This window comes from Podarcis muralis, chromosome 6 (assembly GCF_964188315.1).
Source record: "Podarcis muralis chromosome 6, rPodMur119.hap1.1, whole genome shotgun sequence".
Taxonomy (NCBI): domain Eukaryota; kingdom Metazoa; phylum Chordata; class Lepidosauria; order Squamata; family Lacertidae; genus Podarcis; species Podarcis muralis.
In genome coordinates, this window is record NC_135660.1 from 5,318,827 (window position 1) to 5,458,397 (window position 139,571).

The following is a 139,571-nucleotide window of genomic DNA, read 5'->3' on the forward strand; positions in this document are numbered from 1 at the left end:
AGAAGTGGAGGCAGGATGGAGCGAGGAGGTTTGTCCCTGGCTGCGAGTTGGATATGAGAGAGAGAGAGGTGGTCACGGAAGGTCAATGTAATATATCAAGAGCTGCTGTTGCTATTTCACTTTACTTCGTGTTTCCTCTTGGTAGGAAAAATTTTATGCCTGCTTTCCAAGGTGGTAGGTGAAAAGCCACGTATCAGCAGTACAAGGCTTAGTAAGGGCAGCAGACCAGGCAGGATGTAGCTTTTGCAGTGTCTTACTGAGCCTGCGCTGCAGCCTAACACAGCGAAGCACATTCAGAGACGGAATACTGTAGGCAGGGAAGAGGAAAACTGGACATGTGTCATTATACAGTGGTAAACTTCTTATACAACAGCTTCTGTTTTATTTCTCTTTTTTTATAGATTGCATTCCATAAGGAGGTTTTCCTCAGCGACTTACAAAATTAGTGTACCAGAGCAGGGAGAATGTGGGAAAAGGAAGTGCTTCTTCATGCAGTCAGACTATGGAACTCTTTCCCACAGTAACAGCCAGCAACTTGGATGGTTTTAAAAGAGTAGGCAAATTCATGGAGGAGAGGGCTATCGATGGCTACTAGGCAATGATGGCTATGTTCTGCCTCCACAGTTGGAGGCAGTGATGCAGCGTAATGTGTGGATCCTTAGAATCATGGAACTGTAGAGTTGGAAGGGACCGCAAGGGTCATCTAGTCCAACCCCCCGCAAGGCAGGAATCTTTTGCCCAATGTGGGGCTCAAACCCTCGACCTTGAGATTAAGTGCCTCATGTTCTACCAACTGAGTACAGTGGTACCTCCGATTGCGAACAGGATCCGTTCCGGAGGCCCGTTCGCAACATGAAAAGAGTGCAACCCACAGCAGCGCATCTGTGCATGTGTGGGCTGCAATTCGTCACTTCTGCGCATGACATCATTTTGTGCTTCTGTGCATGCGCGAGCAGCGAAACCCAGAAGTAACCCTTTCCGGTACTTCTGGGTCGCCGCAGGACATAACCTGAAAGAACGTAACATGAAGCAGACGTAACATGAGGTATGACTGTACCACTCTGTTCTGCCTTGGGTAGACCCCACCTGCTGTCCCGTGTCCAGTTCTGGGAACCAAAGGTTAAGAAGGGTATTGACAAGCTGGAAGGTGCGCAGAGGAGGGCAACCAAGAGCCAACAGTGTGATGTAGCAGCAAAAAAGGCGGATGCTATTCTAGGTTGCATCAAGAGAAGTATAGTGTCCAGATCAAGGGAAGTAAAAGTACCACTCTATTCTGCCTTGATCAGACCACACCTGGAAAACTGTGTCCAATTCTGGGGGCCACAATTTAAGAAGGATATTGATAAATTAGAACCTGTGTAGAGTAGTGCAACCAAGGCTATGGAGTCTGGAAACCAAGCCTTTTGAGGAGCGCTTGAAGGAGCTGGGTATGTTTAGCCTGGGAAAGAGGAGGCTGACAGGTGATATGACAGCTGCCTTCAAATACCTGAAGGGCTGTCACAGGGAAGATGGAGCAAGCTCGCTTTCTCCTGCTCCGGAAGGTAGGACCCAAACCAATGGAGTCAAATGATAAGAAACCAGATTCCGACTAAACATTAGGAACAGCTTTCTGACAGCAGTGGGCTCTCATTTCTTGGAGGTTTATAAGCAGAGGTTGGGTAGCCACCTGTCAGGGATGCTTTAGTGAGATTCCTGCACTGTAGGGGGTTAGTCTAGAGGACCCTTGGGGATCCCTTACAACAATTGTTGTTGTTGTTTAGTCGTGTCCGCCTCTTCGTGACCCCCTGGACCAGAGCACGCCAGGCACTCCTGTCTTCCACTGCCTCCCACAGTTTGGTCAGACTCATGTTCGTAGCTTCGAGAACACTGTCCAACCATCTCATCCTCTGTCATCCCCTTCTCCTTGTGCCCTCCATCTTTCCCAACATCAGGGTCTTTCCCAGGGAGTCTTCTCTTCTCATGAGATGGCCAAAGTATTGGAGCCTCAGCTTCAGGATCTGTCCTTCCAGTGAGCACTCAGGGCTGATTTCCTTCAGAATGGAGAGGTTTGATCTTCTTGCAGTCCATGGGACTCTCAAGAGTCTCCTCCAGCGCCAACAATACAATTCTCCAATTCTTACAACAATACAATTCTCCAGTTCTGTAATTCCACCTCTTCTGGGCTCGGATGCTCCTGTTTGGCTCCACAGGGACCATGGATTGGGTTCCGATTAGCACATCAGGTCTCCAAAAACTCCAGCCTCCTGCCCTCACGTCCTCCACCCCTTTGGGTCAGCCCCTCCGTTCCCTGTACTCATTACAGAGTCCACAGCCCCACGGGGCTTTCCCACTGCGTGTCTCCTTGAGAACTGAGCAGCGGAGGGGGAAGCGCAGGGGCGACGGCGAAAGCGGCAGCCTGTCAGGAGAAGTGACAAGCCTGATGAAGGGAGGAGAAGCCCAGGGGGAGCCGGTGTTAGCAGGCAGCAATGACACCAGTAATTGATTCCTGGCAGATTTCCCCTCTCGCCCCTGCCTGGCCAGCGAAGGAGAAAAAGACAAGGCTACGTGGGCAGCGCTGCTTGAGGCGCCGGGCGCCACAGATATGGCAGTGATTTGCATGTGTCAGCGTGTCGAGAGATGCCATCTGCAGGGCGGAAGTTTGGGAAAAGGCTGCTCTGTGCCCACGCGAGCTGCCTGGCACCGGACGTAAGGCGGCGGTTCACAGGGGTAGGTTGGCAAGCAGCCGTTCAACCGGTGCAGTTAGGGGTGCGGAAAGGCAACAGGGAGGGCACAGAAAGGGACGTGCGATGGCCGCATTGTGCTGAGACGCAGGGTCCTGGGTGCCAGTCACTAGGGGCAGTGTGGTGCAGTGGTCAGAGCGTCAGACTTGGAAGACCAGGATTCGAATCCCCACTCAGCCATGGGTTAACCCATCAGTCACTCTCTGCCTAACCTCCCTTGCAGGGTTGTTGTGAGGATGCAACTGGGAGAAAGAGGCGACATGTATGGCACATCTTGAGCTCTTAGAAGGAAAGGGTAGGATATAAATGTAGTAAATGATAAAACACTCCCTGTCCCTCAAGCGAAAGGGTGAGTGGGGGAAAAGCTACTGCCAATGTCAAGGTCGGATTTTCATGTTTCTTCCAGAGAACCAGATTTTGCCGGCCGTTGTGGATATCTGGAAAGATATCTGAACAAAGGACCAATGAAGGCAGAAGCAAAAGGTGGGGACAGAAGTAACATTTCATGCATGGGCTGAGGTGGGCTGGATGCTCCTTCACTGCTCTGAAGACACAAGACATTTTCTTCTGTCCTGTTGGGAGTGGTGGGAACAAATGGTTTCTGCAGTTTGTGTGTGTGTGTGTGTGTGTGTGTGGTGGGGCAAAGGATGGATATGGAGGGTAAGCTACTGGCTAGCACCTGTGAGGTAACCAACATCCTGTTGCTTCTCCCAAACCCAAGAGGAGTTTTGCAACTGTTTTTCCAGTAGTGGTGTTTTTTGAAGGTTTTAAAGTGACTGATGGCAGAAGACAAAACCAGGCTCACACCACAGGTGAAGAGCGCAGAGAAAGGGTTGTAGTTCATGGGTGGAGCATAGGAAGGCTCCAGGTTCAAACCTTGGCAGGACTGGGAGGAAATCGCCTCTGGCACCCTGAAGAGCCACTGCCAATCTGTGAAGAGACAATATTGGCCAAGAGGGACCAAGAGTCCTGTGTTGCTAGCCCACTGTGACCACTTTTAAGACTATTACTTCTGTCTTCAGTCTGAGGACAGAAGTAATTTTGGTTCCACAGTAGACCCACTAGAAAACCTTTAGGGCCCAAGGAGGGAGGAGAGGACAATTGGATTGGAAATTCAGAAATGATTATCTTTTCCATTCACATTGTTGTTGAAACAGATCAGCTGCCGCTTTTTGCATCCGAAATTTCACATGAAAGTGGAGCTATAACCTGATCAGCATAATAGTGTTCCCCCTTGCAATGCTCTCCATCCTTCCGGGGTGCGGGGAGCCTGACACTGCTGCAATGAATCAGCCATTCAGACCACCGCCACTCTCATAGACTGGTTGGGGGGCAGAGGAATGGTGGGAGGAACCATTTGGGAAACCCCAAAGGGAAGAAGGCTCAGAGCCCGGGCAGTGGTGGTGGGATGATGAGTGGTCAGAGGGAGAAGACTGGGAAGAGAAGGTGTCAGCAGCAGAAGAGGTAACAGGGCTGAGTGAGTTAGGAGAGGCTGTGGCAGAGATGAGTCTGGCTGCTGGAGGGTCCCGGGTGTCTCCTCCTGCTGCTGTGACAAGCTCCCCTCCCACCTCCCAGGACCAGAAATGGGCTGAAACAGGCGGAGCAGAGGTTGTCTGCAAGCAGGTGCAGTCTCTGATTGCTTGGGAGAGGAGGGGGCTTTGATGGCTGTGTGGAGGTGGGGGCTTTCAGTCTCAGCAGCTGGTATTCATGGAGTAAGATCACCAGGAACGAGCTGCTCTGCTCATTAGGCCTGACACTCAACCAAGTCTGTGGAGCTTGTGTTTTTGTAAGAGAGATTTACTTCCAACGATTACTGACCAGCACACTCCTGTGACAACTGCCCTTAGCTCCTTGCCATCAACACCCCAAACGCCACCACAGCAGCCTGCTCAGATCCTTCAGGACCATCTTTATTTTTGCTCCTGTTTCTACACGTATCAAAAGGCACCGGGGCTGCTACAGAGTTTTTCCAAGGCCACTTGGCAAAGTGCTAGCTTGGTACTGCTCTGGTCTCGCTCGGGTCCCCCTCTGCGTGAGCTCACAGAGCCTTCCAAAGGACCAGTGTTGACGGGACGTCCCTGCAGGACGCAACAGTCTCCTCTTGGCCCGGACGGCTTTGCTGGGCCCCAGAAGCGGGGCTCGCGGTTGCCGCGCCCAGGAGTCCTCCAAGTGGGCCCAGTCTTTGGTGAAAGAGGAACCTGAGGCTGCCCGCGTCCAGTCCGGCAGGGCCCAGAGAGCAGCCCCAGCCTAACCTGCTGCCCGCCCTCACTTCTTGACACACCACACCGCTCTGGTGCCCTGCCACTCCCCAACCCTCGACCGTCACTGGGCATCGGCAAGCCAGCCAGCCACGGCTCGGGCCGACCTCACGCAGCACCCAACCTAGAGCTCAGTGCTGGTGACAGCGCTGACCCCGTGCACCAGCAGCGTGGGGCCCAGCCCTCGAGTGAGCACCTCCAGCTGCTGCAAGTACCTGCCGTAGAGGCTGGTGTCCGCTGGGGGGCGGGGCAAGTAGAGGAAGCGGACGGTGGGGGCGGAGCTCTGCTGGAGGATGAGCTGGTTGACGGCGCTCAGGTACTCGTCCGTCACTTGTGCCACGTTTCCGGGGAAGCTGAAGGCGTCGGTGTCGCTGGACATCTCCTGCTGGCGGTGCCAGTGGAGGGCCACTGCGCTGTCCCACAGCACCGTGTGAATGTCTGCCTGGATGCGCAGGTCCTTCAGGAGCTGGCGCAGCTTGTCCTCCTGGCCCCGGGGGCGGGCGCCGCTCTCCATGCAGAGGAAGAGGCGCAGGCGGGCGCGGCGCCAAGCACGGGCCATGGCCAGGACGCAGGCCATCTGCAGCAGGAAGAGGCTGCAGGTGTTCACGTAGTGGGCGCTGTCGGGCCGCAGCAGGTTGATGGGCCAGACGTCGATGAGGGGTTGGGCCCGCCACCCCAGCTCCTGTGGTGGCTTTAGCTCCTCGAAGGAGCGGGCCAGCAGCACGTTGCGCTGCATCTTCAGGGCGTCCGCGATGATGGCCACGTACTCCCGGGGAGAGAGGCACTTCTGCGTCCCCGACGTCCACGGCGGAGGGAAGTTCTGCCAGGCCACCTCTTCCCTGCTGCTGAAGGCCGGGTGCTGGGAGAGGCGGTCCTCCGAGGCCGTGTCGTCGTAGAAGCCCATAGCGATGGTGTTGGGCCTCATGCCTCCTGGGAGAGGGAGAGAGAGGCAAGGGAGTATTAGTTGGGTTTCCCAAACTCAGGTCGCCAGCTGTTCTTGGACTACAACTCCCATCGCCCCTAGCTAGCAGGACCAGTGGTCAGGGATGATGGGAACTGTAGTCCAAAACCAGCCAGAGACCCAAGTTTGGGAATCTCTGCTTTGCAGCATCTACATTGTTCTGCTTTCCTTCTTAATGCTATTGTGTCTATCATGAGCTGCTTTGAACGAAACTTCTGTTGCTGGAAAGCGGAATGAAAGTAGAATCAGTGTCTTAGCATTGTAGAGTTGGAAGGGACCCTGAGGGTCATCTAGTCCAACCCCCTGCTGCAGTGGAGGAATATTTCACCCAAGCTGGGACTCAAAATCCACAGTCAAGAGTCCCATGCTCTACCGACTGAGCCCAATCAAATCAAGGAGGAGGGGCTGAGCTGCAGCAACAAACAAGGTCAAGATTGGGGGTAGGTGGTTGGCAGTACAAGTTGCCCTCCCGACCCCTAACTCTTCAAAACAAAGGAATGAAAATGGATTGGTGGCCACTTCCGTCCTACAATTATATTTGACGCAGCCACAAAAATGAAGAAATATTGCTGTACTTCATTGTTCAGCCTTGTGGGGTTTAGGAACAGAGGCAACTTAGGCGTTTGGTTCAACTAGATCCATATTGCGGGGCAGGGAACCTTTTGAACTCTGTGGGCCAGATGTGGGTTGGTTTCGTGGACCAAGTTTGCAAGAGGGGTGGCTCGCCTGTCCATCAGCTGAGGTCACCATGGCAGCCAGGTGATTTCTCCAGGCGCTTTGAAGTCCTGAAGTTGGGACGTCAAAGCACCTTGCAGACAGCAAAGTACGCCCTTCCCACCACCAGAAAGCATGCCTGAATCTCATGTGTACTATTTATTAAATTTGTATACTACCCTTCATTCTTAGATCTGAGGGTGGTTTGCAGCATAAAAATACAAGATAAAAACATGAAATTCATAACAAAAAAACAAAACAGTAACCCCCTTCCCAAAATGTATTTATTTGAAGCATTTATTCACACACAGCCTGCCACTACAGCTCACAAAAATCAGTTCTGAGATGGCCTGCCCCCAATTCCTCCTCAGCTGCCCAGTTCTCTGGCCCAAACAGAAAGGGATACTCACCCAAGCCAGAGATGAAGAGCAGCTGCTGGGTGCCATGTCTGACGGAGTCCGAAAGCGTCAGGTTGACGAAGGCCTTGATGTTCAGCCTGTCCACAAGCTGCAGCCACGAGTCAGACTGGTGCGGCAAGGGGTCAGAAGGCAGGGAGTCTAAGAGAGAAAGGAGAGGGTCAGCCGGCCGGCGTTCCGTTGGACCTCCAGAGCAAAGCCCATGGTGGGAGGAGACCTAGGCTAGCCCTTGCATAAGCAGGGACACTTTCACACATATGGAGGGGACATGCATGTGGAGGGACCTCCCTATAAGTCTATCAACCGGGGGAAACAACTTTAAGAGACAGCTGCAGAAGGCATCAGAATTCAATCTGTTGCTGGACTCTCTCAACCAAATCAGCCCCAGCCAGAATGGCAGTGGTCAGGGATAATGATACCGGAGATTCCAGCATCTTTTGGGTCACCAGTTACCCTAGCCTAACACACACACACACATATCCATGGCTATAGTTTCTCCAACACCTTACTGGAACCCATTCCCCATCACTCACAGAGTTCCCAATTTCATAGAATCATCTTGTGAACTGCCTTGAGATATTTTGATGAAGGGCGGTATATTATTATTATTATTATTATTATTATTATTATTATTATTATTATTATCATCATCATCATCATCATCATCTCAACTAGGGCCAGGGCCTTTTCAGTACTGGCCCTGACTTGGTGGAACGCTCTGTCACAAGAGACTAGGGCCCTGTGGGACTTGACATCTTTCTGCAGGGCCTGCAAGACAGAGCTGTTCCGCCTGGCCTTTGGTTGGGACTCAGTCTGACCCTTATGTTTCCCTCCCCTTAAGGTCTTGATCTATGGGATCCTTTTAAAATGAGGCTGCATTTTAAATAGCATCTTAACCTGTATTTTAAATTGGTCCCCCCCCATTATGTTTTTACTGTAATTTTCCTGGTGTTGGCCGCCCTGAGCCTGGCTCTGGCTGGGGAGGGCGGGGTATAAATTATTATTATAATTATTATTATGCAAAAGACCACAAGGATCATATAGCCCAACCCCCTGCAATGCACGAATCATTCGCCCTACATTGGGGCTTGAACCCAGAACCCTGAGATGAAGAGTCTCAAGCGCTACAGACTGAGCCAACCCAGGAACACCAGGGGTGCCAACTTGAATAAAATATTGCAGGGGCCCAGGTAAGCCCCGCCCCACATAATCAATCCCATGATGCAATGCATACACACCATTTGAATGGGAATGCCCATCAACTTTGTGGGGGCCCGGCCCCCTCAAATATTTTATTGTGGGGGTTGAAGCCCCCATGGCCCCTAGAAGTTGGCTCCTATGATTCATGTGCAGTACTGTTGCGGGCACACACTACCACTCGTGTTTGCCAGACACACCTCACTTCTCTCGGGCAACATTCACACAACCTGACTGCTGACCGATAACACGTTGGTATCGTGCTGCCTTCTTCCTTTCCTGCTATGGCCCTTCTCGCCAACCAAGCACAGCCCTATCTGCCCCCCCCCCCCTTGGACCATAAAGAAGGCTGGTCACTGAAGAATTGATGCTTTTGAATTATGGTGCTGGAGGAGACTCTTGAGAGTCCCATGGACTGCAAGAAGATCAAACACATCCATTCTTAAGGAAATCAGCCCTGAGTGCTCACTGGAAGGACAGATCCTGAAGCTGAGGCTCCAAGACTTTGGCCACCTCATGAGAAGAGAAGACTCCCTGGAAAAGACCCTGATGTTGGGAAAGATGGAGGGCACAAGGAGAAGGGGACGACAGAGGACGAGATGGTGGGACAGTGTTCTCGAAGCTATGAACATGAGTTTGACCAAATTGCAGGAGGCAGTGGAAGACAGGAGTGCCTGGCGTTCTCTGGTCCATGGGGTCACGAAGAGTCAGACATGACTAAACGACTAAACAACAACAATCTGCCCCTAGGCCTCATGTGCTGACGCTTCCCAAAGCGCATGAGCAGTTGGGATGTCCAGGAACACTCCGTAACACCTCAGTCGAGAGCTGCAAAGGTCCCAAAAGCTGCAATTCGCATTCTTGGCTTCTTTTACGCCATGCCTCTGATTCAGGGGAATGAAGTGACAATGCCACTGTAATTCAAGTATAAACCTACATATTCCACACTTTTAAGATGAGATATCGTTCGCGACTCTGCAATCCACCATTTATATGCCCTAAAAGATAATGGAAAGCTCTCCCCGCACAGCTCTCTTTAAAATTCACCGTTTCAGAGAATTCTGTGTCACGTGTGTGTTGTGACGATGGACTTGCGCCTCACCAAACCAAAGAACGGTTCGTTTCTCCCTCTGCCACAAAGTTCCCCAATGCGGGTGGAAGAAGCAGCTTCTGACAGTGCTTGGAGCTCACAAGCGCATTCGCAGAGTGTCTTCACACCTGGCACCAAGTTCACCTCCTATCCATCCAAAGACCCAGGAATCCTTTCTCATTGATTCACTGCAACTAAGCTGCCGTACTTTATCTCTCAGATTTGCCCTATAATTCTGGTCTGATCTCTCTCTCTCTCTCTCTAGGTGTGGTTGAAAAATGAAATTAACCATCTTCCTCTTTCTACTTTCCCCTCTTTTCAGCGGGAGGGGGAAAAAATCCATTAGTCACCATGGAAACCAGAACAGCTCTGGGAGGGGCCCGTTTGCGGCCTTCACAAAAGCAGCTGAGAAATCAATTTGCAGTACAAAGGACAGCAGGCAGGTAGAAGTGGGAGCCTGGGCAGGCGGCACACAGACCCAGGTGCGCTTGCGAATGCTTTTGGCTGGAGCATCCGTGCAGCATGAGGAGCGCTGCGCTGGTGAACACGTGTTCACCGGAAGGGGCACGTGCTCACAACTGAGAGTAAGCAGAAAGGCCGAATCTGAGACATCAACTCTTGCAGCAAACTTGCACTCTGGGAGACTCAAACTTCTCAACCAGAGGCTGCTCACCTGGTGGGGCAGAACTTCCGCTCCAGCCTCCAGCCAGGTGAGTTTCTATAGTTTAACTGGAAGGGGACAGGTGAGCAAACCAATGGAGCCAAAACCAGTATTCCTGCTTATGTTTTTGTAGGGCACTGGGCTCCCTGCCGCCTCACCCCACCCAGGAAATGACAGCCATGCATTTGGCAGGAAAATCTGCTGAGCCATCCATTGAACGGCCTCGGTCCAGTATACCTGAAGGAGCGTCTCCACCCCCATCGTTCTGCCCGGACATTGAGGTCCAGCGCCGAGGGCCTTCTGGCGGTTCCCTCCCTGCAAGAAGCCAAGTTACAGGGAACCAGACAGAGGGCCTTCTCAGTGGTGGCACCCGCCCTGTGCAAGGCCCTCCCACCAGATGTCAAAGAGAAAAACAACTACCAGACTTTTAGAAGACATCTGAAGGCAGCCCTGTTTAGGGAAGCTCTTAATGTTTAATAGACTATTGTATTTTAATATTCTGTCGAAAGCCGCCCAGAGTGGCTGGGGAAACTCAGCCAGATGGGCGGGGTATAAATAAATTATTGTTATTATTGTTATTATTATTGGCTTAAGAACATAGGAAGAGCCGGCTGGATCAGGCCAACGGCCCTTCTAGTCCAGCATCCTGTTCTGACAGTGGCCAACCTGAAGCCCCAATAGGAAATCTCCAAGCAGGATCCGAACACAAGACCCCTCTCTTCTCCTGTGGTATTCAGATGCATTGGCACCTCTGCCCGTGGAGGCAAAGCATGGTCATTCTGGCTAGGAGCCATCCATAGCCCTCTCCTCCTCCTTTAATTTGACCAATCCTCTTTCAAAGCCATCTAGGCCAGAGGCCATCATTGCTGCCTGCGGGAAGGAGTTCCATAGTTCAACTAAGTGCTGTGTGAATAAATATTTCCTCTGCCCTGATTCTTCCAACGTTCAGCTTCAATGGGCGTCCGCAAGTTTTATCCATCCACTTTCTCCAGGCCACACATGATTTCACAAACCTCTACCCTCTTGATTCTCCCTCGCCTTTTTCTCTAAACTGAAAAGTCCCAAATGCTTCAACCTTTCTTCATGAGAGCCACTCCACCCCCTCAATCCTTTCGGCTGCCCTTTTCCAAACTTTTCCCAACTCTACAATGTTGTTTTTGAGGCCAGGCAACCGGGCATGTTCGTTTAGTCCTTGATAAAGTATTTGATCAAGTCATCTATCTGATTAAGCTACTGAATATTGCAGCCCTAAAATGAAACCTACTAAAACCTCCAGCCTGGTTCCAGTTTATCAGAAAAACTATTTTCTCTATTTTCATTAACAAACAGAGAATAGCTCTGGGCCATGGGTAGGCAAACTAAGGCCCGGGGGCTGGATCCGGCCCAATCGCCTTCTCAATCTGGCCTGGAAATTGGTCTGGAAATTGGCGTGTTTTTACATGAGTAGAATGTGTCCTTTTATTTAAAATGCTTATCTGGGTTATTTGTGGGGCCTGCCTGCTGTTTTTACAGAAGTAAAATGTGTGCTTTTATTTAAAGGGCATTTCTGGGTTATTTGTGGGGCATAGGAATTCGTTCATCCCCCCCCCTCCAAAAAAATATAGTCTGGCCCACCACATGGTCTGAGGGACAGTGAACCGGCCCTCAGCAAGACTGCATCTTTCAGTGTGCTGGCTGGCTGGGGTTGCTGGGAGTCAGAGCCCGGCAACATATAGAGGTCCATGGTTTCCTCCTCCCTCCCATCGCACAATACAAGGAGAAGACTTGTAGCTTAGAGCATCTGCTTTCTATGCACAAGGTCAATCCCCGGCCTATCAATCCCTGAGCTGAAGCGGATTTGGGGCAGCGTGACTGCTCCCCCCCCCCCCCCAGGTGCAGGGACTCCTTCCCAGAGGCTAGCAAGCTTTGGGCTTTGGGAAGGAGGCATGAGGGCCCTGGCAGGGTCCCAAAGACCTCCTTCCTCCTTCCCAGAGCCCACTTAGCGCTTGCCCAGCTTTGGGAAGTAGGAAGGGCTCTGGGACCCAGCCAGAGCCTCACGCCTCCTTCCCCAGGCCATAGCTGTCAACACAGATTTGAAAATAAGGGACCAGCAGCCTCGAAAAGAAGGGATCAGCAGCCAAAATAAGGGATTTTGGCTTAGCTTATACATAAACCTGCCACTGATGGAGCCATGCTGCTTTGGCTGCGACTGACTGTGTTTTGCAGGGGGTTGGACTAGATGATCCTAAGGGTCTACAACTCCCACCAAAGAAGAGGGGCAGACAAAACTGATGAACGACGTCGAGATGGCAAAGCTTACAGGCAGAATTAGGAACCAGGAAGAGGACCTCTTTAATAAAGAATGGGGAAAGTTTATAATTTAGTTGAAAAGCTATTGTCAAGAGTTACATACATTGGTAGGATTGACAGAAAACTTATAGTAAAAATTTGAACTATGGATGGAGAGATGATTTATAAAAATAGAGTTAGGAAAGGGATGCAGAGGGGGAAATCACTACATTAAGATGCTGCACTGGTTGGAGGGGATGCTAAGCAGCACGTCAGGGCTGCCGTCGTCCTGGGGCGAGGAGTTCCATCGGCCCTTCCCCGCCCGAGAGAGAGGGAGGGAGAAAGAGAGACTCTCGCCCACACCACCCGCGAGCCCGGCATGAGGCAGTTGCGGTGCCGCGGCGGCCACTGAAGCACTGCCCTTCTGCATCCCTCCCCATCCCCTCCTCTTCCTCCTCCCTCAGGCCGCCTCCTCAGCCACCGCCTCCGGCTTCCCCTGGCAGCGTGGCAGAAGTCTCGCAAGAGAGGGGCTGCCTGCCCGCCCGCTGCCACCCGTCTCCTCACAATGCGCCCCTGAGGGGGAAAAGGGAGAGACGGAGACGTGGCAGCCCATGTGCGCGCACTCTCTCACGGAGGAGGACCCCAAGCCGCTGCTTCCCTCCTGAGCCGGGTGAGCATGAAACCCAGGAAATTTAAGGGACATCATCAATCCGGGACAGCAGCGGGACACGGCACTGGGATAAGGGAGTTTCCCGCCAAATAAGGGACGGTTGACAGCTATGTCCCAGGCCTGGCGCCTTGCTTGGCTGGAGCAAGGGCTGGGGAAGGGGGTGTCAAATCTTGGCCACACACAGGGTGCCATATTACCGAGGTCCTCCCTGCCCAGGAGAGCCGCTGAAGGTCTCCAAGCTAGGTGGGTGGGTGGTACAACTCAGTCCGAGGCAGCTTCCTATGAGCCTTCTCCCTGGGGCACAGGGTTGCATCTCTCCAGAGGACTTGGGGGGTCACCCGGCTGGCCTCCCGCTGCCCCCTTACCCAAGTCATCCAGCTCCACGTGGCCAAGCACATACAAGCCGCTCTTTTTGAGGTCGTTGATGAAGCTGATGAGCTGCAGGGACGTCCGCGGGTTCCGGACCATCAGCAGCACCTGCGGCCGCCAGAACTTGACGTGCTCCTTGCGGATGTCCAACATCAGCAGATACTTGCGGACCTGGGAGGGGGGAGAGAGAGAGAATTTAACACTTGTAAAAAAGCCTGAAGCATTTTTGTTTGGGATTGTAGGAAAAGACCTGCCAACAGATGCTTCAGGTTACAGATGCTTCAGGTTATAGACTCCGCTAACTCAGAAATATTACCTCAGGTTCAGAACTTTGCTTCAGGGTGAGAACAGAAATCGTGTGGCAGCAGGAGGCCCCATTAGCCAAAGTGGTACCTCAGGTTAAGAACAGTTTCAGGTTAAGAACAGACCTCCGGAACGAATTAAGTTTTTAACCCAAGGTACCACTGTAGTAGGCTTCTCACTGACCGCAGTATGATTAGCTCAGCAATGGAAGAACCAGACTGATATAACCCTAAATGTATGGGAAAATAATATCTGGGATACAGCAGTGTCTGGCCATCTCACCAGACACAGAAGGGCAATTAGAGGCATAACGAATAGAAACACAGACCCCCTTCTTTAAATATGTTAATGACCAATATCAAGATCTTATATCAAACACTCAATATTCTCAGCGGAGAGGTTACGTTAAGCAACGTGTTTGAATGTTGAATGTGTAAGTGTATGTCTAGAGACAACGGATGAAACAAACATCATTAGCTGTACTGCTGGATAAGTTTTTAATGATTTTTGTATTTGTATAAAAACTAATGAAAATTTGTGGGGGGTTTTTTTTGTGTGTGTGTGTGTGTGTGTTTTAAAAGGCAGACCGATGCCAAAGCATCTGAGGTGGCGGTGGAGGGAGCCCCCTCCTCAAAGCCCCATGTTTCTACAGCTAAGCAAGGAGGCAGTTTAGCCGCAGCTTCCTTGGGCCCATGTGGATTTGGTGCTCCTCACTGGCTGATGTAGAGAGGAAGAATAATAGCAGAGTGCCATCGATGTGCACAGCGCTTTGTGCATAATACAGAAAAGGACAGGTCTCTGAGCTGAGGAGAATACGTTCTACAATCCGACACAAGGCGATGGGGTGGTAGGAGGCCAAACAACTCAGTGATTATCCTCATGGGTAACATCCTGTCAATATTACGGAGGATTTCGCCACAGGTCGGGTGCGGTTGTGTGGCAAAATGTGTGCCTGAAAGTGTGACAAAACGGTCGCCCGTATCTGTCATATCAAAGTGATGTGCGAAATCCGGTTAGTCTTATTTGAGTCACCCTTGTCAGCGAATATCCAGCAAACACCACACAGGATTTTACCGAACATGAGGCGCATACGTCTGGAAATGCAAGGAACTCCTTTGAGAGGTTCCCCTCAAAACTCTCCCACTTTTCCTTGAAAAGAAGCGCTTTGCCTGAGGCGCCACAGGATTTGCTTTTTAAGAAATTCATTTTGAGACCAAAGCTTGTCCTCCGAGCGGAGCAACGTCCGTCTCCGGCTTACGCCACCTCTTCCCGCCCCTGGGGAAGGAGGTGCGCACTCCCGCCACAGCCGGCCAGGCTTGAAGCAGGAGAGCCAGATGGGGAACGCGAGAGGAACGCAGCACCTGCCTGTCAGCGCCCCAGATTGGCAGCAGGAGGGTTCCGCCTCAGCGCCCCACTGCCCACGCTGCGCTGAGGGGATAATGGGAGGGTGGCAGACGCTGACAGCGCCATATGCCGGCGGTTCCGCCTTGAGAAGCGGGCGGCGCTCGGAGCTCCCTCTGCTCCCAGTCAACGGAGGCGTCTTGGCTCCGAGGCTGGTGGGATGAGTGGGCAGGTCCTGCGAGAAGCCTTAGCGAGCTCTGGCGCCATCTGGGATGTTAGTTTCGTGGAAAAGGGTGAAGGGTTGGGGGCTGAGGCCTGTAGCAATCAATGGATGCTTCCTGCTAATCTTCTCTGTATCGTTCCAATTTTAGTATATGTGCTGCCGAAGCGAGCACTATCAGTGGATGCTTCCTGATCACCTACTTAAAGGTAAAGGACAGTTAAGTCCAGTCGCGAACGACTCTGGGGTTTGCGGCGCTCATCTCGTTTTACTGGCCGAGGGAGCCGGCGTTTGTCCGCAGACAGTTTTTCCGGGTCATGTGGCCAGCATGACTAAGCCGCTTCTGGTGAAACCAGAGCAGGGCATGGAAACGCCATTTACCTTCCCGCCGGAGTGGTACCTATTTATCTACTTGCACTTGGACGTGCTTTTGAACTGCTAGGTTGGCAGGAGCAGGGACTGAACATGGGAGGTCACCCCGTCGCGGGGATTCGAACCGCCGACCTTCTGATCGGCAAGTCCTAGGCTCTGTGGTTTACACCACAGTGCCACCCACGTCCCGATCACCTACTTCCCAAGCATTAATTCTGATCAAATGAGCATCACTAATAATAATAATGCTTTTCATTCAAATGTATCCCAAAGGGGCTTACAAACAATGAATAACCTGCTGGAACATAGAACTGTGGAATCAGAGAGCTGGAAGGGAGCCCTCCCCCCCCCCGGGTCATCTAGTCCCACCCTCTGCAATGCAGACATCTCAGCGAAAACATCCATGGCAAATGGTCTTCCAACCTCGGCTTAGAAACCTGCAAGGAAGGAGGACATTAATAGACAGGACATTAAAGTGTTTTTAAATGCAACAACAGCGGCAAGAGTATTGTTGGCCCAGAATTTGAAGCAGAAAGAAATACCGATGGGAGAAGAATGGCAGACGAAATGAATGGACTACGCAGAATCGGACAAAATGACAGGAAGGATTCGAAACCTGCGGGACCAGAGATTCGCAGAAGAATGGAAGAAAAATACGAACTATTTGAAGAGCAACTGTAATCAACAAATTAGGCTAGTAAGACTATAAGAGGTTTTGTAAGGAGGAATATATGGGATATTGCAAAGAAGATAAAGAAGAGAGACATTAGTTACGATACTTAAATGTAATAGTGAAATTAAAAAAATGTACATTGAGTGGAAAAGATTGGAAAATTTTCAGATGTGATTGATGGAAGTCAAAAAAATTGTGTAAGATATAAAAGTATGTTTTATAATTGTTGAAAATGGTATGTTAAAACTAATACACACACACACACACACACACACACACACACACACACCTGCAAGGAAGGAGAGTCCACCACCTCCCAAGGGAGACCGTAATAGAACATCACAAATGCAGCATAAATCATGTAGATTTGCAAATTATCAGTAAAGCAATTGCAAACTGTAAGACACTGTTAACAAAGCGACAGCTAACTCATCCAATGAAGCCGGACGTGGGAAGATTCAGGAAGGACAAACGAAAGTATGTCATTGCACAGGGCGCAGTTAGATCTATGGAACTTACTCCCAGAGGAGGCAGTGATGGCTACTGACCTGGCTGGCTTTAAAAGAAGATTAGAGAAGTGCATAGAGGATGTTCAGGCTATCAGGGTCCACCAGGCCTGATGGCTATGTCCTGCCTCCACAGTTGGAGGCAATGGGTTTCTGAATGGCGGTTGCTGAGAATCCCAAGCAGGGAGCGCAGGGCTGCAATCAGGCCCTGCCCGGGGGGCTTCCCACAGTTGGATCTTGGGGGTCACTGATAGAAAAGGGTGCTGGACTAGATGGGCCACTGGCCTGATCCAGAACCATCTTCTTATTTTATTAAGAGCCAGTCTGACCGTACACCCATATACAGCCCATGTCTTCAGCACCTGAATGGGCTGGGTGTCAGGAGCACCTTCTCCGACTTTCTGATCCCAGGAACAGCAGCACAGCATTCCCGAGGAATAGGTCCCGGTGCAATTTGCTATTGTGAGCCCCTCAAAGGCAGCAGAGTAACGGAAGCAAAGCTGCGGAGGTTTCGTTGCATACCTAATTTATTTCTACTGATTAAACAAAATAAATGAACATAACAAACATGTACGAGAGAGTCAGCTCTCTCATACTGCCACCTTGTCTCTAGACAGATCGAAGAAAATCCGCACAGTACAAGGGACGGAAGTCTGGAAGGGTAGTTTCCGCCCCCTCCTTTTTCACAGGCAGAAAGTAAAACAAACATGATCTGGTGATCTTTGCAATGGGAGGGATGAAAATACTGACACAGTCTTGCTCTCTGGGTGCTCAGAGAACAAGTTCCCCCTTTTTAAATGCACGTATCTGAAGAGTGCAAATGACCTGCATTTCAGCAGAAAACTTCTACAGTGTATAGTTAAATTGTGGAACTCCCTCCCACAGGAGCCAGTGAGGGCCATCAACTTGGATGGATTAGACATAAGTGTGGTATTTTATGCGTTGGGACTTCCTGTTATTATTATTGATCATTGTTTAGTAATTCTTCACTGCAATTCTTAAGTGTCAACTGTTTAACTATTATTTGCCGATATTTAATTTTACCGTTTACTGTTACAGTGGTGCCTCGCAAGACGAAATTAATTCGTTCCGCGAGTTTTGTCGTCTTGCGATTTTTTTTGTCTTGCGAAGCACGGTGTCGGGAAAGTTTTGGAAAAGCTTCAAAAATCACCAAAGTCTTTAAAAACCTCAAAAAAGGCTACTCTATGAGTTGCTCCTCGAAGTCAAGTCGCAACTGTATTAACGGTGTTAAGAAAAAGGAAACAAACTTGCAAGACGTTTCCGCCTTGCGAAGCAAGCCCATAGGGAAAATCGTCTTGCGAAGCAGCTCAAAAAACAAAAAACCCTTCCGTCTACCGAGTTTTTTGTCTTGCGAGGCATTCGTCTTGCGAGGTACCACTGTATATTCTAATGGATTGTTGAATATTGCTTCATTTGATGTAAGTTGCTTATTTTAAGGTTATTGTGACTTTTTTTTGGTACTGGATCAGATTCATTATTACGTGTGCGGTTGTTGCTGCCTATTTTGCGGTTTCTTCAGCTTGCAAACGGCATTGTGCAGAGTAATATAGAAAGGCGGTACAGTGGTACCTCGGGTTAAGAACTTAATTCGTTATGGAGGTCCATTCTTAACCTGAAACTGTTCTTAACCTGAGGTACCACTTTAGCTAATGGGGCCTCCCGCTGCTGCCGGAGCACGATTTCTGTTCTCATCCTGAAGCAAAGTTCTTAACCCGAGGTACTATTTCTGGGTTAGCAGAGTCTGTAACCTGAAGCGTCTGTCACCTGTATACCACTGTATACAAATTAAACGTGAAATGAAAAATGGAGGGGGAAGCTATTGATGGCTCCTGGCCACAGTGGCTCTGCAGTTGGATGCCAAGATGCTTCTGAATCTCAGTTGTTGGAGACCACAAGAGGGGAGATTGAAGCTGAGCCTAGGTCCTGCTTCCACCCTCCCCATAAGTATCCGAGGAACCACTGTGAGGACAGGATTCTGGACTAGACGGGCCATGGGCATGATCCAGCAGCCTCTTCTTATGTCTGATGGGATGTCTGCCCCAGCCCTGGTCTTCGAACTGTCCCTGATAAAAGGGTCTTCTTGGCCGAGAAAAAACAGCCCTCGCTTTCTCTTCCTTCATCATCTGCTCCAGCCGCTAGCTTCCCTCCTCGCTGTGTGTGTGTGTGTGTGTGTGTGTGTGTGTGTGCACGCAACCGAGCAAACATGTCAGTCAGACAAGTCAGAGCTCAGGGCAAGCTAATGCATTTACCTCCTCCGCTCCCGGCATTTGTCTTCACTACCGGGGACAAGTGCATTTGATCAGCGTCCGACGGGGTAACATCACCCTGGTGAGTAAATGTTATTACCCCAGACGCACCGCAGAGGAGGAGATCATTCCTTCCCTCCCGCGCCTCCCACCCCCCCCCTTCCGCACACAATCTGTAGTGTTGGCTCCCTGCCAAAGTCTCTGTGTGCCAGGGCCAGGAATGAAAGGTTGGGGAGCTGGGAGAAGAGGGAGTAAGGAGAAGAGGAAGGTGGCGTTTTCGACGCCTGCTTTTATCCACCTGCACGGGGCCCTCCTTTCTCCCATCGATCTGCCAAGACATCTCAAAGCCAGACGAATGTCTGAGGAGGCGTTGGCAGCCCCAGCTAAAACACCGACATTTCCCTGCCTGCAAATGTCGCAGGGCTGCGGTCAGATTCCTCTGCCCTCCACACTGGTGTCCCCAAACCAGAGTTAGAAACTCAGGTATATAAGCTAGGCGCCAAACAGCACCTTAAAGGTCTATTCATCAGGGGGGCTAGACTAGATGACCCCTGGGTCCCCTTCCAACGCTGCAATTCTACAATTCTATGATCTCAGCAACATTGCTCTTACAACAATTCACTTGTCCCAGTATCCAAGAAGCAGAAACTCAAAGTGGAAATGAACATGGTGTTAATTGTGGACTACAGACGAGTTTTTAAATTGGGGAAAGGCTGAGGCACAGTCAAATGTATCTGTACTCAGCCCTGCACTTATTTTCCTAGATGTGATGATGGAGGGCTGTGTGTGACTCAGCTAGCTCGAGGAGACGTCAGTCGCCAACCTGGTGCCCGCAAATCTCCACATAGTCGCGAATGGGCCCGTGCCAGTAGCAAAAAGAGCCTGGCACCCGGGGGATTTTTAACACTGCCCCAAACCGCTTGCCAGAGATCGCCCTTGTTTCCTGGTAAGGCCTCTGTGTGCTCAGCATGGATTAGTGGTGTTGGGGGCGCTGCACCCCAGAAGTGGATGCATTTCAGCCAAATGTGGGTGTCGGGAGGCAGTAGGTCCAGTCGTGACCGACTCTGGGGTTGCAGCACTCATCTCGCTTTATTAGCCGAGGGAGCCGGCATACAGCTTCCGGGTCACGTGGCCAGCATGACTAAGCCGCTTCTGGCAAACCAGAGCAGTGCACGGAAACGCCGTTTACCTTCCCGCCGGAGCGGTACCTATTTATCTACTTGCACTTTGACGTGCTTTCGAACTGCTAGGTTGGCAGGAGCAGGGACCGAGCAACGGGAGCTCACCCCGTCCTGGGGATTTGAACCTGCATCAATAGGAGTATAGCATCTAGATCAAGGGAAGTAATAGTGCCACTGTATTCTGCTCTGGTCAGACCTCACCTGGAGTACTGTGTCCAGTTCTGGGCACCACAGTTCAAGAAGGACACTGACAAACTGGAACGTGTCCAGAGGAGGGCAACCAAAATGGTCAAAGGCCTGGAAACGATGCCTTATGAGGAACGGCTAAGGGAGCTGGGCATGTTTAGCCTGGAGAAGAGGAGGTTAAGGGGTGATATGATAGCCATGTTCAAATATATAAAAGGATGTCACATAGAGGAGGGAGAAAGGTTGTTTTATGCTGCTCCAGAGAAGCGGACACGGAGCAATGGATCCAAACTACAAGAAAGAAGATTCCACCTAAACATTAGGAAGAACTTCCTGACAGTAAGAGCTGTTCGACAGTGGAATTTGCTGCCAAGGAGTGTGGTGGAGTCTCCTTCTTTGGAGGTCTTTAAGCAGAGGCTTGACAACCATATGTCAGGAGTGCTCTGATGGTGTTTCCTGCTTGGCAGGGGGTTGGACTCGATGGCCCTTGTGGTCTATTCCAACTCTATGATTCTATTCTATGATTCTATGAACCACCGACCTTCTGATTGGCAAGTCCTAGGCTCTGTGCTTTAACCCACAGCGCCACCCGCGTCTTAAAGCGGGATATCAAATCCAAACTCTTCTTCTTCTTTTGTTTAGCAGAAAGGGGCCAAGCAGAAAACAGGAAGCACAGAGGGGCTGTGTCCCGCTGGAACGCAGTGTCAGGGCCTGTTTTGCTCCTTGCAAGGGAGGAAGTAACCAAAACACACTCCAGGAAGCACACTCCAGGTCAAGCCAGCGATTCGTGAGAGCGAAGCTACAAGGAAGTTAGCTCAAGTCTCCAGATCTGGCGCTGGCCATGAATTCACCGACACTCAACCACAGCTCCACCATCTGCAACACGGGGGAAACCACCACTGGCCTACCGTACAGGGCTGTTGTACCGAAATAATGTATCTGGAGCTCTTCCAACATGCTACAGCCCCACATAAATGCTTTGTTAGGATCCGAGCAAACACTTCAGATGCAAGCATTTGAGGCGGGTTGGTGGAAAGCTAGAAACAGTGTTTTTATTAGTACTGTAGTTTTCGCTCTATAGGACGCACCGGACCATAGGAGGGGGAGAACAGGAAAAAAAAAATTCTCCCCCTCTCTGCTCAGCGAAGAAACAGAGCCCCTTCCGTTCCTCCTCCCACTTTGCTGAAGGGCACTGCGCAGAGAGGGAAAACTGTGCAGCGCCTCTCCAGCGAAGCGAAGCCTGGAGAGCAAGAGTGATCGGTGTGCACTGACCCCTTTCGCTCTCCAGGCTTCAGGCGGCTATCCACAAGCCTTCGGAGTGCAGTGGGAGTTCCCTGCACTCCGGGGGCTTCAGGTGGCTTCAACGAAAGCAACGCAAAGCCTCCGGAGCACGGGGGGAGCGCTCCCTCTGTGCTTCGGAGGCTTCGCGTTGCTATTGCTGAAGCCAAGGAGCCTGCATTTGCTCCATAGGACGCACACACATTTCCCCTTCATTTTGGGAGGGGGGAAAGTGTGTCCTATAGAGCAGAAAATACGGTGATTAGAGTGTTGGACTAGGACCTGGGAGACCAGGGTTCAAATCCTGACTCAGCCATGAAGCTCCCTAGGCGACCGTGGGCCAGTCACTCACTTTCGGCCTAACCTACCTCACAGGTTGTTGGGAGGGTAAAATGAGGAGGAGAACTACGTATGCCACCTTGAGCTCCTGAGAGGGAAGATGGGACGCAAATGCAGTAAACAGGGTTTCCGAAACTTGGGGCTCTAGCTGTTGTTGGACTACAACTCCCATCATCCCTAGCTAGCAGAACCAGTGATCAGGGATGATGGGAACTGCAGTCCAAAAACAGCTGGAGTCCCAAGTTTGGGAAAGCCCACAATAAATAAACGAATCGACTTTGCAAATTGGAAGGTCTGGACCTTCTGTACTACCATTGTGGGTTTTAGGTGCTCGGAACCGGCTAAAACACAACCAAACCCACTCACCAGGCCTGGCCGAGGGCCCGAGTTTCGTTAAGGCAGGCCAGCAAGACAGCAGCTGGGTAATAAGAATATTCCATTACGTGCTAACAGGGTTTTTTCCCTGCTAAGTGTTGGTTTTATGACACAAAAATTAAAAGGCAAGGGCTGGGCAGCGGGCCCAACTTGCTGGGTCTGGGAATGAATCCCAGGGAAGGGCAGAGCACGGGGGGGAACGGCGCCAGCTGGAAGGACGAACCGCCTGTCTGAAAGGATGCGAGATAAGAGCGTGCAGCTCCCTTGCGGAAGGGGTGGAGGCGAGTTCGAAACATTATTAGGACAACCAGGTAAATTAATCTGTATGGGGCGGAGAAGACCACCTGGTCCTGCGTTTCGCAAACGAGCTACCAGTTGCTGGAAGCTGCAGTGGGTTGGGGAGAGGGTTCTTTGGACCTGCTTGCTGAGTTCTTTTTGTATTATTATTATTATTATTATTATTATTATTATTATTATTATTATTATTATTTTGGTGAACCACCCTGTGGTCGTCAGATGAAGGGTGGTCTACAAATTTAATAAATAAATAAAACAAATGCCCATAAACCCATAATAAACAAAAAAATATCGCTGCCTTCCACATCGCTTCTAATATTGAATAGCTTTAGCATATTCAGGAATCAAAAGGTTTTTTTGCCTCTTTCGCAGAAAATGCACACTTTTCGAGCGTTCTGCAATTTCCTTGGGTGGCCGAAGAATGAGGTTCGCAGCCCCTGCCTTGAAATCCCTGGAAAAGGGTCTTCTTCTTCCTCCTCCTCCCACCCTGCCTGATTTATGAGAGGGCTGAACGCTGCCAAAGGGAGATCTCTTGTCTCTAAACTAGTCAACGCAGCTCCAGGTGTTTATGTGTGCAAGGAAAAGAGATTGCTCGCCGTGTTTCTGCCTCGCCCGTTCTCCCACAGGAGGAGCAACCGACAAACGAAAGCGCCAGAAAACACTGATTAAAACATTTCGCATCGAAAAGGAGAAAGTCTTGCTTGCTGCCAACCGCGGTAGAGAGCTGGTTTTGGGGGTCCACCCCGTGCTTACCTGGTGGAAAATGAGAGCCTGGCTGATGTAGCCCCAGCTGCTGCTGGGGGAGAGGTAATGGAGGGCCACAAGGAGAACCACCATGAAGGCCACGCTGGCTGAGGCGTAGATGGGGCTGATGAGGAAGACCATGACGAAGCAGCCGGCGATGCCCAGCACACAGGTGTGCCAGGTGAAGTACCGGAAGGTGGGCCTGCGGGAAGGAGCAGAGCAGTCAGCTTGGGAGGGGCAGATCCACTTAGCTTCCAGTGGTGTTGCGGACCAGTTGAACACAGAGGAATTGTGGGAGGAACCAGCTGGGGAAGCAACGAGGGAAGAAGGCTCAGAGTCCAGGGATTGGTGGGTGGACAGAGGGAGAAGACTGGGAAGAGGAGGTGTCGGAAGCTGAAGAGGCAACAGGGCTTAGTGAGCTGGGAGAGTCTGTGGCAGAAAGAAGTCCAGTATCAGAGGCAGCAGCTGAAGCAGGAAAGGCCAAGAGGCAAGATGAAGAGTCCCAGGTATCTCCTCCTCCTGCTGGAACAAGCTTCCCTTCCCCCTGGTATCCCAGAACCAGGAGAGACATGAGAAAAGCACAGAGGCAGGCACAGTCTCAGATTGCTTGGGAGAAACCCTGGAGGGGAGGGGGGCTTAGGCAGCTATGGGGATGTGGGGACCTTCAGTCTCGGCAACTGCTTCGTGGGGACAAGACCTACCAGTGATGAGCCGCTGTGCTCATTAGGCCTGACACTCTGCCAAGATCATGTTCTTGCTAATAAAGAGTCAATTGCATTCACATGGTGTGATTTACTGCTGGCTGACTCCTGACAACTTGGCAACCTGCAGCCCTCTGGATGTTCAAGCTGGGAGTTAGAATCACAGAATTGTAGAGTCCAACCCCCTACAATGCAGGAATATTCAGCTGCCCCATACGAGGATTGAACCTGCAACCTTGGTAGTATCAGCAAGTTGCTCTGATCAACTGAGCTATCCAGGAGCTGGAGTTACAGCAATGCCTCAGGGGTCCACAGGTTTCTCTCCCCTCCGTTAGGGGGTGTGCCATTCTACAAAGTATGCGGACCCAGGTACCGCACACTATCAGTTACCACACACTAGCCCCTGAGGCCACCCTCGGATGCAACCGGAGCCAGAGTTGCAGGAAATCCATCTTATTTGGGTTGTAACCTGCCCTGTCCCAGAAGGCTCACGGCTGGTTAGCAACATTTAAAGACAATGAATACGTAACACAATTGCTTACACCCCGAGGGATCCATTAGAGAGAGTCCAACGCACTCATCTCCAGCCGCAAAATGCTTGAGTAGGTAAAAGGGCTTTCAGATCACTTTCCCTAGGCTGCTTCGTGGATTCCAAGGTTTAAGCATGGCAAATTGTACACGCACGGAATTTCCTGCACAGAACTGCTTCTGCACGCAATTTGCAGCAGTATCACATGCATGCAGGCAAACACACAAATGCACACAGACATGGGATGCATGGTATTTTCAACATGAAAATACGGGCAGAAATTCAGATGGCGTGGCTAACTCCAGGATGAGGATGCAGTGACAGGAAACACTACACCTGGTGAATTTCTGCCTGTCACACAACTGTAGCAGGCACCGATAAGGATTGTTTTTGGGGGGGGGAGGGGAAGAAATGTGAGAATGCTTTTGAGCAGACGGTTGGGGAAAAAACAGCATCTAAGTTTAAACATGAGTTGTAAGCAGACTGCCCCAGTTATCTGCCAGAAGTATTTGGCTGACCTTATTGGAAGCAGAAAGCTGGGCTAGAGGTCTGATTCAGCCGAGAGGCCATTACAGAGTAAAACACGCGCTTTTTTATTATCTAATGACACCTGCAAGGAGAAAACTACTGAAATCAGTTAGTTTCAGGAAAGGAGCCAAGCAGAAATTCCTCAGCCTCTGTCAGCTGAAACGCAGACCCCCTCAGCCCCTGCAAGACAGCAGAAATGCAACAGGCGAAACCTTCCCCCATCACTGCAAGATTCTCCTATTGAATTTCTGCCTATCAAGGGCTTTTTTAAAAGGTCCAGTGCCTGTATCAGAAAGGGGGGAGGAAAGTGGCATCTCTTGACATACATGGAAGGAAGCCAGCATGCCCTGTGGTTGGATGATGGGGTGCGGACAACTTTTTATCTGGAAAAAAGGATTACCTCAGAGTTGGTCTTTCTTAAACGACCTTGACAGATTAGAGAACTGGGCCAAAACAAACAAGATGAACTTTAACGGGGAGAAATGTAAAGTATTGCACTTGGGCAAAAAAAATATGAGAGGCACAAATACAAGATGGGGGACACCTGGCTTGAGGGCAGTACATGTGAAAAGGATCTAGGAGTCTTGGTTGACCACAAACTTGACATGAGCCAACAGTGTGACGTGGCAGCTAAAAAAGCCAATGCAATTCTGGGCTGCATCAATAGGAGTATAGCATCTAGATCAAGGGAAGTAATAGTGCCACTGTATTCTGCTCTGGTCAGACCTCACCTGGAGTACTGTGTCCAGTTCTGGGCACCACAGTTCAAGAAGGACACTGACAAACTGGAACGTGTCCAGAGGAGGGCAACCAAAATGGTCAAAGGCCTGGAAACGATGCCTTATGAGGAACGGCTAAGGGAGCTGGGCATGTTTAGCCTGGAGAAGAGGAGGTTAAGGGGTGATATGATAGCCATGTTCAAATATATAAAAGGATGTCACATACAGGAGGGAGAAAGGTTGTTTTCTGCTGCTCCAGAGAAGCGGACACGGAGCAATGGATCCAAACTACAAGAAAGAAGATTCCACCTAAACATTAGGAAGAACTTCCTGACAGTAAGAGCTGTTCGACAGTGGAATTTGCTGCCAAGGAGTGTGGTGGAGTCTCCTTCTTTGGAGGTCTTTAAGCAGAGGCTTGACAACCATATGTCAGGAGTGCTCTGATGGTGTTTGCTGCTTTGCAGGGGGTTGGACTCGATGGCCCTTGTGGTCTATTCCAACTCTATGATTCTATGATTCTAAATGCAGGATTCTTGGGTTGACAAGATTTGCTAAGCAAAAACTTTTGAAAGCTAACCGTTTCTGCACCTACATACTGAACTTGCCCTGTTCGAAGGGGCTGCAATAAATTTTAAAACCAAATGCCAAGCCACACCCAATTGGCTTGAAGTACTGAAACAACAAAAAAATACCGCACACATCATTGCAATTTATATTTTAATCATGCAGCTGCTCCGATAGGATTCCCCACCTTCCCACGGGATCTTAGCACGTATCATTCATTATAAAGGCACTAAAAACGCTAGCGATTCTTATTGATCCGCATGCATTAAAGAGTTACATCTTCTTGAGTAGTTAAAAATTCCGGGCCAGAGAGACCTGGGTTCAAATCCCTGCTCAGCCATGAAGCTGAGTGGGATATTTCATTGCCCATCACGGCCTAATGTTCCTTGCAGACCTGTTGGAATAATAATAATGCAGTCGAACCGAGGCCATTGCTCTGTGGCAGAAGCACAGGATGTAAACACGATTTTTAAACAACAAAAAATGTGATTTTTTTTTAAAAAAGCAGCACCTAGTCCCTAAAATCTGCTTGTTTATCTCCCCTCTGGGACAAGTAGCCTCAAATCTCACTGAGTAATGAGGACAGCTGATGGCTGCCACACCTCAAGAGAGTTGTAGGTTTTCCTGGCACTGGGCAGATACAGGATGAAAAAGTGTTTGGTTGTTTTTAATCCCAGTTTTGGTTTTTAATTTCAGCTTTTGGGGGGGGGCAGGGAGAGGGAAGAAGAAGCCAAAGCGGGCTATCAATCCTGCACAGAGGGGAGGGGGCAGCAGGCAGGGTGTGATCTGCATGGCACCAAGCCAGTCCCGCACTGGAAGCTTGGCGCAGTTGGCAGAGCGCACGAACCGAGGGCGCCGGCAAAGGTCCTCCTTTCTACGGCTTAATTAAATTGTTCTCATCTAACCCGCTGTCTTATCTATATTGCTTAGGGAGATTTAAAAAGAGCCCCGGAATGCTAATTGCCCTCTGCCACTCTTGCGTAGTTGGACCCGCAAAAATAAAAAAATGCACAAAGGCTGTGTGTATTTACTTGTGTGTGTAAGAGAGAGAGATGGGGGGGGGGATGCAGAGAAGGGAGACGCTCCTCTTCTGCTGCTGCTCGGAGGGGAAGAAAAGGTGAGGGATAAAAACGCAAATGGTGGTTAAGTGTGTAATCGATGTGTATAAAACGCAGGTCTCTCCTGGGCCCTGGCAGCCAGCCGCAGTATGCATTAGAGCCTCTGCGAAGCGCACAGAGTTTAACCCCCTCGCGGGATGCTGCAGCCCCAGCAAGGACCAGAGAGGTTAAATGGAGGGGAAGGGAGCAATGCTCAGCTCCCAAAGCCACACATGCACAACGTCTGCGACTTTGGCCAAGGGTCCTCAGCCCACGTTCGGCAAGCTTTTCGCCAACCCGGTGCTCTCGAAGGTGTTTTTGACTACACCTCCCACCAACCTAGCTACTTAAGAGCATAGGAAGAGGCTGCAGGATGAGGCCAGTGGCCCTTCTAGACCAAGCATGCTGCTCTCAGTGGCCAACCAGATGCACAAGGGAGTAAAGAAAGCAGGATCCAACCGCAAGAGCCCTCTCTCCTGCGGCTTTTATAGCAACTTGGATTCAAAACCCTCTTCTCCATGAATTCAAAACCCTCTTCTCCATGAATTTGTTTGAATCCTCTTTCAAATACAGTGGTACCTCTGGTTACGTACTTAATTCATTCGGGAGGTCTGTTCTTAACCTGAAGCACCACTTTAGCTAATGGGTCCTCCTGCTGCCACTGCGCCGCGGCAGCCCGATTTCTGTTCTCATCCTGAAGCAAAGTTCTTAACCCGAGGTACTGTTTCTGGGTTAGCGGAGTCTGTAACCTGAAGCGTATGTAACCCGAGGTACCACTGTATATGCATTTCTGCATATACTGTAGATTCCGGCGTATAAGACGACTTTTTAACCCCAGAAAATCCTCTAAAAAGTCAGGGGTCGCCTTATACGCCAGGTATGGGTTCGCTGGGCAGCAAAGCTGCCGCGTGTAAGACTGGGCGTATAAGTCGACCCCCCAAATTAGCAGCTGCCAATCTGGGAGGTTGTCTTATACACCCAGTCACCTAATACGCCGGAATCTATGATATTCTGCCTGGTGTACACATTTTTGGACCCAAACCAATGGCTTCAAGTTACAAGAAAGGAGATTCCAACCAAACATCAGGGGGAAACTCTCTGGCACCCTGCCTGACAGTGGAACAATCTCCCTCGGGAGACTGTGGACTCTTCCTTCCTCAGAGGTTTCTAAACAGAGGTTGGATGTCCAATCTGTAATGGATGCTTTATTTAGGATTCCTACATTCAGGGGGTTAATAATAATAATAATAATAATAATAATAATAATAATAATAATAATAATTTTATTTATACCCCACCCTTCTCAGTTCAAAAACTGGGCTCAGGGCGGCTAACAACAAATTTAAAACACTTAATAATAAAAACAGCATAAACTACAGTATAAAAACCATGAATAACAATAAAATTCAAAAATCCATTTAGGGGAAATAAGCATTAGATAATCCCCAGGGCTAGCTGGCTGAATTGGTCCTACTTGGGCTAGCGAGGAAACAAGGGGAGAATTAGCTGTGGGATCCCAGAGCGGGTGATCTTCATAAAAGGGGAGGGGGAGGGAAGAGAAGGGAAATAAAAGATCAGGCTGAATTCAAATTAAAGGCCAGGCAGAATAGCTCTGTCTTACAGGCCCTAAAGAAGGAGGTTAAATCCTGCAGGGCCCTGGTCTCATGGGACAGAGCATTCCACCAGGTTGGAGCCATCACTGAGAAGGCCCTGGCCCTGGTGGAGGATAGTCTGACCTCCAACTCTGCAATTCTATTATTCTATGTGATGGGCCACGCTTCAGCAGCTCCCTGCCTCCAGTCTGCAGGGACCTCATCCTTTCTCCAAGAATTATTGGACCTCAACAGTTTCTGAAGTCATGCTTGTGGACTTTCCTCACGGGATTTCAAAATAAATTTTGGACTGTGTCAAGGGAGGTGTTAGAATGCATGCAGATGGAGAGAGAGGTTGCGCCTTATCTGTCTGTTTGTGGTAACCAGATATATAGCCGGTCAGTGCTGGAGGAAAACTCTGTACATGCTCAGGAGCATTGAAAAAAGTAACGCAAGCTCTTGTTTACTTTAAAGAAGGGAATATGCCCAGAGCTGGAGGAACAAGACGCTAAATGAGCATGTTTAAAAGGCGGACGGAGGAGGCTGCGAGAATGAAAGAATCTCCCCCACCCTCTTCGACTTGTACCTCAGAGAACGCAAAGGCGCATCAACTCTCAGCAGCAGGGAGCTGCCATTCACCAGTGCTGATAATTGTGGGGAGACGTGTTCCTCTCCGTATTCTTTGGCTTCTCAGAGCTAACCAATGCTGTAAAGGGCTACACCAAGCGTGGTGCTGAGTCCACATCACTCTTACTGAGAGGAGCGGGCTGGGGGAGGGAGAGGAAGAAAGGTCTCGATTCAATTACTCCTTTTTGGAAGGGCTCAGCCCCTGGGCAGGATGAGGCCCCACTTAGCGAGAGCTAAAGAGCTGTCTGCAAGGATGAATGTCACACAGGCGTGATGAGGGGGGAAAGCGGATGGCTGGTTAACGTGGTGCCAGAGAATTAGGGAGGCCAAAGCTTTTGGCCAGAGTAGTAGGAGATGTGGGATAAAATGTGCCACAGCTGGGTGCGAGAACCTGGATGCCCCATAACTCAAATACCCCCTTTAACGGCTCATAACCTGCCATTTTTGGGGGTCCATGCAGGAACTGCATTCCAGTTTAATCAGGGATATTGATTAAATATGGCCCTCCAGATATTGCTGGACTACAACTCCCATCATCCGTGACATGGAAGGGGCCGATGGGAGATGGAGTCCAATTGGGAGGGCAGAAGGTTCCACATCCCTACACTGGATGGATTGCCAGGGTGGTGGTTTCACCTGTTAAATGTGAACCTAGGAAGCTGTCTTATATGGAACCAGAACACTACAGTCGGCAGAGCACAAGATTTTAAATCTCAGGGTAGCGGGTTCGAGTCCCACATTGGGCAAAAAGATTCCTGCATTGCAGGGGGTGGACTAGATGGCCCTTGCGGTCCCTTCCAACTCTATTTCTACACTCCATTCAGTATTGCCTACTCTGGCACCGGCATTTGCAAACTGGAGGCTACACCCACAGCTTCCATTTGAACTCAACACGTCCAGGAGAATGGCTCTTTGCTCCAGGGTCCTGGAGACCTCTGGCCTATGGGGAGCGGGGTCCATTTTTCTGGGCATCCCCTGTCGGCATCCTTCGGGGGTTGAGATGCCAGCTGGCTAGCCCCCAGCTGGATCATGCCCTTCCAGCTGTGACGATCCCCCGATCTCTGGTGCGATGTAAATCAGCGACTCAGACTTCAAAAGCCTGAGCACAGAGTATACTGCGCAAACAGAACAGGCGTGAGGCTTGTGGAAACATACTAACAGCTAAAGATTTATTAAGCATAAATCAAGACAAAGAAAACATGTCGTCTCCCTTTCTTCTCTTCAGAGAGACAGTGAAAAACAAAAGCTACACACAAACGGTAGTTCCCAGCAAGCTGTGCTGGTATGTAAACAGACATGTGACATGCAACAGTTCCATGTCTGTAACTAAAGGTGGAATGGAAATTCCCAACATCCCCATCATCTTCCTCTCTGGGTTAAACAAAGGCACCTCAATACCCCTGTAAGGAAGTCGTATTCAGGCCTTCAGTTATAACTGAATCTGCAGCACTGGGAGATATGCCAAGGGGTACAGGTTTCAGCTGCCACAAGAATCTCAACTTTCATTCTTTCTCTCTCTCTCTCTCTCTCTCTCTCGTCCTTATTGTTGAAAAGCTGGAATCTGCACACAAATTGCTTTTGAAGGACAGGATCACACTTCAAAACGACCTTGACAGATTAGAGAACTGGGCCAAAACAAACAAGATGAACTTTAACAGGGAGAAATGTAAAGTATTGCACTTGGGCAAAAAAAATGAGAGGCACAAATACAAGATGGGGGACACCTGGCTTGAGAGCAGTACATGTGAAAAGGATCTAGGAGTCTTGGTTGACCACAAACTTGACATGAGCCAACAGTGTGAGGCGGCAGCTAAAAAAGCCAATGCAATTCTGGGCTGCATCAATAGGAGTATAGCATCTAGATCGAGGGAAGTAATAGTGCCACTGTATTCTGCTCTGGTCAGACCTCACCTGGAGTACTGTGTCCAGTTCTGGGCACCACAGTTCAAGAAGGACACTGACAAACTGGAACGTGTCCAGAGGAGGGCAACCAAAATGGTCAAAGGCCTGGAAACGATGCCTTATGAGGAACGGCTAAGGGAGCTGGGCATGTTTAGCCTGGAGAAGAGGAGGTTAAGGGGTGATATGATAGCCATGTTCAAATATATAAAAGGATGTCACATAGAGGAGGGAGAAAGGCTGTTTTCTGCTGCTCCAGAGAAGCGGACACGGAGCAATGGATCCAAACTACAAGAAAGAAGATTCCACCTAAACATTAGGAAGAACTTCCTGACAGTAAGAGCTGTTCGACAGTGGAATTTGCTGCCAAGGAGTGTGGTGGAGTCTCCTTCTTTGGAGGTCTTTAAGCAGAGGCTTGACAACCATATGTCAGGAGTGCTCTGATGGTGTTTCCTGCTTGGCCCTTGTGGTCTATTCCAACTCTATGATTCTATGCTTGCTGAACCACAGAGAGGGACTGAGAAAGATTTGCCGGTGAAGGGGGAGCAGGGCTTCCTGCATACCCAAATGCTCACCCATGAGAAAGAAAGCCACAATAAACTTAATGAAATATAATAACACAGAGAGAGACACACAAACAGGAAAAAAAAACTTTGCACACAAATGCAAACGTATCTGTTACACAACCTGAACCAAACCACAGCTTTTCTTGACACAGAATCCAGATTGCCCGGGTGCAGAATTTAATCCCCACCGCCAATGAACCCTAAGAAGCCTGGCCAGATATCCCATTCACTTGGATTTGTAGACAGGATTCCTTTTGTCCGGAAGCGAACCTCCCCCTCTTCCTCCTCTTTGCCCTCTTCAAACACTGTGAAAACACCAGTTCCGAGCCCTTCAGCTCCTGCTAGTCACAAGGGCTTGCAAACTGGGTAATTATCAATTAGCATCCTCTTAGAAATCAGCGCTTGGAGAGCCCTGTCTTGGTGGCTGAGAGGGGAATGCACAGACAAGGGCACTCAAGGCTCCCACTCCTCCGCTTGGGAGGCTGTTTTCACACAAGATGCTTAAAAGGACTCCCTGTGTCTTGCCCCTTCCCCCTTAATGCAAATGCAAAAAAAGTATACTGGGCAGATGCTACTAAGGATTCTTGTTTAAAAGCCTCTCTTTCACTTACTCAGAAGTTAAGCAGAGCCTGTAGCTGGATCAGGTCCAAGGGGTCCCGTCTAATCAACTGTCCTGTTTCCCCAGGAAGCGAGACACGAGTTCAAAACCAGCTCTCCCAGTTGCAATTCCCAGTTAACTGGTCTTCAGAGGCATGGTTCCTCTGATCCTGAACCTAACATGCAGCCATCATGGCTAGCAGTTGTTGATAGCCTTTATTCCCCCATGAATTTGTCTAATCCAGGGGTCGGCAAACTAAGGCCCGGGGACCGGATCAGGCCCAACTGCCTTCAGGATCTGGCCCGCAGGAAGAAATTCCAACGAAAGAAGAATGGCAGACAAAATTAATGGACTACGCAGAATTAGATAAAATGACAGGAAGGATTGGAAACCCGTGGGACCAGAGATTCGCAGAAGATTGGAAGAAATATACGAACTATTTGAAGAGAAACTGCAATCAACAAATTACGCTAGTGGGGCTACAAGAAGTTTTGTAAGGAGAAATACATGAAACATTGCAAAGTAGAGAAAGAATAGAGATATTAGTTATGAGATTTAAATGTAACAGTGAAAGTAAGAAATGTATATTAAGTGAATAGATAGGGAAATTTTCAGATGTGATTGATGGAAGTCAAAAAAATGGTAAAAGATATGAAAATATGTTTAATTATTGTTGAAAATGATATGTTGAAAAACTAATAAAAATTTTTATATATATATAAAAAAGGATCCGGCTTGCGGACTATCCGTAGATTGGCGTGGGGATTCTGCTTGTTCGGCTACGCCATTTCCCCCCCTGCACCATTCCATTCCCCACACGCACACACCGTGGTGGCGCCCCCTACCTTCCTCCTCCTGGCTTCTCCCTGCCCTGCCTAGAGGAGGAAGGGGGCTGGGCTGAGCTGGCTGAGCGCCATTTTACGCAGCCCCTCTCCGGAGCCAGCCCTTTCGCGCCGCTCATCTTCCCTCAGCTGCCGCTGCCCTGGTGCTCCTGTGGGCCAGAGAATGGAGCGGACGAGCTCACTCTGTCTACCCACGAGAAGCAGCAGTGGTGGTGGGAGTGGCGGCAGCCCCTGGGAAGGTTAAGTGCAGCAGCTGGGGCTGGGGGCGGGGAGGAGGACTACTTGCCCCCCTTGCCTCTTCTTCCAGCTCCTGCCCTCCCCCCGGTACTGCTTCTCTGGCCCGCCACAAGGTCTGAGGGACAGTGGACTGGCCCACGGCTAAAAAAATTTGCTGACCCCTGGTCTAATCCCTCTTTGAAGCTGCCTAAACTGGGCAGTTCCACAGCTTAGCTATGCACTGAGCAACACGTCCGAATCGAGAACCGTTGGCGCAGGTGCAACGGCACCACAGAAATTCAGAAGCTCAACAGAAGATCTACCCACCGTGGAAGAATGGCAGATGAAGGTTATAGACTATATGGGACTGGCAGAAATGACCGGCAGAATCCGAGACCAGGGAAAAGAGACGGCGGAAGATGATTGGAAGAAATTTAAGGACTATCTTAAGAAACACTGTAAAATTTTTGAATGTTAGAACGATGTTGATTCAGAAATTAAGTGGTTTTCAGCTGTAATGAGTAGGTAAATAAGAAAAGAAAGGTTAAAAATTAAATAGAAATTAGGGGAGGGATTTGCTGAATTGAATTAATTAGAGATTGGAATACAGAAAGGGGAGGTACGAGGAGGTCGGGAAAGTAGGTTTTATGAATATAAGGGATTGAAATTATACTTGTTGTAGTATGTATTTTGTATGTATTTTTGTTTTTTTTGTTTTTTGTTTTTTCTATTTTATACAAACTTTTAAAAAACCTTAATAAATATCTTAAAAAAAAAAAAAGAAATTCAGAAGCTCAAACGAGGAGCCTCAGGGGTCTGTGGTGCCATGGATGGCGTGGCCTCAGGCTCACTTCTGAGGTAGAAAGGGTGTGTCAGCAGTGGACCCTGCAGTGTAGGACAGACAGCAACAAGGCTCCGCGTTGGCTAAGCCTGCAATCAACCCCAGGAGACGGTGGCCTTACAGCAGCGGTTCTCAACCTGTGGTCCCCAGATGTTGTTGGACTACAACTCCCATCATCCCCGAGCTCTGGCCTTGCTAGCTAGGGGTGATGGGAGTTGTAGTTCAACAACGTATGGGGACCCACAGGTTGAGGAAAGGCTGCCTTAGAGCCTTATCTGAAGGGCTTTCCCATGGAAGATGGAGCAAGCTTGTTTTCTGCTGCTCCGGAGCGTAGGACCCAAACCGATGAATTCAAAGTACAAGAAAGGAGATTCTGACTAAACATTAGCAAGAACATTCTGGTGGTTAAGAGCTGTTCAAGAGCAGAAGGGACTTCCTTGGGAGTTTCTAAGCAGAGGTTGGGTGGCCTTCTGTCAGGAAACCTGCAGCTGTGATTCCTGAACTGTAGGGTGCTAGACTAGATGGATCTTGGGGACCCTTCCAACTCTGCAATTCTTTGATTCTATGATTCACCTGCTCCACGGAGCAACCGATGCTGTTTCCAGCTTCCTCCAGCAAAAAGCAGCTGCTCCAAGCAGAAGCACACACTTTCCAGGTCTAGGTTTGATAACCATCTCCCCATATACCACACATATACCCCAAAAATGCCCACTAGATGACTTGGGCATTCAAACATGACATCAACATGATTTGGGGATTCAAAAGATATTTTGGTTAAATTAATGTCATTTAGTTTTACTTGGCAAGGAAAATGTGTGTAAAACGATTGCCAAGTACTTGCAGGTATGTATGTATGTATGTATGTATGTATGTATGTATGTATTATTATTAATTAGTAGTGGTAGTAGTAGTAGTAGTTAGCATCACCTAACATTTTCTGAAGGTAAAATTATAATTATTTGGTTTTCCAAGAGCATTTTAGGTGCTTCTTCATTAAATGTAGACTTACCAAGCTAAATGTCTAATCACAAAAGTAACAGCAGATCTGAATTCCTCACACCCAAAAACATATTTTTTTTAAGATCCCATCACCGTAGAAATGTGCAAAAATTAAGTGTCCCCTCCTAAAATTACACACCTTGCTGCAAAAGAGTCCCCAGTGCTACCTTAGCAGCACAAACATGAAGAGCGAGAGAAGCGCCGAGAGAAAGGAGTCTGTTAACAGCTTCTCGGATCATTTACAGACCAAACCCCTCTATTCTCCTGGAAGCGAACTCTATTTAAATGCCTTATCAAAAGCTCAATTCCCAATTTTAGCTGTCTTGCCCTGTCTTCACAGAGGTATTTGATTCCATTAATGTGTCTTCCCCTTGAGGCAAAGCCCAATCAGCCAACTCCAAACTTGCTTTGCTTTATCCAGAGAGGATTTCTGAGAAGCGCTGCTTGCATGGAAACACAAGGAGGGACCGGCTCCTGCGTCGGGCCAGGGGGGACCCACCTAGTCCAACATGCAATTCTCACCGTGGCGAACCAGAGGTCCAGGGCAAGCCTGCAAGCAGGATCTGAGCACAAGAGCCTTCACCCCTTCTCAAGTTTCCAGCAACTGGTATTCAGAAACATCACTGCCTGCCACTGCAGAGGCAGAGGCACCACGGCTGGTAGCCATTGATAGCCGAGAATTCGTCAAATCCTCTTTTAAAGCTACTCAGCTTAGTGGCCATCACAGTCTCTTGTGGGAGTGAGTTCCACAGTTTAACTGCAAGCTGCATGAAAAAGTCCTTTTTCAAATCTTCTCTGAATCTTTCAACATTCCTATTTCTAAGAGTCCAGCTCCCATCGCCCTGGCCTTAATAGTGCACCTAGTGATTGAGCCAGGACCATAACTGTCAACTTTTCCCTTTTCTTGCGAGGAATCCTATTCGGAATAAGGGAATTTCCCTTTAAAAAAGGGAAACGTTGACAGCTATGGCCAGGACAGCTATCCAGACTTAGATCAGTAGCTTAAGGGCTGGAGAGGACTCCTCCAACTCTCCTAAGCCAAGCTATAAATCCGCTGTCCAAGGTGCTGAACAACCTCCACACACAGTTCCCTTGTTAACTTCAGAGGAGGCCGGGCTCTGGTGCTTTCTCTGGCCAGCAGCCCCGACCCTGAACAGGCGGCAGGAGCAGGACTCTGCAAACATCCAACGGCATCTTAAAGATGAACCAACACACAGCTTAGCATCGGCTGCTATAGATTCTAGACTGGCCACCCAGTTCAGCATCCTCTTCTCACAGTGGCCAGCTAGATGCCTCGGGGCAGCAGGACCTGATTACAACATTCTCTTGCTTGTGATTCGCAGCAACTGGCATTCAAAGGTATCCTGGTATTCAGAAGTATGCTGCCTCTGCTACTGTAGGTCACAGAGGAGGGTCAAGGGTCTAGAAACCAAGCCTGATGAGGAACGGTTGAAGGAGCTGGGTATGTTTGGCCTGGAAAAGAAGAGACTGAGAGGAGATATGATAGTCATCTACAAATATCTCAACGACCGTCTCATGGAAGAGGGAGCAAGCTTGTTTTCTCCTGCTCTGGAGGGTAGGGCTTGAACCAATGGCCAAGTTACAAGAAAGGAGATCCCAACTAAACAGCAGGAAGAACTTTCTGACAGTAAGATCTGTTTGACAGTGGAACTGTCTCCCTTGGGAGGTTGTGGACTCTCCTTCCTTGGAGGTTTTTAAGCAGAGGCTGGATGTGCATCTGCCATGGAAGCTTTAGCTGAGATTCCTGCATTGCAGGGGTTGGACTAGATGACCCTTGTGGTCCCTTCCAGCTCTACAATTCTATGAAGCCATGATGACTGGGACCTTATCCTTCAAGAATTCACCCGGCTCTTTTTTAAAACCATCCAAAATTGGTGCCAATCACTAAATCTGATGTGAGCAAATCCCACAGCTGTGGGGGAAAGTGGCTCCTTTTATTTTATTTTATTTTATTCTTAGTTTCACTGGATCTCCCTGGGATCTATTATTGTGGGAGAGGAAGAAAAACTTTTCTTTACCCGCTTTCTCCACACTGGGCATTCTTTTATGTGCCTCTGCCACGCCCCCTTACTTGTTTTCCAAACTAAGAAGTTCTAGATGCCAATCATTATAGCTGCTCTTTCCTGAAACTTTTCTAGCTCTGTGCAAGTCCCTAAATTGATAAAACGTGTGAATTATGAATTCTGTATTCCTTTCCCCAGCCTGGGCACAATGAGGCAGTGCATCACTATTAAGCGCTAGTTTAGGTGATCTGGGAAGCCTTCTTGAAGTTTGTTGACTCAGGGTTGTCATCCCGAAACAACTGCCTACAGAAATCCCTTGGTTTTTCACTCTTCTTTGCACTCAATTGTGCGTTGCTCACAGATAATCTCAACTCTTTTTCTGCAGAGAATTTTGCATTCCCTTTTCTGCCATCAGGAACAACCACCCTGCTGCTGGCTCAGTGAGGCCGATATGGTGCCCTCCAGATATAACAGACTACAACTACCATCAGCCTCAGCCAGCAAGGCCAATGGTCAGGGGTGATGGGAGTTGTGGTCCAGCAAACATGCAGACGGTGCTTTGTTGGTTCTCTATATTGGCCCGATGCAATTGCATACCATCAGGGATGAGTGCCTAACTGGTTCCACACTCCATTCTGAATCATGGCGACCATTGTGCAAATATTAAACTTTCATTTTTTTCAAAAAGACAACAGGCAAGTTTCTAGACCTTATGACTATAAATAAGTGTTGGCAATTGCAAAAGCCAGTGGAGGTTGCAATTCGTTCTTCAGCATTCCACACCTTAAATCTTCCCTGTAGCTGGTAGAAGCAGAATAAGGGATGCTAAAATTACATCTGAATTTTCTCGTCACAGACTCAAGCTTGCCTTAGAATAACAGAATTTCAGAGTTTGAAGGGACGCTGAGGGTCATCTGTTTCAACCCCCTGCAATACACGAATCACAACTGAAGAATCACTGACAGGTGGCTGTGCAACCTTTGCTTAAAAACCTCCAATGAAGGAGAGAGTCCACCACCTTCAAAGGGAGTCTGTTCCACTGCCAAACGCTGTTGAATCTCCTTCCTTGTCATTTGAATCCATTGGTTTGGGTCCTACCCTCTGGAGCAGAGGAAAACAAGCTCGCTCCATCCTCCATGTGACAGCCCTCCCGATACTTGAAGATGGCTATCATGTCTGGGACGTGGGTGGCGCTGCGGGTTAAACCACAGAGCCTAGGACTTGCCGATCAGAAGGTCGGCGGTTCGAATCCCCGTGACGGGGTGAGCTCCCGTTGCTTGGTCCCTGCTCCTGCCAACCTAGCAGTTTGAAAGCACATCAAAGTGCAAGTAGATAAATAGGTACCTCTCCGTCGGAAAGGTAAACGGCGTTTCCGTGCACTGCTCTGGTTCGCCAGAAGTGGCTTAGTCATGCTGGCCACATGACCCGGAAGCTGTACGCTGGCTCCCTTGGCCAATAAAGTGAGATGAGCGCCACAACCCCAGAGTCGTCCGCGACTGGACCTAATGGTCAGGGGTCCCTTTACCTTTACCATGCCATTTCTCGGTCTCCTCTTCCCCAGGCTCAACATACCCAACTCTCTCAACCATCCTCCTCAAGGCTTGGCTTCCAGATTATAATCTTGGTGCAGATATCAGAGGTTTCAGAGCCAGGTCTAAACACCACCATTCAATATGCTACCCATTACCATTCCTGCCGCCATGTTTTTGCCAGCATGAGTTGGATTGGCTGTATATTGGCCTGCAGTCATGGCACAACCAACCCCATGGGTTGGTGGCAATGCAAGACCAGTATAAGATGGGAGCTGCTGGCTGCTTGGCTTACTTCAATGCATCCAAGGCCCAGCCTGCTGGTGCGGCTGCAGAGACACACAGCGCTGCCTCCTTCTGCAGCCGGGCTTGGTTGCCGTATATCAAGGCCCTTCTTTGTGATTTACAGAGCGCGGCTACAATATAATCACAACTCGGCAACAATGTACCAAACAGATTTACTTCTCCTGAGCAAATATGTCTCCGAGTAATTCATTACCCAACGGGACACCGGCTCACAGCTCATCATCAATCTGCTAACCAATGGGGACGGACCTCGCAACTCATCCCCAATTCCCCCGTCCAACGGGACTGAGCCTCGCAGCTTTTATCATCCCAGCGCCGTCCAATGGGGAAGAGCGTCCCACTTCCCATCGACTCGCTACCCAATGAGGCAGCTGGGCTCCAGGCTGGCTGCGGAAGGGGACCAGAGCTTGCAATTCACCATTAAGTGATGCGCTTTGGGTTTATGGTGGCCGAGATTTACGGCTTATAAACAACTTATTATCCGACACATTTCAGCTCATTGAAAAACAGAACTACTGGTCGTAAACAATTCATTATCCACCATGTTGCCAATATACAGGCAGGCAGAGGCCATCGTGAATCAGAAAGTGCCAAGAGATATCAGCAAGGAGGGCGAGGCACGGGTGCGGGGCTGTTGCAAATGCGCCCGGGGGAGGCCTGGCCCAAAGCAAAGGAAGACACGTTTCCTCTTTGCTTCTCCTCGTCCCTTTTGTTCCAGGTCTCTGCATTCCTTGCAGCTTCCACCAATTCCCTCTCTGTGCTTCTGAGGTTTGAACAACAGAAACACACAAAGGAGGGTATTGACATCCGACTGCTCAGGTAGTTATCTTGGTGAAGGCGACCCGCCTTTTAGATGCTGCTGCTGGCAATTCTGTAAGACCCTGTTCTTCCTCTTACATAATATGCAGGCACACAGACCAGAATGTCCCTTAATGGAACATTCATGATGAGTGGGAACACAATGCAAACTCACAGCAAAGGTTGTGCCAGCTCTTTTTTCAGCAGGAATGACTGAGCACACAAGCGAAGAGGCTGAGCCCCAGAATCTGTTCCAGAAGCAAGATATTGCACTTTACCTGGAACTCGATTTCACTTCACCTGCGAGTGAGCAGGTGAAAAAGTGTGTGCCTGGAGCATGTGCAGAGTGCCCTCTCTCCAGCACAAAGTAGTTCCTTCTCAGGACCCCAGGGCAGGCCAAGTGAACTGGCTAAACTATGAAACTTGCTCCAATGGGAGGCAGTGATGGCTGTCAACTTAGTATCATAGAACTGTAGAGTTAGAAGGGACACTGAGGCCATCTGGTCCAAGGAATCTCAGCTCAAGGATCCCTGACAGATGGCCATCAAACCTCTGCTTAAAAAACCCCAGTGACAGAGGAGTGATAGAGGAGGGAGAAAAGTTGTTTTCTGCTGCTCCAGAGAAGCGGACACGGAGCAATGGATCCAAACTACAAGAAAGAAGATTCCACCTAAACATTAGGAAGAACTTCCTGACAGTAAGAGCTGTTCGACAGTGGAATTTGCTGCCAAGGAGTGTGGTGGAGTCTCCTTCTTTGGAGGTCTTTAAGCAGAGGCTTGACAGCCATATGTCAGGAGTGCTCTGATGGTGTTTCCTGCTTGGCAGGGGGTTGGACTCGATGGCCCTTGTGGTCTCTTCCAACTCTATGATTCTATGATTCTATGATTCTATGACAGAGAGTCCAGCACCTTCCGAGGGAGTCCACCTCACTGTCTAACAAATCCTACTGTCAGAAAGTTCTTCCTGATGTTTAGTCAGAATCTCCTTCCTTGTAACTAGAGTCCATTGGTTCGGGTCCTAGCCTCTGGAGTAGGAAAAAAAGAAACTTTCCCGTTTATTTCATAAAATTTATACGCTGCTTGATTGTAAAAAAAACAACAATCACAAAGTGATTTACAAAAGCTAAAACAGTAAAATAAAAATAAAAACGATGTTAAGTTGGAATCTCCTTCCTTGTCATTTGAATCCATCAGCTTGGGTCCTACCCTCCAGAGCAGGAGCAAACAAGCTTGTTCCACTTTCCATGTGATGGCCATTCAGATATCCAAAGGTAGCCATTCTATTATCTCTATGTCTTCTGTTCTTCAGGCTAAACCAGGGGTCAGCAAACTTTTTCAGCAGGGGGCCGGTCCACTGTCCCTCGGACCTTGTCGGGGGCCAGACTATATATTTTTTTTGGGGGGGATGAACGAATTCCTGTGCCCCACAAATAACCCAGAGATGCATTTTAAATAAAAGGACACATTTTACTCATGTAAAAACATGCTGATTCCCGGACTGTCCGCGGGTCGGATTGAGAAGGCGATTGGGCCAGATCCGGCCCCCAGGCCTTAGTTTGCCTACCTATGGGCTAAACACACCTAACTCCTTCAACCGTTCCTCATCAGGCTTGGTTTCCAAACCCTTGATCATCTTGGTTGCCCTCCTCTGCACACCTTCCAGCTTGTCAGGGGTCAGGCAGGACGCGCGATCAGCTGTAGCCAACTGATATGAAGAGGTCTTGGCAGCTGGTTTGGTTGACCTCCCTCCTTTGGCCAGAGCGGACGGGTAGCACCCAAGCCAAGCCCTTGCCTCGCATTCATCAGGTCAGCTGTGTGCCAGTTCAAGGACCACTAAAGGCTCGAGAGCCGAGTGTTCCCCAGGGACAGAGCAACATGCTCAGAGACAGGTTGTGGTGGGGAAAGGGTCTCCCCCATTTATGCGTGGGTGCTTCATTTACTGTTACATGAGGCTGTTTGTGCCGCTGCATGACCTGGAGGTGTCTTTGCATGCAGGGGGGTGCGTGGCAATCTGACATGGGGGAACCACGTTTGCAGCAGCCGAGAGCTTATTCCACCAAAGATGTGCACACCTTTCAGGTGCCACAGGTTGCTTGGCTGCTGCTAGCCTCATTACTCTGCAACAATGGGTGCATGGGGTCACATCAACAATTGCATCAACAGAGGCTTGGAAGCCAGCGAGGCGAAGGTCGGCTCCCCAGATAGCAGCAAAAGGCGGGGGCTGGAGGAAGGGGGGGCACGCAGCTGGGGCCTGCCTGCAGAACGAACCCAGGAATAGATGAGAAAGTGTCCTTTGCGGAGGGGAAGGGGGGAGGGCGAAGCCTCTCATCCAACTCCCGCCCGCCTGCTCTTGCAAAGCAATGTGCACTCTCAGTTACCACTCCTGGGTTATTACGTGGGCTGCTATTAAGATCCTTTTGGGGTGGGGTGGGGGGGGCGGGGCAGTGCGGCCAAGGAGCAGCACGCTCCGTCTCTCCATCTGAAAAGCTGTCAATCCCCTCCTCTCCCCGCTGCGCTCCCCGACAAAAAAAAACCACCCCACCACCACCCACCCGCTCCTGAGCGCGGGCTCCATAATAGAACTTAATCATAACAGCCATTAGCTGGGCCGAACGGCGACAATTACTATCTCAGGCAGCAAATCTCTATCTCTCTCTCTCTCAACCCCCCCAATCCGCCAAACCGTGGTTCTAAGCACTAATGCATCCAGCTGGGATAATGGTTCCAGGCTTCCTTGGCAACATGAATTGGGCTCCCTCCGGCCCCACAGCCATTCTGGGGGCGGCGGATGGGGGGGGGAGTTTGCAGAAACTTGCATTCAGGGAGATTCCCCTAAGTGCCGCACCCCCTAAATGCATTTATTTAATTCCTTGCTCCTCTCCGCCCACCTGCAAGAGTCCGACAAACAGCAAGCTGCAAGGAAAGAGCAAATGCAGGGGGGAACCCCCCCCCCATGGAAGCAGAAGCGAATCTCAGGATTGCCCCCCACAAATCCGGAGAGTCGAAAACCCAGTGTGTTTGAGTTTCTTGCTGCTTTCTGAGGAGCTGGCTAGATGCAGAATGAAAGACCAGTTTAGTTTCCACTGCAAACTTTGAGCCCGTTGCTGTCTCTCAGCATCATCTACCTCACAAGGTTGTTGTCGTGGGGATTGAATGGGGAGGGGAAGAACCATGAACGCTACCTTGAGCTCCTTGGAGGAAAAGCTGGGATATGAACGCAAACAAAGAAAACCAAATCAATACATGTGGAAGTTAAGAAAAATCAATGCTTCCCATTCACTCCAGTGACAAAGAAAGGAATGTGTGCTCATTCCGCAGTGCTGCCTCAACTGGTCCAAAGTCTTCCTTCCTCCTTCCCCAACCTGGGTAGGGTGAGAGAGTCCAGTGGGGAAGGGCAGTAGCTCAGCGGCAGAACAGGTTAAGGGACCCCTGACCATTAGGTCCAGTCGTGGCTGACTCTGGGGTTGTGGTGCTCATCTCGCTTTACTGGCCGAGGGAGCCGGCGTACAGCTTCCGGGTCATGTGGCCAGCATGACTAAGCCACTTCTGGCGAAACAGAGCAGTGCATGGAAATGCCATTTACCTTCCCGCTGGAGCGGTACCTATTTATCTACTTGCACTTGACGTACATTCAAACTGCTAGGTTGGCAGGAGCAGGGACCGAGCAACGGGAGCTCACCCCGTCGCGGGGATTCGAACCGCCGACCTTCTGATGTAGAAGGTTCTAAGTTCACACTGCGGCACCTCCAGGCAGGGCTGCGAATGCCCCTTGCCGAAGAAGCCAAGCCTGATGAGGAACGGTTGAAGGAGCTGGGTATGTTTAGCCTGGAAAAGGAGGACTGAGAGGAGATCTGATGGCCATCTTTAAATATCTCCACAGCTGTCAGATGGAAGGCAGAACAAGCTTGTTTTCTTCTGCTCCGAAGGGCAGGACCTGAACCGACGACTTGAAGTTACGGGAAAGAAGAAGCCAATTCAACAACAGGAAGAACTTTCTGACAGTAAGAGCAGCTCAGCCCTGGGAGCTGTTGGGCTCTCCTTCCATGGGGGTTTTTAAGCAGAGGTTGGGTGGACACCTGTCATGGATGCTTTAGTTGAGAATTCTTGCACTGCAGCTGGGTTGGACTAGATGACCCCAGGGGTCCCTTCCAACTCTTCTATGATTCTCTGAAGACCCTGGAGAGCTGCTGCCAGTCCGTGCAGACAGAGTCAGAGGGAGCCTGATGGTGTGACTCAGTATAAGTCAGCTTCCTGCATTCACACCAAGGAAGGGAACTCCTCGGGTGGGACTCTGAAGGGAGGGGCAGCACAGAGATCACTGTGTGGTAAGATGCACCCAGCCTCTCCAGGAAACCCTGCAAGATGCCGTCATGCTGGGCTTTGTGCCAGTTCCTCCCTCTGGATAGACGACGGCGAGTCCCCAGCAACCTGTCACACGCCAAGGAAGAAACCCCTGCAGGATAGAGCCATGCAGAGGGAAGGGGAGGGGGCTGCAAACCAGGCAAGCCCACTGAGGAGCAGGATTAGTCCCACAACAAGGGTGCCTGCCCCAAAGCACATCCACTGACTTCCTTGCACAGAAGTGGGTGCCCCCCTCACTTTGATGGAGTGAACGGAGCCAGAGTTTGGTCTATCTATCAAGCTGGGTGTTGTCAACACTGACCACCAGCGGCACTGCAAGGTCTCAGATGCCGGAAATTGAACCCAGGACCCACCCTGTCCGTGCAAAGCAGCTGCTCTGCAACCGAGCTACAGTAGGCTGGGGAGACAGTGGGAGTCGAGAGCAAAACCTGCCTTGGCTGCGGTTGTTGCTTATTAAATTTATTAGTTGCTTTTTTGCAACTCAAAGTGGCTTACAGTGTTTTAAGCAAAGAACAAGCACGTTAGGAAAATCTCACCCACAGAAAAAAAGGGGCACTGATAGCTAAGGGCTGGTTAGAAAGGAATGTTTTTGCCTGGCACCTGAAGATACGGTATCTTTGGATAAAGGTTGGCATGTAAACCAAAGAAATGACATGCTCACAGATAAAGAACTTTGCCTCCCAGCTGAAAAACTCAACAGGTTATCTAGCTAGCAACCATCGGTCATGGCATCCTGCTATCTCCATGAACCATTGTACATTTGGGGGTTTGGGGGGCAAAAACCAGGTGGTCTCTGGGCACGCTTGGCTTTGCTGCTTCGCAAAGCAAATAATACTCCCTGCCACACACAAGGCATTTTGTTGTTCCATCATCATCATCATCATCATCATGTGATAGGATTGTTGCAGGGAACTCACCCTGATTTTGCTCCAGGCCTGGGCTGCGAAGCTGACAACCCGGAAAAACACGTGTGGGTGTGGGTGTGCGCAAGCGTGCGCAATCGATTAGGCAGGTAAAAGGGCCTGTCTGTGGGTAACAGACCAGCTTATGAAATGTGTGTGTGTGTGTGTGTGTGTGTGTGTGTTTGAGCATGGAGGGGTGGCCTCCTGCTCCCCCCCCCCCGTCTACTCAGCGCTCAGCGCTGGAGCGCGATTAGCCAGCCGGGGGCGGGGAGCCCACAAGCTGTGATTTTCTCTAATTGTTGTTTTTGCTGAAAGGTAATTAAAATCCCTTTTTATTTCGTGTGTGCTGGAGACCTCGGCGGCTGTGCGGAGAGGGAGGGGAGGGGAGGATGGGGGAAGTGGCATTTTAAGGTGCGGGGGGGGGGAGGAAGGAAGCCATGGCAGGAGAAAGGGGGGGCAAAGGAAAAAGGGTGCGGGTTGTGTGTTTTTTAAGATGCTGCCCCAGAGACCTCATTCTCTTACAGCCTTGAAATTGTATATTGGGGGGGGGGGACTAGGACCTGGGAGAGCAGAGTTCGAATCCTCACTTGGCCATGAAGAAGCTCACTAGGTGACCTTGCGCCGGCCGCGGCCTCCCTTAGCCTGGCCTACCTCACAGGGTTATTGTGCTGCTCGGAGAAAAAGTGTGGATAGAAATGTACAACAGGGAGGCAACAGCGCTCTGCACATGCTCAGGAGAAGCCCGTGCCAGACTTTCAGTAGCAGTTCCAAACCACTGGGGTCTTCTTGCATGCCCCCATCTCTGCAACCCCACCTCTGTCACACAGAAAAAGTTCCCTTCCTTTTCCATGCCCTATCTCTCTACCCCCCTCTGCCCCATATTTCTCCGCCCACAGTTCCCTGTGCCCCATTTCTCAGATGACAACCCCCCCTCCATTTCTCCCCCCCCCCCGGCCTTCACTCTTGTCTTTCTAGTATCCTCAGCTGTTAGCGCCCCTGGTCTGTGACCCCAGTTTGGAACTTTGGAACTCCCTGCCCTGGGAGATTCCACCGACTCTTCCTTAGATAGTACCTCGCGGCCACACAAAATACATTTTCAGCAAGCTCTTTCCGCGTGTCTTTTGGTTGATTTAACCTGCTTTGCTTCCTGTTTAGATTTTTCCTTTTCCTTTTTTTTTTTTTTTTTTTTGTTCATCTATCTGTTGCTTCATTTTAAATTTGTTTTAGATTGTGCGTGGGTGGTTTTTTTTGTTTTACTCTATGCTTTTAGCTGCCTCGGGTGGTTCCATTTTTAGAACTGGAAAGGCAAGGTATCAGTGATCTTCTAAATAAAACAGACAATCTCACCCACCCAGATTTCAAACCCTCCCCCACCTCGAAAGAAAGAAAGAAAGAAAGAAAGAAAGAAAGAAAGAAAGAAAGAAAGAAAGAAAGAACATCATGTGAGTTTTACTGAAATTGTCCAGGAGGCTTACTAGCATCAGATCCAGATATTACAATCAATTCAGACGCTTTACAGAGATAATAAAAACTTATCCATTAAACTTAAAAGCCCACGTCTTTCTGAAATGGAGAGGTGTTAACGCCGACTAGGATGCATGCACGCAATGCAATAATTATGGGCGCACGCAGAAATTAATTATTAATATTGGCTGGGTGCCTTCGCCGTTTCCATCACCTGGGAAAAGACTTCCCTGCTAAGTCATGTCTTACGGCCCTACCGTTGGGGAGAGGGAGGCATCTGCCTTGGGCGGCAGATGCTGGGAGGTGGAGAGCAGGAGTGTGGGGTTAGACAGCAGAACTGTGTGTGTCACCTGCCCTGGCCTTGGGTGCACGGTGGGTGCTGCCCCATTGTTGACGATGCGATCAGATTCAATTGCCAGTCTAGCAGCCTTATGGAGATGGACTTGCAGGGGTTACCATGCTGCTCTTTGCCCCTGGGAGCAAAATGACCTGGGTTGGCCGAGGCCGGTGTCCAGGCCAGGCCTCAGCCAAATGAGGCACCCATTGAGCACCCACTTTCTGTTACCCCACAAACTTCTGTCTCCCAGATCCCGGAGAAGGAGAGAGAAAACTCAGGAGCAGGAGAGAAAAAGGTCTTGCCTAATTTATGCTCTTGACAGCAGTTAATTTCAGTGTGTGACCCTCACTGCACTCTGACGGTTATTGGCTACCATAAAAAAGCAAGGGGGCAGGCGGGAGAGACAGAGAGTCTGCGCATGGGCGCAAGGGCCCTCTGAACAATGAATGCTTCACCCTCAATGAGAATAACCCAGGGACTGTAGCTTGAGGAAAGGGCCACAGTTCACACAAAATGACTCGTTTTCAACCCTTGGCATCCCTGGGCAGGGCCAGGAGAGACCCAGGTCGAAACCCTGGAATCACAGAATCATGGAAGTTGAAGGGGCGCGAAGGGTCATCTAGTCCAACCCGCATGCACTGCCGGTCAGTGTTGACAATACTGAGTTAATGGACCACTGGCCCGACAGCTTGTTAGGTTCCTATATTCTTCAAATATCTCAAGGGTTGTCACATGGAAGACAAAGCAAGCTTTTTTTCTCCTGCTCCGGAGGCTGGGAGCCAAACCAGCGGATTCACATGAGAAGAAAGGTGATTCAGACTAGTAAAGGTAAAGGGACCCCTGACCATTAGGTCCAGTCATGGCCGACTCTGGGGTTGCGGCACTCATCTCGCTTTATTGGCCGAGGGAGCCGGCGTACAGCTTCCGGGTCATGTGGCCAACATGACTAAGCCGCTTCTGGCGAACCAGAGCAGCGCACGGAAACGCCGTTTACCTTCCCACCAGAGTGGTACCTATTTATCTACTTGCACTTTGGCGTGCTTTCGAACTGCTAGGTTGGCAGGAGCAGGGACCGAGCAACGGGAACTCACCCTGTCGTGGGGATTTGAACTGCCGACCTTCTGATCAGCAAGTCCTAGGCTCTGTGGTTTAACCCACAGCGCCACCCACGTCCCCTCCACAGCACCACCCGCAGGACTAACTTTCTGATGGCAAAAGCTGCTCAACAGTGGAACAGACTCCCTCGGAAGGTGGTGGACTCTCCTTCCTTTGTAAGCAAGGTTGAAACATCGGTCATGGATGCTTTAGCTGAGATTCTTGCATTGCAAGGGGTTCAGCACCCAGTATTTTTAACACCCAGACGACACTCCTACACACTCAGCACGTTAACTGTGGTCCCAGAAGGTCCTTCTCTCATGATTCCACCTTTGCAACTTTTCTAACATTCACACAAACAAACACATTCCAACAAAGGTACAGTCCTCAATGTTTTCCTTCACGCTTCCAGGTCTCCACATTGCTATTTTAAACAGCACACTTTATGAGGAAATAATCACAGGAACAGTTGCAATAATAATAATAATAATAATAATTCTCCTCCAAGGAAGGAGTTGGGTTGCTGGCGGCGCCGATGCTGGCCAATAGGTGCCTTCCACAGTTGGCGTCTACCCCCACTTCAAACTGGAACTTTCTGGAAAAAACCTGCAGGAACCACTTTGCAAAGTTCGCACCGGAAACAAACAAGACACCTTTGCATCAAATTCGTTTCAAGGCACTTTGAATCCTTCAAAACATTACTCATCTTGGTTTTCCCAGTGTGGTGTAGTGGTTAAGACTGTCGGACGAGGATGTGAGAGACCAGGGTTCAAATCCCCACTCGGGCCATGAACATCACTGGGTGACCTTGGGCTGGGCCCTGCCTCTTAACCTAACCCAGCTCATGGGGTGGTTGTGGGGATTAAATGAGGATAACCACGTACCAAACACCCTCAGCATCGTGGAGAAAAGGTGAGAGATAGATTCAATAAACAGAGCTGCAGAGCTGGAAGGGACCCTGAGGGTCAGCTAGTCCAACGCTGCTTCAATGCAGGAAATTAATCACAAATAAACAATGCAAGCTCTCGCCTGCACGCAGGGCTGCAGCTGAGTAAACCCTAGCTAAGAAAAGGCAAGGAAAAGGGACGCTGTTCCAGGAATGCTGCTCCACCCCACTTCCCCCTGTCTCCTGCTCCCCTTGGTTTAATTACCACTAATGTAAACTGTGCTCCATAAAAACGGCTGGCACTCGGCCCCCAGAAGCAGAGCAGGACAAGTACCATAAATTCACTGCAAAGAGCAGAATGCAGTCTGGGTTCTCTGCTTTCTCTCTCTCTCTCTCTCTCTCTCTCTCCCCCCCCCCCCCCCCCCGCCGGCAATCCTTCCCTTTTCCCCTTCTTGGCTAAAAACGGTATTTGCTCAAGGGCAAAAGCTTTTTAAACAGGATCATAAATGCTTATTACACGGGCGATGTGCTCGGCTTGATGGGATTAGCTAGGGGGAGAAATTGATCACCAGGCCCTACGAGAGAAAGAGAGAGAGAGAGGAGGGACCACTGGAAGGAGGGAAGGGGGGGGGGAGGTGATTTCCCTGAGCTGCTCACCAGCGGGTGGACTGGCTTTTCTGCAAGCAAGGAGAGGGAGAGAAAGTCGAGGGGGGGGAGTACCTCCTCCCCATCCATCTATCCGTGCCCCCCCCATCCCCGCCAGCAGTATTGCAGACAGCCCCAGGCAGGCGCACTTACCTTGCAACATGCAACAAGCAAATGCCAGGGGTTCTCCAAAGCATGTATTTTACCTGCACGGAAGACCCATATGAAGGATGCAGGGAGGGTCAAGGGGAAGGCAGAGTTACAGGAGCAAAGGAAGAAGCCGTATGGAGAGTCAAAGAGGAGGCTGAGAGGTGTTCTGGGCACCACAATTTAAGGAGGATGTTGAGAAGCTGGAAAGTGCGTAGAGGAAGGGGACCAAGATGATCGAGGGGCTGGAAACCACTCCTTATGAGGAACCGTTGAAGGAACTGGGGGTGTTTATCCTAGAAAAGAGCTGCATAAGGAATCTGGGACAAGGCTCTCTTCGACCCCAGAAAGCTGGCAACTGTCAGAAGAAGAAGCAGAGCCTCTGCACCGTGGTGCTGTTTTCCAAAAGGGCTGCCCTTCCCATATGAACTGACTGCCTGTGCCATAGAACCTCCTTCCCAGATCTCTCTAGGTAAAGGTAAAGGGACCCCTGACCATTAGGTCCAGTTGCGGACGACTCTGGGGTTGCGGCGCTCATCTCGCTTTATTGGCCGAGGGAGCCAGCGTACAGCTTCCGGGTCATGTGGCCAGCATGACTAAGCCGCTTCTGGCGAACCAGAGCAGCGCACGGAAACACCGTTTACCTTCCCGCCGGAGTGGTACCTATTTATCTACTTGCACTTTGAAGTGCTTTCAAACTGCTAGGTTGGCAGGAGCAGGGACTGAGCAATGGGAGCTCACCCCATCGCGGGGATTCGAACAGCTGACCTTCTGATCGGCAAGTCCTAGGCTCTGTGGTTTAACCCACAGCACCACCCGCGTCCCTCCCAGATCTCGCTAGTGTCCAGCAAACGCCACACCTCCAGGACAAACCTCCCGGTTTAAGAAGGCTTTTTGCACAAGCAGACAATGGTAATTCTGTTTACAACTCCAGTTATTTTATTGGCTAGTGCATATGTTTGGTTTTACGACTGTGTTTAACGTTTGCACACGATTGCTATAGTACGTCTGCATTGATTTGTAGGCTGCTGGGAGAGCCCGTGAGCTGAGAAAGGAGGAGCAGAATTTTCTATACATCCTCCTCTCTTTCCTCCAAATACCGTATTTTTTTCTCTATATGACTCATTTTTCCCTCCTAAAAAGTGCATCTTATGCATCTTATGGAGTGAATGCAGTCTGCACAGCTATCCCAGAAGCCAGAACTGCAAGAGGGATCAAGAGGGATCACTGCTTTTGCTGCGTAGCGATCCCTCTTGCTGTTCTGGCTTCTGAGATTCAGAATATTTTTTTCCTTTTTTTCCTCCTCCAAAAACTAGGTGCGTCTTGTGGTCTGGTGTGTCTTATAGAGCGAAAAATACAGTACCTTTCTCGAAACTGTTGCTCTACGAAGCAACTATGGGGAATCTCAGGCTTAGGGTCTGAATGTGGCCCTCAATGAGCCTCTACCTGGCCCTCGGGACACTCCCCTGGCCGCACCCCTAACTACCTCTGCTTCACACTCCCCCTTGAATGTTGACAGTCCTTGCCAAGTAGAGGACAGTGAGGTACGGTGTGTTTGTGCAGAAACTAGGTAAAATTTACATCTGCTGTCCCGCCCACTTTTGCCTCTGGCCCCACCCACCTCTGACATGTGACATCATGTGACATCCCCCCCCAAAAAAAATGCCCAGAAGGAAGCATGACGCCCAGGCTGCAAGAAGCTCCCCACCCTGACTCAAGCAGCTAGTCCTCACACTTCACAGACTTGTCCACCAGATTCTCACTCGCCCTCAGCCTACGGGGCTCATGGTTAGTTTTCACACGAGGTGAATGTAATAATATAATAATAATTTATTATTTGTACCCTGCCCATCAGACTGGGTTACCCCAGCCACTCTGGGAGGCTTCCAACATATATAAAAAACATAATAAAACACAAACATTAAAGTTTCCCCGTACAGGGCTGCTTCCAGAGGCCTTCTAAAAGTCAAATTGTTGTTTTTCTGTTTGACATCTGATGGGAGGGCGTTCCACAGAGTAGGTGCCACCACCAAAAAGGCCCTCTGCCTGGTTCCCTGTAACCTGACTTCTCTCAGTGAGGGAACCGCCAAATGGCCCTTGGCACTGGACCTTATTGTCTGGGCTGAATGATTGGGGTGGAGACACTCTTTCAGGTACACAGTGGTACCTCGGGTTACAGATGCTTCAGGTTACAGACTCTGCTAACCCAGAAACAGTATCTTGGGTTAAGAACTTTGCTTCAGGATGAGAACAGAAATTGCACGGCGGCGGCATGGCGGCGGCAGGAGGCCCCATTAGCTAAAGTGGTACCTCAGGTTAAGAACAGTTTCAGGTTAAGAATGTACCTCCAGAACGAATTAAGTTCTTAACCTGAGGTGTCACTGTACTGGGCCAAAGCTGTTTAGGGCTTTAAAGGTCAGCACCAACATTTTGAATTCTGCTTGGAAATGTACTGGGAGCCAATGTAGGCCTTTCAGGACCGGTGTAATATGGTCCCGGCGCAACCCCCAGCCAGCTGGTCCTACATGCAAGAGCCCCACATACCTGAAGTTCGGGGCAGACGCCCACTCGAGTGCGAGGCAGGCCAAGTCCACGGTGGCATAGACCAGCAGGAAGAAGATGGTGACCACAGCGGCAATGGTGTTCAGCTTGCCAGAGAAGAGAACCAGCTGCGAGGGATGGAGAACAGAAAGGCGGTGAGAGACAGGAGACGGAAGACTACAGGCTCCAACAGCGCAGGTAAAATACAGGTGATGGAGGGCTTTGCTTACTTAAAATCTTTATGTACACCAGGTTCAATAATTGTTTGCAGAACCGGCTCCCAAATTGGGTGGTATTTTCCCCCTGGGCGGGGTGGGATTTGGGGGGGGGCAAGGGGGTTGCAGGGAGTTGCAAATGGTTATTAGACTCCGAATCAAGTTCATCCATTTTGTTGAATTAATTAAACTAAACAGTTTTAATTGGATTCTGAATGAATGTGCAATTAATTGCTACTGTTTTATTGGGTTATTATCTTCCTTAGTGGGTCATGCAGGCTATTTATTCTGCTATTTTTATAGGGAAGGGGGCGCTGAGTTTGTGGAACCAAGGCTCAGAAAAGTTTGGGAGCCACTGTTTTGTGGGAGTATCCTGTAATAATTATTATTAAGGAAGGAACATTAGGAAGAACGTTATGACGGTAAAAGCTGTTTGACACTGGAACAGACTTCCTCTCCTTCCTTGGAGGTTTTTAAGTAGACGTTGGATGGCCATCGGTCATGTATGATCTAGCTGAGATTCCTGCATTGCAGGGGGTTGGGATAGATGACCCTCAGGGGTCCCTCCCAACTCTACAGTTCTATGATTCAATAGTTAAGACATTGGACACAAAAGCAGCTTACTTGGGAAACAATTCAGCAGCCAAAACCTTCATGGAGACCCTCTCCCTCTCATCAAGTCGCTCTACAAACAGCCGCACAAATTATTTCATAGCATTTATTTTACCCCTTGCCTTTCTTCCAATAATGAACAGGTGTGTCCGCGTGGATCCCAATTCTAAACAGCATTCTTTCTGCCCTTATTTTGGCATTATTATTTTTTAACAACATTATTTTTAAAAACCCATTATCTGCATGAAAATCCACATTTAAACAGGCATTTTGTTTCATTCCTCTGCTTGGTCCAGGAACCCTCATGACCCCTGCAGGTGCTGGCTCCACTGCAGACTTCTGGATTATTATTGTTATTATTTATATATAATACACCCGGGGGTCTCAGGGCGGTTCGCAGAATAAAATCAAGATATAAAACCACAAAATACCTAATCAAAATAAAAACAGCAACCCAATACCCCCCCCCAACAAAAAAACAACAACACATTTTAAAAGGGCATGGGTTGTAAATAGGATCAACCAAATGCCTGGTTAAAGAGGAACGTTTTTGCCTGGTGCCTAAAGCTGTATAATGAAGGCGCCAGACGAACTTCCCTGGGGAGAGCGTTCCACAGATGGCGAGCCACTGCAGAGAAGGCCCTGTTCTTGTGTTGCCACCCTCCCTCCTCTCCCGCTTCAGCTTCTGCCTGTGATTCTGAGCTTCTCTCTGCCACAGCCTCTTCCCGCTCACTAAACCCTGTTACCTCTTCAGTTTCCGACACCACCTCCTCCTCCTCCCAATCTTCTCCATCCTCTCCCTGTGACTACTCAATGTCATCCCGCCACCAATCCCCAAGCTCTGAGTCTTCTTCCCTTGTGGGGGTTCCCCAGCTAGTTCCTCCCAGCATTCCTCTGCATTCAACCAGTCCGTGACACATATACATGTACCATATTTTTCGCTCTATAACACACTTTCCCCCCTCCAAAAATCAAGGGGAAATGTGTATGCATCTTATGGAGCGAATGTAGGCTCCTTGGCTTCAGTGATAGCAACGCGAAGCCTCCGAAGTGCAGAGGGAGCACTCCCACCGCGCTCCGGAGGCTTCACGTTGCTTTCACTGAAGCCTGGAGAGCAAGAGGGGTCGGTGCGCACCGACCCCTCTCGCTCTCCAGGCTTCAGGGATAGCCGCCTGGAGCCTTCGGAGCGCAGTGGGAGCTCCCGCTGCGCTCCGGAGGCTTCGGGTTCCTTTTGCTGAAGCCGGGAGAGCAAGACTCTCCTGGCTTCAGCAGAGAGGGAGAGCTGCGCAGTGCCCCTTCAGCGAAGCGGGAGGAGAAATGGAAGGGGCTCCGTTTCTCCTGCCACTTCGCTGAAGGGGCGCTGAGCAGAGAGGGAGAGATTTTTTTCCCTTGTTCTTCCCCTCTAAAACAAGGTGCGTCCCATGGTCAGGTGCGTCCTATAGAGCGAAAAATACTGACTGGCAGAGGGCACTGCAAGTCAGTGTAGACAACACTGAGCAAAATGGACCAGGTGCCTGGCTTGGAATCAGGCAGCCTCCTATGCAGGATATGGGAATGTGGATTTGACTCTTCCCCCCCCTCCCGAACGCTGTGGCCCAAAGCAGCTCAGCTCAGGAGGGCCGTTCACGGAGCCTCTTTTCAACAGTCCTGGGGGGAACATCAGGAAAACTGCCGCAGGATCTTCCAGCAGCGATTTAGCACTGAGCTACAGCTGGTGAAGAGCAGAGTGCCCTATGGGGGGGGGGGGGGAGAGGACAAAAGCCCTTCCAGCAGAGCTCAAGGAGGAAAGAGGCAGAGTGAGCTGGCAGTGCAAATGTACCCTTAGTCATACTAGAGGAGGCTGCCGGAACATCAGGATGCTGGGACACAGAGAGAGAGAGAGAGAGAACACCTTGGTGCGATATCTGTGAGCATGAAGAAGTTCCCGGAACAGAACAATGGGGGGGGGGGGTTGGATGAGCAAGAACTTGAGGTTGAAGGCGCCTTTGTGCAATGCATCTGATCGCTTTGCAAATAAACAGGGAGGGCACCGCTGGAGGGAAGCAGGCACAAGGCAAGAGATTCCCCTAGAGCATCCTTTCTCAACCTGTGGGTCCCCAGATGCTGTTGAACTACAACTCCCATCACCCCTAGCTGGAAAGGCAAGAGCTCAGGGATGATGGGAGTTGTAGTCCAACAACATCTGGGGACCCACAGGTTGAGAACCGCTGCCCTAGAGAGAGCAACAAGGAGCAGCTCCATCAGGCTACTTTCCCTTGACTGGCATCAGCAGGCTGCAGCAGTGGGAAATATGGGGAAAGTGCAGTAGGTTTGCGGGTATGGCAGAAGGAGATAGGATCTGCCCATGCGATGCCCACCTGGTGGAAACTCTAGCTCACATGGCCCTTAAATGTAAAAGGTATGGTGATCTCCGCCAACAGTTTCTAGACCATCTATGTATTCCAACATGGAAACCAGAGACGGAGGTTATGCGCTTCTTATAACGCGGGAGAGACCAGGACCTCACCAAGACAGTAGCTAAGTTCCTCTATTTGGTTTTTTGTCACCAAAGTATGCTACAGGATCCTGCCCTTGCTGGAAACCCACAGAGATGAAACAGATTGCTCGCCTCTTCTTCCCTTCGGCAAATGACTGTACTGTTGAAATGGTGACGAGATCGCACTGGCCAATTTATTCTGTTTGTATTATGTGATGCCAATAAAGGTTACTTGAATAAAAAATATATATGGGGAAAGTGGGGCTCATTTCCTCATGTTCCCGAACTGCTTCCATTACAGCCACTGATTATGTGAACTACAGTGGTACCTCGGGTTAAGAACTTAATTCGTTCTGGAGGTCCATTCTTAACCTGAAATGTTCTTAACCTGAAGCACCACTTTAGCTAATGGGGCCTCCTGCTGCCATCGCGCCACCGGAGCCCGATTTCTGTTCTCATCCTGAAGCAAAGTTCTTAACCCGAGGTATTATTTCTGGGTTAGTGGAGTCTGTAACCTGAAGCGTCTGTAACCTGAAGCATCTTTAACCCGAGGTACCACTGTACTCTTTAATATTAACAATCGGCGCTTGGGTTTGCTTTTCCCCCTCTTGCCTCGCTGATGTGGTCCGAAGGAAAGCGGAGCAATGTGTTTGGCACCAGCTTGGCTGCAGGAGTTGCTGGAAGGAGACCTTCCCCTCCAACAGGATACCAGCTAGAAAGTGCTCCGTTTACCAGCCCACAACAGGATCTCAGACGGCAGCCGCTCAGAAAGGTCCCAGGGAGCTCCTGCCAGGATAGTTTGAGTTGGACTCAGTGCTAAGAGAAACAGCTGTAATATCACCGGTGGAGCATCCCTAGGATCAATTCTTGGCAATGTCTGGGAACGTCCTCTGCTCTAAAACCCTGGAGAGCTGCTGCCGGTCAGTGCAGGCAGCACTTGAGCTGGCTAGGACAGAGGTCTGACTGCACCAGGCAGCTCCCATGTCCTCACAAATCCGTCCTCAACCCTAAAAGCCTCTCCCCAGCCTTGCTAGACAAGATGCTTTCAGCAGGGGGTGCCAGGGATTGCAAGTGTGTGCCCTCCCCACTAAGAGGTGGCCCCCTCCCTGCTGCCCTGGACCTCCGCAGATCCCCTTTCGCTGGCAAGGAGTGCAGCCGACCTGCCATCATTGCTTGGCGGTAGGGGGGGGGGGAGCCAGGGAAGAGGCTGAGATTATGCAGACCATCTAAGCAATTGGGGATTTTCAGCTGCTTGCGAGTTAATAGTGTGCACCGAGTGGAGATCGTGCCTGGCCGCTGTAATGGGGCCTCCCCCTCCCGTCCCCCTCCCCTGGCACTTGCCTTTGATTTATAATTCATTTAGCTGCTCATCAAGGTAAAAGAGCCACTGCTGACAGGTAGCGTGCCCCAGCCCTGAGTGGGGCGGGGGGATACAGTGTGACTGCAGGGGGAGGGGGACCACAGGGGAAGGGGAGGTCAGGACAAGGCTAGGCCAGGGACACTATCGCTGCCTGTTAGGGGGACCTTGAAGAGATCAAGGCTGTGGTATCAGAGCTCCAAGAAAGGCCAAATAGAAACAGTTTTTTTTTCAAGGGGGGGGGGTTAAGAAAAAACTGGATGCTGGATCAGGCCAAAGAACTAGCTCATGGGCCCGGGGGGTGGATATGGCCCAATTGCCTTCTAAATCCAGCCCACAGACGGTCCGGGAATCAGCGTGTTTTTACATGAGTAGAATGTGTCTTTTTATTTTAAATACAGTGGTGCCTCGCAAGATGAAATTAATTCGTTCCGCAAGTCTCTTCGTCTTGCGAGTTTTTCGTCTTGCGATGCACGGTTTCCCATAGGAATGCATTGAAAATCAATTAATGCGTTCCTAGGGAAACCGCCTTCAGACCAGGTCCAGGGACAGTCTGTCCCCGGACCTCTTCTGAAGGCTGGGGGGGGGGGGGGACACAAGGGCTTTTCTTCCCACCCCCAGCATTTTAAAAAACCCCGGGACAGCGGAGGACTTCTCCGCTGTCCGGGGCGATCTTAAAATGCTGGCGGACGCTGTGTTTCTCCGCTCTCCCGGGAAGGCAGGCAGGGGGGAGCAAAGACTTTCGCCCCCTGCCTGCCTTCAGAAGAGGTCCAGGACCTCTTCTGAAGGCGGGCGGGGGGCGAAAGTCTATGCTCCCCCCTGCCTGCCTTCAAAAGCCGTCCGGGACAGCGGAGAAACATTCCCTCCCCGCCGCCCGGCTTCGGAGCATCGTTCCGAAGCCGGGCGGCGGGGGCAGGTGTTCCCGCCCCGCTGCCAGGCTTCGGAGGAGGTCCGAGGACAGTGGGGAAGACGCGCTGCGCTTCCCCGCTGTCCCGGATATTTCCCTATGGGCTGTCGTCTTGCGATGCAAGCCCATAGGGAAATTCGTCTTGCGAAGCGCCTCCAAAACGGAAAACCCTTTCATCTAGTGGGTTTTCCGTCTTGCGAGGCGTTCGTCTTGCGAGGTACCACTGTACATCTCTGGATTATTTGTGGGGCATAGGAATCCCTTCATATATTTTTTACAATATATAGTCCGGCCCCCCACAAGGTCTGAGGGACAGTGGACCGGCCCCCTGCTGAAAAAGTTTGCTGACCCCTGAGAGGTGATAGGATATCAGAAGACCTGTCACATGGAAGGCGCAGCAAGCTTGTTTTCTGCTGCTCCGGAGGACCTGAACCAAAAGATTCAAATGACAAAGAAGGGAGATTCTGAGTAAACATTAGGGAGAATATTCTGACAGTTAAGAGATAGCAGATTCTCTCTTTCCTCAAATTGAAAAGATGACCTGAGGGTCATCTAGTCCAACCCTCTGCAAGGCAGGAATCTTCTTGCCCAACCCGGGTCTTGAACCCACAGCCCTCAGATTAAGAGCTTTGTGCTCTACCAACTGAGCCATCCCAGCGGTTTGGCGTGATTGGCCATGGCAATTTACACCTCCCCTCTTCAGTCCTGGCACTAAAGATCCCACATCAACTCCCTGGCTTCTCCAGGGGAAAGGGTCTTGGGTAGCAGGGGATGATGGGAGTTGTAGTTCAAAATGCTTGGAAGGCCAAAAACAGATTCCCATGATGATCTTGAGCCAGTTGCCCTCTCCCCTTTCTGCCTAACATACCTTGCAGGTTTATGGTGAATATAAAAGGGGAGACAATGGCTGTCGCCCTCAGCTTATTGGAGCGTGACATAAAAACTGCTAATCATAACAGCAATGATGAATAAACCAATATATTGTGGTGTTCCCTCCCAAGATAGGGTTGGTTGTCAGCTCGCTCCCGTTTAAACCTTTTGTTCATACCTTTTTAAAATAAATATATATATATATCACCCAGTTGTTTTTCTTTCTCTCCTAGCTGATTACGTTGGTGGTGGGTTTTTTAAAACTGTTTTCAGTTTTATTGTCTTTTTAATTGCATGGTCTTTTTATGTTTTCATGCAAGTGTGTACAGCTTTCTAGGACTGAAACAGAGCATATAAACGCTTTCATACAACAAAGTAGAGGCAGGGAACTTGAAGTGTTGGAAAAGGTCCAGAAATGGCAGCTGGAATGATCAAGGGGAGGCACCCCCAGTGAGGAAAGGTTGCAGCGTTTGGGACTTCTTAGTTTAGAGAAAAGGCAAACAACTTCTGAGCACAATTCACAGTGTTAGTGCTGACCTATAAAGTCCTAAACGGCCTCGGTCCTGTATCCCTGAAGGAGCGTCTCCACCCCCATCGTTCTGCCCGGACGCTGAGGTCCAGCTCCAAGGGCCTTCTGGCGGTTCCCTCATTGCGAGAAGCAAAGCTACAGGGAACCAGGCAGAGGGCCTTCTTGGTGGTGGCGCCCGCCCTGTGGAACGCCCTCCCACCAGATGTCAAAGAGAAGAACAACTACCTGACTTTTAGAAGACATCTGAAGGCAGCCCTGTTTAGGGAAGATTTTAATGTTTAATAGGTTATTATATTTTAATACTCTGTTGGAAGCCGCCCAGAGTGGGTGGGGAAACCCAGCCAGATGGGCGGGGTATAAATAATATATTGTTGTTGTTGTTGTTATAGGAGTTTATAAAATTATGCATGGTATAGGGAAAGAGGATTGAGAAAATCATAGAATCATAGAGTTGGAAGAGACCACAAGGGCCATCGAGTCCAACCCCCTGCCAAGCAGGAAACACCATCAGAGCACTCCTGACATATGGTTGTCAAGCCTCTGCTTAAAGACCTCCAAAGACGGAGACTCCACCACACTCCTTGGCAGCAAATTCCACTGTCAAACAGCTCTTACTGTCAGGAAGTTTTTCCTAATGTTTAGGCGGAATCTTCTTTCTTGTAGTTTGGATCCATTGCTCCGTGTCCGCTTCTCTGGAGCAGCAGAAAACAACCTTTCTCCCTCCTCTATGTGACATCCTTTTATATATTTGAACATGGCTATCATATCACCCCTTAACCTCCTCTTCTCCAGGCTAAACATGCCCAGCTCCCTTAGCCGTTCCTCATAAGGCATCGTTTCCAGGCCTTTGACCATTTTGGTTGCCCTCCTCTGCACAGTTGCACAGTTGAACTACGGAACTTGCTCACAACGCAGAAAGCACTGATAGTGACCAACTAGGATGGCTTTAAAAATGGACTGGGCAAATTCATGGAGTCCCACTCGCTTCTGCCTTGCTCAGAACCAAGATGGAATCCTGTGTCCAGTTCTGGGCACCTCCATTTCAGAAGGATGTTGGCAAGCTGGAAGGTGTGCAGAGGAGGGCAACCAAGATGATCAAGGGTCTGGAAACCAAGCCTGATGAGGAACGGTTGAAGGAGTTGGGTATGTTTAGCCCGGGAAATAGGAGGCTGAGAGGAGATATGAGAGCCATCTTCAAATATCTCAAGGGTTGTCCTACGGAGGACGGAGCATGCTTGCTTTCCACTCCAGGCCCAAACCAACAGATTCAAGTGACAAGAAAGGAGATTCCGACTAAACAACAGGAATAACTTTCTGGTGGTAAGAGCTGTTTGACAGAGGAACGGTCTCCCTCGGGAGATGGTGGACTCTTTCTCGGAGGTTTTTAAGCAGAGATGGATGGCCATCTGCCATGGATGCTTAAGTTGAGATTCCTGCATTGAAGGGGGGTTGGACTAAATGACCCTTGGAACCCTTCCAATTCCATGATTCTATGACAAGACAGTGTCCTCGCTCTCCCACCCAATTACGGACATGCAGGAAATAAGAACCTGGTTCTCAGGTGCCCAAAACGGCCTCCTCTGTGGGAAGCTCCCCTACTTGGAATCAACCAATGCTGTGCTGTGCCACTGATCCCAGGTAGGGTGCAGGAACAGCACCAAACATATGGGGGAAAGATTAAGAAACAGGGCCCCAAAACGTATGCTTTGGTTTCCAAAAATGGGACCTGGGCCTAAGAAACTTACAGACTCCTGAGTTGACGGTCATTACTATCCTCCAGCTCAAAGAAATCCAAGCACCATTCAAGCTCCAAACCATGTAGCAAGCGCTGACTCTCCCCCCCCCCAAAAAAAACCCCCTCAAGTCTTTTGCACAGCGAGCGATGCCGCATCTGTCGCCAGCCATTGAATCTGATCCATGGTGACTTCAATTGGGCTTGAAGCACCTAATAGCTCCCTCCCCTTTTGTGAGTGCACCGCAATGTTCTTTTCCGGCTAATGGGGCAATTTTTTTTGCATTACATGTATTTGTCCAATTTGGTGGAGCAGCGCACGCCTGTGCGGCCGAGGGAGCCGGGGGGGGGGGAGAGAGAGAGAGATAGACGGCAGCTCCGGCAGATTAAGCTGATGGGAGTCGGGGGGGGGGCACGCTGCAATCCTTCTCTCGGAGGCGGAGAGGGGGCATCTCACTTTGATAGGTTTGCATGCGGCGTCGGACCAATTGTTTAATGCACCTGGGACAATTCCGACAGAGCCCTGATAGGGATCTCATGTCCGGCGTGAGCCAACTCACTTCATTGCCTCCTTCCGCACCTCTTCCCTGGCCAAGCCCCCTTCCTCCCACCCCTCCCAGCTCCTCCCCCGGGCCTGCAACAGCTGCCCAAAGCTTGCCACGTTCCGGGGCACAGGTGGCATAGGGCCTACAGCAGCCTCCCCCAAGCTGGCACCCTCTGTCGTGGCCAGGATCTGGAGCTGCAGGCAAGACTTGGAGAAGAGGCGTAGCTCAGCGGTAAGACGTCTGGCTTGAACGCAGGAGGTCCCAGGTTCAGTTCCCCAGTAGCATCGCCAGGCGGGTCTGAGAATGCCCCTGGTCCGAGACCCCTGGAGAGCTGCTGACAGTCAGCATAAGCAGTCCTGAGCTAAGAGGACCGGTGGTCTGGTTCAGGATAAGAGGCTGCTTCCTGTGTTCCTCTGTGGGTCCTGGTTCAGCTGACTGAAAGGATGGCTCAGTGGGTAGAGCATGAGACTCTTTAATCCCAGGATTGTGGGTTCGAGACCCACGTTGGGCATAAGATACCTGGGGTCCCTTCCAACTCTACAGTTCTATGGTTCTACGGCTCAGAACCAGCCAGTATGCATCTCCCCCAACTCAAACTCCATATTTTCCCAGGTTGCTGCCCTCTCTGCCTAACTAAACCACAACATCGCTGAGACTTGGATTCACTATCTGGTAATATCTGACCCTGAAATCCGCTTCTCCCTTCACAGAAAGCCTATTTTGTGCAGCGTTGCCTCTCTCCAACCCAGCCACAGTTCCAATTTTACCATCTTGGAGGGGACTGTCATTTTGTAAGAGGCCTTGATGGGAAAGCAGGGGACGCGGGTGGCGCTGTGGGTTAAACAACAGAGCCTAGGACTTGCCGATCAGAAGGTCGGCGGTTCGAATCCCTACGACAGGGTGAGCTCCTGTTGCTCCTGCCAACCTAGCAGTTCGAAAGCATGTCAAAGTGCAAGTAGATAAATAGGTACCGCTCCAGCGGGAAGGTAAACGGCGTTTCTGTGCGCTGCTCCGGTTCGCCAGAAGCGGCTTAGTCATGCTGGCCACATGACCCGGAAGCTGTACGCCGGCTCCCTCGGCCAATAAAGCAAGATGAGCACCGCAACCCCAGAGTCGGCCACGACTGGACATAATGGTCAGGGGTCCCTTTACCTTTACCTGATGGGAAAGGGATTCATTTCCTTCCCACCCCCCAGGGCTATCTTAGCAGCTTCCACCCTGCCCCTCCTGCTATTTGGTGCAACAGCTTCCAAAGTTTGTAGTCCTCATGCTGAATGCTCCATGTGCCTCCTGTCACACCTCGAGGCACAAGATAGCCTCCTCAGCACACTCTTGTTCATCAATATACTTTCCTCACCTCTCCTTCAAGACTTGCTTCTTTGCTGGGGTTCGGATCAAAAAGAGAAAAAGTTCTGGGGCTCAAACTGCTCTTAACAGCAAGCCCAGCTGCCTAAACCTCAGTTGCGTTTGAGTGCACACTGGTTTTATGCAGTGACGGAGGACATGCACTCTGCACATTCTCCTGCGGCATTCTTCTTCCTGCATCTTAGAGCTGAGGCCTGTTCCCAATGAATGCATCACCCCCCGTAAGCCAGTCCTAGGCCAGCCTTGCCTGCGGCTCCAGGGACGCCAGACTCGCTCCTTGCCCTTCCCCAGCTACACATTTGCTCAGATCCGCATCTCCCATCTCGCCCATCTAATGCATTTATTCATCTGCACATTTAGAAAAAGAATCCTAACCAGCCTTTTGAACAAAGTGCCCCCCAAAGGCAGCTAATGACAACATAAAACAGATGCCGATAAGGAGGAAAACCTAAGCATTATTTTACAGGAAAGGACACCTCACCATCTGAACCGTAATGAGAAATGATCGGCAGGAAACAACGAACTTCAACGTAAGATCATAAGGCAAGCCCTCCCGCCTGGATCAGGCCAATCCCCTTAGAAGTTACCCGCTGCTTTGCAGGATATCTTTGGGGGAAGAAAAGGCTCAGGAGTAAACCCTACACAAACCCAGAGTGGAGTCCCTAAGGCAGTTGGATCGCACCCTGTACACCTCCCTCCGGCAACTCCTGCCGCCAAGCTGGTGCCAAACATCTTGCTCTGATTTCCTTTGGATCCCCATCAATGAGGCTGGGGGGGGGGGTCTTGCTGTCTGGGCAGTCCAGGACCCCCACACACACACACGGCCCAGGCTTGCGCCCTGGGGAGGTCACGGTGGTGTTGCTAACACAGCGGCTTGACTTCAGTCTGAGAGGCACGCTCCACTGTCTCTCAATACAAATGGATGCCTACAAATTATTCCTGTATTGAATAAATCATGTGGAAAGGATCTCGGGGTCTTAGTGGACCACAAGCTCAACGTGAGTCCACAGTGTGATGCAGCAACAAGAAAAGCTAATGCTATTCTTGGCTGCATCAACAGAAGTATAGTGTCCAGATCAAGGGAACTACAGTGGTACCTCGGGTTACAGACACTTCAGGTTACATATGCTTCAGGTTACGGACTCCGCTAACCCAGAAATAGTACCTCGGGTTAAGAACTTTGCTTCAGGATGAGAACAGAAATCGTGCTCCGGCGGTGCAGCAGCAGCGGGAGGCCCCTTAGCTAAAGTGGTGCTTCAGGTTAAGAACAGTTTCAGGTTAAGAACGGACCTCCAGAACGAATTAAGTACGTAACCAGAGGTACCACTTTATTGATCTATTCTGCCTTGGTCAGACCACACCTGGAATACTGTGTCCAATTCTGGGTGCCACAATTTCAGAAGGATGTTGACAAGCCAGAACATGTGCAGAGGAGGGTGACCAACATGATCAAGGGTCTGGAAACCAAGCCTTACAAGGAGAATTTGAGGGAGCTGGGTATGTTTAGCCTGGAAAAGAGGAGACTTGAGCCCATCTCCCGGTCTCTGCGTCCCTGGCTTCTTGGTCCTTTGTAGTCCCCATTGACAAATCTACATTTCCCTTTGAGATCCAGTCTGTTCTCTTCTGCAGCTGCCACCCTGGGCTTGAAGTTGCCCGCCTTCGAGGGCCAGCAAGGCAGACCCCACCCTCCCTGTTTGAGAACATTGGCTTTCTATATTAATTGACGGTTGCTGTGATGCTTTTAATTCTCCAGACCTCAGGTTTGCAACATTGGTTCTGGTGTTGGGGTTTGTTTCATAGAACCACAGAATTGTAAGGTTGGGAGGGACCCCGAGGGGTCATCTAGTCCAACCCGCTGCAAGGCAGGAACCTCAGCGAAAGCATCCCTGGCAGATGCTTCCTGCTGGCTTTTGTTCCGCTGCTCTATCGATCCCTGTTTTATTGGGACGTTGGTTTTTAATCTCGTTTATTCTGCGCGTCGCCCAGGGAGCCATAGTTATTGGGCGGCTGATCGATGGAATGAACACAAACGAAACAGAAATCATCGTGGTTAAAACAGCAGCATTGGGAGGAGGAGGAGGAGAAGCAAAACCAGGGCAATGGGAGCCAACTCACCTGTACCAGGATCCAGGAGAAGATGACAGCCATCCAGGGGTTTCCATCATGGGAAGTCCGCTTTGCAGGCCCCAGCACTTTGCCTTCGTTACCAGAAGGGGAACAGATAAGAGAGAGGCAGCACAATACATTAGAACAAGGGCTTCTATAAAATCGGTGTTTATTAAAGAGAGACAGAGAGCAGGATAGAGCGGGGAAAGTGACCACCCAGAGCAGCAATGCGCAGGAGGCAGATCAGAATCTGCTGCTAGATCTCCGGTAATCTGCACTACATCCGCAAGAGTTTCTGACTCCCAATTGTCTAATGATAGCAAAACCACTCGCAATTAGATAAATAATATTAATTGGGAGCAGGGAACAAGAGAGGCATTTTTAAAGAAAAAAATAATGCATGCATGAAAATCCTTTGTGAAGTTGATTCGGGCACTGAGTTCCGATCCCTGGGATGAGCATGTGCTCAGAGGCACCCTGTTCCTTAATTCCAAACATACACCTGCCTGCCTGAGCCCCTTCTATTTGCACCTGGCTCCTTCTGGGGGTTCCAGCAGAAGGTAAAGTAGATCCCACAAGGCTGGCGTCTGCCCGCCCCTAATGGAGAGGTCCGCAGCAGAGTGTTGACGCCCATTTTACTCTATGTTAATTAAACGCTGAGGCTGAAATGTTCCATCAATTAATTGGCTGGCTTAATGGAGTGGGGGGAAATCAACTAAAACACACCCCACCTGGATTAATCAGGGCCAAGCTATGTGCTTTTAAGTGCAGAGCAGGAAGTGAAACCAATTGGAGGGGGGCTGCTAGATGCAGACTGGGTCCCTAGTTCGAGAGATAGGTAGGTAGGGGGGAATTTAACTCTTTGCCACCCTTTATGTCTTGATTTAGAATGGGGTCAGCAAACTTTTTCAGCAGGGGGCTGGTCCACTGTCCCTCAGACCATGTGGTGGGCCAGACTATATTTTGGAAAAAATACAGTCATAACTCATGTTGAGAACGCTGCGGGTTACGTCTTTTCAGGTTGCGTCCCATGGCGACCTGGAAGTACTGGAAAGGGTTACTTCCGGGTTTTGCTGCTTGCGCATGCACAGACGCGCAAAATGGTGTCACGCGCATGCGCAGAAGCGGCGAATCACGACCCACGCATGCACAGATGCGGGTTGCGTTCCGTTCAGGTTGCGAACGGGCCTCCGGAACGGATCTCATTCGCAACCAGAGGTACCACTGTATATGAAGAAATTCCTAAGCCCCACAAATAACCCAGAGATGCATTTTAAATAAAAGCACACATTCTACTCATATAAAAACATGCTGATTCCTGGACCATCTGCGGGCTGGATTTAGAAGGCGACTGGGCCGGATCCAGCCCCCAGGCCTTAGTTTGCCTACCCATGATTTAGCTGGTAGGGGGATATGCTGGCAATCTGCATATGGAAGAAAGCTCCCTTTGAATCAAACATGATTGTTTCTTTTACAATGCAATATTACACAGGCACAGATGGGAGAGAGAGATGAAGACCAGCCACTTCTGTTTATGAAGACAACCGCCCTGCACCCTGTTCTGGCTGGGGCTGAAACACCTTGAGGGCAGCAGGTTGGGGAAGGCTGGCACATGAGCTGGACTGTGGGGTAAAGGTTGCTGAAATGCAAGAGCAGTAAAGGAGCCCGGCAGAATGGAAGCAGCAGCCCCTTCTTCCAGTGAGCTTATTGGGCTGTTGCTGGGCCAAAAGAGACCTTCAGAGGCCCTAAGCATTTAAAAGATGTTGGTGCCTCATATATATCTAATTCAAAATATAAACCACAATAAACAGTAAAATAAAATCTTATTTTTCGAAATGAAACTAAACCTACAGTGAGGTGGAAAATAATGTTTATTTTTGTAGACTTTGTATTTGAAGGGAAAAAACTCCTTCTTTTTCTAATTGCAAAGTCTTTGATCCGATCCTCAAAACTCATCTTACGTAATGAATCTGCTTCTATACTTAATAGAGATAAGGCACCCAGCCTGCCTTGTTGCATAGTTGTTCTGTTGGGATTTTTAATATACTTCAAGGGAGAAAACGAATGCTCAGCTGAGCCGTTTGGGACCATTAAGGTTAAAAGAACCCAGCAATGGAAAATGTATGTGGTTCCCCCTTCCTTTGGTGCCCTAAAGCACATGCTTATTTTGCTTAATGGTTAATCCAGCCCTGTCAGCATCTCCCAGTAGCATGTCTTCTCTGAAAATCCTGGAAGGTCTCTGCCAGCCAGGGTGGACAATACTGAGCCAGACGTACCAACACCCCATTCAATATATAAGGCAGCTTCCCATGTCCCATGCCCTGCTGGCAGCAGTCTTTGAGGGTGGGCTGCGTCTCTGCCCAGGACCAGAGCCCAGTCAACAGGCCCTGCCAGGCGAGGGCAAAGGCAAACCAACTTGATTGGCGGTTGCCCACGCAGCCCGCCAGGGAGGCAGAGGACTCTGAAAGAACGGCCAAGTGCTGGAACAAGGGAGCCGCTGGGGAGAGCCAGGCAGGGAGGCAGACAGAGGCAAGCAGGAGACAGAGGAGAGGGCGCAGAGGACTGCCAGGCAGAGCTAAGGATCTTCCCGACTGCAGAAACAGCTGCGTTCAGCAACAGCCCCCAAAGAGTATTAAGGCATGGAGTGTGTCTACGTGTGTGTAGGGCAACTAAAAGACCAAAGGTGGCGGGTTAATTCCTGCTCTGCTTTGTATTTATGTACTGAAACAATGATTGGTTTTATTTTGCAACATCAAATTTATTCTGCGTTTGCTGAATTGCTGGTTTTTGTCCATTTTTTTGAATCTACTGACATGCTCTTCATTTTGTGTATTTGTGCTTTCAATGCTTTTGTCTTTTGATGTTTTGAACGTTTGCTGTGAGATGCTAAGGTAAAGGTAAAGGTACCCCTGCCCGTACGGGCCAGTCTTGACAGACTCTGGGGTTGTGCGCCCATCTCACTTAAGAGGCCGGGGGCCAGCGCTGTCCGGAGACACTTCCGGGTCACGTGGCCAGCGTGACATCGCTGCTCTGGCGAGCCAGAGCCGCACACGGAAACGCCGTTTACCTTCCCGCCAGTAAGCGGTCCCTATTTATCTACTTGCACCTGGGGGTGCTTTCGAACTGCTAGGTTGGCAGGCGCTGGGACCGAGCAACGGGAGCGCACCCCGCCACGGGGATTCGAACTGCCGACCTTTCGATCGGCAAGCCCTAGGCGCTGAAGCTTTTACGCACAGCGCCACCCGCGTCCCCTGTGAGATGCTAGTGATTTGTAATTGTTTCACTGATTATTTGTTGATTAATCTATACGATTTATGTTGCATTTGTGATGTTCTGTTCGGTTTTTGTTATTTACTATTTGTGAGCCGCTTTTGAGATTCGTGCAAATGAAGTGCGGTGTAGAAATATAATCAATCAATCAATCAAATCAGCTCAGTGCAGAAAAGCTTAGTAAACTCTGTCAGTCAGAAACCAGTACCCTAGATCAGCCTCCCCCAACGTGGTGCCCTGCATCTGGCTGTGGATGATGGGAACTGTAGTCCATAAGAAATCCAGGGAAGCTGGGAGATGCTGCCCCAGACTGTGGCCTTGGCACACTGGCACTGTGCCCTGGCAATTCAGGGCAGCAATGCTTCCGTATACCAGCTGCTGGGAACCACAGGAAGGCTCTCACGCTCAAATCCTGCTTGCTGGTTTTCCACAGGTATCTGGTTGGCCACTGTGAGAACAGGATGCTGGACTACGTGGGTCACTGGCCTGATACATCATCATCATCATCATTTATTTATACCCCACCCATCTGGCTGGGTTTCCCCAGCCGCTCTGGGTGGCTTCCAACTGAATATTAAAGCCAATACAGCATCAAACATTAAAAACTTCCTTAAACAGGGAAGTTGTCTTTTAAAAGTAAAATAGTTGCTTATTTCCTTGACATCTGCTGGGAGGGAGTTCCACAGGGTAGGCACCACTACTGAGAAGGCCCTCTGCCTGGTTCCCTGTAACCTCACTTCTTGCAGCGAGGGAACAGCCAAAAGGCCCTTAGCGCTGGACCTCAGTGTCCAGGCTGGACGATGGGGGTGGGGACGCTCCTCCAGGTGTACAGGACCGAGGCCATGTAGGGCTTGAAAGGTCAGCACCAACACTTTGAATTGTGCTCGGAAATGTACTGGGAGCCAATGAAGATCTTTCAGGACCGGTGTTATATGGTCTCGGTGGCCACTCCCACTTACAGCTCCACTTATGTTCTTATGTTGGTCCATGCCTGCCTGCCAAGGAGAGACGTTGCTAAGGCATCCCTGACGCAAGAAGCAGGCCCAGGCAGGCAGAAAGTCAACTCACCAAAGAGGTCATCCTTGGCCAACGCGTAGAGGATTCGGGAGGCCCCGATCAGGTTGCTCATAGCGGCCGACAGAGTCGAGCAGTAGACGCCAATGATGACAAAGGGAGGCCAGATGTTGATGTCCCTCAGGAAGCTGTAGTCCCGCTGCAGGAGGAGCCTGAGGGGTGAGAAGGTGGAGACTCATGAGAACATAGCAGCGGTCGGATGGATCAGGTCCACAGCCCATCTGGCCCAGCACCCTGTTCACACAGCAGCCAACCAGATTCCTGTGGGGAACCCGCAAGCAGGATTCGGGAACAAGCAGGCAATTGAGGATACATCCTTTGACAACAGTTAATTCATAGAATTGTAGGGGACCCGTGGGGTCATCTAGCTCAACCCCCCGCAATTCAGGAATCACAGCTAAAGAATCCCTGGCAACTGGTCAATTGGTGTCTGTTCATGTCTCTTTGTTGCAAACTGCCCAAGGCGGAATACAGCAGGACTCAGTCGGCAGAGCGTGAAGCTCTTAAATTCAGGGTTGTGGGTTCGAGTCTCAGGTTGGGCAAAAGATTCCTGCATTGTAAGAGGTTGGGCTAGATGACCCTTGTGGTCCCTTTACAAATCTATGATTTTATGATGCTTTTTAAATGAAAAAGCAGTCTATAAGTGATTTTATAAACCTAAGATGCCACAGGGACATTTTGCGGCAGAGTGATGACCCCATCCTCAATCTGGGCATGAGCTTGGGAGAGGCTCCTGTGTGCTTCTAGGGGAGACAGCTTGGCTGAACCAAGCCGGTTGCTCTCTACGGCTCTGACATCCCAGACCGGTCCCTCTCCATCTGAGCATCCGAAACGACCCCCTCTGCTTTCGCCTGGGGTGAGGAACCCTGGCCCCCTCCCTGCTCCATTAGGCTCCAAAATGAGCCCCTTAGGAACACTTGCTGGGGGAAAGTGCCTTCTGCTCTCAGTCCATTACAGGGACGGTCCAGACCCTGCAGAGAGAGGCTTCCAAACCCGCTGGGAGAGCTCAGTCAGCAGAGCACGAGACTCTGAATATCAGGGTTGTGGGTTTGAGCTCCATGTTGGGCAAAAGATTGGGTTGGAGTTGGACTAATGACCTGCATATCAGCTCCCGTTGCTCGGTTCCAACTCTACAATTCTATGATTGTAGAAAGAGACAAACTGATTCCCACCTTGGCGAGGCCCTTGTGCAGAATTCCCTCCTGGAGCAGTCAGCAAGAGGTCAGGGAAGCTCCAAGAGGGCCGGGCTGTTTTGAACATAGGTAAAGGTAAAGGGTAGGGACGCGGGTGGCGCTGTGGGTAAAACCTCAGTGCCTAGGACTTGCCGATCGCATGGTCGGCGGTTCGAATTCCCGCGGCGGGGTGCACTCCTGCTGCTCGGTCCCAGCGCCTGCCAACCTAGCAGTTCAAAAGCACCCCCGGGTGCAAGTAGATAAATAGGGACTGCTTACTAGCGGGAAGGTAAACGGCGTTTCCGTGTGCGGCTCTGGCTCGCCAGAGCAGCGATGTCACGCTGGCCACGTGACCCGGAAGTGTCTTCGGACAGCGCTGGCTCCCGGCCTCTAGAGTGAGATGGGCGCACAACCCTAGAGTCTGTCAAGACTGGCCCGTACGGGCAGGGGTACCTTTACCTTTTAAAGGTAAAGGGACCCCTGACCATTAGGTCCAGTCGTGGCCAACTCTGGGGTTGCAGCGCTCATCTCACATTATTGGCCAAGGGAGGCAGCGTACAGCTTCCGGGTCATGTGGCCAGCATGACTAAGCCGCTTCTGGTGAACCAGAGCAGCGCACAGAAACGCCGTTTACCTTCCCGCCGGAGTGGTACCTATTTATCTACTCGCACTTTGATGTGCTTTCGAACTGCTAGGTGGGCAGGAGCAGGGACCGAAAAACGGGAGCTCACCCCGTCGTAGGGATACGAACTGCCGACCTTCTGATCGGCAAGTCCTAGGCTCTGTGGTTTAACCTACAGCGCCACCCGCGTCCCATTTTGAACATAGCCCAAATCAATATCAGACTCAAGGGAATATGCCATGCACCCCTGCCCCCATTTTATTTGCTGCCGTGCCCTTAAAACAGCAGCTTGTCCTGCAGATACAGTCATACCTTGGATTACAGACGCTTCAGGTTGCGTTTTTTCGGGTTACGGATGCACCGAAACCCAGAAGTACTGGAACGGGTTACTTCCGGGTTTCGGCGGTCATGCATGCACAGAAGCGTTAAATCGTGCTTTGCGCATAAGCGCTGAATTGCAACCCGCACGTGCACAGAGGGTTGCAAACGCTGCGGGTTGCGAACGAGCCTCCCGCACGGATCACGTTTGCAACCCACTGTAATCACGTTCCCCTCCTTGCAGGAAGACGTTTGGAAGGTCAATTCCTGCCAGTCAAGCTGGTTTGAGAACCACGCTGAGATGGCCGGGCATCTGCACGGCCAGTTTGGTAAGCCAGCATGCTCTGTGCAGTCAAGGCCTGGGCACCTCCCATAAGAACACAGAGGCAGCACAGCATAGTGGTTTGAGTGTTGGGCTACGACCTGGGAGACCAGGGTTCAAAACTCCACAGGGCCATGAAGCCTGCTAGGTGATCTTTGGCCACTTGCTGCCTCTCAGCCTAGCCTACCTCACAGGGCTGTTGTGGGTCCTGGGAAGGGATAGGGCCATGTACACAACCTTGAGCTCCTTGGACCCATAAGAGCATAAGAAGAAGCTGGTGGGTCAGGCCCATGGCCTAGCCAGTACAGCATCCTGTTCTCACAATGGCCAACCAGATAACCCAATGGCAAACCAGCAAGCAGGATTTGACCACAAGAACAACTCTCCCCTCCTGTGGTTTCCAGCGAATGACATTCAGAAGCATCGTTGCCTTCAATTGTGGAGGAAGAATAGCTATCATGGCATGTAGTCATCAATAGCCCTCTTCTTTTAAAGTTGCCTTGCCTCCTGTGGGAGGGAGTTCCACAGATTAACAGTCTTCCCACACGGCATGCCCACCAGTTCTAGGGAGTGCCTCAAACCCAGGAGCTGCGCTTTCATTTGCCGGAACAAGTAGCTCATCATCTATGAGGATTCTTGGCAACCTGGTGCCCCCCCCCCCGATGCTTTAGACTACAACTCCCATCAACCTGAGCCAGCACAGCTGATGGGAGTTGTAGTCCAAAAGAGACAGTGGTTGGCAAAGGATGATCTACCCTGAACGAGCCATTGATCCGATTGAAGGCGCTTGGTCAGTCTCGCGGCTGACGGCGCTTGAGGATCCGCTTGCCCAAAATTCAGTAGCGGAAATAAAAGGAGAGGGAAGACAGAACTTTCCTTCACGCATTAAACTATACAAATGGCCGGGCCTTAATTGGATTTTAACAAGAGGCAGTGAGCAGGTGGGAGATAAATTAGCACGGGCTATCAACGCCAGTGTCTTTGGGCAATTAATACCTAATTACCCCCAAATTGATCGCTTTGCTAATAAGCGCAGCAGAGGGGGGCGGGGGGTGCAGGTGGGAGTGGTGTAGCAGGGAACCAGTTTGACACCCTCCCCGCGCCCCAGTTGGTGGCTCCCAAGGCAGCAGCACCCACAGCCAACACTGTAGAGTTGGAAGGGACCTGTGGTGCCATCTAGTCCAACCCCCTGCAAATGCAGGCATCGCAGATGGAGAATCCCCCAAAGATGGTCATCCCACCTGTTTCAAAGGAACTTCCAAGGGGAAAACTTCTTGAAAGAAATTCATGTTTTTGAAGGAATGTGCTTTTTGACAAGGACGTTCTGCAACAGCGTGATGAAATTCGCCATATTCCTGTTCTTTTTCTGCATTGATTCTTGCAAAGTAGGCAACTGCTCAGACATGTGTTATCGAGAGTCTGATTAACGAGAAGGTCCATTCCAAAGTGTCCTCAATGCTCGCGAAGGCCCACCTGATTTGCACAAGCACATCTGCACGTGGTGCTGATGTCTCCTGCCCTTCAGGGTACCTGGCCACTGGATGTGCCTGTAGAATGGCTTGTGGTTCCTGGGATATTGGTGGTCGTACTGCCCGTCACTGCCAGTGTGCCAACATTGACCGGACTGCAAAGTGGCCATTGTTGGCTGATGTCTCCTCAGCTCCCTGTCGACTCCAGCTTCTATGCTCAATAAACATGCACCTTTAATTTTTTTTAAAAAAAAAGAACTTCCAAGGAAACTCCACCATCTTCTGAGGTAGGTGGGCGGCCATCTGTCAGGGATGATTTCGCTGAGATTCCTGCATTGCAGGGGGCTGGACTAGATGACCCCGTGGGGTCCCTTCCAACCTTAAGATTCTATGATTCTGGCCTGTTCCACTGTCATACAGTTGTTACTGCCGTACAATTAAGGACTAGATGTGGCGTTCAGAGCACACACCTGTCGCTTGGCAGGCGTGTTTGGCATGCTTCATGCTCTCACTGCTCCTGCGGGGATGGAAGCACTGCTAACTGGGCAGAGCAGGCTCTGGAGTCTTAAGGGAAGGAACACAGCTCAGTGGCCGAGCACCTGTTTGGCATGCCGCACGCCCCACGTCCAATCCCCAATGACATCTTCAGGTAGAAAGGAGAATGCCACCCATCAGTGTCAGGAGTTCAGCCTACACTCGAGTAGGACCCTGGCAGAGACACATGCCCAACTGGCATGTTCCCTCCCTCCTGGTCGATCGTTCGGGAGCTTCATAAGCTTTCTTCAGCCCAAACATCACAACGACCGATGTCAACAGACAACGGCACACTTAGGGATCCGCAGAGTTTGCGCATCTCGCGTGACAGAACTCAGCATGTTGGCTAATCTACTTTATTTACATATAAACACACATGGAGCACTGCAACATGGCTCCCTCTCTCTCTAGCATCAGACAGCAAAGAGAAAAAGAACGAAGGACAATAGTCCCACTTCACGGAACACAAACATCCTGTCTCCATCACTTCCCACTCTGTAGAATGAAAACATACACCATCATGTGATAGACAACAATCCCATGACTGCAATCATGGAGCAGGAATTCTAACACTGAGACCCTGGAGAGATGCTACCAGTCATAAGAACATAGGAAGAGGCTGCTGGATCAGGCCAATGGCCCATCAAGTCCAGCATCCTGTTCTCACAGTGGCCAAGCAGATGACTGTGGGAAACCAGCAAGCAGGATCCGACCACAAGAGCAACTCTCCCCTCGTGTGGCTTCCAGCAACTGGCATTCAGAAGCATTGCTGCCTTCAACTATAGAGGCAGAGCATCCCCTCATGGAACTTTGAAGTGTCAGGCATAGCCCTATTGGCTTTAGCCCAAACGTAGCAGAGTTTTCCTGCACAGCGAAGAAGCTAGTTGCGGCAGTAATGACTAGTCAGCTAGACTCAGAAGAACTATTTACAGGATTTATTAAAAAGGAGAAAATAAAACCAGCAGAGTTTCTGCATACAAAACAAAGCAAAATAAATCCTCTCTTTCTCTCTCTCAAAACCATACACAGCACTTCTACTCCTAACAACACCTCAACACAAACTGAGCTAGCAATCCCTTGATAACAGAGCAGAGTGCTGGTCGTTAACCAATCAGAGTGAGTAGTTTCTAGGTCAAGCAGACCTGGGCTTTCTGCCAAGAGTAAATTGACACCACCTTGAGTTAATTGTGAGAAGCCAGAATCTGCAAGTTTCCCACGAGAACCAATTAACAGAAACTGAAACTGAAACTGAACACCCCCTCACAGATTCTGCTGAACAATTAACACCAAATACACCTATGTAGAAGATCATTTTTCCAGCAAACCTAAACCCTTGCACATTCGCTTGTTCTTTATCTTTGCCAATGGTTTAGTTAACACATCTGCTACATTTTCTTCACTTGATACATAAGTACAGGTGATTACATTGTCTTGTACACAGCAACGTACATTTTGGTATTTTACAGAGATATGTTTGGAACGTGATTTGAAACCCTCTGTTTTACTTAAGGTTATACAAGCTTGATTATCAATGTAAACTTGTACTGGTTCTCCACAATTTACATTTAAATCTGCTAACAAATGCTTGAAATAAATCACCTCGTTGCACAATTCACTCAATGCGGCGTACTCTGATTCCGTTGATGACACACTTACAACGTCTTGCTTGCGTGACCGCCAGCTGATTAAAGCTCCACCGACCATTATGACTAGTCCTGTGACAGATTTTCTATCCGGCAAATTTCCCCAGTCACTATCACAGTAGCAACTCAACATTTCATCCTCTGAAGAATTTAATTGTAACATATAGCCAATTGTCTGTTTGAGATACCTCAGAACTTGTTTTACCCCTTTCCAGGCATTTAGTGTGGGTTTTGAGACCAATCTACTTAATATGCCTACTGCGTAGCTAATATCAGGTCTGGACCACTGTGCTAGATACAATAAACTTCCAATTACAGAGTGATATACATCAGGATGTTCAAATTCAGGACTCTCATCTATATGAAGTGTTTTTATGAAACCTGGATCCATAGGCACCACTGCCCCTTTGCAATCCTGCATCCTGTATGTAGTCAGTAGTTGTTTAACTTTGTTCTGCTGACTAATTAAGCAGCTGCCATCTTGGGCCCAGCACACTTCCAACCCTAGATATGTCCTAACCGGGCCTAAGTCTTTCACTTTGAACTTACTGGACAATTGTTTGGCAAACCTTTTAGTTTGTTTATCTGTTTTGCATGCATACAAAACATCATCTACATAAATCAGACAAAACTCTTGATCACTGCCTGTACCACGTACATAAACACAATTGTCAGCTGTACTCTGCTTGAAACCAAATGACACTAAGGCCTCATGGAAACATTTGTTCCAAGATCTTGCAGCCTGTTTGAGACCGTATAGAGCTTTGTTTAATTTCAACACTCTATTGGAACCTGTCTCATAACCAGGCGGTTCGGCTAGATACAGGTCTTCTGATATTGATGCATGTAAATATGCAGTCTGGATATCAAAATGGTTTAACAGGAGTTTTCTCTTTGCTCCAAGCGTTAAAATCAGCCTTACACTGTCCCCCTTAGCAGTAGGGGAAAAAGTCTCGTCATAATCTTTTCCAGGCCTCTGAGAGTATCCTTGAGCCACTAAACGAGCTTTGTATTTGTACTCTCCTGTCACCAGAGGTTTAAGTTTGTACACCCACCTGCAGCCTACAATCTTTGCCCCCTCAGGCGCTGCTACTGGTGTAAAAACCTTGTGCTCATTCAGAGAGGACATCTCTTCCTCCATTGCCTGTTTCCAGAGCTCTGCCTCCTCTTTTGGTAACTTTAACACCTCCTGAAAACTCTTGGGCTCTGCAATTACACTAAACACATTTGCAGTATCTGGAGAAAAACGCACCGGAGGCACTCCTTTGTTTTGTCTTTTAGATCTTCTGGGAGAAAATTTTTCTTCTGACCCACTTTCCTCCTCAGAACTACGACCTCTCTTTTGTTGCTTAGCAACTGGTCTTTGGCTAACTCCACTTTCTTGAGAGCTCTTATCTGAACTTTCCTCCCCCTCAGACTCTGATTCTCTGTGTCTACCTTCAGAGTCATGAAGCTCCTGGGAAGGTTCAAACCAAACCTCAGTATTGGCATGTAGTCTCTCCCAGCCACTATGTTCACAAAAACTGGCATTCCTGGAGATCACAATGCCATTTGTCCCTTCAGCAAAGCGGAAACCTTTTCCCAGCTCCTGGTAACCCACAAACACTAACTGTTTGGTCTTAGGATCTCCCTTCTTCCTCATTTGTTTCGGAATTAATACCCAGGCTTTTGATCCAAACACATGCAAATGGTCAATTTTGGGTTTTTTCTGAAACAATTTAAAGTACGGAGTTGTACCTATTGTTTGATGAAAGAGCCTGTTTTGGAGATAACACGCGGTGAGCATGCTCTCCCCCCAATAAGACATGGGCAAATCAGCATCGTCAAGCATGGCAAACATCATATCTTGCAAAGATCTGTTTTTTTGCTCTGCAACGCCATTCTCCTCTGGGGAAAAAACGTTCGTTTTTCTATGCCCAATGCCACGCTTTTGTAACCAACCTTTAAAGGCATTTGACATAAATTCGCCACCTCTGTCCGTCTGAATCCTTTTGAGTTTAATGGACAGAAATCTTTCCACAGATGCCACCCAGCCTTTAAACTTAGTGAACACGTCACCCTTATTCTTCATGGGGAAAACCCAGGAGTAACGCGTGGCGTCATCCACAATTGTTAGTGAAAAACGCGATCCACCCCTGCTTACAGCAAATGGACCAATTACGTCCATGTGAACCAGCTGTAGCGGTGACTCACTAACTCTGTCACTTCTGGGGTAAGAGACTCTGTGGGTTTTAACCTTTTTACACACATTACAATCAAGGTACTTGTTACAACTCTTTAAATTACCCCCATCAGCCAATTCAGACATTTTTAGTACACTTTTCCAGCAAGCATGCCCCATTTTCCTATGCAATAAGTGCACACAGTTGTCATGTATAGCTTTGTTATTCACTGCAGGCTGAGATTTACTGACTACTGCTGCAACTTGAGATCCTGGTTTAAGCCAAAACAAGCCTCCCTCTGACTTAGCAGTGCCTAAAATCTCACCAGCCTTCTTAATAATGCAACTGTCTCCTTCAAAATGCACTTTAAACCCAGCTTTTAGCAAACAATCTACAGACATCAGATTGCTCCTTAATGACGGCACACAAAGTACATTTTGCAGGCATTCACGAAGACAAGGAACAAAAACTGCACCCCCCGAAATCACTTCGGAAGTACTTCCGTCTGCTAGAGCCACCTGGCTGCGCTGTGCTGAGTTCTTGGAAACAAACAATTCATCTGTATTTACGATGTGGCGAGATGCTCCCGAATCGACCACCCAGACCGCTTGTTTCTCATCAGCAATCTTGACCTCGCCGGTCACCAGCTGAGCCGACTGTTTTCGTTTGAAGAATTTCTTTTCACGCTGCTGCTGCTGCTGATCTCGTCTCTGCTCCTGCACCGGCAACTGAGACTTGACCAACTCCGGACATTGTCGTTTTAGATGCGCTGAAGACCCACATCGGAAACAACGCCTAACAGCAAACGCTGACTCCTCACCGGTACGCTGCTTTTGCTTCACCTCTGGCACGGCATGAGAACTCCTTCCAAACCACCCACCTGTAGAAGCCTCTGCAGCCAACGACCTTTCTTGCCTCTTCTGCCATTCTTCAATCAAACGCCCAGTAACGTAACTGACTGATAAATCATGCTCCTGCATGCCTTCTAGAGACAAAACTAAATTATCCCAGCTTTCCGGGAGAGAACTCAAAATAATAGCCGCCTTCTCCTGCTGGTCTAACGCACAGTCTCTTTCCTGTAGCGCAGTAAACTTTAACTGTAAACTGTGTAGGTGTTCCTGCATTGTAACCCCAGGCTGTAACATTGCCTTGTACAATGCCTTGCGAATGAACAGCTTGGAAACCGCTGTCTCACGCACATGGAGTTCTTTAAGTGCTTGCCACACACCTCTAGCTGTCTTGATTCCCCTCACATACGGCAACTGGGAATCTTCCAGCCCCAAGACAATTGTGGCCCTTGCTCTTTGGTCTTTGTCGAGGTCTTCATCATCAGGCTTCGCAGGAAACTTACTCACCACTTGCCAGAGACGATCCCTCTGCAGCACTGCCTGCATGCGTTCTGACCACAGCAAGTAATTGGAGTCATTCAGACGCTCAAAAGACATCTGAACTGGTTGTGAGGCCATCTTGAGAGCGATGTCCCTGGAACCCGGAACCAGCTACTCACGACCACCGAGAGAGAAAACAGGAACCACAGCACCCAGCACTCACACGCTGCAGCTGTTGTCCTTGTGTCCGCTGCGTCACCAGCTCACCACGGTCAGGAACCAGCCAGAGAACAACAACTTCTGGAACTACTGGAACCAACGCCGTTGATGCTGACACCACCGCAACTCAGGCTGGCAGCACTGGGCCCATAACCTCATGGAACTTTGAAGTGTCAGGCATAGCCCTATTGGCTTTAGCCCAAACGTAGCAGAGTTTTCCTGCACAGCGAAGAAGCTAGTTGCGGCAGTAATGACTAGTCAGCTAGACTCAGAAGAACTATTTACAGGATTTATTAAAAAGGAGAAAATAAAACCAGCAGAGTTTCTGCATACAAAACAAAGCAAAATAAATCCTCTCTTTCTCTCTCTCAAAACCATACACAGCACTTCTACTCCTAACAACACCTCAACACAAACTGAGCTAGCAATCCCTTGATAACAGAGCAGAGTGCTGGTCGTTAACCAATCAGAGTGAGTAGTTTCTAGGTCAAGCAGACCTGGGCTTTCTGCCAAGAGTAAATTGACACCACCTTGAGTTAATTGTGAGAAGCCAGAATCTGCAAGTTTCCCACGAGAACCAATTAACAGAAACTGAAACTGAAACTGAACATCCCCATCGTAGCTAGTAAGGTAAAAAAAAGGTAAAAGGTAAAGGACCCCTGGACGGTTAAGTCTAGTCAAAGGTGACTCTGGGCTTGCAGCGCTCATCTCGTTTTCAGGCCGAGGGAGCCGGCGTTTGTCCACAGACAGCTTTCCGGGTCATGTGGCCAGCATGACTAAACTGCTACTGGCGTAACGGAACACCGTGACGGAAACCAGAGCGCACGGAAACACCGTATACCTTCCTGCCACAGTGGTACCTATTTATCTACTTGTACTGGCATGTTTTCGAACTGCTAGTAGCCATCAGTAGCCCTCTCCATGAATTTGTCCAACCTTTTTTAAAACCACCCAAGTGGGTATTTGCATGGGCAAATAAATAAACAGCTCAATTGGCAGAGCCTGAAATTTTTAATCTCAGGGTCACGGGTGCAAGGCCCACATTGGGCAAAAGATTCCTGCAATGGAGAGGGTTGGATTAGATGATCATTGTGGTCCCTTCTATCTTGACAGTTCTATAATTCTATGAAACGAATAACCTGCCCTTAAAGGCACAGCTACATATCAACCATAACCTCTGGCTTTTCTTTCTCTATCAGGGCTGCAACATGACAATCGTCCTTTAGCCGGGATGGTCTGCAGAGTGTGGACAGTCTCTTTTCATCCGAGCCTCTGGCCCGGCTGAGAGCTGTCGCCTTTCTTGGGCTGTGCCTCCACCACCCCATCTTTCTAATCACACGTAGCAGCCAACCCCCCTTACCACCCCCTCCCCAAAATAAATCCCACCCAGGGGCAGAGCAGGGCATGCCTAACAAAGCAACAGGAGACGAACGGGGCCCCAGATTTCATTTTCGTGCCTTTCCAATAAGCTCATGTTGATTTGATATCAGGATAAGCCGGTTGGGGGTGGGGGGGAAGGAACAGGGGACGGTGAGGCCTATTAAACCTCTCAGAGCGGAGGAGGGATGAGTGGCGGGGAGGGAGGGGGGCAGGTGCATGTCATGCGCGGAGGCCTCACAAGCTGCCCTGTCCCCTGTCATTATGAGCAATGGCCATGCATTAAGGTATTAGAACATGACAGCTATAATTCTAGCCAATTCCTGCCGGCTGCCCCGGCACAGCCGCGATTTATGGCAGCACTTTCCAGAGCAGAAAATTAACAAGCCGCTCTCTCTCTCCGAGAACAAGGCAGGCACACAGGCACACATGCACCCTACCTGAAAATCCGACACCGTTTGCAAATGCCCCAGCGCCAAGGGGCATGACTATCAGTGCCCCATCTCCCTGGGCGTGACTCCAGCAAAGCTCAGGTTCAGATCCTTGCTGCCCCTGGGTTTTGCAGGGGTTTGGGGGGAAAGCACTGGTGTCATTGCGTTGGGGGCACTGCAGACCCACAGGAAAGCGAGCCAGAAAAAATAATGGCAAGGCAGGTGGGAGGTGGCCCATTGGCCAAGCTGTGAGCTGAGGTTTGTGGCTTGGTGACTGCAACACGCTCAAAGTGGGACTTCTCTTGTGCTTGATCTGGAAGCATCAGTTAATATTGGATGCTGCAGCACAATTGCTGACAGGAGTGAGGCCTTGTCGGCATATTATGGCACCTGTAGCTCAGAGATCTGCATTGGTTTCCCATTTGCTACTGGGCCAAGTTATTAGGATACAAAGCCTTTTGGAACAGTTGACCTGCGAAATTGCCTGGCCCCTTATACGTTCACTCAGCTGCTTTGATCAGTGCAATGGCGTTGCTACAGGTGCCATTTCCGCATCTATAGATGGAAGATATCCCTTCTGCATTTGTAGACTCACTCTTTTAGTGTGGCAGCACCTAAACTTTGGAACGCCCTATACCTTCACTGTATGCTTTTTGGCACCGGCTAAAAACATCCTTGTTCAGACAAGCCTACCCAAATGTTTAGAAAGTCGAAGCAAGTTCCAAACTGTTTTCCTTCTATTGTTATTTTAGCTTTTTGAAAGTCTTAAATTTTTGTCGTTCGTTTTTGGCAAACCGCTTTTTGGCTGCTTTAAAGAAATCAAGCAGTGCACACATTTTATGAAATAAGCAAATAAAGAGGAATCCAGAGTTCAAATCTCGTCTCGGCCACAGATTCGATAGGCAGCCGTAGCCAAGCCACTGAGCCTCTCTGCCCAAGTGCTCTGCTCTCAACATGCGATACGGGGCAACGTTTTAAAAAGCTGGTGCTGTAAAGCTGCAAAGGCTGTGAGAGCCCAGGCTCCTGGACTCAGTGGCCACCCAGATGCATGTGCAAAATCCAGAAGACCCGTGCACAGGAGCCCTGCCACCTCCTAAACTTTGCAGCAACTAGTACTCAGAAATGCTACTGGCTCCAACCTTGTGGCTAGTAGCCGGCAATAGCCTTATCCCCCTCCATGGATTTGTCCAATCCTCCTTTAAAGCCATCCAAGCTGGTGGTTGTCGCTGCCTCATGTGGCAGTGAGTTCCACATGCTGTGTGAAGAAGTGCTTCCTTTTATCTGCCCTATCGGTAGCAGGAATGGTAGCAACAAACAAAACCATGCCTTAAACCTGCAATCAGAGTATGCATGGCGGAGATCAAGGTGCCCTTATCTTGCAATGGGTTGCCAAATCCAGAAAATTTCCCGGGTGCTTAGACAGCCACTTGGGGGAGGGTGGGAGAAGGGGAAGTGGGCAAAGAGAGGCAGAATTGATCTAGTGGCGTGGGAAGGCCTCGCTCTCGCTCCCTCCTGCGCCTGGCATTCTGCCACGTCAGTTCTGATTTGGAGTCTTCCGTGCGCACCTGACCTGCATCACCCGCCTTGAAATCTCTCAGAATTGGTGGCAGGGGCAGGTCAGCGCAATCTTAGCCACACTTAACGTTATGCTTCTTGTTAGCCACAAGAGAGCGGGTGGGTGCAATCGCCGTCAGGTAGAGGAAATTGTGTTTGAGTGCCTTCCCGTGCCCTTGTGGGGGGGGGGGGGGCACAGATTACCACAATCAGCCGCCTGCCAGCCTACTTGGGGTTTCCTTGCCTGTGTACTGCACAAATCTCTAAAGGAGGGACTGGGGGGGCTAATCCAGGTGACAAGACAAGGAAGCCTGGGACATCCGTTCCCGAGGGGCTGGACGTATAATCCGGCACACAAAGAGGCGCAGAGGAAAAACAAGTGTGTATTAGGAGGACAGCAGATAATAAGCCTCCATGCATGAAGCAAAACGGGCGGCGTCAAGTGCGCAGAAAGTCGAAGAGCTGGTAGGGAAAGGAAGTTCTCTCTGTTGCAATCAACTGAGCCATACAAGACCGCCTCTCTCCATATGAACCCACTTGGATCCTGAAATCATCCTCTGAGCTCCTTCTTCGCGTGTCTCCTCCCCAAGAGGTCCGGAGGGTGGCAACATGAGAACGGGGCCTTTTCTGCAGTAGCTCCCCATTTGTGGAGCCTGGTGCCTTCGTTATACACCTTTAGGTGCCAGGTGAAAACGTTCCTCTTTAACCAGGCCTTTGGCTGACTGGCATCCAATGCCCTTTTAAAACATGTTGTGGAAGGGGGTTAGACTATTGGGTTGCCTTTGTTTTTATTATGCATTTTCTTTTTCTTAATATTGTGATTTTTATGAGATCTACGGGTATAGGGCGGTATACAAATTTAATAAATAAATAAACATAGCCTGCCCGTTGCCAGTCACCCAAGATCAGTCAGCAAGAACTAGACCACAGAGCACAGGAAAAGAAATGAAAAGAAATGAAATTCCTGCCACAAACAAACACAGGAAGACAAATTTATGGAGGGCGTAACTATCAAGGGCCTCTAGACCTAATGCTTAGCTTCCTGCAGTGAACACCTGTTGCTAGGAATCGCAGGTGGAAAGAGTTCTGTTCTGCTCAGGTCCCGCCTGCGAGTTTTCCTAAGTTCTTCTTATGTCCTTATGGAGAAACCTTAGCAAAACAACAACAAACCTATGGTTACGTGAAACATGCTCAATAAACACACAAGATTTTATATAAATGGGGTATACTTCATTGTATCAAATTGTACATTTCAACGATAGTCTCATAAAGTTCAACGAAAAAAGCAGAAGACCCAGTGGATTTCCGGAATATTGGCCTTGCTTCGCCATCCTAGGCTTCATCAGTAGTAGAGGCTCATATGTAATATTACAGGATAGTGGATCTTATAGCATAGTAGTGGTTGCAACCACTATGAGCCTCTGCTACTGATGAAGCCTAGGATGGCGAAAGAAGGCTTATATTCCGGAAATCCTTGTCTGAGACTCTGTGAAAGGATTCTGTGGAACTGTAACAACCCTTCATGTGGATTATTGGACACTATGAACAGACAGTGGTGCTGGAGGAGACTCTTGAGAGTCCCATGGACTGCAAGATCCAACCTCTCCATTCTGAAGGAAATCAGCCCTGAGTGCTCACTGGAAGGACAGATCCTGAAGCTGAGGCTCCAAGACTTTGGCCACCTCATGAGAAGAGAAGACTCCCTGGAAAAGACCCTGATGTTGGGAAAGATGGAAGGTACAAGGAGAAGGGGATGACAGAGGACGAGATGGTTGGATAGTGTTCTCGAAGCTACCAGCACGAGTTTGACTAAACTGCAGGAGGCAGTGGAAGACAGAAGTGCCTGGAGTGCTCTGGTCGAGGCGGTCACGAAGAGTCAGACACGACTAAACGAATAAACAACAACAACATGAACAGACAGGTGGAATAGACACTTATACATGTATGGACCTTATGCATGAACTGACTAGAAAATGAACTGAGCCACTGGGTCTTCTGCTTTTTTTGTTGAACTTTATGAGACTTCCGTTGAAATCTACAATTTGATACAATGAAATATACCTCATTTATTTAAAAGTACAGCCGGTTATGTCTTGTGTGCTTATGGAGAAAGCTTGCATTGAGCCAGACCGTGAGACCACCTAGTTCCACGTGCGCTCTCTCTCTCTCTCTCTCTCTCTCTCTCTCTCCCCCTTATATGGCAGCTGGGCTCCAAGGTTTCAGGTATGACTCTTCCCTAGTCCTACATGGAGATGCCATTGGGAATTGGACCCAAGGCCTTCTGCAAGCAATGCAGATGCTCCACCACTGAGCTGCAGGTCATTCCCCATATAGAGCCACACAGCAGTACATCAAGGGAGAAAGCAAAGCTGCAATCCTCGTCCCTGACACTCTTCCTTTCTAGCTGCAGGGAGGCATTCTATTCTGTGAACCACCCTGAGATCTTATGATGGGGGGGGGGGTTATATCAATCTAATTAATAATAATTCCTTCCCACCTGCGAAGGAACTTTCAAACATGTACAAAAGAACGACTGTATCATATGATGCCCCTTTGTGAATAAGCTGGTCCCAAGCTTTAGACCTGAAAGCCTCTTAAATGCCCAGCAGGCTAACCTGAAACTATGAGGTCTGCTCAGCTCAGGAACCCCTTAGACAAACCCAGGATAAGTCAGCTCAGTTTCTCTGCCTTTGAAATGGGAATAATTCCAAAATCGCCTTAACAAGGGATAGAGCTGCAAGGATAAAATGCGGAGATGATGCCACCTGTACTGAACCCCAGTACAGGGCAGGTTTCAGAAGTCTTTGTCTGCTCGTTATTGCTGTTGTTTTAAAGGGGGGGAAAGTAAAGAGCTATGGGGTAGGAGCTCCCCCTGGCGGCCAGTCGCAACGCCTACCTGTCGCAGGTGCAGCTCAGCAGAAAAGCCAACAGGTTGTACACGATGTAGGTGAAGATCACAGCTGTGATGGTGCCTCTTGGGATGGAGTAGCTCGGCCTCTTCAGATCCCCTGAGGAAAGGGAGGAGGGCAGGATCAGGGAAATCCCAGACAGGGGGAGAAAACCTCCACATCTCCCAGGCCAGAGCATCCCACTCACAAAGTGTTCATGTTCCTTTCAGAAGGCAGGAAGCTGCCTTATACCTTGCCAGACCACGAACATAAAAACAGTGTATCTGAAGAAGTGTGCATGCACACGAAAGCTCATACCAATAACAAACTTAGTTGGTCTCTAAGGTGCTACTGGAAGGAATTTTTATTTTATTTTATAAAAACATCCATCTGGTCCAGCATCCTGTTCTCACAGTGGCCAACCAGATGCCCATTATGGGAAACCCACAAGAAGGAGACATATGCAATAACCCTCTACCCTCCTGCCATTTCCAGCAACGGGTATTCAGAAGCATTGATGCCTCAGCTGCACAGGCAGACCACAGCCATCCTGGCTAGTAATAATAATAATAATAATAATAATAATTTTTTATTTATACCCCGCCCTTCCCAGCCAAGGCCGGGCTCAGAGCGGCTTACAAGCAATAATAAAAACAAGAAGAATGATTACAACTTAAAAACAAAAATAAAATAAAATACAACATTAAAATAATGGAACATTAAAATATTAAAATGTAGCCTCATTGCAGGAGGAGAAAGAAAAAGAAAAAAGAAAGAGGGGGAGGGAATCAAATTGGCTCCAAGCCAAAGGCCAGGCGGAACAACTCTGTCTTACAGGCCCTGCGGAAAGAAATCCGATCCTGCAGGGCGCTGGTCTCATGAGGCAGAGCGTTCCACCAGGCCGGAGCCATCACTGAAAAGGCCCTGGCTCTGGTTGAAGCCAATCTAACTTCCTTAGGGCCTGGGACCTCTAGGGTGTTGTTATTTATGGACCTTGAGGCTCTCCGTGGGGCATACCGGGAGAGGCGGTCCCATAGGTACGAGGGTCCTAGGCCGTGAAGGGCTTTAAAGGTCAAAAGCAGCACCTTGAACCTGATCCTGTACTCCACCGGGAGCCAGTGCAGCTTGAAAAGCACTGGGTGAATATGCTCCCATGGCAGATACCCTGTGAGGAGCCTCGCTGCAGCATTCTGTACCCGCTGGAGTTTCTGGGACAGCTTCAAGGGCAGCCCCGCGTAGAGCGAATTACAGTAGTCAAGCCTGGAGATGACCGTTGCATGGATCACTGTGGCCAGGTCGGGGCGGGAAAGGTAAGGGACAATAGTAGTAGTTGACAATAGCCCTCTCCTCCTCCGTGAATTTGTCCAATCCTCTCTTAAAGCCATTCAAGTTAGTGGCCATCGCTGCTTCCTGTGGGAGGGAGTTCCACAGGCAAGGAGAAGGGGCTATTGGTTTGTTTTGTTCTGGAAATTATGGTGTATTTTGTGTTTTCACCTTGTATTTTTCTGAACCACTCAGATCTACAGATGAAGAGTGGAATACAAATTAATTTTAATAAATACAGTCATGCTTCGGGTTAAAGTTGCTTCAGGGTGAGCGTTTTTGGGTTGCGCTCTGCAGCGACCCGGAAGTAACGGAACGCGTTACGCCACTCGCACATGCGCAGACGCTCAAAATGACGTCATGTGCATGTGCAGAAGTGGCAAATCGTGACCCACACAGACGCAGGTTGCGTTCGCTCCAGGATGCGAACGGGGTTCCAGAACGGATCCTGTTCGCATCCAGAGGTACCACTGTAATAATAATAATAATAATAATAATAATAATAATAATAATAATAATAATAATTGTTTAACAAAGGTCTGCATGAAGAACGAATTCGTGACTCTTCCAACGTTCACAAGTTCTAGTTTTAGGAGAGAAGGAGAAAAACTTATCTCTCTCCACTTTCTCTGTGACATGCATGGTTTTATGACCTGCTATCATGTCACCTTTGACTTGCTTTTCTGTAAACCAGGGGTTGTCAACCTAGTCCCTACCACCCACTAGCAGGCATTTTAGGATTCTAGGTGGGCGGGAGGGGGTTCTACAGCACAAGCTGAATCCTCCTTCCATCGAGCACTGGGTGGTAAGGAAATGTTACCATCAAGAAAGATGCATTAGTGGGCGGTAGGTATAAAAAGGTTGACTAAAGGTAAAGGTACCCCTGCCCGTACGGGCCAGTCTTGACAGACTCTAGGGTTGTGCGCTCATCTCACTCTATAGGCCGGGAGCCAGCGCTGTCCGGAGACACTTCCGGGTCACGTGGCCAGCGTGACAAGCTGCATCTGGCGAGCCAGCGCAGCACACGGAAACGCCGTTTACCTTCCCGCTATAAAGCGGTCCCTATTTATCTACTTGCACCCGGGGGTGCTTTCGAACTGCTAGGTTGGCAGGCGCTGGGACCGAGCAACAGGAGCGCACCCCGCCGCGGGGATTCGAACCGCCGACCTTTCGATCGGCAAGCCCTAGGCGCTGAGGCTTTTACCCACAGCGCCACCCGTGTCCCTAAACCAATGAGCCCCAAATTGCTGCAACCTTTCCTTAGACAGGAGTCGCTCCATCCCCTTGGATTTTGGCTGCCATCTTCTGAGCCTTTTGCAACTCTGCCCTTTTTTAGGCAGAGGGCCCATCTAGATCAGTGCTGCCTTCACAGACTGGCAGCGTCTCCAGGATTTCAGGCAGGGTCTCCCCCTAGCCATATCTGGAGATGCCGTGGAGTCGAACCTGGACCCTTCTGTTCTCAAAGCATGCACTCTGGCCCCGCCGCAAACAGCCGTGAAAAGTCTGCACCCACCTGACATGTTGGAACCTGCCATGATTCCTGTGCAGCCGTTGAACATGACGGCAAAGACGGTGCTGAAACTCATCAGGCGACCCGTTGTGTAATCCACACTGTAGTCGGCTGCGGGAGGCAGAGAAGAAGGCATTTATTGAAACAGTTGGGAAAATCACAAAAAAAGCGATGGTGGGACAGACTCCCTCGGGAAGTGGTGGACTTTCCTTCCTTGCCGGTTTGGAGGGCCACCTGCCCTTCCAGCTCTATGACAACAACATAAAGGTAAAGGTAAAGGGACCCCTGACCGTTAGGTCCAGTCACGGACGACTCTGGGGTTGCGGCACTCATATCGGTTTACTGGCCAAGGGAGCCGGCATACAGCTTCCGGGTCATGTGGCCAGCATGACTAACCTGCTTCTGGCGAACTAGAGCAGCACACGGAAACGCCGTTTACCTTCCCACCACAGCGGTACCTATTTATCTACTTGCACTAGTTCAGCAGGAGCAGGGGCCGAGCAATGGGAGCTCAGCCCGTCGCGGGGATTCAAACCGCCGACCTTCTGATCAGCAAGCCCTAGGCTCTGTGGTTTAACCCACAGTGCCGTGTCCCCATGACAACAACATACCAGAGCCTAAAAACAGACCCCTTCAAGGGTCAAAATACAGGTGCATCTTCAGCATCCTCTGCAAGCTGTGCCATGAAGGTGTCAGGCACATCTTTGTGGGGAGGGAGTTCCGCAGCTTAGGGGCCACCACAGAGAAGGCCCTCTCTTCCTGTTTCTCTCCCCGCTCCTCCGGAGCCACAGCTTCTGTGCCCCCCGCCCCCCACAAAATAATGCTTTTCAAGTGCAGAGGTGAAACTCACCAAACAAGTTGGCCTGGAGGGTGCTGTGCTTGAACCCTGTGAAAGAGGCATTGCCCTGCTCCGTGCTGTTGCCGTCGATGCCCGGAGGCAGCTTCACCTTGCGGGGGGCCACCACGAAGAAACTGAGGCAGACGGTGCCCAGCACCAGCATGACGATCAGGAAGATGAGGAAGGTGGCCTTGGCGTAGATGCCAGCGCCCACGAGGCAGACCAGCAGGCAGAGGAAGAGAAGGACCGTGCCGTAGAGGAGGTCGAACCAGTAGCCGCGAGGAAGGACCTGGGTGGCGCTGCCAACGCCGCCCTCTGCGGGGACAGGCAAGGAGGAGGTCAGAGCGGGCACCTTCGCTGCCTTGCACGCAGAGAGAGGAAAACCCTGCAGTGCGGGCAGAGGTCAGCATCTCCTGGGGAGATTCGAATGGCACTCACCTGCCGGGGCTCCAAAGTCATCCACGACTGCCTCCACCAGCCCCAGGATGTAGAGCGCACTGGCACAAACGTTGGCCAAGAAGAACATTATGCCAATGCTGCCACCGAATTCGGGCCCCAGCGCCCGGCTGATCATGTCTGCGCCCGGCGCGTCAAGGAGCAACATAGAAGTCAAGGGGACCCAGCGACCCTGAGAGGCAGCTAAGAGGAGGGTCTGTACTGGCACTAGTATCTACACGCCATTTGGAGGGAGACGGGCAGCCTTTGCCACCCTGGTGCCCTCCAGGCATTTTGGACTACAACTCCCATCAGCTCCTAAGCAGCATGCTGGGAGTTGTAGTCCCGGAGGGCATCAGGCTGAAGAAGGCCAAACTAAGGTTTGCTGCATCCGTCACACAGACCAGCACTTCTTAAATGTGGGTCTGCAGCTGTTGTTGGACTACAACTCCCATCATCCATAGCTAGTTGTCAGGGATAATGGGAGTCGCAGTTCGAGAAACACTGACATAGATAGTTGCAAAGGGGTGTGTAAAGTAGAAATTGGTGGGGCAAAAGGCCAGTGGTGGCAGTGACGTCACCGACCCCGGGAATGGTTGGAAGTAGGTTACCAATAAGGGCAGGCTGAGGTTGGTGGGGCAGTGCCCCCTTTGCTCAAATGGACCAGCCTTCAATGAATCCTAAAATCGCGGAGTGGGAAGGGCCCCCCCGAGGGTCATCTAGACCAACCCGCTGTGAAGCAGGAATCCACAGCCCACAAGCTTTGATTCCTGATGTGGTTGTAGCACTGGGCAGCCCCGCCTGCTTGTGGCACTTGGCTGTGGGGTGCGGGCGGGAGAAGAAACTGCCCCACTGGTTGGATCCAGTTCTCAGCCCCTGGTGCAACGGCTGTAGAGGTACCAGGAGATGGTCTAAGCCAACCGGACACTCGCTGGGTCTGCGTGCGAAGGATACAGTAGGCGCCACCCGCATCCAGGGCCCCGTTGGTGGAGATGGCACACACCGACAGAACCGTCAGCCCGATGATGAAGTAGGCCACGACGAACATGGCCAGCGACTGGAACAGCCCGGCCTGGCCCACCACAAAGCCTGTCAGCATGGAGAGAGAAACAGAGGGGGAAATATGGAGGGTGGACGTGGCCCCAACTTTCCTCGCCTTCCCCCAGAGTTTCTTTAGGCCACTCCTGCTCTGGAACAAGAGCCCCCAGAAAAGGACCGGAGTGCTAGGGCAGCCAAAAAGAAAACCTGCCTTAAAGGCTTCCCGTGTTCCCTTACCCTCCAAGCAAGTTTTTACCCTCTCAGTGAAGAAGAGGCACAAGCCCCTTCGCCCTTTCTGGTTTTGGGCAGCCACCCCAGGCCCCTTGAGGGTATCTACGGGCTCCTGACAAGCAAATACTTCATCAGAGCCTCATAAATAAGTCCACAAGTTACTGGCCTGCTTAGGGGCTCAGAGTCGCCATGATGAGAATGCAGGTTTCTAGTCCCTAAGCAAAATGGGGTTTGAAAGTTCTGTCAAGGGGACTGACAAAGGAATGATCTGCCTCTCCTCTGCCAGCCGGCTTGCTTTCCATGTGGGTGATAGAGGAAGGGGCAAAATGACAAAAATAATGGACAACTTTGGTAAAATGGAGTATGACAGAATTACATAAAATATTATTATTATTATTATTATTATATATATATATATATATATATATATATATATACACACACACACACACACACACATATATACATATATATATATATATATATATATATATATATATATATATATGCAGGTTTTGGTGTCCTCGGGTGTCTTCCCGTGTAAAAGTTGGGGTGTCTAGGCGACGTTTCGACGAGGTCTCACTCGTCATCTTCAGGCTGGTGCTTTCGGCTTCTTGTTACTGGAACAGAGCAGGATCTCAGTGTTTGAGTTCCTATAAATACTGTTGAGGTGTGGTGTATAGCCTCCAATGTTATGGGCAGAGAGGAAGTTCCCAGGCTAGTGTGCCTTTTCTTCTTTTGTTCCTTAATTGCTTGAGGGATATCTTGAGTGATTTCTTGAGTGATATCCTGAGTACCACTTAGGTGGGTCATTAGGTGTGGATTAGTTGCTAAAGCCTTTGTGTCTTGACCTCTTGAACTTTGTGAAGAGTTTTTCTGAGAAGATGGCTGTATTAGTTGTGCTCTGGCTTGGCTTCGTGTATAGGGGCGAGCTGTGGTTTTGTGGCCTGTGCCAGCCAGATCTGTGTAGGGATTGCAGGGGGGTGCAGCATCCGGAGGTGCCACCATGGTTTGGCTACTGGATGGTGTCTGTAATTTATCAGTGGAGAGGGTCTGGGTTTGGGTCTGGTGTGGTTGATTGGTGATGGCGTTCTGTGTGCCTCTGGATCTGGTGTCAGTTTTTGTGGGGAGGGCTAATTTCCAGATGTCTGGCAAGCGGGATGTGTCGTCACACTTGTTCATGTTGTGAGGGTGTTTCTCTATCTCGATGGCTTCCATGATTATTCTCTTGTGGTGATGTTCCATGTTAGAGAGCAATTTGGAATCTGCAAAATTAATTTCGTGTCCTGTTTCTTTCATGTGTTGGAAAAGAGAGGAAGTTTTTTCTTCTTTTTTGACGGCATTCTTGTGTTCTGCGATACGTGCATTTATTCGTCTGTTTGTTTGTCCAATGTACGTGGCTGGGCAGACTTTGCAGGGTATTTCATAGACCCCTTGGTTTTCCAACTGGATTTTATCCTTGGGGTTTCTGAGGATATTGGCTATTTTTTGGTTGGCGCAAAAGGCTGTTTTGATATTGTGTTTATGGAGGATTTTGCTAATTTTATCTGTAGTGCCCTTGATATAAGGAAGGAGGGCCATGCCATTGTTTTCTTCTGTGTCTTGGTTTTTGGGGGGTGTTTCTTTTTGGATTAGCTTCGTAACCCTGTTTTGCTGGTATCCATTGGCAATTGCTGGTATCCATTGGCAATACATTTGAGAGATTTGCTGGTATCCATTGGCAATACATTTGAGAGATTCTGTAACTCAGTTGTCAAGTGGTCTTTGTCAGCCAGGCGTTTGGTTCTGGAGATGAGAGTCTTGGCTACGGAGTTTATTTGTGCAGGGTGGTGGTGTGATTGTGCATGTAAGGCTTTAGCAACTAATCCACACCTAATGACCCACCTAAGTGGTACTCAGGATATCACTAATCCACACCTATACACCACACCTCAACAGTATTTATAGGAACTCAAACACTGAGATCCTGCTCTGTTCCAGTAACAAGAAGCCGAAAGCACCAGCCTGAAGATGACGAGTGAGACCTCGTCGAAACGTCGCCTAGACACCCCAACTTTTACACGGGAAGACACCCGAGGACACCAAAACCTGCATTCCTGTACCCGTGAAAATCTACGAAAGCAAATATATATATATATATATATATATATATATATATATACACACACACACACACACACACACACACACACCCCGCCCATCTGGCTGGGTTTCCCCAGCCACTCTGGGCGGCTCCCAATCAAATATTAAAAACAATACAGCATCAGACATTAAAAACATCCCTAAACAGGGGCACCTTCAGTTGTCTTTTAAAAGTAAAATAGTTGTACCTAAACTCCCAGTCACCTTGCATGACCCGGTGACTTGCTAAATACATGGCTCCTTTGTAACCTGCAGACTCCCAATTAGCCAACTAGACCAATTTATGCACGAGTTGTTGCAACACAGTAACGTGAGTCATCTTCACAGCAGCCGGGAAGGGAAGCCGCAGGTTCAAACCTCGCATTCCTCTTCCGCATTCTCCTCATTGTCAACACACCAAGCGTGGGTGTCGTCCCACAGAGATCCACACGCAGAAACAGGTCCCTGCTCCCTAGGAGCTGACAATCTAAAACAGGCAATGGGAAGGCGACAGGGGAGACATGGGAAAGGGGGGAGAGATTTAAAAGGGCACTGAAGTGACCCAATGCAGCTTTATGAACTGCATAAATTTAGTAATCTGGGGGTGTCAGGTTATCTTGCAGACTGGGAATGGGTTCAGCGACAGGAAACCGAGGGCTGGGCTAAATATTATTTATTTTTTAGTATCGTTATTCATTCATTCATTCATTCATTCGCCACCCTCCACCCTAAGGTCTCAGGGTGGGTTACAGTATAAAAAACAATGTAAAACAACTTGCAAGTGTGAAAATAAGGTAAAGGTAAAGGGACCCCTGACCATTAGGTCCAGTCGTGACCGACTCTGGGGTTGTGGTGCTCATCTCGCTTTATTGGCCAAGGGAGCCAGCGTACAGCTTCCGGGTCATGTGGCCAGCATGACTAAGCCGCTTCTGGCGAACCAGAGCAGCGCACGGAAACGCCGTTTACCTTCCCCGCCGGAGCGGTACCTATTTATCTACTTGCACTTTGACGTGCTTTCAAACTGCTAGGTGGGAAGGAGCATGGGCCGAGCAACGGGAGCTCACCCCATCGCGGGGATTCGAACCGCCGACCTTCTGATCAGCAAGTCCTAGGCTCTGTGGTTTAACCCACAGCACCACCCGTGTCCCGTGAAAATAAGGTGGGTGCCAAAAAACAGAGACATTGTATGTAGCCTTGTTAACCATGAAAATCCTTTAATAAAAACATTTTTTAAAAAAAATACACCTGGGATCTTAGGGTGAAGGGCAGGAAGAAGAAGAAGAAGAAGAAGAAGAAGAAGAAGAAGAAGAAGAAGAAGAAGAAGAAGAATAGGCAGCCAACACAGTTGCACCAGAATTGGCCTCAGGCGCTCAGATTGCCTTGCCTCAATCAGCAATCTGGCTGCTGAATTCCATGCAGCGATGTCTGTGTTGTGTACGGATGAGACACAGAAGGATGTGTAGAAAACCAAGCCCTGGAGAATTTTATCACCTTGCAGTGCCTTACAGCTCTGTGAATCAAGGGATCTGTCTAAGCAAGCCAGCGGCAGGCACCCAGGAGGCAACGTTCCCTGCCCAGAGGCAACAAGCCAAATGGGAAGGTGGCAATGTGCCAGAGGGCAAAAGCTTGGCAGCCGGGAATGAAGGAAGACTCGAGACCTCCGTCCAATTCTCCCTGCAACAGTGGCAGCTAACCTATCCCCTCCACAGTGGGGCAGCACCCCAATGTTTGCACCAGGGTTAGAAGTTAGCCAGGCACCAGGCGCATTTTGCGACTGGCACGGGTCCAATTGCGATCACGTGGAGATCTCTGGATGCCAGATTGGCAGCTGACATCTCCATATCCTTCCAGCTTTCTTAAGCAGGTGAGCCAAAGACCTTATTTATTGCATTAATCTCCCACCTTTTTCTCCAAGGAGTACATAGTTCTCCCCCCTCCTCAGTTAATTCCCTATAACAACCCTGAAAGGCAGGTTAAGAGGCTGCGACTGACTCCAAGGTCACACCGTGAGATTCCTGACTGAGTGGGGATTTGAACCCTGATCTCCCAGGTCCTGGTCCAACACTCTCACCACTAAACCACACTGGCTTCCTTCTGCTACGGGGCAGCTCTATAAATGAAGTAGCTAAATAAATAAATATGGGGAAAGCCAAGTGTCACTTTAAGAAGAATCTGATATGCTTTCCTTGAAGCCTGAATTGGTTTTATTCTGGATTGTTTTGTTTGAAGTTTTAATATGTTGTAAACTGCTTTGAGATGTTTTCTTTAAAATATAAAGCAATATAGAAATGAAACAAATAAATAAATAATGCAAAAAAAAAAAAACAACCACCTAGATGTGGTGAACATAACCTCGGTTTAAGGTGCAATTTGGCGATTAGCTTATCCGAGTTTCTAACCCTGGTTTGCACCACCATTCTCCTTCCTGGCCCCAAGGACCGAACACAGGTAAACGTATCCTATCACCCCAACAACAACCCTTTAAGGTAGGCTTGTCTGAGAGTATGCGACTGGCCCAAGTTCTCCAAGGCAAGCTGGATGCTGCCCAGCTGGGGATGCACTGATCCTGGCACAACCCTCCTGGCCCACCCGCACCCATGCTGCTGCCAGAACCAGGGCAGAACTGTCCTTTGGCTCGAGAACCCAGCCCAGATCTTTGCAGATCCCAGCTAACAAGCCCTAGCAGCGTCAAACTGCTGTCTGTTTCATGCCATATCAGAGCCTCCCGGCCTCTGGGGTTTCACACGGCTCTTTCTGGAACACTCCCGCCCTTCTCCACGGAACCGTTTAAGCTCTAAAGCGTCGAGGCCTGACTTATTTAGATTTATAAACTCCACCGAGTTCCCTTAAGGCCTCAGAGCTGTAAAGCAAAAACAAGGTATTGATTCGAAAACAAGCCAATTGATTTTTAAATTGAGTACATATATATCTGGCAACCGAGGGAACCGCGGGGCGGGCAGCGAGTGGGGGGTGTGTGTGAATGTGCTGTAAGAGACCTGCAACAGGCACCCACGACAATGACACCATCACAATCTCCATCCACAGCTGCAATGGACTTCTCTAGCTGGGCGCTGCGACAATCCAGTTTTCCAGATTGACGAAATATTGCTGCTTTTCAGCCTTGGGGAATGTGCCTGACACCACAAAAGAACTACCGTGAGGAAACCTTGTGGAAACCCTGTAAAAAAAAATTGGTCAAGAGACTCGAGGTGAAACCACAAGTTATGTTTAATAAGCAGAATCAGGAGGGTTGGTTGGTTTTGTTTTTGGTTTTAAACGCTGATTTTACAACTCTGCAAATTAATTTGTCAATTTTGGAAACCCCATAATAAAAAAGAAACAAAGGAAAACCCAAATGTACGGAAATTTTTTGCTCCTGGATTAAACCCTGTTATCGGCGGTGGTTTCCCCATAGGAGTCACTCACGAGTTCTTATCTGCTATCCAGCGACAATTTGTTGATCAAATTGCCATGTTGTTGTTGTTGTTTAGTCGTTTAGTCGTGTCCGACTCTTCGTGACCCCATGGACCAGAGCACGCCAGGCACCTCTGTCCTCCACTACCTCCCGCATAGTTCAGTATAATAATACAGTTGTACCTTGGTTCTCAAACACCTTGGTACTTGGACATTTTGGCTCCTGAACACAGAAAACCAGGAAGTAAGCATTCCGGTTTTTGAATGTTTTTCGGAAGCTGAACGTCTGACGTGGCTTCCAATTGAGTGCAGGAAGCTCCTGCAGCCAATCGGAAGCCGCGCCTTGGTTTTTGAACGGTTTCGGGAATCGAACGGACTCCTGGAATGGATTTAAGTTCAAGAACCAAGGTACGACTGTAATAATATCCTTGTAAAAAAGATGGCACCTAGACATTCTGTTGTGGCAACTGTAACCTAGGTTTAAGGTGCCATTAAGTGATAAAAAAATGAAGATCAGGGCCACTGGGCCCATCACCTCCTGGCAAATAGAAGGGGAAGAAATGGAGGCAGTGAGAGATTTTACTTTCTTGGGCTCCATGATCACTGCAGATGGTGACAGTAGTCACGAAATTAAAAGGCGCCTGCTCCTTGGGAGAAAGGTGATGGCAAATCTAGACAGCATCTTAAAAAGTAGAGACATCACCTTACCAACAAAGGTCCGTATAGTTCAAGCTATGGTTTTCCCAGTAGTGATGTATGGAAGTGAGAGCTGGACCATAAAGAAGGCTGATCGCCGAAGAATTTATGCTTTTGAATTATGGTGCTGGAGGAGACTCTTGAGAGTCCCACGGACTGCAAGAAGATCAAACCTCTCCATTCTGAAGGAAATCAGCCCTGAGTGCTCACTGGAAGGACAGATCCTGAAGCTGAGGCTCCAGTACTTTGGCCACCTCATGAGAAGAGAAGACTCCCTGGGAAAGACCCTGATGTTGGGAAAGATGGAGGGAACAAGGAGAAGGGGACGACAGAGGACGAGATGGTTGGACAGTGTTCTCGAAGTTACCAGCATGAGTTTGAGCAAACTGCGGGAGGCAGTGGAAGACAGGAGTGCCTGGCGTGCTCTGGTCCAGGGGGTCACGAAGAGTCGGACACGACTAAACAACAACAAAGTGATTAACATATATATCTGAGTTTTTAACACTGGGAGCAGATAGGGTCACGGGGCTGACCAGGAGAGCCCAACCTGTTCTGACACCACACATCACCTTTGACAGGTTTCCGGAGCAATTCTGTGCAGAAATCCTGCAAAGGGGAAGCAGGTCGTGAACCTCTGCACGTTGCTGGCTCAGCTGGCATTGGGCAAACACACAGACCAGGAAGTGGTGCCTTTTCCCTTGCAACCGCAGGCTGGGTGTTGTGTTTGTGGAGGGGGGGGGGTGTTACTCAGCCACCCTGCCCTGACAGCCCGAGATTTCCAGAAAACCTCAGCCGCAGAGCGAAAGGAAGCCAGTCAGCGCCGGGTAAAGAAATCAAGCCATTTCTTCCAGAGCTGTGGGGGGAATTCCAAGCTGTCTCCACCCTGGGATTTTCACGCTTTCGATTTCTCTTTGGTTTGTTAGTGTTTTTAAAGAAGAAGAAGAAGAAAGAGGACTTTCATAAGATCACAGAGTTATTTGAGAACTGAGGCAGCCCTGTCATAAGGCAACATGACGAAGCTGCCAGAAGGGAGGGGAAGAGATTTGGGTCTCCTGTAACAGCAGCAAAGCGGACTATTTAGAGAGTCCCCTCCATGTGTCTCACCTGACAGGGAAGTTCTGCTGAGCAAGACCCACTCATTTCAACAGAGCTTGTGCAAGAGAACTTCCCAGTTATTAGCGGGGAGGGTGGGGGGACCAACTGGAATTTCCACCGCAAGCACCGAAACGCCTGGGACCGCTTCCCCATCCTAGACCACGTATAAGTCTCTGCCGTGTCCCACAAAATCACTAGCATGAAATAAAAGCCACCAGTCCACCTTAAGTCTCCAAACGGTAATTAGTTTATCAGCGGAACAAATCTCTTTCTTCATGCCTCCTGATGCAAACAATGTGAGGGAATCAAGTGAGGTAGTTTTCTTTTTGTTTTGTTTTTTATTAAAGATTTTCTTGATTTACAAGGATTCGACCACTTCAGTCCACAGGTGGGAGATGGGTTTTTTTTGCAAAGGCTCCTGTTATCCGGGAAAGAGAACGCCTGCAGGTAGAAATCTAGCATGGCAGGGAACAAGCCAGGCAAGAACACTTTTCCTTAACGTACTCTGAAGTGCCACATCCCACAGACCAGGCCTATCGCTGCGATGATCATAAGATGAGGATAAAATGGAGAGACAAGCAGAAAACTCTCGACTTCTCCATGGCCAAAATGTAGCCTATGCTGTACAAACAGTCACTCCTGTGGCTCCACCCACTTTTGCCTCTAGCCACGCCCCCTGACTGGCATGCGGCCCCCACAAGTGGGACTGTGGCCCTTTGGATAGAAAGGGATTCCCTGCTCCCTGTTTTGAACAGGACAAATGCCAGAGCTCAGCTATCCCTCCCTAGGTATCAACACCTCCCATTGTTTCCCAGATCTTTTATTTAAAGTAATATTTATTGCTTGAAGGCCATGCACATGGAAATTGCCTTTGCTCTAATTAATCCTGAATCAAGGGCACCACTGGTGTCACAGGCAGCCTCCCTTCCAAGGAAAGGCTTCCTTCGCCCCCAAGCTGTATATTCTGTCCCACAACGGAGACTGGAGATAGTGCTACAGTATTTGCAACTCAAGGGAGGAAAAGGTTTCTGCAGGCGGATTTTGCAAGAGGCATGACCCTGGTTGACCCCCGGCTGCTTCTGGGGGAAAGCTAAAAGTGATCGAGAAAAGATGAGCAGAGAAAATGGATTTGAGCCTTGCGGAGCTCGTGGGCTGTAGACACAGCTTTAAACTGTCCCCAGCTGCCCTGAGCAAATCTGTGGAGGGTGTGCCCCACACACACCCCACCAATCACATGGACCTGGCAAAGCGAGCTGCCCAATTTCTTCCTTGCTAGGGGGAGGAAATTTGGGCTCGGACTCTGCCCTCTGCTCAGAGCTGGCTCTCGCTGCAAACAGAGAGGATCCCAGGATAATGAGCGGATCCTGAGTCATAAGGAAGATCAGGACAGTTCTGAAAGGACCCTGTGTCCTGTTTTCCCCCACAGGGTTCAGATCAAAATATTTGAGAATGCCTGCAAGGGAACGCAGGGTGTAACTGCACGGCATCCCTGGACTTGGTTAAGGCTGGCATATACTATCAGGCTGCACAGATCCCAGATTAATTTCTACAGTATCCTATTAGTAGTATTAGTTTATCCTTGATTAAGGCTGCGGTCCCATAGACACTTGCCCAAAGTATATTCCCACCAAATTCAATGGAACTGCAGTCTTTTTTATATACATAAAAAAGGACAGTCTGAGCCTGTTAGAACATGCAGGAAACTGGGGGGAATACATTATTCAAAACGAACAACTTTTTGCGGACTTGTATAAGGGATATAGGAAGTGGTGCAGGAAATTGAGCTTTTCTTGGAATAGAATTCGTTTTACCTTCACCACAATTAACATACACACACACAAAAAATTGTTATCTTCAGGCTCTTTCCCTTGCATTCTGTTTGTTTTGCTTTCTGGTCCTGCACAGGACTCCCTCAACCAGCAGTTGTTGTTGTTTTTAAATAAACAATAAGCTTAATTAGAATAATAATTAACATAATGTTGCTGTAAGGTTTAAAACTTAGCTGGAGAACAAAAAATTGGCAAGAGAGAATCTTTCTACTTCAATAGGGTGGGGTGGGGGGAGAGAGAACTGTGGAAGACACTGAAATCACAACTGGTTGCCACAGCTGACTTTTTCATATGGACTAGAAACTTGATTTGCTTAGGAAAGCCGATGCTCCAGATTCTGTGCCCAATCCCAAACTGAAGACTGCATGCGCACATGGTGGGACGACAGAAGTGTAGAGCATATTGGAGACTGCAGTAACCACGTGTTGAAAAAGCAGAATTGAAGCGTTTCAATGAGCGATGAAGAGGACGAAGCCAGATCTCGATCCCAGAGTAATTCTAAACCAAATGCAACGAAGAGCAAAACTACCAGGCCGAATTTGTGGGAACTGAAAGGTTTTGAGTCCAAAGTCCTTGCCCCACCAATCACCCACAACTTCAAATCCCCAGTCTGCCCCACACAAATCAGACAGGTCACAAGTCAAAACCTTAGAAACATAGAACTGTTGAATTGGAAGGTACCCCAAGGGTCATCTAGTCCAACCCCCTGCAATAGAGGAATCTTTTGCCCCTTGAACCCATGACCCTGAGATTAAGAGTCTCATACCCTACTGACTAAGCCTAAATGAATATTTGCAAAGAAGACTGTTCAGATCACTCAAGCAAGCCAAATGATGGCAGTCTGCTTCCAGGACAAAGAACCTGCATTTCAAACAATGGAACAGCTTACAAATAGACTTATATTTCAAATGAATTCAAAACCACATGCCTTGTTTTGAATCCTACACTAGCACTTCTTCAGAGGAGAGCTGGAGCATCTGCTCTGCATGCAGAAGGTCCCAATCCACAGTATCTCAGGTAGGGCTGGGAGAGACTCCTTCCTGAAACCCCAGAGAGATGCTGCCAGTCAGAGTGGACAATACTGAAGTAGGTGGACCAAGTCTGACTCAGTATAAGGTAGCTTCTCACACTGGGGAGAGAAAGGCTGAAGACTGAACACGGGAGATCGCTTAGTGAAGGAGGGGAAAAGGGTGATCCAACGCCTTCCTTTCTCCCTCCTAAGAGATGCTTCCATGTCTTGCAGGCCTGCCTCATGGGCGGCCATTTGTCGTAAAAAATAAATGTGACCTGGGTAAAGCAGATACTCCATCTGTTGCCATCTCAGATGGGCGCACGGCAAGAGACTCCGAAATACTGCCTGCCCCTCCAAAAAGAGAGGGAGGCCAGCAACGCTTCAATCATTTGTCTCTCACTTAACAGAAATAAATCTGAAATCTTTTGAAATATGCAAACAACATCAAACCGATTTAAGTGCTAACTGTTGGTGACGGTTCCTGCGTCTAGATTTAGAGTCCAGCCAGACACACCGATGTGCAAACTTCATGCTTTGGCGCAAACGTTTTGAACTCTGGAAGACACACACACATTTTAACAAGAGCCATTTCGATCTAGCCCCGCTGCACTGCTTCCGTTGCTCTGAGCGTGCAAAGAACCCGACATATAATCGAAAGCGTATTTTGAAACACACACGTATCCTCACTGCCACCCTTTCGGCAACTTTGTGCCTCCCAATTTAGAGGACTCCCCAAGGCCAGGAAAGGCCTCAGCCAAATCGAACCAGAAAGTCTCTTGCAGAAGCCACAAGGCTTTTGCTTCAGCTGCCAACAGATTAACACGGCTACCCTCTGGAAGTCGTTTCTGCAATTCGGCGCTCGGGTTTGGAGGGAGAAATCTTCCACGTTCTCCAGGTGGTGGGATGTATGTCGGTCAGGTCTATGCCAGACACTCTCTCTACAAGTGCCCCCCACCCCACCCCCTGTTTGATTTCCAGAGTTGGGCTCTTGAAACTGGATTACTTTGGGGGTGCCACTGCACCCATAGAGTTGGAAGGGTAATCCAGTCCAACCCCATGCAATGCAGGAATGCACCAGTAATGACAGATGCGGACCCGGGGATGGGCAGTGTCTGTTCTGGGGCTGTCAACAGGATCCTAGCCATGCTGATCTCAAACACTGGATGTGCTTGAGAGAGATCTATGGAGGCCAGATCCACAAATAGCCGTGCTGGCTAAATGGAATCTCCACATATAGAGGCAATGTATCTCTCAATAAGGGATGCGATGGCGCTGTGGGTTAAACCACAGAGCCTAGGACTTGCCGATCAGAAGGTCGGGGGTTCGAATTCCCGTGACGGGGTGAGCTCCCGTTGCTCGGTCCCTGCTCCTGCCCACCTAGCAGTTCGAAAGCACGTCAAAGTGCAAGTAGATCAATAGGTACCGCTCCGGCGGGAAGGTAAACAGCGTTTCCGTGCGCTGCTCTGGTTCGCCAGAAGCGGCTTAGTCATGCTGGCCACATGACCCGGAAGCTGTACGCCGGCTCCCTCAGCCAATAAAGCGAGATGAGAGCCGCAACCCCAGAGTCGGCCACAACTGGACCTAATGGTCAGGGGTCCCTTTACCTATCTCTCAACAGCTGCTGAATGGGGAAACTCAGCAACGAAGGGCTGTTGCTGTGGTCTTCCCAAAACATCTGGGAGAAACAAGATGCTGGACTGAACAGATTTTTGTGTGCCTACGAGACGGTGCCTTAATCCAGTTGTGGTTCCAGCCCAGAACTTACAAACCACATCACCTCTCGCACGGCCACCCTGCACACTTAATTAACACCACGTTGCAGCCTGAGTGCTCCATTACAGCTGCAGAAAGGTATTAATCTAGACGCAAGGGGATATAACGACTGGAGTGACCCCGGCTGGCCCAAAGCCCAAGAAGAGCGAAGGCTTATTACGGCCAGCACTTACAGGCTCGCTTCCTTCATTTTCCCAGCTGCCACAACCATTTCTGAGAGAAAGCACTTTGCGATCGAACATCAGGTGTGTGTTGGGGTGGGGGGAGCAGGGACGTTTGCTTCCGCTCAAGCAGACTGAAGAAGCAGGTTGCAGCAAGAGGGGATCATAGAATTGTCGAGTTGGAAGGGATCCCGAAGGACATCTAGTCCAACCCCCTGCAATGCTGGAAAAATAGCTAATAATAATAATAATAATAATAATAATAAATTTTATTTATACCCCGCCCACCCCAGCCAAGACCAGGCTCAGGGCAGCTAACACCCAATATAAAACAATTGATCGAAATACAACTTAAAAAACAAGATTAAAATACAACATTAAAACATTAAAATGCAGCCTCCTTTCAGTGGAAACTCTAATCAAAAACTTTTTGGGGGATAAAAATGTCAAGTCTTCACCAAGGCTAACTATCCAGACTGGTCCTACGTGAGCCAGAAAAAAGCCAGGGAAGTCCCCAAATAGGAGTTCCATCACAGAAGGAAAAAGAAAAGAGGGGGAGGGGATCAAGTTGATTCCAAGCCAAAGGCCAGGTGGAACAACTCTGTCTTACAGGCCCTGCAGAAAGAAATCAGATCCTGCAGGGCCCTGGTCTCATGAGCCAGAGCGTTCCACCAGGCCAGAGCCACCGCTGAGAAGGCCCTGGCTCTGGTTGAGGCTAAACTGACTTCCTTAGGGCCCGGGACCACTAGGGTGTTGCTATTTATGGACCTTGAGGCTCTCCGTGGGGCATACCGGGAGAGGCAGTCCCATAGGTACGAGGGTCCTAGGCCATGAAGGGCTTTAAAGGTCTGCTGCCTTGTGGGATATCTTTGGAAGAAGAAAGGCTAAGGAGTAAATCAGAGCTATCCAAACTGCATGTCGTGCCACGTTACTGTGTCAGCTGCAGTGTGTGGTTGTATCGTGTGAACACTCCCCGAGTTCCTCCCGGGGCTGGAAAGGAGTTAGTTGAACCTCCGGTTTGCTAGTAAAACTGAATTACTATGTCGTGCGAAAGAAGAATGGCAGAAAAAAATGGATTATGCAGAATTGGACAAAATGACAGGAAGGATTCGAAACCTGCGGGACCAGAGATTCACAGAAGATTGGAAGAAGTAGATGAACTATTTGAAGAGCAATTGTAATCAGCAAATTACGCTAGTAGGACTGCAGGAAGTTCTCTAAGGAGAAATCTATGAAACGTTACAAAGTAGAAAAAGAATAGAGATAACAGCTATGAGATTTAAATGTCATAGGGAAAGTAAGAAATGTATACTAAGAGATTAGACTGGAAAATTTTCAGATGAGATTGAGGGAAGTCAAAAAATTGTATAAGATGTAAAAGCATGTTTAATTACTATTGAAAATGATATGTTAAAAAACTAATATATATACACACACACACACACACACACATAAAGAATTACTGTGTCATGAAATGACGCATGTCTAAAAAGTGTGTCACCAATATAAAAGGTTTGGAAAACTCTGGAGTAAACCATACACAAATCTGGAGTGCAGTCCCTAAGACGGTTGTATGGCTCCTTGGACACCTCCCTCCAGCAACTCCTGCAGCCAAGCTGGTGCCAAACGTTTTGCTTCAGACCCATTGCTCAGGTTTGCAACGCAGAGAGGTAACTTCAATGCTGCTAAGGCAGCAGTTTGACTTTGCCCCCGGAGGCACACTCCATTGTCTCTCAAGACAGACGGATGCCAACGACAGGCTGCCTATTCTCTCCCAAGTCCAATTCAAGCTGCTGGGTAAAGGCCCAAAGCCCATCCCTCCCCAACCTGGTGCCCTCCAGATGTTTTGGACTACAACATCTCCCTCATTCCCAGCCTGGTTCCCTGCAGGCGCTTCAAATTCGCAGCAGGCAGGTAGGCCAGGCCAATGAGTAATATTTCTAGCCCAGAACAGAGGGGGGCATTTGGAAAGGGGTTAGGTAGCCATTACTGCAATAACATGAGTGGGGCAAGTTCATAAGAGGCAGCAGCCTTGGATTGTACGGAGACCAAAGTAGAGGTGCTGCGGTTGTTTGTAAGGGTTTTGGAAGAAGAAAGTAGAAGTGAACTGCTAAAAGCATGAGTAATAACAGAAGAGGGGTCTTTGTGGGGCACTAGTGCAGATAGTATGAGGATCAAATCAGGAACCCTGGAGTGACACTGTATTCCAGGCGCCAGATCAGAAAAAATGCTCTAGGGAGTAAGGCTAGAGGGTGCAGCTGAACTCTAGGTCCCTGTAAGGCAGGCTTTAAAGAGTGGACATGGGTCTTGTACAGGGGTCAGCAACCTTTTTAAGGCCTGTGGGCCAGTCCACCGTCCCTCAGACCATGTGGTGGGCTGGACTATATTTTGGAGAGAAAAAATGCATGAATTCCTATGCCCCACAAATAACCTAGAGATGCATTTTAAATAAAAGGACACATTCTACTCATGTAAAAACAAGCTGATTCCCGAACCATCCACGGGCCGAATTGAGGTGGCGATTGGGCCGCATCCGGCCCCCGGGCCTTAGGTTGCCCACCCCTGGTCTTGTAGGACAGTGTTTCTCAGACGGTGTGGCAGGAGAGGGTGGCAAGTGTGGTGGGAAGATTCAAGGGCCATCAAATAAACGTTTAAACATTTCAGTGTGGCGTTGTATACTATAGTACGACAATATCTTTTTTATTTGCCAAATATGGGCAGATATCTTTCCAAAAGGAGAACAAGAACGTCAAGTGATTCGGAGGAAAACCAGACAAGAGAAAGGCTTCTTTGTGTTGATGGGATGGTGGGAGTTCCCAGCAAAAGCAAGCTCATGCCTCTCACTGAGTTTGTATGCATCCTTAAGGTACATAAGTTTACAATTATATTTTGGAAATGATTTATGCTCTTACGTAGCTGCATTGTTTTATACCTTCTGGATGTCCTGTGATCATAAGGTAAAGAACCCCTGGACAGTTAAGTCCAGTCAAAGGCGACTATGGAGTGCAGCGCTCATCTCACTTTCAGGCCAAAGGAGCCAGCGTTTGTCCACGGACAGCTTTCTGGGTCATGTGGCCAGCATAACTAAACCACTTCTGGCGCAAAGGAACATCGTGACAAGAGCCAGAGCACATGGAAATGCCGTTTACCTTCCCCGCCACAGCGGTACCTATTTATATACTTGCACTGGTATGCTTTCAAACTGCTAGGTTGGCAGAAGCTGGGACAGAGCAATGGGAGCTCACTCTGTTGCGGGGATTCGAACCGCCGACTTTTCTATCGGCAAGCCCAAGAGGCTCTGTAGTATAGACCACAGTGCCACCCGCGTCCCTTACTTTACCTGTGATCATATTATAAATAGTTGTGTTCTACATTTACACTGCCACAAGTTGTTGCTTCGGCCCAGTATACCTGAAGGAGCGTCTCCACCCCCATCATTCACTGAGTTCCAGCTCCGAGGGCCTTCTGGCAGTTCCCTCACTGCGAGAAGTGAGGTTACAGGGAACCAGGCAGAGGGCCTTCTCGGTGGTGTTGCCTGCCCTGTAGAACACCTTCCCATCAGATGTCAAGGAACTAAACAACTATCTGACTTTTAGAAGACCTCTGAAGGCAGCCCTGTTTAGGGAAGTTTCTTATGTCTTATCACTTTATTATTATTATTATTATTATTATCATTAATTCTGTTGGGAGCCGCCCAGAGTAGCTGGGGAAACCCAGTCAGATGGGCAGGGTATAAATAATAAATTATTATTATTATTATTATCCAATGTGTTTCTTATCAATGAAAAATTCAGGGTGGCAGAAGGAAGTCTTCATTGAGAAAGTGTGGTCCAGAGAAAAAAGTTTGAAAACCACTTCCTTAGGGAAGCTGGCATTTGGTGGGGTAAGTTGCCAGGCTAGTTAAAAGGCCCCATAGTAGGGCACTGATGTGCTGGGTTAGTGTAGGAGTTAGGACCTTATGAGGACTTATAACACTTGGTTAATTATAAGGTGCTGTTGGGCAGAGTGCCCCGAAGCCAAGAGGAAGTCAGCAGACAGTCACTAGGATTTAATTCTCACTGCAGGAGTCAGCTCTGATCTGTTCCACTCCAGACAGCAGAGTTGTTGGCAGGGAAGCAACATGACCAAAAGCAGCTCTATACATAAACAATAACCCCTGCCCATAGAAACCTAGGATCACAGGGAGAAGGGTTCTAGCCGACATTGCTCCCTGAGATGCTAGCTTTTTATGAATGGGGGCGTATTTTGATATGTTTGGATAACATACGAGGGACATCTATAGAAGCTCTCACCTAGACACAGGGTTATTGCCTCAGGGACAACCTGGCTTAAACAGGAAGGACAACAAGTTCAGGGCAAGAGGCGGCAACCTCTGCACAGACTGAGCTTTAAAACAGATGTGAAACAATATTTGTCACATTTATATAGGCGCCAAGAGAGCCTTCATCTCAAAGGCATCTTCTCACCAGCAGCAGGGAATCCTGTGGCCTAGGATATTACTGGACTCCCATCAGCCCTGGAGTGTCCCTCCTGTCCAGTCCCTGCTGTACAGCAGCCCTGCAAAGCAGGCCGGCACTGTTCCTTTGCCACCCCAAGGCAAGTTTCCAGCGAGGGACTGGAGATCCCTGGCTCACCTAACGCCTACAGCGGCAACGATGAAGCTTGAACCAAAGGGCTGCTCCCTCCCCTGGTTCTCCAGCTCTGAGAGCCAGGTTTCCTGAGCATAGGCAAAGTGCGAGCGCTTCCCCGCCGCCTCCAAACTGAGCTTTTCGGGTCAGGCGATACGGTCTCCGCCACGCGCGCTCAACTCGCTTTTCGAACTAAATAATAAAAGTAACAATACTAATAACAATACGAAGCCAGATTCCTCCAGCCGCGCTGGGAAAGCCCCACTCACCGAGGCGCAGGAAAAGCACCACGCTGAACATGGAGAGCAGCGTGGGCACGACGACGCCCAGGAAGGTGGGCAGCTTGCGCGCCCCGGCGGCCCTGGCCGCGGACGGCTCCGCTTCCACCGAGACGCTGCTGCACAGCCGGTAATTCAGCAGCGGGCTCCGCTCCGACGGCCCGCCGGAGCCTCTCGCGGGCCGGGGCATGGTCGCGGCTCGCTCCGACGGCGCTGTGGCGCGCGGGACCCGACGGGACGGGACTACGACGGCCGGCCCCGCCGCCGGCACCTCTAGGGCGCAAACCGGCCCGCCCCGACGCGCCGCCCCCGGCGCCGCCCCGATCCCCGCCTCCTGCCTTGACGGGCCGGAGCGAACTCGGGCTGGGCTGCTTCTGCTGGGGAAGACAGGAGGGGAGCGGCTTACTCGGGAGTAAAAGGTCTCTCCCGAAAGCGGAGCTGCTTGCCTAGCGCGGAGGAGGCAGAGGGAAGCCGCCGCCCGAGCCACCTCCACGTGCACGCACGCACACAGGCACGCACGCAGGTCTACTCGGGAGTAAGTGGTTCCGCGGGAGCCGGAGGGTTTCTGCTCCGGATCGAGTGCAGCAACCCCCCGCGCTCAGTTTTGGATGGGTCGACTTACTCCCGTGCAAAAGCGCATGATGGGGACTTTCGCTCCGTGCACAGTCCGCGCTTAAGGGCAAAGTCCTAACGGCAGCCCGAGCCTGTGCGTGTTTACTGGGAAGGAAATTCCACAAATTAGGCACGTGTGCGTGCGTTACTTCCGAGTAAACCTGCACAGGATCCGGCGGCCTGGCTCCAGAACTCTGTAGCATCGGAATCGGTGCCGGGGCTTACTTCCGAGTAAACAGGCGTAGGATTGAACTGCAGCAAAGGTGTTCAACCTTTCCCGCTGAACACGTGTTCAACGTGACATTAAGGCTTTCCCGGAAGTCATTGCATTTAAATAATCGGAAGCACACGACGGTGAAAATGGAGATGGGAGCATTGACCCATTTCTGCACCCGCATGATATATATTTACCTGGAAGGGCGGGGATCCCATCTCCGCTCAGGAAGGAGGCTTACTGGGTAAGCCTGGACGACTCACTCTCCTTTGGCCTCGCCTACCTCACAGGGTTGTTGTGGAGGATAAAATGGAGAGGCCAACTCTGAAAAGGAAAGGTGGGATAGGAATGTCATAATAAAGCAATGCAAAGCATGCGTTTTGGAAAGCAGGTGGCATTAGATCCAGGGGGGATTCTTTAGCTGAGATTCCTGCATTGCGGGGGTTGGACTAGATGACCCTTGGGGTCCCTAGCAAATGTACGATTCGCTGTGATTTCTGTCGGAGTATGCATACTTACGTCGAGGTTTTTAAGAATGGGCCTCCTTTGCTTTGGCCTTTCCCCGGGCCACATAGAAGCTCAACAGATGTGCTGCTACCGTAAGGCTCACCTGTTGAATTCCCACCTGTCACAGGGACGCTAAATGCAGCCAAAACAAACCCTTAAATCAGGCTTCCTCAACCTCGGCCCTCCAGATGTTTTGAGGCTGCATTTCCCATCATCCCTGACCACTGGTCCTGCTAGCTAGGGATCATGGGAGTTGTAGGCCAAAAACATCTGGAGGGCCGGGGTTGAGGAAGCCTGCCTTAAATTGTGCACTTAGGAGGGCAGGTTTGGCTCACTTCATTATTTGTAACCTGATTTTCGTCAGAATGAAGTGGCTTACCAAAGAAACCCAGAACGCAACAAAACGAAAGCAGCACATTCTGAACGCTAAAAACAGCCGCTGTGGGAAGAGTGTTGGGAAGCCCTTTTTGAGCTTGAGGGCCGCAGTTCCCTTCTAAGTCACTTTTTGAGGCCACATGCCAGCCCTAAGTGCTGCAGCCACGGACAAAAGGGGGTGTAGCAGCAAACACGTTTGTGAAGTACATCCATACATCCCTCTCTTTGCTCCCTCCTGAAAAGCAAGAGGCAGAAAAGTCGAAGGACACATTGCAGTCAGGTAAAGAGATCATGGCCACTGGTCCCATCACCTCCTGGCAAATAGAAGGGGAAGAAATGGAGGCAGTGAGAGATTTTACTTTCTTGGGCTCCATGATCACTGCAGATGGTGACAGCAGTCACGAAATTAAAAGACGCCTGCTTCTTGGGAGAAAAGCGATGGCAAACCGAGACATCACCTTGCCAACAAGGTCCGTATAGTTAAAGCTATGGTTTTCCCAGTAGTGATGTATGGAAGTGAGAGCTGGACCATCAAGAAGGCTGATCACTGAAGAATTGATGCTTTTGAATTCTGGTGCTGGAGGAGACTCTTGGGAGTCCCATGGACTGCAAGAAGATCAAACCTCTCCATTCTGAAGGAAATCAGCCCTGAGTGCTCACTGGAAGGACAGATCCTGAAGCTGAGGCTCCAATACTTTGGCCACCTCATGAGAGAAGAAGACTCCCTGGAGAAGACCCTGATGTTGGGAAAGATTGAGGGCACAAGGAGAAGGGGACGACGGAGGACGAGATGGTTGGACAGTGTTCTCAAAGCTACAAACATGAGCCTGACCAAACTGCGGGAGGCTGTGGAAGACAGAAGTGCCTGGCGTGCTCTGGTCCAGCGGGTCACGAAGAGGCAGACACTGAAGAGGCAGACACGTCTAAACGACTAAACAACAAAGAGATGCAAAACAGTGTGGCCTGGTGAGGGAGCTGAGGACCAAACTGGGGGGGGGGGGGGGCATCTGGCCTCGGAGACTGAAGACCCCCCCCACACACACATTCCTGAGTTGCAGCATCAAAATGACAGAGAGAAGGGAAAGGGGGGAAATGTAAGCAGTGAGTGAGTCATAGGATCAGAGAATTGTGGAGTTGGGAAGGGACCCCGAAGGTCATCTAGTCCAACCCCCATTGTTGGTCATCCCCAAAGCAGACCCGCTGAAATAAAGCCCATGGGTTTGAGTGAGTCTTAACTAAATTGGATATGACCCGGCAACTCACAGTTGCAAACTTTTCAAGCAGCTCTTGATAGCAGCCGTTCCTCCTGCGAAGCCCCTGCTAGCCTGTCCATTTTCATTAAGAGCGGAGGCAGATGTAGGTGACTGGCTACATTTTTATTTTCTTCAAAAGGGAGGGCGCTCAGCCATGGCGTGCTTCTTTCCCCCAGCAGTCGCAGCTGCAGCCTGAAACCTGCCCACCGCCACCTACGCTTCCATTTTAAGACTTGTGGTTAGACCAGATTTTGCCTTCCTCCCCACGTTGCGTGAGGTCTAGCGGCTGTAACGAAGAATTCTGGAGAAAACGGAAGCTTGCTCACTCCTTTTGTGGCATTTCAGTTGGTTCTAGCAAAACAGGATTTTTCTTCACGCGGAATCAGAACCCTAACAGTTAGAAGGGACCCCCCAGGGTCATCCAGTCCAACCCCATAAAATGCAGAAATCACAGCTAAATAATTTTGGACCGATATGGCTTCCTTCTCTCTCTCTCTCTCTCTCTCTCTCTCTCTCTCTCTCTCTCTCTCTCTCTCTCTCTCCACCCCCTTTACCTATTGTTCTTTCCTGCACTGACTCACCTAGCTTATTTTCCTCCCATTCTGTTTTCCTTTCCCAGGAAGCCCCCCACCCCACTTGATTTAAGAAGCTCTTGCAGCCAAGCGCACCTCCCCAGCCACTTGGAGAAATCCGAGACATAAAATAGAAAAAGCAATTAAAGCAGCAATAAAAGCAGAGAATAAAACTGGAAATTAAACTCTGTGTCTGCAAAAGGCAGAAGAGCAGCAGCTCCCTGGCTATTCAGAAGTATCCCCATGAATTCTCTCTGGAGGATTGGTGGCCATCGTTACAGGGGTGGTGGGTAAGGGGCTTTTTACAGGCTTTGAATGCACTGGTTTAAGGAGTCCAGCCTTCGAGGAACTCTGCTGTGTCAGTTCTGCATAGGGAGCCTCCCTCGTAGTTCAGGAAATAAAATTGGGGTTTTCTTGGACAGGCTGGCTCAGAAGCCCCAGAAAAATCACAAGGAGAGGATGTAGGCAACATGCTCACAAGGAGCATGTAGGCCCTCTCTCTCGTTCATTGCAGCAAGGTAGACTGTTTCCAAACATGGAGGTGCTACTTTGGTGGCAAGTCACACAGAGCTGCTTTCCCGGAGTTGATCAAACTATACAGACAGTGTGGATGGCGAGATATTTATGGCTGCCAACGTTTCAAGCAAGTGCTGCAGCTGTGTCTTTAAAAGCAGCTGGTGTGTAGACTGCTACACACAGTCTACAAGCCCCAGTGGGTCTCTCCCTCCTTTCTCCAGCCAGCATTACGTGACCGCTAAGCATGTTCAGTCTCCACTCGGACCACATAAGGATGGGAATATCGCTAATACAGTAGTGTCACCTGCCAGGGTGGCCTAGTGGTTAGCACATCAGACTAGGACCTGAGAGACCAGGGTTCAAATCCCCACTTGGCCATGAAGCTCACTGGGTGACCTAGAGGCAGGCATAGAATGGTAGAGTTGGAAGGGACCCCCAAAGGTCATCTGTTCCAGCCCCCTGCAATGCAGGAATCTCAGCTAAAGCTTCCATGCCACCGCCTCTCAGCCTAATGTCGTTGTTTGACAGTGGAACGGATTCCCTCTGGAGATTGTGGAGTCTTTGTCCTTGGAGGTTTTTAAGCAGGGGTTTGGTGTCTGTCTGTCATGGATTCTTTGGTTGAGATTCCTGCTTTGCAGGGACCCTTAGGGATCCCTTTCAACTACAGTTCTATGATTTCTTGAGGTCCTTGGAGAAAAAGGTGGGAGATAACTGCAATCAATCAATCAATCAATCAATCAATCAGACGCTGGGGGGAGGGTTTGAGCCCAGTGGTTCTGTGATTGTAACAAAGAGAGCTGAGTTAGAAGTCAATCAGACTGGCCATGCCTAGTTTGGGTTAAACCACAGAGCCTAGGGCTTGCCGATCAGAAGAGTAGATAAATAGGTACCACTCCGGCGGGAAGGTAAACGGTGTTTCCGTGTGCTGCTCTGGTTCGCCAGAAGCGGCTTAGTCATGCTGGCCACGTGACCTGGAAGCTGTACTCTGGCTCCCTCGGCCAATGAAGCGAGATGAGCGCCGCAACACCAGAGTCGGCCACGACTGGACCCAATGGTAAGGGGTTCCTTTACCTTTGCCTTTACTAGTTCAGGATATCTCCTTTGAGAGACAGATTCACTCAGTGTTGTGGGTGGATACATCTTTTGTCAAGGAGATTAGCTAATCCTTATCAGAAGATGCCCCACACAGATAGCAAATGGCCTGAAGCTGTTCTGCAAAGAAGAGATATCTTAGAGAAGCAGTCTTCCCCCACTCACCTGTGGCTGGAGATCAGCAAGCTGCCTGCCTGCAGAAAACAGTAGTTTTGGAGATGGGTTCATTTGTGGGGAACTCAGAGGACAGTTACACCAAGCAAATACCACCCGTGCCACTTTCCTTATGGCAAAAGCCCCAAAGTGAGGGGGAGGAGGGTCTTTGCATAAGTGCTCCAAATCAAGGGTCTTTCCAGAGGGTCTTAATTTCTCTGGTGGGATTCAATGGCATAACCAGCCAATTCAGATTGTGTAACAAGTTGATTGGGAGCCTTTTGCTCAACAAACCCTCTTCCTCAAAATATCCAGACTTTTGGCAATTGGGGAAATGTAGGGAAGATGCACTGGGTAGTGCCAGGTAATGTTGACCTCCCTGCAAACAAATGAATGCTCTATAAACTCATTTCTGTTTTGTAAAGCCCTGAGCGACTCGGGACTAGGTTACCTGAAGGACACCTTCCAGTCCTGTGAGATCAGGGTGAGATGTTTTCAGCTGAGGACCACATTCTGTTCTGAAAAACTTCCTGGGGGCCACATTCCAGAACCAAAGGCAAAAGTGGGCAGGGCAATGAATGTAAGTTTTACCTTTAGGCTAGTTTTCTATGCACGCGCACGCGCGCACGCACGCACACACACACACACACACACACACACCCTCTCCATCCCGGCAACTGAGAAGAGTTGTTGTTCACTGCAATTCCTGTTGCTTCATACCCCCCCCAAAAAAGTCTCAAAGCGACTGAAAACAGAATAAAATGCAGATAAACCCCAAGCCAAACTGAAGAACAATAGAAAATTCCTAAAATGCTCAGCCTTAACTTTAGGAGAATATAAACTGAAATCTCCCCTCTCCAGCCAGAAAGTTCACTGGGGCTTTTAGATAAGTTGTTCTTTCTATCCCTAACCCACCTCACAGGGTTGTTGTGAGGAAAAATGGGGGCTGGAAAACGGGGGTGTCACCCTGGCTTTTGTGGGGAATCTCAATAACAGACCAGCAATTTGTGCGCTCGCTTGCACGCTCTCTGGAAGTGAAAAGTCTCCAGCTATTAGGGGTTGGGGGAAGGTGCCAGGCCTATTTTCCTAGGGTGGGTTCAGGCCAGCTCAATACGTTTTGGGAGTGCTGCCCATTGTAAGTGCTTTCCCCACCCAAAGGGAAGTGAAAACACAGAACTAGAATCAAGCAGCATAAGAAACCAACTTTTCTGCCTTTTCTGTCCCTTTGTCCTTCCTGCTTTTTCTTCTTCTTGTGTTCCTCACTGCTGAAGTCAGCTGCAATCCTCACCCACCCTACAATGCTGGTGTGGGTTACCAGCACCCAGTTCCTTATTTGCACAAATGTTTTGTTGTAGTTGTTAAAAATGTAAGGGGGTGTGTCGGCATGCAGAGGGTCGTGAGGCTAGCTGGCTAGCCCCAGCTGGGTCATCTCCTTCCAGCCGTCCCGCTGCGAAGACCCATTGGCCTCTGCTCCGACGTAAATCAGCGACCCAGGCTTCAAAGCCAGGACACACTATATCAGCAGAGCGAACTGCGCACACAGAATAGGCATGAGGCTTGTGGAAGCATGCTACAACTACAGATTTATTAATCATAAATCAGGACAAAGAAACATGTCATCTCTCTGTCTTCTCAGAGAGACAGGGAAAAGTAAAAGCTATACACACAAGGGAAGTTCCCAGCAAGCTGTGCTGGAATGTAAACAGACATGTGACATGCAACAGTTTCATGTCTGCAACTAAAGGTGGAATGGAATTTTCCAACGGGGGGGGGGGGGGGTAAAGCCAAGCCATTGGAAGGATGCAGTGCCTGCTGTGGCTTGGAGAGACAGATAAAGGAGAGACATGTTTCTTGCAGCTGAGGCAGATGAAGGCATCCGGTTGAGCTGCTGCAGATGCACCATTAATATTGAACATAGAATCATAGAGTTGGAATAGACCACAAGGGCCATTGAGTCCAACCCCCTGCCAAGCAGGAAACACCATCAGAGCACTCCTGACATATGGTTGTCAAGCCTCTGCTTAAAGACCTCCAAAGAAGGAGACTCCACCACACTCCTTGGCAGCAAATTCCACTGTCGAACAGCTCTTACTGTCAGGAAGTTCTTCCTAATGTTTAGGTGGAATCTTCTTTCTTGTAGTTTGGATCCATTGCTCCGTGTCCGCTTCTCTGGAGCAGCAGAAAACAACCTTTCTCCCTCCTCTATATGACATCCTTTTATATATTTGAACATGGCTATCATATCACCCCTTAACCTCCTCTTCTCCAGGCTGAACACTTCTGTCCATTTAAACTTTGTTTAATTTAATTATAAATATATGTTCCTTTTCTTTCTCTTTTATTGCTATTATCAGGTGCAGCTCAGAGGAGAGAGAAAAATACTGGAATTGTAGCAGGAAGCAAAAAAGAGAAGTCAGCTGACGTTAATGATCCCAATTCAAACATCTATTAACTAAAGCAGTCCTTATGCCCAAGTAAATATTGGGATGAGATTGACAGTTCTGCATTCAAATGTAGGAAGGGCCGTAAAATCTTCAGACCATTGAATAATAGGTTTTATTTAGGTTTTATAGCAATAAGGCCCAACGTGGTGAATCACGTGCTGGTTATTTGTTAAAGTGAGCAGCTGTTAGGTGCGCCCCGGTTCCCTGCCCATCACACGTTCTTGATAAAAAAAGGAAAGTGTTTTCATTTCGTTTTCATTTTGCAAAACGGTGACTCTTCCGAAGCCGAGAGCTGCAAAATTGGATCCTGCTGCACCACATTTCTCACAGTTGAGAGACTGCCAGTCCTGCCCCTAGGAGCTCTGTGCCATTATTTGCCATCCAAAAGCAGAGGGCCTACCCAAGAAATCAAAGGGAATTTCACCCCTGGTGGGCGGGCAGGAGACAGCTGTTCCCCCCTCAAGTGGCAGGGAGGCGCCCCCATTTCATACACACCCCTCTTGTCACCCTCCTAGAGGTAGGTTGAGACCCGTTTTTTAAAAGTACTTTGAGAAAAGCGGTCTGCTAACACCCTCTGCTCTGCTGTGGGTTTATTTTGATGTTACCTTTATATATATTTTTCAGTTTTTAAAGTATTTTATAATCCGATGGTTGTAGTTTTGCAATTCTAGCATTCAAACCAGGAGTGGCTAATCTGCAGCCCACTGGTTGCATCCACCCTCCCAAATTCTTTGTGGGTGGGTCCCCAAGATCCCCCCCTCAAAAAAATCTTATTTAAATTAAGCTTGCCAGGAAAGCTTGGCTGCAGTAGTTCATGCACTTCTTCAAGACTGGATTACTGCAGTGCATTCCAAGCGGGTCTTCTCTCGTGCTTGATCCGGAAGCTGCAGTTAGTGCCAAATGCTGCAATCTGATTGCTGACAGGAGTGAGGCCTTGGGAATAGATAGATAAGCCTTGTCTCAGATCTGGCCTGATGGCTTGCAGAGGGGGAGGGCTTCTGAAATTCAGCTGAGGGTTATACACAGCCCACAGGTTGCCGCCTCCTGTTTTAGAAGATTCCAGGATCTGAGAATATTTCACATTTGCTTCAGCGCATTGATTTAAGGGAAGAAAGAGGTGCATGTGTGTGTAACACACACACACACACACACACACACACACACACACACACACTTGAATCCACTCTCCCTCCCACCCCCTGTTCCCGCCAGTGCTAGCCCCATGCATCAAACCGCACATTTTTCTTTCACCCGTTTAATTACTTCAAATTCACAACAATTTGTTTTCTCCCAGGCTTTTTGTAGCCAGGGTGAAATCAAACTGAGCAGGGCTGCCTGCTGCTCTTTAATCACTGCCCATAAATCCTTCTCTAGAGGCCTGCCTCCTTTGGCAACCGTTCAGCAGCAAGGTAAGAGATGGCAATTGGAGAGAGGCAGGCGAGGAGGGCAGAGGTGGAGGGGGCTGCGGGGGGGGGGGGGAGCTCTGTTCCCGGTAATCGGCTCTCCCCCGCCGCCCCCCAGCCCCCACCCTGTTAATGTGCTGCACCTTCACCCTACAGGTCAGGCTTTCTGCGGCTCTGCTGATTTTCCCATCTCAGCCTCTGTTCCCCAGAGAGCAGGCGGATGTGGCACCGGTTCAGTCGCTCAGGCTGGCATCTTTTTAACTGGCCCTGCTCCTGCACCTTGGCTTGTTCTTTTAGCAGCACTCAGGCATATGGGGACAAGGCAGGCAAACCTTCTCCTGGCGATGACGGGATGTGCAAGGGGCTGGGCTAGATGGCCCCAGATGGGTCCCTTCCAACTCTACCGCTCTATGATTCTATGATGTGGGCAGGGAGAGGGGGCTAAAGTCCACCTGTGTAACGTCTGCAACAAAAAGCTGCAGTTAATGGAAGAGGTGGTGGCAGTAGTGCCTCTGAGTCCATGCAGAGTGGCTTCTGTTTGCCACTGAGTAATCGCAACAAGGTCACTGACATCTGGGGTGTCTGGGCAAAGGTTCTGTGGTGCTGAGGAATGCTGCCGGAAAGAGAAGTGGACAAACCAGGCCTGCCACTCCGCAGCAGGAAACCTTTCCTCTCCACGCTGCAGAGGTGCAAGAGTTTTGACTTCCCCCATTCCACAGCAACAGCAACGCCCCATGCAAAACAAAGGCAAAGGGAATGTGCCTCCCAAGCTGCCAGATATGAGTCACCAGACGGGGACAGCAAAACAAAGCTTGCTCATCGTGTTAAAGGAGGTTCCCAGTGGCACAACAGCAGTATTTAGATGTGCTTTTCTAAGGCAGGATCTTGCCCCGCGCACTGGCAGTGTAGCTCGGAGTGTCCCTGGCATTTCCTGGTCCAGAGAGAGAAGATGAACAGCACACAGGAGTTTTTGCAGCAATCTCTGGCAACGTTAACAACAGCAGAGGCAATATTGCGCTCCCAAGAACTAAGGAAGATGTAATTATTATTGCCAACTTAAATGTTTGGCTCTCTTTACCACTGAGTTGCAAGTCAGAGGAGAACACTGCTCCTTATTCATTCTCAATAATGAGAAGTACATATTTAAATGCAAATTTCCATATGGATTTTTTAAAATGCAGATTGATTATGAGATGGCACAGAATTATGAATGAATACATGTGGAAGTCCCGAAGGCAGTTAAGAGTGAGGTCACTGATTCTGAGTCTGTATTGCCCTCACTCAGAATGGACCACTGCTTATGATCCATTTTGCAGCACCCCTGAAAAATCAAAAGGCTTTGCAGCAACCCTCTCCCACCCCTTTTAATACATCCCCTACTCGCAATAACATAATTGTGTGATGTATTTTACTTATTTAAAGCATGACTAGCCCATTCTTCATTGCAAGACCAGAGCGGATTACAATTAAAAGTGCAAACCAGATACATAATGCAATCAGCTCGAAGCAAAGGCAGATAAATTACAATCCAGGAATAATACATAAACAACCAATCTGACAGAAAACTTCATTAAAGGGCTGGGCAAATGACCATGTCTTCAGCTGACACAGAACAATTAAACGCCCATCGTATCTCCATCCGTACCACATATATTTTTTTTATCAAAGATTTTATTGATTTACAAAAGTGTGTGCAATGTCTCTCGTATAATTCCCCCCCCCCCCCATGTAACATTTTTACAAATCAGTTTCATTTGTTGAGACATTGGGAAGAAAAGGGGGAAAGAGGTGGAGGGGGGGAAGAGATGGGTCGGGGTGGAGTTGGGTGGTGATGTTTCTATTTTACTTACTATATGTAGGGTTTGGTGTCAGCGTTGCTTGTGCAGGTTCTTTGCTGTTCACTTGTGTTCCTTTGGTGGTGAGAGAGGTTGGGGTTGGCCTAGGGTGTGGTTGTTCATCTGTGGTTGGCTGTGGTGGTCTTTGTTTTCGTGTGTGAGTGGGGTGGGTGGGTGTTTTGGGTCAGGTTAGCCATATTGACTTGTATGCTGTTGGTGGATTTTTGTCATTGTCTTGTTGGGCTGTGTATGTGATAAAGGTGAGCCATACAGGGGTGAAGGTGTCTTCTTCTATTTGTCCCCGTGTCAGTTTCAGTTTATTGGTTAATTTTTCTAGTAAGGCTGTTTCCCATACTATTTGGGACCATTGGTCCATGCTTACTCCTGACAGGTCTCTCCAGTGTCTGGCTATGATGCTTCTGGCTGCTGAAAGTAGGTGGGTTATGAGCTCTTTGTGGTGTAAGTGGGCATTATTGTCTTGGAAGATGTTTAGTAAGGCCAATTCTGGTGTGGTTTGGTTATTTTACTTATTTCTCGTATGGTTGTTGTCCAGAATAGTTGGATTTTGGGGCAATCCCACCACATGTGGAGGTATGTGCCTGTGGAGGCCGCACCACATATTTAAAGAGCAGAGCTTTCCCCAGAGAACTGTGGAAACTGTGGTTTGTTAAAGGTGTCAGTAATCATAGGTGGGTGAGGGGGTACAATACAGTTCCCAGGTTTCTTTGGGGAAGTCAAGTGCTGTAAATCTGTGGTGTGGATGTAACCTCAGAAGGGAGGGAATTCCAAAATGGAGTCACAACTGTTAAGGCTCACTCTGAAGTCTTTATGGAATGAACCTCAGCTAAAGGCCCCACTGCCAGGAGAGCTCCACCCCACCCCCCAGGTCAAATCCTAGCTCAGCCCAATTAGTGGGAGGACTGTAGCTTTCCCCAAGGTTCCTAGTACAGTGTTGTTGTTGTGGTTGTTTAGTTGTTTAGTCGTGTCCACCTCTTCGTGATCCCCTGGACCAGAGCACGCCAGGCACTCCTGTCTTCCACTGCCTCCCGCAGTTTGGTCAGACTCATGCTGGTAACTTCAAGAACACTGTCCAACCATCTCGTCCTCTGTCGTCCCCTTCTCCTTGTGCCCTCCATCTTTCCCAACATCAGGGTCTTTTCCAGGGAGTCTTCTCTTCTCATGAGGTGGCCAAAGTATTGGAGCCTCAGCTTCACAATCTGTCCTTCCACTGAGCACTCAGGGCTGATTTCCTTAAGAATAGATAGGTTTGATCTTCTTGCAGTCCATGGGACTCTCAAGAGTCTCCTCCTGCACCATAATTCAAAAGCATCAATTCTTCAGCGATCAGCCTTCTTTATGGTCCAGCTCTCACTTCCATACATCACTACTGGGAAACCATAGCTTTAACTATATGGACCTTTGTTGGCAAGGTGATGTCTCTGCTTTTTAAGATGCTGTCTAGTACAGTGGTACCTCAGGTTAAGAACTTAATTCATTCCGGAGGTCCGTTCTTAACCTGAAACTGTTCTTAACCTGAAGACCATTTTAGCTAATGGGGCCTCCTGCTGCTGCTGCACCACCGGAGCACAATTTCTGTTCTCATCCTGAAGCAAAGTTCTTAACCTGAGGTACTATTTCTGGGTTAGCGGAGTCAGCCTTCTTTATGGTCCAGCTCTCACTTCCATACATCACTACTGGGAAAACCATAGCTTTCACTATACAGACCTTTGTCGGCAAGATGATGTCTCTGCTTTTTAATATGGTGTCTAGGTTTGTCATTGCTTTTCTCCCAAGGAGCAGGCGTCTTTTAATTTCGTGGCTGCTGTCACCATCTGCAGTGATCATGGAGCCCAAGAAGGTAAAATCTCTCGCTGCCTCCATTTCTTCCCCTTCTATTTGCCAGGAGGTGATGGGACCAGTGGCCATGATCTTCGTTTTTTTGATGTTGAGCTTCAGACCATATTTTGCGCTCTCCTCTTTCACCCTCATTAAAAGGTTCTTTAATTCCTCCTCACTTTCTGCCATCAAGGTTGTGTCATCTGCATATCTGAGGTTGTTGATATTTCTTCCGGCAATCTTAATTCCGGCTAGGGATTCATCCAGCCCAGCCTTTCGCATGATGTATTCTGCATATAAGTTAAATAAGCACACATACACACATTCATAAGAAGAGCTTGGTGCATCAGGCGAATGGCCCATTTAGTCCAGCATCCTGTTCTCACAGTGGCCAACCAGATGCCTGCAAACAGGACCTGAGTGCAACAGCAACTCACTCCACTTATTCCCAGCAACTTGGATTCAGACAAGGTCAACAGGGCATTGACAGTAACCATTTCAGCAGAAAAGAGGAACTGAAATCTTAACTAAAGCCAGCTACACTGAGGACTTGTTCTTCAACAGAAGTGACTCAACAGGTGGGGCAGAGACTCTGTGCTAGCTTCCTGGCAGGCAGGTCACTGTTGCTTATCGGGAAGGAGAGGGGCGAGGAGGCAGGGAGGTCAGCGTGGTGCGATCACAGCAGCAGGACTGCCAGGTTTGGCTCCAGGGATACATTTGCACCACAATGACTTCTCCACTGCTCCCCACCCCCCCTAAGCAGCAGAGACCCTTCTAATTTGCTATGGGGCTTGATGAAGTGGGGGATGGGAGGGTGTCCCATGGAACCCCCAAATTGCTCCCAAATAGAAAACCTTGCAGGATTTGTCACTTTCACTTTGGTATTAAAAATATTAGAACTAGCTGGAAAAAAATAACTCATAAATTACATGTTGCCAAAGGCTTGGAGGACCCTGGCAAATTCTATACTGTTTGGTGGGATTTTATCTTATATGCAACAGATGCACAGGACTTCCTCTCAACAGAACAATGTGAAATTGGGTTTTCCTAATGGTCTTAAGTAATTTACCAACTGCTATTAAGCCTCTCTCAGATATTTCTATTGCCTTTATTGTATGGATTTGTTTGATTTACTCCAATATATAGAAATATATTTTAAGGATGTCAGGGTCATTGGGCTCCTGGGCCAGTGGGGAATTGAAAGCCCAGACATTTATCTGATAGCTGCTCATGGATCTCTCAGTCATTTCACGACCACAGAAGCGCCAAAAAGTGGCTAAGAAAAGAGTGGGGATTTTGCCAAGCTCTGACAACTCCCTGGCTCTCACACACTTCACTGAACTCGTGAGTACAGCGCTCCCATGAGTGACGGAAAAAATGCAGAGTGAAGCATCTGAACTGGCAGCCCTCAGTGTGCAGAAGCAAAGTTCCTGCATGTACACAAGGCAGATGGATGGAATCTGACCAGCTTCCCAGATGCAGGAGGAAGAAATCAGACTGGAAATCATTGCACTACAGCTGCTCTAGTCTGGATCCAGTCATTCAGTACCTCTTCCTTTTGCACTGAGTGGGAGAGCAGAGAGCCAGTGTGGTGTAGTGGTTAAGAGTGGTGGACTCGTAATCTGGTGAACCAGGTTCGTGTCTCCGCTCCTCCACATGCAGCTGCTGGGTGACCTTGGGCTAGTCACACTTCTCTGAAGTCTCTCAGCCCCACTCACCTCACAGAGTGTTTGTTGTGGGGGAGGAAGGGAAAGGAGAATGTTAGCCGCTTTGAGACTACTTTGGGTAGTGATAAAGCGGGATATCAAATCCAAACTCTTCTTCTTCTTCTGTGTGTAGGGCCAGCTCAATGACAGAGGCAAGCTAAGAAGTTGCAAAAGGTGGGGTGGTCAAGTGGTTTTCCACTTGCCCTGCTCCTTTCTTAGTGAAAACCTGCTCTTTAGTGCTGTATTGGAACAAACAGCAATTCACAAAAACTCAGTTGCTGTTGGCTCAGATTGAGCGCTAGAGAGTGGTTTTCCCTGGCGGAAAGAAACAGGACAAGAGGAAGAGTGAATATGCTCTGATACTAAGAAAGAGGTTGGCTCTGCAATAGATACAGCAGCCTGCAGAAAGGCAAGTAAACCCCCTGCAACAACTAATAATTATCCATCCATCCACTTATCTGTATCAGTACAATGAAAGGATAATCTCTGGAAAGCCCCTTGGATGCTATTTCAATATACTCCAGAGGCCGCTGACTCAAGTTGAGAGAACAGCTACAGTTAGGAATGTCCCTACTGGGGACAGAAGTTCTGCACCTTGTGCAGAAATTCAGCACATGTTGCCTTTGCAACACAGAGGGGTAGTGACGGGAAAAGATTCATATGCTGAATTTCTACTTGCCAGGAGGTCGAAGAGTCATGTCAGATGAAGGGTAGCAAGCCCGGAAATGTTTCTATCAAATAACATGTTTGCTTGTTTTAGCATACAGGCTGGTTTAAGTCCAGATTTTGAAAATGGTAACACATTCTTAAATGTAGTATGGATACTTCTGGAAACTTCCAGAGGAGTAGCCATGTCGGGGTGTTTCCAGACGGGGCCAAAATATTGAAAACAGCTCGTTCCTATATCTAAATGAGTCACTGGTAACAGGTTTCGGACTGTAGTTGAATTTACCCTAGAAAGGCTTGATCCAAATTAATTTGGGGGTGAGGAGAATATGGGCTTGCATTTTGATGCCATGTGGTCCCTGCAAACAAACAAACAAACAAACAAACAAACAAACAAACAAACAAACAAAATCTTCCATGCATGAGCCGCACCCATCCCACAATAAGCACCACCAATCGAGCGGTTTGGACATTCGAGATAAAGTGGAAAGGAGAAGCCACTCACGTTGACAACTCAGTGAAAATTCCTCTGAGAAACAGGGATGGATGCAATTGGGGGGGGGGCGTTTCCACCACAGTAAATTTCCTGCTAATATTCAGGTATCCGTGCCGTTGCTACAGCCATCCTGACACAAGGCACACTTCATAGCTGTCAACCTTCCCTTTTTTTGCCGGTAATTCCCTTATTCCAGCACCGTTTCCCGCTGCTATCCCGGATTGTTAGATATCCCGTAGACAGGTGAGGCTGCTGATCCCTTATTTTCAAATCTGAAAGTTGACAGCTATGGCACACTTATGTGCAAGCCCTCCTTCCATGACAAGTGACGGGTCCAGTCCTTATAAATAAAAAAAATTGTCCAGTAGCACCTTAGAGACCAGCTAAGTTTGTTCTGGGTATGCACACTTCTTCAGATACCAGTCCATGGCACAGTTGGGGAGGGGTGGCTACAGAAGAGCCGGCAGACCCGACCTCCAAGGAATGCACCACAGCTGCTGTTGTTACAAGGGCAACACGGTCCTTGCAGGTTGGATCTGCTGTCCCGGTGGATCCTGCCGCCTGACGCGGTCGCCTCACCTTGCCTCATGGGTGGGCTGGCCCTCCTCATACCAATATACCATAGCCCAAACTAACTGCTTAGCAGTGCAGAGGTCCGCAGAGTGCTTAATTCCAGCCATCTGGTTTCACTGTTGCCCACATCCCATCCCAGAGAAACACACAGGAGAGCAATGGCCCTTGCACAGGTTTATCACTATTTAAGTACTATACTTATTAAGCAGACACAGTCAATTGGCTTGGGAAGAGGCAGTGAAGTTTGCTGAAGCTTGGGACGCAGCAAAGATCATGGCCTTCATTTCCCCCGACCCATCTGCAGCCTCTCGCGCCAATTGACCAGGGAGGAAAAGGTCTGCTCTTGTGCCTTTAATCACCAATCGATTTGCAGATATCAACCTTAGTAACTTTTCCTTGCGTGGAGGAAAAAAGGTGACCGCTGACTACCACCCCCACCTGCTGCAATGGGCAAAGTGGCGGAGGCATTTCATTGCAAACTGGTAACCCCATGCCACGCTCTTCTCTCTTGGGAAGAGTTTCCTGCTGGGCAAGGAGGGGGAAAGTTTTGCCTGAGGGATGCAGGAGAAACTTGGACCGGATTAGATTGTAACATAACATAACTTGCACTTCCTGCGGGTGGGGGTGGGGGTGTTGAATGCACAAACCAAAACACAGCTATCCTTCAACATTCACACTTCTGCAAATTTTGCAAGGCATGTTTCTCCAGTCAAAAATGTGTACAAGGATGCATATATTAGGGGAAAATCTGCATAAAATTGCACGTGAAAACAATGCTATAAATACATTATGTCAGGAGAAATTGCTTGCAAGAATGTGTGTGTTAGGCAAAAGTGCGTGCCAGATGTGTATATTTGGAGAAATGCATACATTATCTAAATGCTGATGAATTTTCAGGGGGACTTTAAAAAATAATAATTCACAAGTGGATGTGGAAATGTGGTGAACTCAATTTAAGAATAGGGGGGGGGAAGAGACACCGGGCCAAACCAAAATGGTCAGATTTGTCTACTCTTATGCTGAAAAGGCCTTTACTCCTAGGTAAGTGTGTGCATAGGTTAGGTTGTTTCTGCCACACACGAGAGTTCTCCAGAGCTACCCAGCAGCTGCCCATGACAGTGACGCAATCACAACCTACCTTAAAAAGGTAACATTTACATTGAATGCTCTGCCTGCTTTTGTCTCTGGCCCTGCCCACTGCTGGCATATGGCCCTCAGAAGGTCAACCAGGAGGGAATATGGCTCTCGGTCTGAAAAGTCCCGTCCCCCCCCGCCGCTTTATCTGTTTTAATTTCTGCATGCCAAGCTGTTGTTACATGAGCAGAGGAGAGAAAAAGTCCCAGTCGCTCCCACTTCAGCCACCTGTCTGTTTTTCACACAAATCCTTGACGGACCAGGCTGCACTTTGCATGGCAGGAGTAATTGCTTTTTCTGCTGACTCTGACGTTTCGGCTGCTCCGGGCCGTACGTGGATCTACTTCAGAAGCGAGATGCAAAGGGCGAGCCAGCAGCACTTGGCCATAAATCTCCAGGTTTCTTTGCCCCAGACCTCCCCCCATTTTTCTCCTCCAGTGGAAGGGCCCTGCCAGCTCCAGTTCTATTTCAATTACTGCTGCCTTGAGTTCTCCTTACCAAGCCATTGCGTTTATATTTCTTACACTGAGCCTGCCTTCAACAACCTAGTGCCCTATAGATGTTCTGGACTTCAACTCGCATGGTTGGGATTGTGGCCCAAAACATCTGGACAGCACCAGATTAGCAAAGAGTATTGTCTGGGCTAGGAAGTTGCATGCAAGCACTCAGCCAGTTGATTGCCTTCACTATACTCTTTTCAGAGCCTGCTAAAAAACGTTTTTGTTTAGACAAGCCTATCCAGATGTTTTGGGACGCAGGTGGCGCTGTGGGTTAAACTACAGAGCCTAGGACATGCCAATCAGAAGGTTGGCAGTTCGAATCCCTGCGATGGGGGTGAGCTCCCATTGCTCGGTCCCAGCTCCTGCCAACCTAACAGTTCAAAAGCACGTCAAAGTGCAAGTAGATCAATAGGTACCACTCCGGCGGGAAGATAAACGACGTTTCCATGCGCTGCTCTGGTTCACCAGAAGCGGCTTAGTCATGCTGGCCACATGACCCAGAAGCTGTACACCAGCTCCCACAGCCAATAAAGCGAGATGAGCGCCGCAACCCCAGAGTCGGCCACGACTGAACCTAATGGTCAGGGGTCCCTTTACCTTTACTTTTACCCAGATGTTTAGAAAACTGATGCAAGTTCCCATCTGTTTTTATTCTGTTACTTTACATTTTGAAAGTCTTAAATTCTTTTTATTGATAATTTTACTCTCATCTTTTTTTATAAACCAATCTGAGATGGGGTTTTTAAAAACTATTTATAAATAATAAAATAAATTTCCTTTTAAAAAAACGTAAGGCTGCAGGATGGAGGAAAGTTGACCGTGCATGTCTACACATTGAGTTCAGTGAGGCCAATTTGCCAGGGACTATCAGTCCCAATTTTATGGCACCTTTATTGTCTCTGTTTTGATGCTGGAGGGGATGGGGGAGGAGCATCTGATTGTAAGCTGCTTGAGGGCAGAGCCTGTGCCCTGTCCTTGTGCTCATGCTGTCCTGTAAAGCACTGAGTGCTTTTTATAAGGTTCTCTCATGGCATACATTAAAAAGGGCAGTGGTGGATTAAAACTTGCAGAACATAACGAAATTGGGAAAGTGCCAATTGCAAGGAGGCAAGAGGCTCTATGGTGGCCCTTGCCATGTCCTAAGAACACCTTGAAGGACAGCTCCAAATGTCACGAGGGGGTGTGACAGCAGAGCAGCCAGGGAAACTCAGCCTCAGGGGGCAAGGGAAGAAACAGCTTGACAAGGAGGACTGCAACAAGCTGTTGATGGATTGGTTATTGTATTCGATCGATGTGGGGGTGGAGCTGTATCTCTGTGGCACAATGGGTCAGCACGTCTGGCTGTTAACCAGAAAGTTGGTGGTTCAAGCCCACCCAGGGACAGTTGTGAGCAAGATTCCTGCATTGCAGGGGGTTGGACTAGATGGCCCTTCGAGGTCCCTTCCAACTCTATGATTCTGTTATTCCTGACACTGCAGCACAGTGGGGCAAGGATGAGGCTGTGGCAGCAGTGGTGGGCTGGTGGCCATTGAGACTGGGTATGGCAGAAGGCAGGGAAACCCACAGGTGGTGGTGCCAGAGGCAGTGGCAGGTGGAGCCAACAAACACTCCTTTTGCCCTGCTCCCTGATGAGTTTGCCAGGTGCAGCAATGAGACCGAGGAGGAAGAGGAAGAGGAAGCAGGCAGCCAGTGTCACCCTTTGGACTGTCCAGGCAAGTGGTGGCATCACCCTCCTGGAACTTTGTCGCTGCCAATCAGTGTAGACAATACTGAGCTAGATGGACTTATGGCAGGGGTCAGCAAGGTTTACCTCGCCTGGGTTGGTTCACTCCAGCGGAGATCCCTCCGCCGTGATTTCCGGCGCCTGTACCTGCGCAGTTTAGTGCAGTGCGCAGGGACTCACCAAGCGGGCGGCTTGGTTTGTGGGCAGTTTGTGGGCTGGTTAAATGACCCCTGTGGGCCGCTTGCAGCCCATGGGCCCTAGGTTGCCGACCCCTGACTTATGGTCTGACTTAGTGTAAGGCAGCTAGCTATAAACCTGCTAAATGGCATGCTTTCGTCACTGGGTTAAAAAGCCCTGGGAAACCTTTCCTGTTAAGTTCAAAAGAAAATTGATGGAGAAAAGAATTCAGCTTGCAGTTAAAAACATCAACAAAGCAATGGTGTGTGTGTGTGTTCGTGCTTAAACATGCAAGTGTTCACATCTTCTGGTCTAACTCCCTGCGCTTTCCATGCGTCTGATGACTAACAGAGGTCCATTAATTTCCACGCCCTTCCTGCTTCTGCGAGTCTGCACCTCCGTGCTCTGAAAGGGCTGTGTGGCAAAGCAGTGGTTAACTTGGCCAACCCATTCAGCCCCAATGACATCACCTGCTTAATTGGTTTAACTAGTTGGACAGCCTTTTAATGTGATGCTTTTCTTAGAATGGCTAGGTGCCAAGGAGCCTTGTGATTTCCAGATCAAGAACTGGAAGTGAGTTTAAAAGGCATTGCAAATGTGCGCAGTGCCCATGGCGACAAAGCTAGGGATCTTCCTGGGAAATACAATTAACTGAGAAGTTTCCTGTGTACACACCATAGAAATGAATGGAACATGAGCAACAACCTGGGCTTATCTACACCTCTTGTTTGCCCCAACCACTGGAAAAACCCAATCTTTAGCACTGAATCAGAACAAGCGGCAATTGTTTTTTCTGTGGATTGCTGCTTTTTCCATTTTAGTGTTAAAGAGCAGGTTTTCCTGCAGAAGCGGTGAAGCAAAGGCAAAACTGCTCGGATCCATGCTTTCTAGGCACGGAACAAGCCGAAATGTGGACAAGACCTCTGTCGAGTTTCTGCTTACGCACTACATCTTTAAAGCACAATTGAAGCACATCCTTTCCCTCAAGGAATTCTGGGCACTGTAGAGTTACAATTCCCAGTGGCCTTAACAAACTACAGTGGTACCTCGGGTTACATACGCTTCAGGTTACATACGCTTCAGGTTACACACTCCACTAACCCAGAAATAGTGCTTCAGGTTAAGAATTTTCCTTCAGGATGAGAACAGAAATTGTGCTTCGGCGGCGCGGCAGCAGCAGGAGGCCCCATTAGCTAAAGTGGTGCTTCAGGTTAAGAACAGTTTCAGGTTAAGTACAGACCTCTGGAACGAATTAAGTACTTAACCCGAGGTACCACTGTACAGTGCCCACAATTCTTTGAGGCGGGGCGGGGGGAATTTGCTTTGAATGTGTTTTGAAGGCAGGGTGTGTACACAGCTCTTAGTCTTCAGCAAAGGAGCCCATATTTTTTCCCTAGCATGGAGAACAAGGGCCTGTGTCCTTGTTTTCAATATACGGTAAAGGAACACAGGCTTTATAGGAGCTGCATAGTTAGTTGCTCAGCATCAGTTAGTTGATTTCGTACCAACAAAAACAAAGACCTCCAAAATATATGCAGCCCTAGGCGGCTGAGAGCCTAAGGTTCATGATTACAGTGAGGAGAGCTGGGTGACCCACACAGTTCCCAGATCCAAGGGACACTTTTGCCGGTTCCTCTCCTCAGTTAGGTATCTAGGAGCTCCCTCCCAACCCAAAACTGAAGGCTCAAAACTACAGTGGGAGCTAGGAAATAGCAACAAGGCACAGGGCAATTTCCACTCCACTTCCGTGACTGGTATATGGCAGGGACAGGGCTCCACCTCGAGGAAAGACCTGGAATCGCCTCACATTGGACATAAAAGGCTCCCAGATAGTTCAGATCAGGGGTCAGCAACCTTTTTCAGCCATGGGCCGGTCCACCGTCCCTCAGACCATGTGGGGAGCCAGATTATATTTTTTTTGGGGGGGGGGAATGAACGCATTCCTATGTCCCACAAATAACTCAGAGATGCATTTTAAATAAAAGGACACATTCTACTCATGTAAAAACATGCTGATTCCCGGACCATCTGCGGGCCGGATTGAGAAGGCGATTGGGCCGCATCCAGCCCACGGGCCTTAGGTTGCCTACCCCTGGTTCAGATCGTTCACTGCTACAATTTGACCAGTAGCCTCTGCGAACAGGAGACCAAGAATTATCCTGGGGATCAAACCAAGGTCTGTCTTGTTCAGCACTGAACTTTAAGTTGTGACCAGCCCTGAGGAACATGGAAAGCTCACAAAGCAAGTCACAATGAAAATTGCTGTCTCTGTCATTGTTTTCCCTAATACCAGAGACAGACTAATATAGAACGTGGAGTTTCTCCCCCTCTTTTTTTTTGGTTTTTTTTTTTTTTTTTTTTTTTTTTTGCTGCAGTAGTATCATCCATGTATTTATTGCATCTTTGGAAATTTCCTGACATTGATTAGAGGCTGTCTGTTTTTAAAACTGCTCCTTTCCCAGCAACCTGACAGGCTTCTCAGGTCATGCAGAGAAAAGTGATGGGAAAATTCCCACTGATCTAATTTCTGTGTGTCAACACAGCTATCTTCAAAAGCTTGGGAGGGCAGAGTAGCTAGGGCAGTTAAGTCGTAGAATGGAATTATCAAAGTAACCAAAATACAGTGAAGTCACCAATAATTAAGAATGAACATAAAATTAACATAAAAACAATATTCTCAGTTTCCAAATTTACCCCCAATTGCATGTGAACACTCCCCAAAGGAATTTTGCTAGTTTTGTCCCAAATTTTGCTAGCTTATCCCAGGCAGGGACCTCTTAATTAGTCTCCCCAGTCCAAGTTCCTCTCTTGGACTCCCTGATGTGGTCCAAAGGAAAGAAGAGCAATACAATTGGCACCAGCTTGGCTGCAGGAGTTGCTGGAAGGAGGTGTACAAGATGCCACCCAACTGCCTTAGGGACTCCACTCCGGATTTGTGTCGGGTTTACTCCTGAACCTTTTCTTCTGAAGTTATCCCACAAGGCAGCAGAGCTTTAGGATCAGAGTTTCCTTCTCCTAGATGGGCTAGCTTCCCATGTGCACAAGCTCCGTCTGCCCCTCATTGTCAAGACCCAGTTCACGGGTGATTGAAGTCCCAGCTGGGGACGTCGGGACCGGGGGCAAGATGGTGGGGTGGGAGCAGGAATGGGAGTCCAGAAGCCAGGAGTCAGAAAGCCAAGAGTCCGAGGGTCAGAGAGCCGGGAGTCAAGAAGCCAAGGGTCCAAGGGTCAGGAAGCAAGGAGTCACGAAGTCAGGGGTTTGAGGATCAAGAAGTCAAACACAGCAAGGCAAGAAACATGTTGCTGTGGCAAAGAACTGAAGGGAAAATGCTGGCCTTATATCCTTTCCCGGCTCTTGCCCCCAGGTAATATGAGTTACCAATCGGCCTCACCTGTGTGGCTGCGCCTTGCCTCTTCAGAACAAACTTAGGAAGGCCCCAGTCCTGCAGAGTCCTATTGGTCACAGGGCCTGGCTCCTGCACGCACACCTGACACTCATTTCTCTCTACAGCACATGCAGAAATTGCCTTCTTGACCGCTGGACCCACTCTTGGTCTCATCCACTCAATCCTCCAGAGCCTGTCCTTGCATGCAGGAGACATTCTTAACTCACCAAGGGTCTGAGACCCATCAGCCACCCTCACCTGGTTTAGCCAGACACAGCCGTTCCTGGGATGTGGCCGTTGTGGGGACCAAAGGTGGACAAACTCCCCCAGAAGGAGCACAATGTGTCGCCAACCAGAGGTACTAAAGGTAAAGGTAAAGGTACCCCTGCCCGTATGGGCCAGTCTTGACAGACTCTGGGGTTGTGCGCCCATCTCACTTAAGAGGCCAGGGGCCAGCGCTGTCCGGAGACACTTCCGGGTCACGTGGCCAGCGTGACAAGCTGCATCTGGCGAGCCAGCGCAGCACACGGAATCACCGTTTACCTTCCCGCTAGTAAGCGGTCCCTATTTATCTACTTGTACCCGGGAGTGCTTTCGAACTGCTAGGTTGGCAGGCGCTGGGACCGAACAACGGGAGCGCACCCCGCCGCGGGGATTCGAACCGCCGACCTTTCGATCGGCAAGCCCTAGGCGCTGAGGCTTTTACCCACAGCACCACCCACGTCCCCAGCCAGAGGTACTAGCCCTCCCCTAACATCCCATTCACCCTTACGAACCAGCCACAGTGAAATCTGTGCCGTGGTGTGGCATTAATGGCAAGAGAGGAAGGCTTCCCAGGTAGCCTACAGGTGGCAGCAGAGCCTTCTTCTCCCCAAAGTGGCTTGGGTGGCGTGGCCTTTCGGGGTCTGTGGTCCCTGGCAGATTAGATAGATGTTCAGCCACTTGTGCCTCGGCTGCCGGCTGCCCCCACCTCCTTCTCTGCTTTGAAGCCCAAGAGACTTTGGCTGCCTCCCAGGGCCTATTGTTTGTGGGGCTGCTGTTTCTCAGAACTTGCCGCCATTGTCTCCCTCGCTATTGTCCATCTCCGGGCTGCTGTTCCCAGGGCCGGCCTCCAATTGCCAGGCTCTGCTGCTCACACCAATTACCAGACAAAGAGCGATGACTCAGACCCGGCCGCGCAGCACGCAGCTGGGGCCGCAGAGTGCCCACCTTCCCCCTTGAACTAGGGGCAGGAGCCCCGCCAGGGCCCCGAGGGGAGGGGAGTGGGGCGGCCGGTGCAACAGAAGAAGGATGGGATCTGCACTGGTAGAATGATCTCATCCACATGAGGAAGGGCAACGCTGCTGAGAAACTTGCCAATTAAGGAAACAAACAGGGGCATCAGGAGGCCTGGGGCGGGCATGTCGACAAGGGGGATAAGGCCTGAGTTGTTGTTGTGTTTTAAGGATGCTTAGTGTGAGCATATGGGGAGAACTATCACTACTGGGCAAGCGAAGAAGGCTTGGGGCAACTGCTGTGGACAGGGAGAACTATTTCTCACACCTTTCCTGTTGCTTGTTTTTGGAGAGCCAACTAACAACTGTGCCCACCTTTCGAAGCCAAGTGTGTTGGGAGGACCAAAGGTGCATTATTATTATTTAGCCACTTCCTATATAGAGAGTCTCTAAGCAGCTTGCATGTTTTTTTAAAGCATAGCAACCCTACATAAATGAGCAGGCGCTGTGATTCCCCAGCAGTTTGATTTTACCCTTGGAGGCGTACTCCATTGTCTCTCGAGACAGAAGATGCCAACAACCAAAAGCAGCAGAGTTTAGGCCTCATTGGACTGACTATGCCTTGTGACACAGTGCTGGCCATATACATTTCTCCTCCTGCTTTAGATAGAGATATGGATAACCCGGACAGGAGACCGAACTTTGCCAACCTGGTGCCCTCCAGCTGTTTTGGACTACATCTCCCATCAGCCTTCAGGGACTGATGAGAACTGTAGTGCAAAATGTTTGGAGGGCACCATGTTGGCAAGTAGACATAGTGACATTGTAGACCAGGGTTGGGGGATCTATGGCTCTCCAAAGGTTGTTGCACTACAGCTCCCATTATCCTTGACCATTGTCCCTGAGGCTAATGTGAGCTGGAGTCCAACAGCATCGGGTTCTCCCTCCCTATTATGAATTTACAAAGATTTAATAGCCATTCCTTCTCAGGGAAAACTGAATATTGTAGATGGAGCAGAGAAGGACTGGTCATCTCTAGTAGTACTCTGCATATTTGGCCAAACTGCAGTTCCAACAATCATAGGAGCCAACTCCTAGGGGCCATGGGGGCTTCAGCCTCCCCCAATAAAATATTTGAGGGGGCTGCCCCCCCCAGTTGATGGGCATTGCCATTCAGATGGCATGTGTGCACTGCATCGTGATTGATTATGCAGGGCAGGACTTACCTGCCCCCCCCCCAATATTTTATTCAAGTTGGTACCCCTGCCCACAATTTATTGTTGGAAGCCTTGACATGATCATTAAACGTGTTGAAAACCACGGAGCCTTTCTGAATCAAAAATCCTCCAAGGCAGCTTAGGATTATAATAAGACCATACCGATTGTTGACAGAATAAAATAGCCCCCTCCCCAAAGAGCCATGCAAATAACAAATTCTGTTCATAAAAAATAAGCAGTGAAAGATCCCCACAGTGGAGTAACATTGCTTATCTAAGAGCCACCTCAAACATGTGTATTGCGTGAGCTGGTTCAATTTACCCTTGTAATTTATCCTTCCTTAGGGAGGAGAGAGGCAGCTTCCAAGAATAAAATGAACCCTGCAATCAGAGCTTAACGCAATATCCACACATTATCACATACTACCGTTAAATATCTCACATATAAATATATACATATTTAGTTTCCTTCAAAATTTGGGGCATTAATACAGCGCACTCATCAAAGACCACTCTGTGTACTTTAAAAATAAAAATGGCTTGCTTTGCTCCTCCTTTTATGAAGCGGGGAGGGATGTGGCGGGGGGGGGGGAGCAGGAAAGGGGGTGTTGCTGTGGACCGCGGTCCCTTTTCCGCACGCACTCTCCACCCGCTGCAGACAATGCCATTGTATCGCAGAGTCCTTAATTGTCGCACGGAGTGTTCTTGACAATAGCCACTTCTCTGGCAGATCAAAGGAACGTAATTGCAGTGGGCAAGGGGGCCAAAATGGCTGGCACTAGCGTGGGGGCAAAGGGGAAGATGAAAGGGCCGGCAGGCTGAGGCCGCTTGGCCATTGTGTGTCCCCCAAATCACATACACACAGGACTGGCTGTTGGATCTGGGGCCTCCCTCCAGGGCCTCAGTACTTCTCTCCCCCACCCACCCAACCTGACAGAGGCAGGATATGCAAGCGGAGAATTCTCCTTGGTTTCATCTGATCCTCAGTACTCTGTGCCCAGTGGAGATGGTAGCACCGTTTGGGTGGCAGGCCCTGAGAAAGAGCCAACCTTGCCATTCTCTGGCCATTCACACACACACTTCCTCCTGCCTCTGGGCAACAACTGGGGAGTGGTTCCCCTTGGCCAGGGGTGGACCTACTATGAAACAGGGTCCATAATTCCAGAGGGGCTCCAGAAGCAACTTTAGTCCACACTGCTGAACAATTTTGGGTCTAAAGGTAAAGGTAAAGGTACCCCTGCCCGTACGGGTCAGTCTTGCCAGACTCTAGGGTTGTGCGCTCATCTCACTCTATAGGCCGGGAGCCAGCGCTGTCCGCAGACACTTCCGGGTCACATGGCCAGCGTGACAAGCTGCATCTGGCGAGCCAGCGCAGCACACGGAACGCCGTTTACCTTCCCGCTGGTAAGCGGTCCCTATTTATCTACTTGCACCCGGGGGTGCTTTCGAACTGCTAGGTTGGCAGGAGCTGAGACCAAACAACAGGAGCTCACCCCGCCGCGGGGATTCGAACCGCCGACCATGCGATCGGCAAGTCCTAGGCACTGAGGTTTTACCCACAGCGCCACCCGCGTCCCCATTTTGGGTCTAGCAGACCCAATTTCATCATTCTACAATGCATCATGCATATATATAATATTTCCCTAATTTTCATCTCCCCCCCCCAGCATAACTCAAAAACTGTAAGACACAGGAAATTTTTATTCACACCAGTGACTTTGACATGTGAGATAATCCAGTACAGCAATTTTAATCAAACCTGCAATGTAGTAGTAGTAGTTGTTAAATGTGATCTGTCGTGGAATAACCCCATTGAAGAAGATAACAATGGCTAGCCGGACCTCATTGCTGGTTGCAAAGGAGCCCCCATAACAGCTGAAGCTTCAGGGCCAACAAAATGTGGGTCCACCACTTCCCTTGGCATTTCAAGGGCAGCATTCTTTCACAAGCAATTTTCGGGGGGTGGGTGGGTGTGTAGCACCAAAAATGGGTGGAGCACTGTTTGTACAGTAAGCTGCATTCCAGGAGGGGCAGAGAACCCTTTTTGTCTAGCAAGCCAGATCCTTATCTGTCCCTTCTCCATGGGCCAAACTTGACAGCCACCTGTCAAAGCCCTTTGAACTGCACTTCCCAAACACCTGTCAGGAGGTGGGTGTGTCTTGCCCCAAACAGCCTGGTGGACTAAATGAGGATGTCTGGTAGGCCAGATTAGGCCCCTGGGCCTGAGGTTCCCCACCCTTCTATACATTTACATCACCCAGGTATTATCGTGGTTCAAGGACTCACTGAGCAGGGCCAATGAGAGGCATGGCTTGGGGAAAGGGTGTGGGGGGATAGGTCCAAGGGCCAGGTGGAGCGGCTCAGAGGGCTGCATTCAGTCTCCAGACCTAAAGTCCCTCCCCACTGGCACAGGAGCTTTTGGAAAAGACCACCTCGGTTGGTACCTCACAGGCAAGAACTTGGCCACATTATTTTCTTGCAGCAAAAATAACCAGGAGTCTTCTGGTGGTACCTTAAAGACTAAGGAATTTATTAAATGACATAAACTTGCATGGACTCAAGTCCACTTTGTCAGATGCATATGTTTATACCACAATAAATCTGTTTGCCTTTAAGATGCTACCATGAGACCCTCAGTTGTTTGTTTAAGGAAGCAACCTTTCGCTGCAAGGGTTTTCTGACTGCAGACATGTTGATGTTAATATTTCCCCCCTCAGCATTTCTTACACCTTTATGTATCTAAACGATTTTTTGTAAAAAAAAAACACCTCTTTCCCAGGCATTTGATGGATTATGAAGATTTTGCTGTTCATCAATGTTTGGGCTGCAAATGTATTGCCTACAATGGCTGGCAGCAGCTCTCCAGGGTTTCAGGCAGGGAGTCACTCCTAGTTCTACTCAGGGATGCTGAAGGGTTCATGTGGGATGCCCTACCACTGAGCTAATGTGTTATTTTTTTCCTGATATCTTGCTAGCATCCGTCCGTCTCGAGAGACAATGGCGTATGCCTCCGGGGGTAAAACCAAACCTCTGGGGAATCACAGCGCCTGCTGTGGCTGCAGTGACCAGTAACTCATAACTGCTGCCTCCCCATGTTGTTTTTGTTGTGTTAGCAGCGCGAAGGTGACCTCTCTGGGGCACAACCCTGGGCAGTGTGTGTGAATGTCCTGGGCTGCCCAGATAACAAAAAACCCCTCTTGGCTTCACTGATGTGGTCCAATGGAAAGCAGAGCAAGGCATTTGGCACTAGCTTGGCTGCAGAAGTTGCCAGAAGGAGGCATGCAAGGCACCATTTCACTGTCTTAGGGACTCTACTCCGATTTGTATAGGGTTTACTCCTCAGCCTTTCTTCTCCTGAAGATATCCCACAACGCAGCAGCCACTTTGCTTTGTGCTGGAACCTTGGCTGGAATTACTGGAGATGAAGGCGTCACTTAGAACCAACCTGTTAATCTCACTGAGTTCAGTGGAGATACAAAGGTGACTTACCTGGAACTCGTGACCATTGCTTTTTGACGTCTTGGCCTCATGTGTCATCTTGCTAATGCCTAATAAAAGAAATGAGCAATCTTGCGACCTCACCACAACTGGTATTTCCCCTTGTCCTGCATACACTGGTCAGCACAACAGAGGAAGGATAAGGAAATGCTGAAGCCTATGGCATCCCAATGCTCGTTTCTTTTACTAGATGCTGCAAGAGAAATGTGGGGAAGATGCCGATTGTTAGCAACAGCTGTGCAACACACATACATGTCCATAATGTTCACTTAGCCTTTCAGCTGCACAAATTTCTTATTGGACACCCCACGCTAAAAAAGGTCCAAGGGACACAATATGTGCTTTGCTTTGTTCACACCCTGTATCAGTGGTGGTTTCAAGTGAGCAGTTCTTATCTATTACAGAACATAGAATACAGAGGCAGATCTTTGGTCCACCAAGCTCAGGACTGTCTACACGGACTGGCTGAGGTTCTCCAGGATTTCAGGCAAGGGGAGATAGAGGAGGTTCTGACCCAAAAGAAGGTGCTTTAAAAAGGGTTTGGCAGTTTACATATGGAAACGGAGCACATTCTATCCTAATAAAATTTACATGTATACCGTCCCTGACGCCGCCTGAGATTTAAGCGCTTAATAAACACAAAAGTCTAACGTGACTAGTTTCTCCCTGCCTCCCATTCTTCCAACTGTGCATTATCATCTTTCCAACCGAACAAAATTGTTTTCCAATGCACATTTTGTGTCCAACTGCATGCTTTAAAGCAACAAAAATCCCTGAAAGATGCTCAGAGATGTTTACGAGGAGGATTCAAAAGCAGGGCGATTTCACTTCAAATTAGACCAGGATCCTCAAACCAAAAGAAGCGCTTGCTTTAGCTCAGCCTTTGCCAACCTGGTACCCTCCAGATGTTTCTGACTGCAATTCCCATCTGCCCCAGACGGAACGGACGGGAGTTGTAGTCTGAAACACCTGGAGGGCAAGCAGGTTGATTTAGATCCTGAAAAGAAATGGGAATGGGAATACATAATGCTTCATTCTGAGCACCATGTGCATGTATATAAATATATGAAACGGCACTCCAGGTCAAGCCATGTGGCTTTTTTCTAAGGGAAGATCCACACTGTACACTTAAAATTATGTTCAATGTGTGTTGAAAGCGCATAACTTCTCCCAGAGACTCTGGGGAACTGTAGTTGATGTTAAGGGCGCTAGAAATGGTACCCCCTGTGAGGGGAAAACTACAATTCCCAGGATTCTTTTGGGGGGTGAAATCTGTGCAAGTGTGCATTAAATATGCTTTGAATGTATAGTATGGATCTGAACAATACACCAAGATACAAAGCTGCAAGCAAGTTCGGCCCAAGCACCGTTTACACTCCCTCTCACCTCAACGTGGGCCTGCTTGCTGCCCAGACACGTAATGACAGCAGCAACCCCGTGAAAAGTGGGACTTAATGCCTCCTTTTGAGCTCAGCGTGTGTGTACCAAAATCTTTGAAACGGCCCTCCAGATCAAGCCATGTTGCTTTATTCCGAGAGCAAATCCACGCTACAAACTTAGAGAATACCCAATGTGCATTTGAAGCGCATGGTTTCTCCCGAAGCATCCCAGGAACCGTAGTTTGTTGAGGGTTCTATAAACGATAACCCTGCGAGGGGGAAATTACAGTTTCCGAATTCTTCTTTTTTGGAGAAGATCCGTAAGTGAGGATATCCATTCAGGATCGCCCAAGGTCGGCCCTCTCTCTCTCTCAGGGCGCCATGTCGAGCAAGAGGACCCAAGTCTTGCCTTTGGCTGTGCCTGTGAATACTTTCTTTATCCTGAGCAAACCGTTTTGTATGACTGGCTTTCCGGACTGATGAAGCGTGTAGCGAAACCTGTAATATATCTGGAGAACCGGTCCATGCATACGGCTTTGTGTTTCCAACTCAAGACCCATTGAATAACATCTCATCTAGTTCAATCTTTGAAAAACAGCTTTGAAAAGCTTTTTCATATTCTCCAGTGTGCTACCCTTGCCATTGTGGCGGCACGGGGTTGCCGTTCCGCGATTGGACTTACACTACTTGTTGGTTCATTTATCCAGTCTGTATAACGTTGATTGCACATGTAACTTGTTAAGATACAGTTGTACATTTATCCACTCCATGTTTACAGTATCTCCAGGCTTCGTTTTGCACGTGGCACCTTAGTATGTTTGTTGCTTGAATGGTTACAAGTCTATCTCTATTC

The 139,571-nt window shown here is 49.3% G+C and overlaps 1 protein-coding gene and 1 pseudogene across 1 annotated transcript; both read right to left on the minus strand.

Moving 5' to 3' along the window:
- Nucleotides 1–4,609: 4,609 nt before the first annotated feature.
- LOC114598106 (solute carrier family 12 member 9-like) lies at nucleotides 4,610–108,523 on the minus strand. The gene is made up of 13 exons (XM_028731794.2): nucleotides 108,230–108,523; nucleotides 90,917–91,051; nucleotides 89,966–90,103; nucleotides 89,540–89,842; nucleotides 88,693–88,800; nucleotides 85,865–85,976; nucleotides 69,812–69,969; nucleotides 65,483–65,565; nucleotides 52,763–52,887; nucleotides 23,416–23,608; nucleotides 13,321–13,495; nucleotides 7,064–7,210; nucleotides 4,610–5,908 (listed from the first exon to the last, which is right to left on the minus strand). The coding sequence occupies exons 1-13, from the start codon at nucleotides 108,426–108,428 to the stop codon at nucleotides 5,103–5,105; spliced, it is 2,682 nt and encodes an 893-aa protein (XP_028587627.2). The 5' UTR covers nucleotides 108,429–108,523; the 3' UTR covers nucleotides 4,610–5,102.
- LOC114598267 (U6 spliceosomal RNA) lies at nucleotides 15,306–15,363 on the minus strand (annotated as a pseudogene).
- Nucleotides 108,524–139,571: the final 31,048 nt, after the last annotated feature.

What these genes read in the sequence shown, in the direction of transcription:
- LOC114598106 (XM_028731794.2), bottom strand. Translation starts at nt 108,428, where the DNA reads ATGCCCCGGCCCGCGAGAGGCTCCGGCGGGCCGTCGGAGCGGAGCCCG. An exon ending in CCTCCAGGCCAACTTGTTTG is followed by an intron (nt 88,801 to 89,539) that starts GTGAGTTTCACC and finishes TGCCTCCCGCAG; the next exon opens with CCGACTACAGTGTGGATTAC. An exon ending in GGCCAAGGATGACCTCTTTG is followed by an intron (nt 65,566 to 69,811) that starts GTGAGTTGACTT and finishes CTGGTAACGAAG; the next exon opens with GCAAAGTGCTGGGGCCTGCA.